The sequence below is a fragment of the Pinus tabuliformis genome, chromosome 2_2, assembly GCF_031772625.1.
Source record: "Pinus tabuliformis cultivar Carrire ecotype Pingquan chromosome 2_2, CPIR1, whole genome shotgun sequence".
Taxonomy (NCBI): domain Eukaryota; kingdom Viridiplantae; phylum Streptophyta; class Pinopsida; order Pinales; family Pinaceae; genus Pinus; species Pinus tabuliformis.
In genome coordinates, this window is record NC_142300.1 from 607787708 (window position 1) to 607931886 (window position 144179).

At 39.5% G+C, this 144179-nt stretch overlaps 1 protein-coding gene across 1 annotated transcript; it reads right to left on the reverse strand.

The window, feature by feature from the left end:
• Positions 1-88319: 88319 nt before the first annotated feature.
• On the reverse strand, positions 88320-91204 carry LOC149194122 (uncharacterized). The gene is made up of 4 exons (XM_089407552.1): positions 90497-91204; positions 89712-90376; positions 89504-89558; positions 88320-89327 (listed from the first exon to the last, which is right to left on the reverse strand). The coding sequence occupies exons 1-4, from the start codon at positions 91202-91204 to the stop codon at positions 88320-88322; spliced, it is 2436 nt and encodes an 811-aa protein (XP_089263678.1).
• Between the last annotated feature and the right edge of the window lie 52975 nt (positions 91205-144179).

Below are 144179 nucleotides of genomic sequence, written 5' to 3' on the forward strand. Positions count from 1 at the left end.
ACCGAACATCGGTAAGGAATGCCACTGGGTTCACACCGTTTCAACTGGTATATGGCCTGGAGGCAATCCTACCAATCCAGTGTGAAATTTCGTCCCTTAAACTCGCAATTGATCTCCTCCCCGGAACTTCGGAAGAAGAGGCTCGTTTCTTGGAGTTAATCCAGTTGGATGAAACCCGCCGTGATGCCGCTTTGGCTAACGAAGCCCATAAGAAACAAGTCAAGGCGCAGTTCGACAAAAATGTCAAACCTCGTGTCTTCTCAGAAGGTGATTTGGTCTTGCTTTATGACCAAGAATCCGATAAATTGGGAGCTGGGAAATTCAAGTCCTTATGGATGGGCCCTTATATTGTTAAAAGTGTGTTAGCAAAGGGTGCCTACGAGTTGGTAGATTATAACGGAATTCCACTGGCGCAACCCCGTAACAGGTTGTACCTTAAGCGTTACTATGCCTAATAGTAACCTGTGTGCTTTTGTTACATTTTTGTTTTCGCTAAAGCGTTTGTTCCGATTTAAGTAATCCGCTTTTTACACTTATTGCAGATGTCAAATCCATTAGAACCGTGGGTTGGATATGCTGACGGAGCGAGTCGTAGTTCGAGGAACCTATCCTCTGCAACATGGGCCATTTTTAACCCAAGCGAGGAGTTAGTGAGTTTCAGGGGGGTATGTATTGGTCAATCAACAAATAATATCGCTGAGTATAGCGCGTTGATAGAGCTCCTCTCTGATGCCATCACCCGTGGCATACGCCGGCTAGTTGTCAGGCTAGACTCATAGCTCGTGGTACTACAGCTCAATGGTACCTACTCTGTCCGAAATCCAGCTATTTATCGCAAGTTCCTAAGAGTTAAAATCTTGGAAAGACAGTTTGATTTTATCCAATATCAACACATTTCCAGAAACTTAAACACATTAACCGACTCATTAGCAAACTATGTGTTAGATAGACATTTGCAAAATTGATAAAAAGAGAAGCATCATCGATGTTTCATACATGGATCACATAAAAACTGGAATAAACCCCGAAAATCAAAAATATATATAACTGTTTACGGTTTACATATAATGTTCTGTAACCAAGACAAAATCGGTCATATGACCCCAAAACTCAAAAATGGCTGGGGGGCACCCTAGCCTAGTGATGCTCATGATAACATGCCGCGGCCTGTGCAATCATGCGCAGAAGACGAGACCATCGTCTGGGGACACCAACAGTATGTCGCTGCAATCGTAGAGGCAACTCGTCGACCCGTACATCTGGAATCCCAAGGGTAAGACCCTCGACATGTTCCTGCACAGCTGTAAGAGTCTCGGCCAAGTCAAGGTCACGGAGAATAGCTCTCCCAGGAGCCTCCCCTGCGGGGGCAGCGGCCGGAGCTCTCGGACGAACTGCTGGACGGACAGGGCCCACATCTGCATGCACACATGAGTTTGATTAGAGTCTTGATAGAGTAAAGCACAAGGACATTACAAATAAAAATGGTAAACAGTGATAAGGTCAAGATTTTACCAAGATCACCCCACTGCTCGCCATCCGGTAGTATCAAATCCGGATCACCTCGGAAATCCATGCCAACATATGGATACTCGGAAAAGGCCATATCCTGCCGCTCGAACCACCTAAAGAAAGCATCGGTGAAAGTAATCTTAGATTGACCTGCATGTCTAGCCATGTGGTCAACCCACCTCTGCATGCGCGGCTCAGTAGGAGATGGCAAGTCGAGGATAATGTACTGAGGTTGCATCAGGGGTATCTTCTCCAAAGTGAAGGTAGTCAAAACTGAACCAAAGCCAAAATTCTTCAGTCTCCTATCCTTTACTTTGGTCAACTGGTTTTTCATCTGAACCAGTACTGCATCACACCAGTTAAAAACTTTCGGCTGAAGACACTCTAGGGCATGCTGCACATATGACCTGTTGGCAACATGAGGGGATGCACTACCGGCCATCCTACAAATCGTGTACAGAATAGACCTGAGAGACCTGTCAGTAATATCACAGATAGAAATCTTGCCGTCTCTGCTCGGCTGGGATCCCTCTCTGCAATACTGACGGATATAATCTTTCACGGAATCACTCCCTCGGGCCGAACCAGACAAGGAAATGGGGGCACCCTGCCTTGACAACCCGGTCAAGAAGTAAATGTCCACTATGGTCAAGGGGATGGACTTGCCCCTAATCTGGAACACTTGGTTAACAGGATCCCAAGCATCAAGCAGGTACTGCAGTAAACGTATCTATGCCCTCATGCTAGATATGCGAAAGAATTTTAGCAAGCCACAGTTCCGCAACACACTCACAGTAACAGGATCATCTACCTGGTGGAAACGGCGCTGAAAATCGTCCACAGAATCTCCCGAAATCAGCTGGTGAAAAATCAAGAGGAAGAGGCACCTCCAAAGCTCCAACAAACCAAATGCACACGAAATGGTAAAATGAGAGGTAAAAACATCTTTTAATTGCTTTTTACGTAGTTTAAAGTGAAATATTAGTATTTTTACTTCATATTATCCGTTTCTAACAAAGTTTGTTGCAGCAATGGATGATACAGTACTATCTATGAAAAAGAAAAAGCTAGTCATGGTAAAATATGAATTTGATCTTATCAAACGAGCAGTTTTGGCAAAGTTCATGCTCATTAAAAAATAAACGCAAAATCCGAGCAGTTTTAATGCAGAAGTTCATGCTCGTTAAAAAATAAATGTTAAGCATGTGAGCAAGCTTCCCCCAGAGTTCAAGCTCACTGGAAAAAATGAACCGGTAAATAACCATTTGAGACCTTAAAATCATCAGCCATAAAAGCCTTGGTCGTGTTTGTGCACCGTCACCTCCACCTTTCATTTGGCCGATCATTCACCTCCACTTGATTGTTTACCTATTTTGAGGAACAGCTGCAAAGAGTGATTTCACCTAGCCATCCTTGTAATACTGCCGTGATTGGAAAATTCCAACCTGTACCTAGAATCTGCTGCTATCCCTGTTTATCACTCGTTCCTCAAAAGACGAGTCTTCTTTGAGCTCTTTTCACTGACTCGTAAAATATGAAAAGTTTGCCGAGTTTTGGCCTTCCAGCTCGTTAAAAGGACCGGAAGAGCTATCCCTCCTCTAGATTTTAATCTTTTTGGACCTGAGGGATTATTGCACAAAAAGATCGAGCGCTTGTCTAGTTCGGCTCGATAAAGATATCGAACATTCATCCCTTCTGTATCGTTTTATACTTTTTCGGACTTGAGGGATTAGATGACGAAAAAGGACCCCTGGAGTCCACTTTATGTACCCTTTTCAGACTCTCTAAAAATGAAAAGGACCGAGTTGTCGTTGTCGCTGGGCTCGTTAAAAATATTAGATAGCGACAAACTTGTCTTTAGACGAGAACGAGTTTCCCTATCGCTAAGCTCATTAAAAACATAGCGATGGGCTTGCCCGAAGGGCAGGTTATAGATCAAGCATATGTTATCCTCCTCAAGCTTGACAAAAATAAAGAGGTACTGGTCAGAAATGACTGGGGAAAAATTGGGAAGAACCTCAAAGCTTAATGGTAGCAGGTCGCTCTTGAACATGACACTTTTGCCTCCGTAAATATCGGGTTGGGTTATTATCATTCACCGGTCCCTTCACCATGGTCTCGCCATACCATCCATACATGGGGTAATGCTACTGATCCATCACATCAGTGTCGTTATATGTTCAAGAGATGTCCTTCAGAAAGTGTCAACCGGGTCCCATCCACTACCATACATCATCTTTCATCCTTCCATGACCGCCACCCTGAATCATGTTTCACAGATCGTTTTCACCATCATCACTAGCTCCGTTCCGTGTCACTGATGTGGGATTCATTAAGGCCCTCCTTTGATGGATCGCTTCTTGTCGACAGCAGCTCATTATCCAAGAAGTTGATCTAGGAACACCCCCTCAGTACTTTGAAGCTTGCATGCCTCAATGGCAAGTTTCTCACCTCCGGCGATAGGTATACATTAATGACCTTCGACCGGAAGACTTTGCGTGGTGTTCGACATTAGATCCTATATTCACACCACGTGAATTGTGCTGTAGTACCTTGAGGGTCATCATCATTATCGGTGATTCCTCTCGCGCTTGTTAACGGTTTACATTATTGACTGGTAATCAAGCGATGTCTTTCCATGTTCGACTTCAAGAAATTCTCACATGGATCGACTTGTACTTAGTGTGAAGATCGGAAGTTTGAAGACCCCGGATCTAGTTTCATCCATCCGGGCTGCGATATATATTCAGGAGATAAAGACATAGACATGTGCAGCAGATGGTCATCCTACTAAAAGGATGATAATTAAAAGCAGAGAATTATCAGTCTATTATCAGACGATCGTCTGTTTATGTACATCAAATGTATTTATAAAGTTGAGCATGGGAAATGCCCGCATCAGCTAGATCATGAAAAGAAAGTATGCAAAGATAATGTATCGTATTGTATTTTGTTACAGGTCACCTCCCGACGATTGAATGAACTTCGGATCCTCCTAATAAAGCATTTCACCCGATAAACGACCTCATACTTTAGGGGGCAACTGTTATAGACATTTTTGTGCCTAACAGCATAGAGCATGAAATGTCAATAATCTGAGGGATCCAAAGTCCCTAAACATGTTGTTCCTACCCCTAGAGGAACAAGGTCAGCAAACCACAGCACTACAGTTCAGTTCTCCACTGAAAAACACTCAAAAACAGGTCAGTTTTGGATCATTGCAGCTGCTCCACTAGGCATCTGCGCTGCATAGCAGGTACAACAAAGGCTACCTGCGTTGCAGAGCAAGTAGGACAAAGGCTACCTGTGCTGAGCGTACTTGGACATGTGGAGGAAGCTTTTCTCAATGTGCCAGTGCCCAGGAAGCTTCTAAATTGACACTTGGATCAGAAGATTCGCCTAATGATGAGTTAAGAGGTTCTAAAACTCCAAGTGGAAGGCAGAAACTCTGAGTGAAGGACTGAAGAACAACTGGAGTTGAAGAGGACAACAAGTCACACATCAAGCTGACTTATCTTCACTCCAAAACTCTATATAAGGATCTCATCCCATGGGATCTGGAGGCCGGGAATTTTGTGCAGAGAATTGCTGTTGGTTTACAGTTGAGAGTATTGGGTGATTGCTTGAGGGAGGTGAAGAAGAGATTTCTCTCCGTCGGGAAGGTGATGCTGGATTGGACCTCTCATGGTTGTATCACCGCCTGAACCTTACTTCCATATATTAATAAAGCATTTGAGGTTCTTCTATTCGCATGTGTTTCAATAGTGTATTGTCTTACTTGCGTCTTTGATTTATGCTAATCCTTGAATCGATTATGAATGCATGCTTCTTGTAGTTTCCTTTTCTTGTCTTATTTGCAGGATCTCGTGTAGCTGGGCCCGTGAAAAGACTTGGAGCTGGGAGCAAGCGGCAATCAAAGGAGATTGGATCGACCATTTGCGCAAGACATCGGTAAGTGGATCTCTTCCTTTTATCTCTTGCATGTCATAAAGAAGAAACTTTAGATAGCTTTGCTTTCAGCTATTGCTAAGGAACTGTCACCCTTAGAGTGGGATAGGGTCATTCCGAGTTGGATACTTTTCCCCACAACACTTCTGTAGCCTTTGCATCTTTGGGATCATGGCCCAATCCAATAATTATTTCTTCTAAGGTTTTTATTCTATTATCTTTGGCCTAAGAGGAGGCATTTTCCAAGTGTAGTTGAGCAGTAGTGTTGTCCAAAGAATTTTGTAACATGTGGGCCATCACTGCCTTGCCAGTCAAGGTTGAGTAAATCATTTCTCCCATTTGCTTATGCAACTCAATTTGATCCAAAGGATGAATATCCTTTGCCATGACTTCAAAATTTGTTCTGAGATAATCTGCTATTGATCTAGGCTGCTACACTTTGGGCTTGAAATAGCTCATTATCATCTTGCCTTCCTTGATGTCATAGGCTAACATCAATCTCTGTTGATTTGTAGGAGCCATTTTCAAATATCGTTTATAAACTTACATCCTCAATGTTTCATTCCTGGCTTTTATTTCTGTTAATTTTTTCTTGATGTCTGAGGCATCAGTCCCTGGTGGCTTGGAAGAAGATATCTCTAAGCTTTTCTGCCTTTCTAGCTCCGACCTTTGAGAGCTAGTGGATGTTCCTCCTATTGGGAAAGTTTGTCAGCTTTCCACTCTTTCTTCCCTTTGACTATCTGTATTTTCTTCTGCAAATTCTTCCTCTGAAAGGGGATTTAATCTATATCTCTTTTTTCTAGGCTGTCCTGATGGTTCACTCGCAGGGGTAGCTTTTTCCCTGTCTCTCTTTTTTTTTTCTTTCCTCATTTAGAGGAGTTTGAACAACTGGAGGCTCCCCTATATTGATCTGAGTGGGAGGACTCCATATTTTAGCTTGTTCTCTGAAAGTTTCAGGCTACTTGGACATTGTAGGTTGCTCAGTGTGTTGAAAGCTGGTCTCTAATTCCTTGCCCTTCGATGACCCTGTAGCTGGTATACTTGTTTCCTATGAAGGTTGCTGAAAGGTTCCAGCACTGGAAGCACCAACTCATGACCTTTGAGATGGTACCTACCCAAAAGAATCCAAGTCAAGTGTTTTCTCAAGATCTCTCATAACTTTCTCAAAATTGACCTGTTCACTATCATGCTCTACTAGAGTACCTTCCTTCCATTCATCCATATTTGCATATTTTTCAATTTCTAGAATTCTATGGTGAATATATAGGGACAACCTGTTCTTCATTCTCCTATCACATATAAAACTGTTAGGATCATATGGTTTCCACCCAAAACTCTTTTGTAACTTAAGTTGCTCTTCTAAAAAAAATTTCTGCTTTTTTCCATGCTTCCCTAGTTTTGTAGACAAAAGGGCCTAGTTGGTTCTTGATTCTAAGCTGAGCTTTCTTCTTGGCATTACAAAAATGGACTAGGTCTGCAATTATCATTTTCCTGAAATATTCCAATATAAAGAGTCTCATTGGAACATACTTCGGTAGCTTAAAATGGCAGAGTTCACACCCATAAATCCTGATTTCTGTGTGATTCTTATATAGGTACCAGTCCCCTATCCTGTACTGCTTGGAGAACTGGAGGATTTTCTTCATATCACCATTTATCCTAGGAGGGGAAACTCCTGTCAATAAAGTGGTTGCTGGATGGATAAATAGGTCAATGAACTCATTGTAGGTGTAAGGGGTCTCAATGGAATTATGGAAAATGGGACTCCAAAAAATGACAGACCTTGGATTGCCTCTGGTGTCAAGTTTCTTTACATGGAAAGGGAAGGTGTCTGACTGATAATACAACAATAGATGATAGATGAAAGTAGTGTATTTGAAGACTCCTTCATTGTCCAGCCTTAGGAATTGGTCATGAATTTTGTTGGAAATATAAGAGGCATAATCATATTTAACAGCAGGGGGCTGTCCTGGAGTAAAAATTGACAATAACACCAAGGTTATCTCATCAACATACACTTTGGAGTTGAATCCCATGATTGAGGCTATCATATCAATAATAATTTTCCTGTATCTATAAACAAAACCTGCAAGTAAGGAGGTGGGCCTTGAGGCTGACTTTTAGGGTCCATGAACATCTGACATATGCGAGTCAGTTCTGATTGAGACAATTGGGGAGCTCTTCCAAGTAAGTATCCCATATAAAGGGGAGTGAGAGAATGATTTGAGTGGAATTGCAACATTTCATTGATGTATTGGGTAGTTATGGGAAAAAGTATTGTTTGACTTGGAGACATGACTGCTCTTTGGTTAGGGTCATAATTAGCACAACAGTGATGAATGATATCTGGGAAAACATGGACTGAAGGGAGGAAGTACATGGGAAGGTTAGATTCCTATAGTCCTAAGATGTCAGAGACATTAAGATAGTTGTCTCTGGCTTGGCAAAAGATCTTAAGGTGGTTTTCATTACCGGATAAGTCTTTTATCTGAAAATCTTTATCGACCAGAGGCAGATAATCTAAATCTTTGTGAGGGGCACTCATAGGTACAACATTCATAGCTATAGGAGTTTCCATCTCTGGTTCTTATGGATTCAGGAATGGAACTTGGGTTTTCTGTGAAAAAATAGCAAAAACAGCAGGTTTGGGAACCTATATAGTAAACAATGACTGAATGTATAGTGAAATTGGTCCTTTCTGTCGAATATTCAGTGTAAAACCAAAATTTGCAGGGTTTTGGTGGAAATGGGTAAATACCTGTATTGGGGAAGTGAATATTGCAATGGTAGGATGGATAATAGGTTCCAGATGGCGTCGCTGCAATTTTTTTGACCAGGTGGCGGTTGAAAAGCTTCAGCGGTTGACTGCGATGTTGCTTTGCATGGGAACACAATTTTCCATATAAAACATTGAAAATGACATTTTATTGGTTTTTTTCGCAAAATCTTGGTTGGTGGGGGTGTTATCGGGAAATCTAGTGTCTATTTAGAGCTGCTAGTCCCACTAAGACGGGTAGCTATCTTAGAAACAAACAGATTAAAGTCACTTGTTTTTCCTTTACGAGAGAGAGATGAGAAAGAAGTAGAGAGTACCAACCTAAGTCTTCCACTTGGCTCCTTGCTTGTTTCCTTTCTCCTTTGACATAATCTCGCCACTACTTCCTTACTTGTCTTGCTTCAAAGAGCGCCTGTAGATTCACATCAGGATAATACCATCAAAGCATAGAGATCTATCACTATAAACAATATAGGATTAGATATATATTGACCATACAAATGCATATATCAACACAATATTCAGAGATACACAAGAATATGGAGGAAAACACAAATATATTTATTAGTAAAAGTAGTAGAAGAGAGGATTACAACCACTTGGTTTGACCTAGCGCCATCCTCCCAGCATGAAAGCCCTCTTCACCTCATACAAAACAAGATCATCCAACAATGTCTTCAAAGAGAAACCAACAACACTTCCTTGCAAATTACAAAATTCCAGCCCCTGGATCTCTTAGATGAGGGATCCATATATAGATGTTTACAGGGGAGTGAGTTAGCTTCTGGGATTTTGATTAGTGTCATTTCACTGATAGTTCTTGGTTCCACATGGAGATTTTAGATCCCTTACTCATCCCTGGGTGAACTTAGAGAGGCAAGTGTCAAATGAGCAGTTTCTAGAAGATTCTCTGGGTTTCCACCTAGCAAATTGCTTGTGCCATTTGTCTGCTCTCGCTCATTGTACCCTATAGAATGGCTTTCGAGTATGCATCGCACTTTTTGCATGTGGCAGGTGAGATGCGTCACACCTTTAGCACTGGGCAGTCTGTATGGTCTTGCTTTGATGAGTTCTGACTAGTTTTTCATGGAGAACTTCTGGGAGATGATGTAATCAACTAACCTTGCTCCTTTAGGGTATGAAACAACACTTTTAGGGACTTAGAAGCCCTTGGTTTATGGACATGTCTGATTGGCGTTGTAGTGCCCAAATATGTCTATAACAGTTGCCCCCTAAAGCATGAGGTCGTAAATCCTTTTGATGTCAGGTGAAATGCTTTATAATGAGGATCTGAAGTTTTTCAAACTGGAAGGTGACCTGTAATAAGATACAATACAATACATTATCTTCATAGTATTTTTCATGATCTAGCTGAGGCGGGCATTCCCATGCTCATCTTTGATAAATTCATTTTAATGTACATAGGACAGACAACCGTCTGTGTGCAGACTAATGATTCTAGTAGAGCCATCATCCCTTAGTTTGGATGACTATCTGTGTAGCAATGATGTAAATTTGATGTATTTATTCTCCTAAATATATCGTAGCTCGGGTGGATGAAACTAGATCTGGGGTTTTCAAAACTCATTCAATCTTCACCTGAAGTACAAGTCGATTCATGTGAATAGATGTTCTGATGTTGAACATGGAAATACATCGCCTGATTACCAGCCAATGATGTAAGCTATTAACAGGTGTGAGAGGAATCACCAATGATGATGATGACCCTCAAGGTACTGCAGTACAATTCATGTGGTGTGAATACATGAGTTGATGTCAAACACCATGCAAAGTCTTTCGATTGAAGGAAATTAATGTAAACCTGTTGTCAGAAGTGGGAAACTTGCCATTGACACATGCAAGCTTCAAAGTACTCAAAGGGTTGTTCCTAGGTCGGCTTCTTGGATAATGAGCTAATGTCGACAAGAAGTTACCCGTTGTAGGAGGGCATTGATGGATCCCACATCTATGACATGGAACGGAGCAAACGATTTCGTAGAGGTGAAAACGATCTGATGATACAAGGTTCAGGGTGGTGGTCATGAAAGAATGAAGCGTGAAGGTATTGCAGTGGATGAGACACAAGCTGGGTAGGTGAATTCTTTGAACGACTTCTCTTGAACATATCGGCGACACTGAAATGGATTGGTAGCGTTAACCCCAAAAGTTGATGGTATGGTGTACCAATGGTGGTATGACTGGTGAACGGAATAACCCAACCCGACTCAATCATGGTGATGGAGTGAAAGTGTCATGTTCAAGAGCGACCTGCTACTAATAAAGTTTCTTCAAGTTTTCTTCCCAATTTTCCCCAGTCATTTTTGACCAGTACCTCTTTATTTTTGTTAAGCTTGAGGAGGATAACATATGCTTGTTCTATAATTTTCCCTTCGGGAAAACCCATCACTATGTTTTAATGAGCCTAGCGACAGTGAAACTCGCTCTTTTCTGAATGGACAAATTTGTCGCTATTGTTTTAACGAGTTTAACGACAAGGATAACTTGGTTCTTTTCAATTTTAGAGAGTCTGAAAAGAGATAGAAAGAAGAATCCAATATTCCTTTTTCGTAATATAATCCCTTAAGTCCGAAAAAGTATAAAACAATGCGAAATGGATGACTTTTCGATAGTTTTAACGAGCCGAACAAGACAAACGCTCGATCTTTTTGTGTAATAATCCCTTAGGTCCAAAAATATTAAAATCTAGAGGAGGGATAGCACTTCCAATCACTTTAATGAGCTGGAGAGGCCAATTTCTTGGAAATATTTTCATATTTTATGAATCAGATGAAAAGAGCTTAAAGGAGACTCGTTTTTTGAGGAATGAGTGATGTTTTTAGATAGCAGCTGGTTCCAGGTAATGTTTGGAACTTTTCAATCACAGCAGTGTAAAGAAGGTGGCTAATAGGATCACTCGTCACAGTTGTTCCTCAAAAGGGGTAAAAAATCAAATGGAGGCAAATGATCGGCTAAAATAGAGTGGAGGTGATGGTAAGAACATGACCAAGGCTCAAAAGCTGATAATAATTCGATCTCAATGGTTATTTATCGGTGGTGGGTTCATTTTTTAATGAGCTTAAACTCTGGTGGAACATATGCTCATTTCTAGGTTTAATTTTTAATGAGCTTGAACTTCGTGTAAAACTGATCGTGCCAGTCGTATAATAAGGATGCCTCATCGATAAGTTCATTTTTTAGGGAGCTTGCACGCTTCGAAATTATGCTCCAACTCATTTTATTATGTAAGCTAGGAATGACCAATCTTATGAGTTTAAAGGGTTAAGAACCTACAAACTAAGAAAATAAATGGTCGTTTTTCACTTTCATGCAAAAAGGTTTGCATGCCCCCAGGTATAGCGAAGTAGAGTTTCCCAGGTTACCCCTCAATTTGTAGACAAAACATTTGTTCTATCAGGAAAGGCCTACCTTTCCCAAGTTACCCTTCAATTTGCAGATAAAACATTCATTCTATCGGGAAAGGCCTACCTTCTAATAGAGGTATCTTATTTCAGTCTAATCCCATTTTCCTAAACGGATGGGTATGTCGGACCAGTCATATATCCTCTGCAGAAACCTACCCTATACCTGAAGTTTTCCTACCAAAGCATTCCAGGGTGCATGCCCCCTAGGTTTCAGTCACGAACACCGAATCACTCGCCCTCATCAGGTGGACGGACTGGAGATTGATGAGACATTCCTTGCGCAAAAATACCTATCAGGGATGGCATTTGACTATTAGCTACGTCTGAACCGGGGAATGAAATCTGGTCTACGAGCTGGACCACTCTGCCTTCATGCGGAAAACACATTACCCGAAAGAGCGAGGAGACAATGGCTCCCATGCTATAAATGTAGTCACGTCCAAGGAGTAGATTGTAATCTGAAGGTCCTTGGACTACCATTACGTTTAGATAAACAGTTTTCATTCTCAAAGTTACAGGCAAATCTAGAAGGATCCCTAACGGTCGAGTCGTTCCTTTGTCGAAGCCTGTCAGATGTCGCATCTCAGGCAGAAGTGATGGCGAACCAAGCGCTTTCCAAGCAGTTGAGGAAATGATACTCACAAAATCCCCTTCATCTATGATGGTACCAACCATGACCATTCTGTAAGTTTGCACTATGATTTGGAATGGTACATTAGATGGTAAATGGGGTCTACCTAGTAGATTCCAATTGAAGGAGACAACTAGGTTGCTTGGAGGTGGGACCGAATAAACGGCCGGATACATCTCTGACAAACTTCCTTCCTGTGGTAAAGGAATGGGTAGATTTCCCCCATGTTCATTGGAGTCTGTATTTACGAAAAGAATTTGAACGGTGTCGTTCTCATTCTCTTTGGTGACTGTATCATCTAAAGGTAAATCCTCTGAAGACAAGATGGGGTCGACTGTCATCTCAACCTATTGACTTTGGTCCGATGTGGACTCAGAGGGTTCATCTTCAATGATAGGCACTTCGACTGAAAACAAAGGTGTGTCAGTCGGATTTTCAACTAGCAATGGACTCGACAAGAGTTTCTTGTATCTAGGAGGAAGTCGCTACGGTGATGCAGGATGGTTATCCAAGAATCTCTTTGCTTCGTCCAAGAAGGGACAACGGTGGAGGGCATGATTGCCTTCACACAGTTTGCAAGGAAATTTAGATTTTCCTTTCTGCTCGGTGACTTCATTTTCACTAGTTGACGGTGTACTATCAACATGATCGTCAGAGGTTGATGACACCGGATTGTGCAAGCGGGGAGACCAGTCCCTTAAGATCCGTGGGATGCAAGGACAATCTCAATGATAATGGTCCCCTTTACAGATGACACATGGAGATTTAGGTTTGGATGGTGCAGTGTGTGGATTTTCGCTAGATGATGCACGGTTGCCCCTTTTCGCCGTTGGCTCCTTCTTCTTCTTCTCCTTCCCTTTCTTCTTCTTCTCAGTTACTTGGTTTTTAGTTTTACTAGTTTCACCAAGCGAAGAGGAAGAAGGAGAGGGAGAAAAAAACAAAGTAGAAGGTTGGGGGGTGACTCTAGTATCATCTAGTTGTTGATTTGATTGCTCAGGAATCACGGTGTTTTGAATGATAGAGGTCGAGAAAAGCCATACCAGTAGGCCAATTGTCAATCTGGGGGGGACAATGTGGCCATATAAGGTGCACCAACATCTCCTCAAGAGGAGAAAGGACTAGGATTTCCCCCAAGGGAAATCCTTGGTTGGTGGACTCCATTTTCTCAACCCAAGATCAACAAGGGAACAATGACGTTATTCTATTTAAAATAAATTTTAGATGCTTTGACACAAATTGCTTTTACACTTTTTAAGAGTCTAGAAAAAGCTAAAGATGACTCTAGTCGCCTTCGATTTTTAATGAGCCTGAAGTGACAAGTGCTCAGATGGACCTTTTCCTTTAAGGAGTCTGAAAAGGAACAAAAGAGACTACTCTAGAAATCTAGACAGAGGGATTACCAAACCAATCACAAAACTGCAAAATGCTTTTTACGGTATGGCAGTCAATCTTCCCGAATGTTGTGTTCAGTGCATTGCGATTGATAGGGCAGTAGACACAACTTCCTAAGGATAAAGAATATAGCCTATTGTGGTCTCCCAATATATACTCGACAGTATGTGGGAGAACAAGTCTATACTAGCACTTGCCATCTCAAAGGGGAGGAATCACCCAACCTACGATGAAAGCGACAGTTACCAGGTTTTACGACGCCGGAATACATCTCTATCCTAGACTTCTAGATGTTGTGCGTTAGGTTCCAAAGCGTTTTTATGTTCATTGAATTTATTTTACAGTTGATCTTTCTTAAGAAATTTTCCTTTCAGGTTCGCCGCGTGATCTAGATATACAATTCCTAAAATGCAATCTAAGATGATAAACTGTCGTTTAATCTTCTTTTTGTAATGAAAATCCTAGCTACTAAGGAAAGAGAAATGAAATCCTTTCAACATAGAGTAGAGGGCACACACTAGATGCATTGTCCTAATTCAAAATCAACAAGCAGTCTAAATGCAAATGCACGTGCATGTATTTGTTTTCCACTTTCTTAATGTGTGAATGACAAAAAGAATGCTAAATACAAATCTGAATTATCTCTTCTTTCAAAGCGGCAATACTAACGATTTTCTTTTCAAAAAACAACACGATTTTGAATTGAAAACTGCTTTCGACATTTGAAATACTTATAAATTCAGATCAAATACAAGAGTAATAGTGTAATCGACTATCAAAAAGAGAAGTATTCTTTTCTTTGACTAAAAACGACACTTGCGACACTTTCAAATTAAAAGACGACAGTTCGATTAAGCTACTATTTTGTAAATGAGAACTGTGAATGGTGAAAAATACATAAAAACATTCACAAATCTTTGTACAATGGATGCTAAATGATGCAAAGGAAGGGGGTTTCTACAATGGTCTACTGATCATTGACAGCAAAACTCCTAAATGAAACTGAAGACAGTGAAGAAAAAACCAAAATCTGGAGACAGAAATAGTCTTACCTGATCATCGTACTTGTAACACAGGGAAACAGGGATGCATCTCACCTACTGCACACGGGAGGTGTGATGCATCCAGTTTGTCTAAAGGAGAGGGTGCGATGGTCCAGTAATGAGACTTTAACTTGGTTTTTGGTCACAGTTTTTAGTTTAGTTTAGGGATTTAGGTCGAGCAAATGATAGTCAATAACTACAAAGTATAGGGCTGATCTAATGAGGTTACTCAAGCTACCTCTAGGGCACTTAGGATGTTTCCAAGTCAATTGTTCAGTTCATAAACAAACCTAGAGATTGACTAAAGCAGCGTTGATCTACTTTGCACTTGCATAGCAAATGCAGTTCGAAGGATAGTTGGCTTGACTTCAGGCTCCGTCTGTGGTTTATGAATCAAACAAATAGAGACAAGCAATCAAACTAATCGGTCCCTAGTGGAGTCGCCATTTTGTTATTGGGAAATCTAATGTCTATTTAGAGCTGCTAGTTCCACTAAGACAGGTAGCTATCTTAGAAACAAACAGATTAAATTCACTTGTTTTTCTTTTACGAGAGAGAGATGAGAAAGAAGCAGAGAGTACCAACCTTAGTCTTCTGCTTGGCTCCTTGCTTGTTTCCTTTCTCCTTTGATAGAATCTCACCATTGCTTCCTTACTTGTCCTGCTTCAAAGAGTACCTGTAGATTCACAGCAGAATAATACCATCAAAGCATAGAGATCTATCACTGTAAACAATATAGGATTAGATATATATTGACCATACAAATGCATATATCAACACAATATTCAGAGATACACAAGAATATGGAGGAAAACTCAAATAGCTTTATTAGTAAAAGTAGTAGAAGAGAGGATTACAACCACTTGGTCAGACCCAGTGCCATCCTCCCAGCATGAAAGCCCTCTTCACCTCATACAAAGCAAGATCACCCAACAATGTCTTCAAAGAGAAACCAACAACACTTCCTTGCAAATTACAAAATTCTAGCCCCTAGATCTCTTGGATGAAGGATCCATATATAGATGTTTACAGGGGAGTGAGTTAGCTTCTAGGATTTGGCTAGTGTCATTTCACTGATATTTCTTGGTTCTACATGGAGATTTTAGATCCCTTACTCATCCCTGGGCGAACTCAGAGAGGCAAGTGTCAAATGAGCAGTTTCTAGAAGATTCTCTGGGTTTCCACCTAGCAAATTACTTGTGCCATTTGTCTGCTCTCACTAATCGCACCCTATAGAAGGGCTTTCCAGTATGCATCGCACTTTTTGCATGTGGCAAGTGAGATGCATCGCACCTTTAGCACTGGGCAGTCTGTATGGTCCTGCTTTGGCTAGTTCTAAGTAGTTTTTCATGGAGAATTTCTGGGAGATGATGTAATCAGCTGACCTTTCTCCTTTAGGGTATGAAACAACACTTTTAGGGACTTAGAAGCCCTTGGTTTATGGACATGTATGATTGGGGTTGCAGTGCCCAAATATGTCTATAACAAGGGGTTTTTTGGATTATCGGGCGGGTGACATATGCAAGGAAATGACGTTTTGTCGTTTTATGGGGGGTGGTAAGCAGTACTCAATTACACCGCTTTTGGAGTTAGGTGGTTTTTGACTAGAGGCTAGCGATTCCATGGATTTCCTGACGCGTGGCAGAGTATGGTTTTGAAAACTTCCTGGTGATCGCGCATTAAAGTGCAGTCACCAGGGGGGGCGATATCATTGTTGACCGTTAGATGATAAGGACGAGATCTAATGGTGGATGGGAGTGGGGTACGACGGGGCTTTATGTATGCGAGCCCAATATATTTAACAATTAATCAATAATATTGGGTCAATTGAGAATGGCTAAGGAGGTTATTAATTTAACCCAGAGGGTTAATTAATCCCATGCAATAAAGCGGAAAGTCAAGGTTCTTAATGGGTTACTGATTAACTCATTAATCCTTATTTTAATACAGATTATGGTTATATTTAACCGAGGGCGGGATATTTAACAATTTGGGTTTTTTCAATATATTTAATAATACGGGATAGGGTGAAATTTTTGGGAGTTATATAATATAAGTCAGAAATTAATATGAAGCAATGTGATAGAAAGCGCTAAGTAAAAACATTACACTATACATTTAAACTTAGGCTTAAAGTGGAAAAAGGGGTTTTTATGTGATATTGTGCATTTTTCCTAAGTAAAATAGGATTTTACTTAGGAAAAGACTTATGAGAGTGAATGAATGATTTATGGATGGTTTTGAGTACTTAGGCCATTTAAATTATTGGGCCGAGGGTCTGGTCCCTCCAGAAGTCAGAGAAATGCTTTGAGCCCCTTTAATTTTCAAAGACCTTAATACTTTAGGGGGAATTAGTGAAGTCTTTAAGGAAAAATATGAAGGGAAATTAATTATTTAACCTTGTTTTGCTTGAACTGCATCAAGTGAAATGTCTGCCTTGCATTTGTGATAAAAGTGAAAATTAACACATTTAGAGACATTATCCATCACAAGTAATTCTGCAACACCATCTACCTACCCTACCTACTTTAGCCTGACATTTTTTCTTCTTTATTAGGGTGCACTTGGACTGGCAAACCCTTATCACACTTTTTATTTTACATATAGAACTCTATCTAAGTCTAACCTTATTACATCCAAGGGCTCAAATTAAACTGTTGAGATCCTTTTATTCACTCTACCTATCTATTTATCTACGGAGATTAAACAGTTTGGTCAAATTTTATTCTCTATCTCTAAAACATGAAATTGAAAATATGAACTAGTCACAAGTTGCACACAATTTTTTTATTACATAAGAGTAAAAAGTAGTGGCATTTAGACTTGCACACTTTCCTTGGTCTTTCTTTTGGTGGGGTTCATTTTCTTTCACTTTTTTGACCATTTTATTTCTTTTCACCCTTTGATTTTTCTTTTAGAGTATACCCTCTTTACATATTTAAAATTTTTTTGATTCTTTAACAATATGGAAAACCTTTGAAACAAGTAAAGGCATGAACATATTACATAGCTCATCAAGTCAATCATGAAATATGACACCTATTGGTATAGGAGCATAACAACTTACTGAACTTGCATGCTCATTCCTGCACCACATAGCAGCAAGGCCTAAGATACTTCCCTATATAGACATGGTCAAGTGGGTATTAGACAACATTGATATAACAGACAGGAAATTCAATTCTTGGAGCCAAGATCTTAATGGGTCATTTACCCCACATGATTTAAGACTTTTGTATCATTTGCTAGAGCCGCAGGCTAGCTACAACAAGCAGTTCGTGGAGAAATTTTCCAAAGAAAACGAAGATCTTGTGGAATGCACCAAAAGTTTGTTAGCAAAGGAAAAGCCATTGAAAAAGGACAAATACAGTATATACAGTACTGGTTCCCTCTTCTCCCTATATTGTTTTGTTGCTACTATGCTATGTAGGCTATTTGGAAGGCTTGATATCAACAAGTTTTCATCCGAGTGGCTACCCCTATTAGATGTGGCCACCAACACCACTATTATGGATTGGTCTAATAATTTAGCCTCGACTATTTGGAATTACTGGTCTAAAAGAACTCCCTCTCAGAGGATTTATCCTACTTTCTATTTAGGTGCTTATGTTATGGATGCAATCTGCTCGGTTTCTAGATTTCTTCTCATGGGTTGGAAGTGGACTATACAGAATCCCCTTCCCATTCAGGTCTACCATAAGGAATTGTGGGATTCCAAGTTTACCCAATATTTTTATAGAATTTGTCATGGAGTTATGCAACCCCTTCATAGAATATTGTATAATAAAGATGCCCCAAGATTTTCCCCTGAAGCTGAAGTTGATATTCTCCCTGTCGAAACATGGTTCAGAGAAGCGTTTTTCACTTATATCAGAGTATTTGGAAGCATTGCCTCCCCTCATGTGCTTCCCTTGTATGCTCTTGATAAGCTAATGGCCCCGTGAAATCGCCTACCAAACTTACGGGATTGGAGGAATGAGCAAAGAATTGAAAGACAAGAAAAAGGCCATCTGGCTGCAATTCCCTTTGGTTTGTGGGGCCTTTTCCCTATTTGGTTTAGGTCATGATTTCAAAGAAGTAGACAACATGCCGAATCTACGACTATTTAAATTTCTACGGAGACAATTTGATCCCTTTGATGTAATAAATTTTTTTACTATGACTGTCAAAATAAAGGTATTCACTAAAGAAGATGATCTCTTTGATGACATCTTCCAGTAGAAGAGCACACTTAAAGACATTTTGCACATGGCCCAAATTCAATTTGGCTTAGTGAAATTCAAAGATTTCAAACTCTACAGAGAGCGGAGATTAGCAAACATCCCCTTGGACAAGTTGTGCTTAGAACCAATAAGGGAGCCCACTCCCAGCATTAGTATAAGTGGAAGCTCAGGGACAGACAAGTCCAAGTCTAAGTCTGGAAAAGAATCACCAGAACGGTCTAAACGGTCAGAGAGTGACCATAATAAAAGTGAAGGGTCAGTCAGGGATATTGCCCAATCTAAAGAGCACCTAGAGCAACAAGTTTTGTCGACACCATAGGTGAAGGTTCCCGCTCCCCTCATCCAGCCACCAAAGCCAGTGAGAAATGAGTTGGAGAAAGAGTGGGAAACATTTAATGAATTGATCAACACCGAGGAGAAAAACATGAAGACACCTGAGAACACAACACAGACAATGACAGAAATGGTCATTGAAACAGTCATTAATGCTCCAGAAATGGAGCAGATTCCCCTAGCTCCATAATTTCAAATCATGCTAAAGATAGAGGAGATTCCTCCTCTAGATGTATTTTACAATCCACAACACAAAGAAGTGGTAAGAAGACAAAGAAAGAAAATAAAATTAGACAGTGTGCTCTCACCTGAGGTAGAGCAGCTAGATGTCCTTTGGCGAGACCCTACCACTGATCCTACAGAGCCTATGCTTCTGCTACTATTGATAAAGCATCCGAAGCACAACTATTGCTTAAGGATAAAGAAGAAAAAGTTTTATTTTGCAATAACAGTTGCAGTAGGCCAACGCTAACTGGGAAGCAGAAGAAAAATTGGAAAAAATACAACAGGACTTTCAACAGATGCAGTTGGGGTATCAAAGAAGTTTGGTAAAAAAGGAACATCAATTACAGGACATGGTAGAAATGTATAAAGATGACCCCAAATTTACAGAATTTGTCTCAGAGGCCCTTGCCTTGAATGACCAAGTCTTGCAACAGCAAGAGGCACTCTGCCAAAGAATATCGTAATGGAGCTTCCATTGCTAGATGAGTGACAAAATCACAAGTCAAGTCATGGATTTGTGAGTTGATTATGATTTAGTTGATAAGAAAATTTCTGATTATTTGAATTGGAAGGAATCGGATGAAGGCAAGAGAGGAGGGTTACTCAAGATCAATGAATCCCACAAAGAACCATTATTCAATAAGTAGGATGCACAGATCAAAAAGGCAGAACAAGCAGCAGAAGGAGCAGCAACGACAACAAGTAATGTCATTGACTGTGTCAATGAAAATCTGCATAGAGAAAACCTGATATTAGAAACCACTCCAGGATTTCTCCCAAAGGCACAGCTACTGCAGACAAGCTGGAGACAGAAAGCTGAAGAAAAGGCAGAGTCAATCAAGAAGTTAACCAAGTTGAATTGGTACACTTACTGGCAATACTTGGTTAAATCACACAGTCAATGTATGACTCTAAAACGCCTTAAAAATTCTACTGAAAATATAGTGCCAGTGCTTGCTGATTTTGTTTTCGTAGGGCAACTAAAATCGGAAGTCGCCCAACCGATGCTCTTGAAGCCAATGCTGAATGCTTGCGATCTCAAAGAACAGATGCATAGTTAATTTTCAAATACAGTTTTAGTTCTATTTTTGATTTATTTTTTGGCTTTGATAAGGATGGTCATTTAAACCTCCTCCTATATTTTTGCAATAAACTATTTTTAGTCTTTAGTTAGTAGTATTTAAACCCCTCTCATGCATTTAGAGAGGGATCCATAAATTTTTCAAAAACATTTCTTCAGAACATGCATTTCTGCACCCTCTGAGGAGGTTTTGATGAATGAATGGAACAATATTTATTGATATTTGTGTTTAATGTCTACTACTAAAATGCATTTCTGTACTCTTAGTAGATATTGAATTATGAGAAGATAAATCTATGTTGTTGAAACTCATGAGTAGGACTTGTTATCAATGGTAATTTTATCTCTTAATGATTTATGCTTATGTGTTAAGTAATATGTTATGTTCAATTGTTTATATATGAAAGCTTGAATGTTTAAGTTATCATTTGGCACTTTTGTACGGTGGTGACTATTTTATTTATGCTTAAATGTATGAATAACTTATTATGCGATATGCTTCTCACAATTGTTTCGACCAATTTCTTATATGAAACAATTAATTTTTAATGAATTCATTTCTTGTATCAATTGAATGATATTTATTACCAATTACTGTTAGAAACTATTTTAGATCACATAAGTGAAAAGTTAATTCCTGGGATAATTTTAGAATTAGATGTTTTCATTCATTAGAATAAAATTGCATGTTTTAGATTAGATTTAGATTAAAAGCATTCTATTTGGAAATCTTTAGAAAGGAAAACATCAACTCTTATCATCACAAACAAATTAGGAAACTGGTCCCATTATCCCCAGTCGGACCCACCATCCCAAACGGAAAAGGAGTTGCTTTCAAGGTCCAGACCGGGTGGGTATCCCCCTTGTTGTAGACCCGATTTTTGGGGCTTCAACATATTTGGCGCTAGAAGGAGGGCTTGAACTATGAATGGATAGTAAATCTAAATCTAAATACCATTCTGAGAGTACATCGCCCTCAACATCTCCCCGACTTCTCCATCGCATTCTGAGTCTTTAAATCTTAAGCGAGAAGTTGAGAAAACAACAACCATTGCCATAAACTCAAAAATTTCAGATATATCTACTATCAAACCTCCTAAAGTTGAGTCTTTGATCCATAAACTTCAAGTATTTTCCATATCATTGCAAGAGCATGAATTATCTCAAGGTATTGTGACTTCGTAATACAATCCTTCTCATCCTCTTACCAGATTACAAAGTGAAATGTTTGGTATCGAACCAACTGAATTACCTCTACCTAAAAGGAAAAGAGTGAGGAAGTCACCTCAATGGTCTAATAGTGAGACTCTTTCATCATCAACATCCATTCTAACTTCTCCATTGCAAAGTCAACCATCCACTCCTCCACTTCATATTGTTGTCCATCAAAGTACGGGAACTTTAACATCCTCATCCCTACCACAAGGAACTTTGTCTACGCTTTCCTCTATTAGTAGTTCAACGATGGCTCAAAACCCATGGAATAATCCAGGGGCAATCTTAATGCTTGCATCCTTAAGTCAATTACCGGCTCATCTTGAAAAATGGCTTCCCAAGTTTAACCATGTAGTAGGCATGCTAGCAGAAGAACACATAAACAACTTTATGTTATCAATAAATTTAAATGGAGTTACAAATGAAGACGTGGTTGTTAGACTCTTTCCTTATACTTTACAAGTAGCAGCGGAATCTTGGTATTTCTCATTACCATCAGGATCCATTACTAGTTGGGACATTTTCCAAGAGCAATTCTTGACAAAGTTCAGCGATGATAGGTCTACAACAACATTGATCAGTGGTCTATCGAATCTTAAGACTGAATCAAGAGAACCTATCAAAGATTTTAACTCGCGTTTCAACAAACTTTTGAATAAAATTCTGACTGCTTCTAAGCCTAGCGAAGAAGTTCGAAGTGAATGGTACATATCTACTTTACCATCGAACATAGCGATCTTTTTTGATAGGGTTTCCAAGACAACATTGGCCGAAAACATGAAAGAAGCGATAGTGGTAGAAAAAAGTATCTTAGCTTTAGAAAAGAAAAATGTTGTTGATGAAAGAAAATCTAAGAAGGTTACTTTTAGAGATGATCCTAAGAAAAAGCAATTAAAAGACCCATTTGATTTAGAAGGATTGTAGAAAGTCTTGAAAGCCATGTCTAACAAAATGGTTGACATTAAAAGACAAGTAGCAGATACTTCTTCTAAGAAACCCTACAAGCCTTATAGAAACAATCCTTCAACTGATTCAAAGCCTCCCAATGCTATAACAAATGCAGAATCAGAAGAAGAAGAAGAGGAAGTTTCTAATGAAGAACCTATTGATGAAGATGAAGTTGTAGAGCTACAGGGAATGTGGGACTTCATTCTTCCAGACGAATAGGATCAAGAGGCATCACCAATCAGTACTAGAAGTAGAAATCAACTCGATCCTCCATAACCTAGTTCTGAACAGAAAAGCGCAAGCTCGATATCCAAGGATAAAATGTAGGTAAGAAATTATCACCAAAAGAAACTCAAACAAGCCCAATCCAATCCAATTCATCAACTCCAGCTAACACACTGATTTTTTCTGATGAGATGGAGTATAATATCATTGAAGAAATGAAGGAGACTAGGGCTAACATTACTTTTCATGAACTGAGCAAATTAAAACATCAACAGAAACTACTTTTGAAAGAGTTACATGCAATACCCGTCGCACTTCTTCCTGCCGCTATAATCTTACAAGCTTCTCATGAGATGGGAAGACCTCCAACTAATATGGAAAATAAATTTGACCCAAATGATATTTCTTTAATTGGAGGTAGGTCAAAATCCCATACTCCACCATTCCTTCTTACTTATGAAAATTTCAATAAAAATTTGCATACATGTTTGGTAGATTTAGGAGCTTAATCTAATATTTTTCCTAAAACAATATGTGAAAAGTTAAACATCCAACCTCAAAAATCTGTAGTACGCATAGTTCAGTTGGATCGATCGCAGGTTGAAGTAATTAGTGAACTAAATCAAGTTACCATAAGGCTGTCATCCAATCCAAAGGGATGTCAAGTCATTGATATTTTAATTGCATACATTCCTGAATTTTATGGTTTAATTCTTAGTAGGTATTGGTTTGAAAAGCTTCATAGATACTTTGCAATTGACTGGTCACACATGTGGCTCCCTTACAATGGTAAACCAAATCAGATAAAGGCTGAACGAGAAAGACACCAAAAATACATAATGATGGACTTGGAAGGAGAAAATGAACCTATAACATACAACAACAATATAATTGGCAACTATTTTGTTGACTCTTTCCTAGGAAATTTTAATGCTCATACTTCGCCTTGTTTAGAACATTCTATTTTGTCTCAGGTAGAAAACTTTTCTCAAAAAGATAGTTTTAAATGCGTTAATTTTGTAGATAGTCTTGTAAATAACTCTTTGTTTTGGAAATTATTTTTTTGACGTTTCTAAGTCAAATGATGGAGCAGGAGCAGGATGTGTATTAGTTAGTTCAGAATGGAATAAAACCATGCTAACCTTTAGACTCCAGTTCGATTGTACAAACAACACCGCAGAATACAAAGCTCTAGTACAAGGGTTGTACAAGGCAATTAGACTAGATATCAAGTATCTAGAAGTCTTTGGAGACTCTGAGATTGTTATTAAACAGGTACGAAATACTATACATTGTCTGTCAAGTCATTTAAAGCATTATCAATCTTTAGTGCAAGATCTGACTGAGCATTTTATAGCATTCAATATTTCATCCATTCCCAAACTCCAAAATGCTAGTCCTGACCTCCTGGCTAATGTAGCTTTCAAGGTCATTCCATCAGAAGACTATAGCCAAGACAGATTCTCAATCGAATTAATCTTTAGGCCCTCCATCCTTGATAATGTTACAAACTGTAGAATTTTTAATGATGACCCTGATATTGTGAGTTTCCTGACATCAGAAGGATCTTACACTAATCAAATAATTGATGAGGACCAACATGACAAGTAGTTACAACAAGAGAGAACCAATAATGCCATAACAAAATCTGTAGTCAAGTTGGAAGACCTATATGATTTGAAAGAGAGATTTAAAAGGTCTACCAATTCAAAACTTTAGAGTTCAACTCTGAACTATGAATTAGTAAATCTAGGAATGGATACCAAGCCACAAAATATCAACCTAGGTCTTGGCCTAGCCCCAGAAGAAAAATTATCCTTTGTTCAGTTCCTGAAACAGTATAAAAGTGTCTTTGCCTGGAATTACGATGACCTTAAGACTTACAACACTTCATTCATTCAGCATACTATCCCGATGATAGCTAATGAAAAACTTGTTTAGAAAAAGCTAAGGAATATTCATCCTGACCTAGAAAATCGGATTAAATCTGAGCTCAATAAATTATTGAAAGCCAAAATTATTTTTCCCGTTCGACATTCTAGATGGGTTTCTAACTTGGTTCTAGTCAGAAATAAAAATGGAGACATTTGGATTTGTATTGACTTTCGAAATCTTAACAAAGCCTACCAAAAAGATAATTTTCCCTTGCCTCCTATAGAACAAATATTGCAAGCGGTTGTAGGATCAGAATTAATGTCCTTTTTAGATGGCTTCTCCAGCTACAACCAAGTTTTGGTCCATCCTGATGATCAGCTAAAAACCACATTCAGAACCAAATGGGGTACTTATGCATATCAAAAGATGCCTTTTGGGCTGATTAACGCTGACACCACATTTCAAAGGGCCATGGATATTGCATTTAAGGGGTTAGTAAACAAATCAATGGTGATTTAGTTGGATGACATAACAGTATATTCTAAAAAACGTGGTAATCACCTCAAAGACTTAAAGAAGATCTTCCAACGTTGTCAAAGGTATGGGATTTCACTTAATCCAAAAAAGTCCTCTTTTGCATTAAGTGAAGGAAAACTTCTTGGATTTATAGTTTCAAAATATGGAATCCATATTGATCCAGATAGGATTAAGGAAATTTCCGAATTATCCTTACCACATAATAAGAAAGCAATGCAATCCTTCCTTGGCAAATTAATTTTGTTAAAATATTTGTTCCAGACTTCTCAAGGATTGTGTCACCATTACAAGAAATGATCAAGAAAAATTCACTATTTAAATGGGGCCAAGCAGAGTATGAAGCGTTCAATCTGATTAAGCAAGCGATTATTAATGCCCCATCCCTAGCAACTCCAAATTTTTCTGATTCTTTCATTTTGTATACATTTGCCTATGAGAAGTCATATGCTGCAATACTCACAAAAGCCAATCAAGACAAAGCTGAAGCCCCAATTGCCTTCTTTAGTTTTGTTAGTGTCGGTATCTTCATCCCTCCATCAGAGATAAAATTCTCTTGTTGCATTGCATATTAGGTGTCTCGCTTAGTCAGCTGCATTCCATTAGGAGCATGGATCATCTGACAGTAGTGGCTTGTTGTACATTTTCCCTCATGTCCTTTACTTGCTGGCCCATTCCATTCATCAAGATTATCTGCAGTCACCTTTTGTCTTTAAATTTGCAAGAGTCATTTCTAGGGTTTCAGTTTCATTAGGTCTAGGGTTTCATCAAAATGTTCTTCAAAATGTCTAATAATGGTTAGCAGGCGCATGAGGAGGTTGAATAAAGTTTCAGTACCAATAAATTTCATAATCAATTGCTCAGAAATGTATTTTTCCTCAAAACCCTGTTTTGAGGAAAAACAGAGTATTTTAGGTTTTTGTTGTATAAATTCATGTAATTTCAGTTCTCTTATATGTAAATCACTTCAGTGGCAACCCTGGTCACCTTGCCAAGCTTTAGTAGCTCCATCCCCTGCAAGGCAAACAAAAAATCAAGTCATTCAATTCATTAAAGGCATAAAGAAAATAAACTGCCCAAAAAGAGAGTTGAAAAAGTAAGTCACATTGCAAATATTATAAAAGTGGGTTTTATGAAGGAAAAATCGAAATCTCTTGTATATAAGTCTTCTTTACAATTCAAAAAGCTCATTGGCACTTAAGGAAGAAAGATTGAGCAAAGTGAAAGTCGTGTTGGAGAAAAGAAAGCAAAATCGCAACAAAGAGTTCCAGTTTTGGAGGCGCGGAGCATTGGGTGAGAGGCGCGATGCATACAAGTGGCGCAGTGCATTGGGCTGCCCTCCACATTGTTAAATTTATACTGGTGCGGTGCATACAGGAGCGCGGCGCGTTGGGTTTGTGGCACGGCGCATAGAGCTGCCAAGCCTGATTTCATCATAAACTCCCTCAAATTGCCAAAATTGCTCAAATCTTCTAGTGTGCAAGTAAGTCAATCCCTTTTCCTTGCTAGTGAAAGATTTTTTCTTAAAAATTTATGGTGGTTAAGTGTGAAAAAATGATTTCTCAAAAAACGATTGCAATTTCTCAAAAAACAATTGCCTAGGGTTTGCATTTGTCAATTTGCTGCTAAGTTCACTCCACCACTCCCTCACTTTTGATTCCTCCATTTGTCTCCCAATTTCATCCACTCATTCCCTAACTTCCATATTCCTAAAACAAAAAGTCATTCACCCCTATCCCCAATTCTCATTTTCCCAAATCCTAACTACAAAATCCCCAAACCCTAAATTGTTATCCCTAAGCTTACATATTATTCCCTAATCCCCTATTCCCAAAAAACCTGTCATAATATTCCCAAAACCCTTCATACCCACCCCCTCCACAGTCCCTCATACATTCTTACCCTTGGTGGCAGAAAACTAAAATCACCATAAATCTCTTCATACTCATCAAGAAAACTCACACATTAGCAAGCATGGAATCTGATCCTTCATATGACCGAGATGAAGAGACACACAGTGACTCTCCTACAGAAATGCATGCACCAAGGAGACCTCACAAGGGTGGCAAACAGATACGAGAGGAGCCTACTTCACTTGCCGAGTTGTAGGCCTGCCCTCTTACTATCACATGCTTCCAACACCAATCCTTTTATCAGTTCTGTGAGATGGTTGCTAGAGTCCAGTATCATTGTGAGTTAGCCCGGTTGTTTGTGCTTCATCTACATAATGGCCAAGCCACTCTAGCTGGTGTGGCATTCACCTTGACACCGGAGTCTATTTCTCTAGCAACCGGCATTCCTAATGTTAGAGAGTAGTGGAATAAAAGGTAGCAGATTGACAAGGAACAATATGAACCATACATCAAGCCTGGTTATTTGAGACAAATCAGCAGAGTTTTTCCCTTTTGGTACCTGAAAGACTCATGTGCTCCCTTGATGAAACTCATAATGAAGTATTTCAGCTATGAGGGCCAGTTTTCTCGCCTATATGCTTATCATATGAGATTGTTGATGCACTTTACCAGGGTCAGAATGATGAATCTCCCCTACTTCATGTGCCGAAATATTGAGAAGATGACTGCCCTAGTACAACAGAAGACTCCTCAGCAGTAGTTTAACAGTATATATCGTTTTGCACTCATCAAAATTGTGGTCATGCATCAGCTTGGTTTGTAGGGCATCACATGGGAGGATTTCATTTCTCATGAGTTCTTCACGACTCCTCAGGTACCTCCAAAAGCTTTTCATGAGACAGGTGGACCTTCTCATCAGCAGGAGGGTCATGAGACACAGACTACTAGTGTGCCAGTGTTTGTCACCTATCAAAAGGGCACTAGATGGTTGTTTACAGCAACAAAGCGAGTATTATCTCCACCTGGGGTGGAAAGGGTCTCACTTCCTTCTTCAGCACAGTAGGTTTCGGATAAGGGAAAGAGGACATTACATGATGAGGGGCCTTCAGGTGAGCAGGAGACCAATTTCATTCTCATTCAGGACGATGACACTGATTTGGGTCCACAAAGCTCAAAACTCAAGGAGGTCATCCAAGAGCAATAAGCGGACATCAATGCTTTGTCCCTCAACTTGGAAAGAGCCAAGTGGATAATAAAGTACCTAGAGCAAAGAAACAAGCAACTAGAGGATCATCAAACCATAATGGAGCTAAGAAACATACGAGAAAACCGGTAAGCTGCCAAAAGGAGGAAAGTCAAGTTCACAACACTTGAGCAAGAAATTAATGCTGATCGTGAGTCTTGGTTGGAAAGGACTAATATCCACTTGGAGAGGATGCTAGAGAAGGCCATCAATGAGAAAAATATGTTGAGAAACATGGCATATCACTATTTGTCAAGGAATATGGTGTGCCAAGCTAGAATCAGGAACTTGAAGGCCAAGTTGAAGAAGAGATCGAGGAGGCAAAAAGTGCAAGATAAACTTCAGATCTTGGCTTAAGGCTTCCTTGGCCCAACAAAACACTTGATGGAGAACACTCAGCCCAATTTTCAAAAAATTTGGGACACTTTTTGCATTTTTGAAATTTTTGGGCTAAAACATAGAATTTTTTACCCAATGCGCCGCGCCACTTGGCGCTCCCTTTTGATGGAGGCCTCCAAATGAAAAAAACTCAGCATATTTGGATTTTTCCTGGAAAAATATGCATGCCTACCAATGGCCAAGAAATTTTGACAGGTTTTGAGCCCCCCAAAAGGTCAAAAACACCCAAAAAATGACCTTACTGCCCCTATTTTGACACACAGGAAGCAGTGTTGGGAGAACTCAGTTTTGGAGGGGCAAGTAGAGGCAAAATTCAAGACTTCCACTTGTTCTGGAAAGTAGATAGATAGAACTTTCCAGCAAGCACACTTAGAGAAAATTTGGACACTGGTAAGGCCTCCAAAAGTGGCTGCAAACATAGAAAAATCAGCACGACGCATTGGGGAAATTTTGCTCAGTTTGACTAAGTATACTCTGTTTTTCACCTAGTTTCTTGAAAGTTTGACGTTTCTCCTTCTTAATGTAAAACTCATGATGTAATTTAATGTAAATTTATGGATCTTGATGTAATTATGTCAAATTTTCACTCATGGAGGTAGATTCATCTATCAAAAAGTTGTTTGCAATTGAATGAATCAGTTCCCTAGTTTCTAGAAGCAAGCTATTCCACTGCCTAATTTGTAGTTCTCAGTTTAGAATTAGTTGGAACAGCTCCTAAACTCATGAGCTCAACCCATAGAGGCTAGGATGAGTTTTTTTTTTGCCTATATCTTGTGATTTTTCAGTCATTATCATGGTTGGACTTTTGAGAATGCTTGGAGCTTCATTGTATACATTTTCTCAGCAATTTTGGCTAAGGAATAGACCAGGGTTTGCAGCACTCTATGAGATTCATGTGGCATCTTGCTTTGATATTGTGTTTCCTTCTGTAATTTTAAGTTTATATTTGTTTTATGTATGCCATTAATCTCTCTTGATTCTTCTTAACTAAAACAAACAAGGATAAAGGTAGAATCCATTGAAATTGCAGTGCTCTACCTAGGGTTTGCTTAGTTATTGATGTTTTCAGTTGTTTGAAGAGGATCCCTAAGGTTTTATTGCCCTCTTCAACTCCTCAATTGTCCAAATCTATCCATTTCATTCAATTTGAAGTATCAAATCACTTTCCCACCTTGCCCAATTGAGACCTCTGCAAAATTGAGCCTCATTCCCAAGACCCAAAATTTTCCTTTCCATTTGAGCCAACAAAACATCTTTAAATTCAATCAAACTCTTTTGCACACATACCTAGCCTAAGATCAGTATTCATATCAGTGATCTCAAGCCCTCATTGATCATATTCTGTTGAGATTGACAAGGAGAGAGCCCTCTCCCGACCTGGTAGGGCTGGCTACCAGGTTAAGCATGGTTTGATGTTATCCTAGATCCTACCTTTCTCAACCTGAGGAAGATTTAGGCCCTAACAAGTTCAAATTTGCAAGGGTTTGAATTAAATTATTCTGACATTGAGAAACAAGCTTATGCTCTTTTCAAAGCAATCAAACATTTTAGACCCTTTCTTCTTAAGACCCATATAAAGATAATAGTGCCATTTCCAGCGGTAAGAAATCTCTTAGTGTAGAAATATGTGGGTGAAGAGAAAGCAAATTGGTTCACTGCCCCACAAGAATATGATGCTGAGATAAAGCCAGAAAATATTGTAAAAGGTCAAGGATTTTGCAAGATGTTGGCTGGAGCATCGCTTATTTATGAAATACCATCTCCTAATCAAGAGGTACAAATGTATGAGGTAAGCCTAAACGATATTGAATTGAGATATGCTGATATCATGTTTTATCTAGAAAATGGATATGCTCCTTCAAATCTGAATTATACAAAGAAAAGAACCCTAAGATTGAAAGCCAAGCAGTATCAACTTGTAAACGGTGTACTTTTTAGGATGAATTATTATTATTTTATTCTTCGATGTCTTGAGAAATCTGAAGCTGAAAAAGTGTTGCAGGAAATCCATGATGGACCAGCTGGTGGACATTATGCAGGAGATGCAATGTTATGAAACCAGCTCAAGAAAAGATAGAAAAGATAGATCAACGCCTTAGAATTTAGCCTCTTCGAGGGGGAAACCTCCTTTACATTACATAAATGAAAAATTCTTGGATGATTCAAATGACAAAACCTCCTTTCTATATATAGGAGTCTAAGGAGTCACAATATAATCCAGTCGACCTAACAATAATAATATAAAGCCACAAAAATAACAATAGAGGGATTCTATGGGGCACAGAAATAACAACATGGTGGTAATAGGGGCACAACAATATAAATAAGGGGTATAACTACAATAGTAATGGGGTAATCACTAGTATTATAGGGACCCAACATGCCCCTCTCCTTCAAAAAAGTGTTGTCCTCAACACTTGAGTAGTTCTGGATACTTCTGCATAAAATTCTCATCCCCCCATGTGAAATCTTCAGCGGATAAGTTCTTCCACTTGATAAGATACTCTGAAATTGATCGATTTCATAGCTGTCGAGTTCTTGTTTCTGTGACTGCTTTCGTTTCCAATATAATTTTTCCTTCCTCGTCAAGTTCTGACAATATTTTTTGAACTGGGAGCTTGTCGCCTATAACCTTCTTTAAACATGAAACATGGAAAACTGGGTGCAATCAAGAAGCTGCAGGAAGCTCCAATTTGTATGCCATAGTACCAATCTTTTGCAACACCTTGTACGGACCATAATACTTTGGTGATAATTTATTATCCTCCTTAGCTTGCTTTAGGGACATTTGCTTATATGGTTGTAGCCGTAGGAATACCCAATCACCTACATCAAAACTTCTTTCACTGCGATGTTGATCTGCCTGTTGTTTCATTCTATTTTGTGCCAACATGAGGTTATCCTTTAAGAGTTGGAGGACTTGTTGTTGATGTTTGATGTGATGTTCCACTGCCTGAACCTTACAATTTTCTCTTAAATATGATGTGATGGATGGTGGTTGATACCCATAAAGTGCCATAAATGGGGTCATTTTTGTTGCTGTATGTAAGGAAGTGTTATACCACCATTCAGCCAGAGGCAACCATTTGACCCATTGTGTCTATTTATCAGAAACAAAGCAACGAAGATATCATTCCAAACATTTGTTTACTATCTCAGTTTGCCCATCAGATTGAGGATGATAAGATGAGCTATGAGCTAACTAAGTACCAAGACAAGAAAATAATTCTGTCCAAAAATTTCTAGTGAAAATGGGATCTCTGTCACTTACAATAATCTTTGGGTTTCCATGTAGCTTTTGAATTGTTTCCATAAATGCAGTAGAAACTGTACTGGCTTTAAATCTGTGTTCCCATAATTTTTAACAAATTTGCGATAATACCCTGTCAACCCAAGAAATCCTAGCAGATGCTTTATGGATGTGGGGATTTTCCATTCCTTAATGGCTTTAATTTTGCTAGGGTCTACCTTAACTCCTTCATGAGATACAATATGACCCAAATATTCTTCCTCCTGGACTCCAAAGAAACATTTAGACCTTTTTCCATATAATTGTTTCTCCTCCAATAGTTGTAGCACCTTGTCAACATGTTCAACATGATCCTTCCAAGACTTGCTGTATATTAGTATATCATCAAAAAATACTAACACAAATTTTCTAAGGAATGGTTTGAAAATTGAATTCATCAAACCTTGAAATGTTGAAGGTGCATTGGTAAGGCCAAAAGGCATGACCAAAAATTCATAATGACCCTCATGAGTTCTAAATGCCGTTTTCGGAATGTCTTCAATCTTCATTCTGATTTGATGATATCCCAAATGAAGATCCAACTTGGTGAAGTAAATTGATCCATGCAATTCATCCAGTAATTCATCAATGACAGGAATGGGGAACTTATCTTTAATAGTGAGCTTGTTGAGCTCCCTATAATCCGGACACATGCGCCATGATCCATCCTTCTTGTGCACCAATACTACTGGAGCAGAGAAAGAACTTTGACTTGGTTGAATTATACCAGCCTCTAACATTTCTGCAACCATACGTTCAATTTCACTTTTTTGGACATAGGGATATCTATACGGCCTGATGTTTGGAGGAACACTTCCTGGAATCAGATGAATAGCATGATCATGATCATGCATAGGTGGGAGACCTTTGGGAGTCTCAAATACATTGGAATGATTGTCCAGGACTTTTTTGAGATCTGGAGAAATAGATGATTCCAATGTGGAAACATCTAGTGAACATAATTGTGCAATTACACCTCTTTGCTCCTTTTTTAGAAGCTTTTTCAGACCATTAGAGCTGATTATCTTTCCTGGTTTCCCTGCAATACCCCTTAATTCAACTTCCTTTCCTTCTGTAGAAAATTTGATGAAAAGTTCTTGAAAATTAAAAGCTATTGTACCCAAGGATTGTAGCCATTGGACTCCTAGTACAACATCAACACCTCCCATTGGAATGGAAAGCATTGGGCTAGTCAATACATATTCTCCCATGGATAGCTTGATATTATGGCACCTTCCATAGAAATTTATTGTTCCTCCATTTGAAATCATCACTTGACACTCTGGTGCTGGATATAGGAAGCAATTCAATTCTTTTGCTACCCTACAATGAATAAAATTGTGGGTGCTTCCTGAATCAATCAACACTATTACCTTTTTCTTCTTGATTTGTCCTTCTATCTTGATGGTTTGAGGAGTGGTAATTCCCGCCAATGCATTACAAGATATGGTCGGATTTATTTGTTCTTCATATAGGCTTTGTTCCTGGAGTATATCTTCTTCTTTTGACCTTTCTTGCTCCTTTTCTTCTTCCTCTTCATAATCTATGTAGAATAATTTCTTCTCAGCACACTTATGACCTTTAGTGTATTTGCTATCAAAACTGTAACAAAGCCCTTTTGCTCTTTTTTCTTCCAATTGTTGTGGTGTCAACCTTATATGTTGTGGAAGACTAGGGGCAACAACACTTCCGTCTTTATAGTTGTGAGTAGTATGCTTCCTGGTTGCCATAATTTTGCTTTCCATTTTTCTTGCTAACCTGAATGTCTTCTCTAATGAATCAGGTTCCCAAAGGCGAACATCATGTTGGATATTATCCTTTAAAGACCCTATGAACACATCAATCCTATGCTCCTCTGGAATATCTTTTACCCTTATGTTCAATTTTTGGAACTGCTCAATGTGCTCCATTACTGAACCCTTTTGTTTGAGACTTATCAATTGGCTAAAATAAGTGTTACTTTTTGTATCTTCATAATGTGCTATCAATTCTTCCGTAAAAATTGCCCAAGTGATAAATTTTTTACGAGAGCAGAGCCATTGATACCATACAAACTGATTTGGTTCCAAATATATAGTTGCCATATGTACCTTTTCTGTGTTTTGCACATTATTGAGATCGAAGAACTGCTCCATCCGTAATATCCATGTGGCGGGATCCTTGCCATCAAACTTCCTCATATCGATTTTTGGAATATGGTGGGTCTTCGATCCAACATTAGAGTCTATGGAATCATGATTAACATTACTTTTGTTCGCATCATGAGTTTCCTTTACAGCCTTTTCACCATTAGTAAGTATTTCTTATAGAAAATGTTTCAAATCTGTCTTCAAATCTGCCATGTCTGTCTTCAAATCTGCCATGTCTCTCTTCAAATCTGTCTTTGAATCATCCATCTTAGCTTCCATGCCCTTTATCTTAGATTACACACCATTTATCTTAGATTCCACGCCAATTATCTTAGATTCCACGCCATTTATCTTAGCTTCTGTTAGCTTTTGTGAGCGTGACATTTGTTGCACTTGTTCTTGTAATTTTGATATATCATGTAGCATTTCTTCCTCTTCTTCATGAGTCATGCTAGAGCTTTCAAGTTCCTTAATAGGTGTTTGCATTTTCTTTCCTCAGGGCATCAGTTACCGATAATAATGCTTTACTATGCCCTTTGAATTCCGTTAAACCAAGCTTATGCAAAAATTTTAAAAAAACCTACACACCTTTTTTCACTTTATAGAAGCCTAATATTGAATCTGATGTATCTCTGTAATTTTGGATCATCCAGTTCTTAAATTGTGATATGTTGTAGCCTTTTGCGTCCTCTTTCCAATGCCACAAGTCTGACCCAAATTGGATTCTCCAAGGAAGAGTTATGTGAAATCTCCCACAGTGACTTGCTTCTAGACTAGTTCAGTAGAGCGAAGTTGTATGATGTGCCACTAGTCACTGTTTCAACCTTTGGATCTGAAACATACACACAAGAAACTACAGTCCATCCTCTTTCTATAACTTCTTACGAAATTTCAATCTGATCCCCAGAGAGAAAGTTATGACTATTTTCCCCAGGTCACCTGTTTTGAATGTAATTCAGGAGTCTGCAAAAAGACCAAATTCCTCAGATCATGTCTCCGCAAATATCGCGCGAAAAGCTCTGAAATTCGGACCCAAGGTTCAGCATGATTTCTTCTCAAATGGGTTTTTTTTCGACTTTTGAAATGTCACAGAAAAAAAAGTTATAGCGAAAATTCCACGATGACCTGTTTAGAGCAGCGGAACCCTAGAATCAAAAGCTCTGATACCAAATGTTATGAAACCAACTCAAGAAAATATAGAAAAGATAGATCAACGCCTTAGAATTCAGACTCTTCGAGGGGGAAACCTCCTTTACATTAAATAAATGAACAATTCTTGGATGATTCAAATGACAAAACCTCCTTTCTATATATAGGAGTCTAAGGAGTCACAATATAATCCAGTCGACCTAACAATAATAATATAAAGCCACAAAAATAACAATAGAGGGATTCTATGGGGCACAGAAATAACAAAATGGGGGTAATAGCGGCACAAAAATATAAATAAGGGGTATAACTACAATAGTAATGGGGTAATCACTAGTATTATAGGGACCCAACATGCAACAGCACATAAAATTTTGCACACAGGATACTATTGACCTACACTATTTAAAGATGCACATAGCTATGTAAGGAAATGTCAAGTTTGTCAAACTACTGCTAGAAGACAGAAGAAACCATCATTTCCATTGCAACCAGTCAATATCGATCAACCATTTGATCAATGGGGATTGGATATAATAGGTGAGATCATTCCTCACTCTTCTAAACAAATTAGGTACATCCTTACAACTATAGATTATTTTACTAAATGGGTAGAAGCAGTTCCTCTCAAGACAACTAATGCTGAACGTATCATCTATTTCATAGATTAGTTCATAATTACTAGGTTTAGTTTACCTTCTGCTTTAATGTTTGATAATGCATCATATTTTTCTGGCAATGATATGACTGAATTTGCACTTAAAAGAGGTTTTAAGCTTAAATATTCTGCCAATTATTACCAACAAGGGAACGGGTTGGCCGAATCAACAAATAAAAAGTTAATCAGAATTATTAAGCGAACCATTGATCAGAATCATAAAAATTGGCACAAATCTTTGATGTATGCTCTTTGGGTAGACCCAATAAATCAAAAGGCTTCCATCGGCACTTCCCCCTTTAATTTAGTTTATGGGAAAGAAGTAGTTCTCCCAACTCATCTAGCAATTCCTTCTTTAGCCTTAGTTTAATTTATTGAGGAAATACCATCTTCATCTTTACAACTAAGACAACTGTAGATCCCTAAGCTAGAAGAGCAACGAGAACAAGCTAAAATTACACATGCTCATCATCAGGCATTAGTAAAGTCTTCCTTCGATTCAACATGGTATCTAGGAAGGATTTTCAAACTTTAGATTTAGTATTGAAATGGGGTAAGGCTCACGAAGAAAAAGGCAAACATTCTAAATTCCAACAAATGTGGCTTGGACCATTCCAAATTGTTGAAATTATAGGTCCATCGACTTTCATGTTGCAAGATTTAGCAGGGGGAAGAGAATCTTTACCTGTTAATGGGCAGATCCTTAAAAAATACTTTCCATAGAAGATGACCTCTTCTATTTTTGTAAATTATTTTTTATAGCTTTATTTTGATAACAAAACAGGTTGTAAATGGTTACCTTTGGATTTCACGAAAAATATTAGTGTTTCTTTTAAATTTTGTTTTTCGCTTGTATAAATAGAACTGATTTGGAAAATTAATCATTATTTTTGAAAGATACAGTCAAATGCTACAAGCTTGAAAATTTTACTAGTTTCAGCCTTACAAGTTTTGATAAAAAACAACCTTTAGTGGGAATTTGTTTTATATCAGTCATAAAAAGCATCAATAACGAAATGAAGGTTCTCTGTAGAAAAGCTGCCTTCAAAAACTCTATAATTCTTGTCCAAAGCTATTCTTAAGGAACCAATGACGTCCTCCCCACCTAGGGAATTACGAGTTTCAAGGAGTAATCCAATGATACACTATAGACTTAAAGAATAAGAGGTCTCATCACGAGCCAACTTATCATGATCACAGACATTATAACTTTCTGACATTGCCAAAACTGCATACCAAAACAGGGCATTGACTCAAGATTGTTGCAATCAAAACACAAGGGGTCTCATCACGAGCTAGCTTTTTCAGCAAAGTTATAAATCAAGTGAATGGAACTGTCAAAATTTGGCCACCAAACCAAGACATTGTTCTTTAAGAATTAAAATAAAACAAAAGCAATAACTGTGGATATGGATTTATCTTTGAAAATTGTATACTTCTCGAAGTAGGATACATGATCATTACTGGGTAACAAGTAACCTTGTCGAGGCTATGAATGCCTGCTGGTGGCAGATGCTCTACCTACGACAAATGAGCATACTTAAAACTGATCTACAAAGATGTCTTTGTTTTTATTTTTATAAAACAAGTAGTGGCTGATGTAAATACATTGACTAGCTTTGGGAAGAAAATAATCAGAATTAGCATGGAAGAAACAAACTATCATTAATGGCTAAGAGCATGATGCACTTTATATTTCTATAATAAAGTTTGATTTTCCATAAAAATTTTCTGTTTTGGAAGTTTTAGAAAATTCAAAAGATAATCAAAGATAATTGGTTCTTCCTAGTGAATCGCTAATTGTTGTGGCCAGCAACAACCCTCCTTTTTATTTAGTATTAGTAATAAAACTAAATAAATGGGGACCCTTCTAAAAAAAGAAAAACTAGCACTTATAATTCCCTTTGAATAAAACACACTATCATAAACTTAGGAAAAACATCCAAAAAACCCAAAAAACTGAAGTATTATGATAAGTTGCAAATAAAATCATTCTCTTAACAATAAAACATTGCATTGTAAAAGGGCAAAGGAGGATATCATATAAACAAACTTTCGCAATTGTGAAAACGCAATGATGGGAGATTGCACGCCTTACAGACTCATCACACATCGCAGATTTCAGATGTCGCGAGAACCACCTAGGATAAAGCATCCTAATCCTGCGATATGCGATAAATCATCTCACAAATCACATCTTGCAGTTGCATAATGAAATAAATGATTATTAACCAAAAGGATTAGCGATATGGCAATCTGCGATATTGTGATCTACGATATTGCGAAGTAAATCGCACAATCACTTTATCGCAGATCAATAGGGCTCATTGTTCAAGGAAATATTTCTCGTAATCCAATACCGAATTATGGGCATTAATGTCAACTTAGTGGTTTATTGATGGTCATTTATGAGAAAAGATTTAGACCTAATTGAAAGGTTGTTTCACGTAGGGTGATATATTTGATATGATTTCAAAATTAAGAGCTTTCCCGTCACCTTATCACTTACCATTATTCATTCCTTACTTGTAAACTTACAGGAGTGGCAAGCAAAATAATATACAGAGTAGTGTGCATAACGTAATGGGGAAGAAGGGAAAAGCTTTGGTTGCTGAGAAAACAGAGATGATGCCCTTATTCACAGACACCACCTGTACCAGAGAAGTTGGAATATCCACTTGGGAAGGCATGTACAGTCTACTGGAAGAAGAAAACCCCAGAGTTATGGAAGTTATAGTTATAGCAGACGCACGCGGGTCATCTGAAGCATCACTTACTGAACTTGCATGCTCATTCCTGCACCGCATAGCAGCAAGGCCTAGGATACTTCCATATATAGACATGGTCAAGTGGGTATTAGACAATGCTGATATAACAAACAGGCAATTCAAGTCTCGGAGCCAAGAGCTTATTGGGTCATTTACCCCACAGGATTTAAGACTTATGTATCATTTACCAGAGCCGCAGGCTAGCTACAACAAGCAGTTCATGGAGAAATTCGACAAAGAAAATGAAGATCTGGCGGAATGCACCAAAATTTGGTCAGCAAAGGAAGATCCATTGAAAAAGGATAAATACGGTATATACAATATTGGTTCCCTCTCCTCCCTGTATTGTTTTGCTGCTGCTATGCTCTGTAGGTTATTTGGAAGGCCTGATATCAACAGGTTTTCATCCGAGTGGCTACCCCTATTAGATGCGGCCACCAACGCCACTATTATGGATTGGTCTGATAATTTAGCCTCGGCTATTTGGAATTACCGGTCTAAAATAACTCCCTCTCAGAGGATTTATCCTCCTTTCTATTTAGCTGCTTATGTTGTGGATGCAATCTGCTCGGTTTCTAGATTTCCTCTCATGGGTTGGAAGTGGACTATACAGAATCCCTTGCCCATTCAGGTCTACCATAAGGAATTGTTGGATTCCAAGTTTACACCATATTTTTATAGAATTTTTCATGGAGTTATGTTACCCCTTCACAAAATATTGTATAATAAAGATGTCCCAAGATTTTCCCTCGAAGCTGAAGTTGATATTCTCCTTGTCGGAAGATGATTCGGAGAAGAGTTTTTCACTTATATCAGAGTATTTGGAAGCATTGCTTCCCTCATCTGCTTCCCTTGTATGTTCCTAATAAGCTAATTCCCCGTGAAATAGCCTACCAAACCTGCGGGGTTGGAGGAATGAGCAAAGAATTGAAAGACAAGAAAAAGGCCATCTAGCTGCAATTCCCTTTGGCTTGTGGGGCCTTTTCACTATTTTATTTAGGTAATGATTTCAAAGTAGTAGACAACATGCTGAGTCTACGACTGTTTAAATTTCCAGGGAGACAATTTGATCCTTTTGATGTGATAAAAAATTTTACTACGACTGTAAAAATAAAGGTATTCACTAAAGAAGATGATCTCTTTGATGACATCTTCCAGCAGAAGAGCACACTTAAATACATTTTTCACATGGGCCAAATTCAATTTGGCCCAACAGAATTCCAAAAGTTTAAACTCTACAGAGAGCGGAGATTAGCAAACATCCCCTTAGACAAGTTGCGCTTAGAACCAATAAGGGAGCCCAGTCCCAGCATCAATATAAGTGGAAGCTCGGGGACAGAGAAGTCCAAGTCCAAGTCTAAGTCTGGAAAAGAATCACCAGAACAATCTAAACGGTCAGAGAGTGACCATAATAAAAGTGAAGAGTCAGTTAGGAATATACTCAATCTAAAGAGCACCCAGAGCAACAAGTTTTTTCGACACCATAGGTGAAGGTTCCCGCTCCCCTCATCCAGCCACCAAAGCTAGTGAGAACTGAGCTAGAGAAAGAGTGGGAGACATTTAATGAATTGATCAATACTGAGGAGAAAAACATGAAGACACCTGAGAATACAACACAGACAATGACAGAAATGGTCATTGAAATAGTCATCAATGCTCCAGATACGGAACATATTCCCACAGATCCATCATTTGAAATCATGTTGAAGATAGAGGAGATTCCTCCTCTAGATGTTTTTTACAGTCCGCAGCATAAAGTAGTGTTAAGAAGACAAAGAAAGAAAACAAAACTAGAGAGCGTGCTCTCACCTGAGGCAGATCAGCTAGATGTCCTTTGGTGAGACCCTACCACTGATCTTATAGAAAATTTGACTATGTTATCCCAGATCACAGGAGCCTATGCCTTTGCTACTATTGATAAAGCGTCTGAAGTACAGCTATTGCTTAAATATAAAGAAGAAAAAAATTCTATTTTTGCAACAAGAATTGCAGCAGGCCATCACTAACGGGGAAGCGGAAGAAAAATTGGAAAAATTACAATAGGACTTTCAACAAATGCAGCTGGGGTATCAAAGTAGTTTGGTTGAAAAGGAACATCAATTATAGGCCATGTTACAAATGCATAAAGATGATCCCAAAGTTACAGAATTTGTCTCAGAAGCCTTTGCCTTGAATGACCAACTCTTGCAATAGCAAGAGGCACTCTGCCAAAGAATATCACAATGAAGCTCCCATTGTGAGATGAGCGACAAAATCACAAGTCAAGTCATGGATTTGCGATTTGATTATGATTTAATTGATAAGAAAATTTCTGATTATTTGAATTGGCAGGAATCAGAGGAAGGCAAGAGAGCATGGTTACTCAAGATCAATGAATCCCACAAAGAAATGTTATTCAATAAGTGGCATGCACAGATCAAAAAGGCAGAACCGGCAGCGGAAGAAGCAGCAACGACAGCAAGTAATGTCATTGACTGTGTCAATGAAAATCTGCATAGAGAAAACCTGATATTAGAAACCACTCCAGGATTTCTCCGAAAGGCACAACAATTGCAGACAAGCTGGAGACAGAAAGATGAAGAAAAGGCAGAGTCAATCAAGAAGTTAACCAAGTTGAATTGGGATACTTACTGGCAATACTTGGTTAAACCGCACAGTCAATGTATGACTTTGAAATGCCTTACAAATTCTACGAAAAAGATAGCGCTAGTGCTTGCTGATTCTATTTTCACAGGACAACTAAAATCGGAGGTCGGCCAAATGACGCTCCTCAAGCTAATTTTGAATGCTTGCGATCTTAGAGAACAGATGCATAGTTAATTTTCAGATACAATTTTAGTTTTATTTTTGATTTATTTTTTCCTTAGATAAGGATGATCATTTAAACCTCCTCCTATATTTTTGTAATAAACTATTTTTAGTCTTTAGTTAGTAGTATTTAAACCCCTCTCATGCATTTAGAGAGGGGTCCAGAAGTTTGTCAAAAACATTTCTTCAGAACATGCACTTCTACACCCTCTAAGGAGGTTTTGATGAATGAATGGAATTAGATTTGTTGATATCTATGTTTAATGTCTGCTACTGAAATGCATTTCTGTACTCTTAGTAGATATTGAATTATGAGAGAATAAATCTATATTGCTGAAGCTCATGAGTAGGACTTGTTATCAATGGTACTTTTATCTCTTACTGATTTCTGCTTATGTGTCAAGTAATATGTTATGTTTAGTTGTTTATATACGAAAGTTTGAATGTTTAAGATATCATTTGGCACTTTTGTACGGTGGTGACTATTCTATTTATGCTTAAATGTATGAATAAATTATTATGTGATATGCTTCTCACAATTGTTTTGGCTAATTTCTTATATGAAACAATTCATTTTTAATGAATTCTTTTCTTGTAGCAATTGAATGATCTTTATTACCAATTGTTGTTAGAAACTATTTTAGATCGCATAAGTGAAAAGTTAATTCCCATGATAGTTTTAGAATTAGATGTTTTCATTCATTAGAATAAAATTGCATGTTTTAGATTAGATTTAGATTAAAAGCATTCTATTTAGAAATCTTTAGAAAGGAAAACATCAACTCTTAACATCACAAATAAATTGGGAAACTGGTCCCATTATCCCCAGTTGGACCCACCATCCTAAACGGAAAAGGAGCTTCTTTTAAGGTCCGGACTGGGTGGGTATCCCCCTTGTTGTAGACTCGATTTTCGGGGCTTCAACAGGCCCCTAAATCTACCACCAAAGCATCAATAATATTTTCTAATGAAAGAATCAAAGCATCTTGTAACACATCACCTGTTACATTTGCTTCATGATTAGTTTCTTGTTGTCGGTCTCCTTCTTTTCCCTTCTGAGACATGCAATCTTTCTTCAAGTGCCCTTTCTTCCCACATTTCTAGCACACTATCCCTGATCTGGACTTGGATCTGCCTTTTCTTGACTTACTACAGTATTCTAGGCTCTTTAATCTTTCCATTTTTCTTCCCCTAGTCTTTGCAGTCAAAGCATTACCTGATGTCTCACTAGAGCTTTTCCATCTCATTTCCTTGCTAAGGATTTCACTGACAACATCATCAAACTTTAGAGTACTAGATCCAGAGACAGAGTTACTAATGGCCATAGCTAAACAATTCCAATTTTCTGGCAATGAGCACAAAAATAACAGATCCCTAACTTCATCATCAAAAGTTACTCCTACAGAACTTAACTGACTTGTAATTGTTTTAAAATCATTTAAATGGTCTGCAACAGATCCACCTTCTGACATCTTCATATTAAATAAACGCTTCATAAGAAATACTTTATTTGAGGTCGAAGGTTTTTCATATAGTTTGGCCAATGTCGACATTAAACCCTTTGTTTTCATTTCCTTTGAAATATTAAATGCTACCGATGCTACTAGGCATAGAAATATTGTTCCAAGTGAATTTCTGTCGAGAATATTCCATTCTGTGTCTGTCATACGCGTTGAATTCTTTGTCTTTCTGCTCAATGATAGGTACAGATCTCTCTGATACATAAAATCTTCCATCTACATCTTCCACAGCTAGTAGTTTTGGCCATTGAATTTTTCAACCCTAAACCTACCATCTTTTGCCATTACTCCCACTTGAACTAGGAACCCTTCTCTCCTGCGAGTTTATCAGCCAAATAGACCTTTGGCTCTGATACCAGTTGTTAGAAAATTATATATTGCAGAGCAATGGAACACATAAAATATTGCAGAAATATAACTACAGAAAAGACATAAAAGAAGAGAGACACAGATATATGTGGTTCACCCAGTTTGGGCTACGTCCACGGAGAAATAGCTATTCCTTATTTTATTATATTATCCAGCAAACAGAAGAGATACAACCTACAACAGATCCACTGTAACACCCTCTTCGCTCTCAATCTCCTCTGTCTTCCTCACTCAGAATACAGATATACATAAACGCAATACAATTCCCTCATATATAGTGAGGGGTTGCCTTCTAGGGAAAAAAACCCTAAATTAAACATAACTTCTACCGTCAGATCTCCACCTAATGAACGATCCAGATTGAATAGAAATTACTATACTTTTACAAGGAAATTTTACATCTATTCTTAGCTTCGGGGGTGCTGGCCCCGAAACCCCCCACCAAGGGGGGGGGGGGGGGGGGCTCCCAAAAGGTTGCAACCACCCCCCCCAGACCCCTCTTGCAGCGAATATTTTACGGGCGGTGTTGCCATCCAATTTCGAATTGGGGTCCAGTGCGGCGATACCTTTGAATACAGAAGATAATCAGGCTCCAAAACCAACAAAGGCTGTTGAGAAGTTGATAAAGAAAATCAATGAGGACATTGCTACTGTCAAAAAACAACTAAAAGTTCCTCATTCAGAGCATCCATAGAAAAAGAGGTCCTTAAGAGCCAAACACATCAGGAGGACATGAAAGACCTCGTTTTATAATTGAATGATCAGTTGAAAGAGATGGAAAAGGAGTTGGACAACTTGATACAGATAAAACAAGCCAGCCTTTAGACTATCCCTACCACTGTCATTCCAATAGTTACCATAGAAGTACCATCCACCTTGGCAGCTTCATTGGCTCCTACATTTCCATTGGTTATAGCCCTCCCAACTTCCACAACATCTATATCAACAACAGGTTCGACATCAACAATATCTTAGCCAAGTGATGAGGCTAGTAAATTAGTCAAGGAAATGGAATATATGTCCATTCAGACCACACAAATAAACAAGCTTAAGGAAAGGATAACTAGTCTAGAGAATGATAACAAGTTTGCACAGATTATGCACAAAGAAGAAGTACATAAATCAACCAGGATGAATGAGAGGATAAATAGTTTAGAGAAAGAGCTAACATTAAAGGATCCACTTGGCCAAGTGAAGGAACAATTATGGGCTAATAGCATTGACTCTGTCAATGATATTTTTCCATCCATTCAAGTAATTTTTGAACAAAGTGACTTAGTGAAAGAAGCTATAGAAGCCATTCAGAGGGTTAAGGCTGAACTAGGAGACATGCTAGAAGAAGCTACTAGAATCATCCATTTCCTGAACTCCAAAAACAATTATGAATTGTAGGAATTGGACATAGCTGACAGGACAGTTACAATATTGGAGGTTAAGAAGGTGCTCACCAAGAGAAATTTGATGTTAAACCTTGAGGATAAAGTCAAAACCATGCAACTAGCTATAGACAGGTTCATGGTAAAGTTTGATGTTTTGAGGCAGAAGGGTCTACCCAATCCCTTGGTGATAAATGATAAATTAATGCAATAGGAGGATTATAACAAGAGAATAAGAGAGTTAGAAAGGGATCAGGTAAATACTTCCTCTATGAAGGGGATGCCTACTAGAAAGGTCCTATATCAGACCTTTGAGAACTTGTTTTACCTCCAGCATGAGGTAAAAGAAATTCTTCTAAATAAAAGTACTATTACCAAGTACATAGAGGCAGATGAAATTTACAGGAAAATGGTAAGTATCCAATTACTAGATGTAGAAACATGGGAGAAATTGAATGACTTACTGTAAAAATACACAGTCAAAATGTAAAAATATACAGTAAGGGTGAAAACAACACAGTAAAAGGAAAATGATAGATTAGCCAGGTAAAAGACTATCAGTTGAAAGTGCATTAGTTGAAAGGTCAAATTACAAAGAAGAGCCAGCGTGAAGACAAATAACAAGGTAGAGAATAAAAAGCAAAATATCGGAGCATAAAGACAACACAACCTAATAAACAGGGACAACATACAACAGTTGAACATCTGTGTCTTTCTTCTTGCATGAAAATATTTCTTTCTCCTAGATTAATTCCCAAGACAGGTTGGGATATTTTGTAAATTGGAGTTGTATAAATACTTCATAATTTGAAGTACTGAGTGTGGATTGCTATACATTTGTAGAGTTGTATTGATCATAAGCCTAAGGGTTATTGTACCAATTTTTCAAGTCAATAGACTAGACTGAGTAATAAAGAGATTTCATTACAGGATTCATGTGTTGAGCTATTTCAGTGAAATATTTTCTTTGTCAAATTTGTTATTTTCTTATGTATCTGACAAACTTAAATGCTATCTAAAGTGAAGGAATTAACTGGAAATTTATTTCAGAATTTTTTTAAGTGCACCCTGTCTTGAACAATTAGTCATTTTTATGTTTTCTTCTGATGTCTGAATTTGAGAATCCTTAATTGCTCTCTCATCTTGGTTGACCTCTTTCACTTTATTTAAAATTCGGTCTAAGGAACCCTTAATTTCTGATTGGATCTTATTGAAAACCATTTCATTATCCAGTCTTGAGATCTGAAGTAACTCAGCTACCTTTCCCTATAGACACTATTTTTAGAGCTTGATCTAGTCCTGTTTGCTTGACTTTTGACCCCATAGCCCAATGGTAAAAGACACCCCTCTATCCATCTAAGTAAGTGATCCCACCACAAAATCCAAATCAAAACCCAAGTAAAATCATAACTAGCCTAAAATCAATTAACTATACAAAGTTAAATCATAAAGAGAGAGCTCTCTCTGAGTGTTAGGAAGGCTAGATCCTAATCTCCAAAGTAGGTTTGTGGTTACCTCTATCATTTCTTTCTCTAACAACTCAAAAGACATTTTGCAGTGATATCACACATCAACAGATGGTTTGATGGTTTGAATATTCATGCTTAGGATATTAGGATTGCATACATGTTAACTTAGCATTATTTTGAAGCAAAGCCTCTTAGCAGTTAGTTAGAACATGGTGTGTTTTAGTATTTGATTTCAATCTCTTTCCTTGTGATTCTTTCTTGCAATATGTTAAGGTTCCATTTCAAACATTTCATTCTTTGCAATTAGTTTATGATTTGTCTTCAACACATGTACTCTGTTACATCATGACATCAAAGGAAGGACACATTGTATGCTACACATATAGTGTCGATACCTCTTAAGTTTGTACGAACCCCAGGTTGATAATTAAAGTTGGTAGCCTTGGGAGTTGTAGCATTCTTGTTGCAACACCAAGGCTCATCAAGGAACCTACTGCATTGGAAAAGAATTACTAAGGTTATTATGAGGTTGATGAACCATCAGGAGTATCCTTGGGGGATAAAGTACCAGTGTTTATCTCATTAATGAACCACTAGGAGAGGTGATTTCTTCCACCTATTAGTAGTTCATTCACTAATGAAAATTCCTTTTTTGCAGGCTCTCTTCTCCTGATAGTGAGTTGAGAATTGTCTATTATATGGTATCCTCACATGAATTTTCTTCTTGTCTGTAATTCTAGAAGACTAAGTGGAACCTATGTGTTATCCTCCCCAATGTCCTAGGTTGAGAGGAGATTGACGGAGGTAACCACAGATCAAGCTTTCAGTTTGGTAGCTAGCCCTACCAAACCAGAGAGGGCTCTCTCTATGATCAAAACCAAGAGATGACTGGAATGTAAAGGATTTTAGGCTAGATGGCTTGGCTCAGGTAGGTTTTGGAAAATTTAGAGTTTTGTTTTCGAAAAAGGGAGAAAAGCTAGGTAGCTAGGTCAACATGATCAAAGGGTTACAACAACAAAGATATAAAGGATAAAGGTAGCATACATTTGTGATGGATCTTAGGGTTTTTCAGTGTAGTGTAGTGTTCATAAAAAGCTAAAGGTTTTAATGAGCATGAAACATGAATTCATTAAGCAAGAAAGAAAGTAACACATCATGATTTTTCCATCAAAACAGAGCTTTATGTAAAAAATTCTATTTATAAACTGTAAGGAAAACCATTGAAGAATTTATAAATGGAAAGAGAAGATGAATACCTTTCATATAAAGTGATAACAAAGAAAAAACAACATCACAAACTTACTTAACATGAATTCCTAGATAATAGTTGCAAACTGTATCCTTTGATTTCCATAAAATATCCAAATACAAGCTACAATAGTTCTCTCCTCTGAAATCCAACCTCTTCTATCACTGAGAAAATAATACATAAAGAACACAAAAACATCTCTCCACTCTCAGGGGCTGAATCCATGACTCTGGGAACTATTCCACGAGGTTTTCTAACCAAACCCTAATGTCTAGGGAAGTCAAAAACAACTTCTACAATTAACTTTGACTCCAACCTCTCTCATAAATGAGGCCAAATTTACATCAAAAAAATTTATAAAGACTAACCACCCACTATTACATCATATTTACAGTAATATTAGTCAATTATAGCATTTACTTAAGTGAAAAAATAAAACTAGGTCAAACTGCTAAAGAAACTAGCCTCCTGGAAAAAGCGCAGTGAATTCTGTGAAAATCGTAATGTGAGCTGCAAAACGTGCAGTGTGGGTGAGGAAAAGTGCAAAGTGAGATTACAAGCCACCTTTGGAGGCCTACGTGAACTCCAAATTGGTGTCATGATATCTCATTGGAAACATCTTTTTGTATATTACACAATGGACTCCTTAATAAATTAACATGATCAAGTATAGCTCCTCAAAAATTAATTCTTCCAAGACCAGTCAAAAAACGTAGCGTGGCCTCTAAAAAAAGGGCAAAAAGGTGTTTTTTATGTGGTTTTTGGCCATTTTCACTGTGCAACAGCTGATGGTTTGGGCTTCCAAATGTCCAAATATGATGTATAAGTCAAGATATATCCACCCATGTAGATTTTTTTTTCTTTAGAGCCCTCCAAAAAAAGCGCAGTGTGGCCCATGCTACGCTTTTGGTAGGGTGACTATGCCAAAAATTTCCAAATTTATGCAACAATAGGGCTAAAAGGTGGAGCAATATCTCTTTAACCATAAAATTTTTCGAAAATAAGAGAGATAATTTTTTTCCTTTGGCATGTTGTGAACAATAAGCTCCTCTTGTTTGCCAAGATTCATCACTTATTGGCCACAATTTTCTTTACAAAAAGGTGACTAAAACATAACATTGCACAATTAGACAAATAGGCTGAAATGATGAAAGTTTATATCCCCATCTATGATACTTGTGTGAAAAGTGAGAGAGGTTTTTGTATCTTGGCATATTAGGAACAAAAAACGCATCCAGTTTTCAAAAATAATTCCCCATTTGTTCATAATCCAAGTTTGTAGTTGGTCACTAAAATACTCTGCAACTCTCCCGTAGAAACTATATTTTGGGAATTTCTCCCAATCATAACATAAGTGTATAAATTGGAGGTTTTTGTTCCTTTGTCTGTGGTTAATAAAAACATATTTATATTTGTAAAATTAATCTTCATTTGGTCAAACACATATTTTGAAGAAAAATTGTCCTAATGTGCAACAAATGATTCGTCAATGTCCCTTTGACCTAGTGGAGGAGATGGTTCACTATCTTCCTCTTTCTGCCCCTTGAGATATCTTGTTCTTTTTTTTCCCTTTTAATAAGCTTCTCCAAGTGGTCATTGACATTTTCAAGCCAATATTCTCTATCTCCACTAATTTTTTTGTCAATGAGCTTTGATGCAGGGTTGGTAGAATTGGGCATCCAACTCTTGAGTTTTGAACCATTTCTAAACAATATTCAGTATCCCTGTTGATGGTCCTCTAAATTAGACATAAATTAAGGCCCATGCCTCTAAATTAAACATAAATTAAGGCCTATGACCATCCTTCAGCACATTAAACCCCTATTTTTGCATTAGATAATATATGTTTAACTTTAATATATTCATTAGGAAGGTTTATGAATAATTGCATATTTGTGCCTAATATTATTTATTTTTATGGAATATTATGAGAATATTGGGCAGATTATGAAGATTTGGAGGAGGACATAATTTAGGGACTTTCTCCCTACTACAAGAGGATCAATATTAAATAACAAACCAACAAGATATTATTGAATTATGGCATAGATTGTGGAACTCCAATGATTGAGAAAATCTAGGAATGTGTTTTGTGCCATTTAATGCAGATTCCTGGTATTGGGAACTAGATCCACTAATCAAGGGCTTTTGGTAGGGAAAAATTCCTCCTTTCATGGGGAGTGATTCCTAATCATTTTTTATAACTGCCAAGTCAAATTTTCCTCTAGATAATATTTTCATTAGTGTGGAGAGAACTCATATTTATGTAGCTCCATTGTATTTTCTTGCATGGATATAATTGTATTGATGAAAATAATGAATATTGATGTCAAGTTCAACTTCTAAATCTTGTTCTCATCCATAGGTCTCTGGTTTTCCTCGGTCTTGGCCATCCCAAGAGTTTCAAATACCTTTTGTATCATTTTCTTTCCTTCTTTTCACATCTTATTCGCATGCATCTCTTGTTTTTATTTCTTTCTATCTATGCATTTAGTATTAATGATTTCTTGTTGTAGGATTGGGTTAAATGATTGATGTAAGTTTTTTTGTAGGATTACACGTATCATTTCATCATTGTAAAAGCTTTGGAAGGTCAAAGTAATCATTGAGCTACTTGGATTAGCTTTCTTATTCCCAAATCTAGATTTTTAGAACTCTTTTGTCGCAAAGAACAATAAATTTCTACTATTTTTAAGAGCATGATAACGAGCTTCAATAAAGTTGGTTCCACTTGCATTAGATCACAAAAAAATTCTAGTTCATAACAAAAATCACCCCATTGAATTCTCACTTTATTAGGTTAGGCATTTTATAGATTTACTAGCTCGCTAGTTCTCAAGTTTCTAGATTTTTGACTAGTAATTTTTTGCTATTTTTTAGCATGGGTTAACAAAGGTATTTTTGGGTGATTCCACTTGGAATGGGGACCAAAGACATCCTAGTAAATAAAAAAAAAATTCACATCCAATTTGGACTTGATTTTCTTGGTCATTCGATGAATTATAATTTCATATAGTAAATCTATAGCATCCTATAGTAAAACAGGGGATCTTGTAGGACAATTAGTACATCTTGTAGGAAATCCTGTAGCGGTCTGTTTTGAGCCTGAATTGAGAAAAATCATCATTGAAGCTGGGATTAGGCCCCTACTTGACCTCCAAGCCATCAAAATCATTGTACCCCTCTTCCTCCACACCTGTCTCCCCTACCAAAGATCAAAGAAAGATTAGCATTTGCATTTATAAAGCAAAAAGATTATAAATGAGTTCTTTTATATTTACACATGCACACAAAAGTTAATACTCTCTAGATTATATTTCATGCCTAGATGAGTTAAAACATCACATGTGACAAATAGGATTAAAATAGGGTTCTTGTGCAAGAAAAGTGTGTTAATAAGTAGATAGAAGATTTCATGTTACTTCACAAGCATTTTTAAATTCAGTGTTTCATTTGTGTAAATAGGTAACATTTCTTTTCTCTCATGATAGCAAAGGAAGGACACATTGTATTTTGCACATATAGTGTCAATACTTCTTAAGTTTGTACGAAACCTGGGTTGATAATTAAAGTCGGTAGTCTTGGGAGTTGCAACATTCTTGTTGCAATACTGAGGCACATCACTTTTTGGCACCATTGCTGGGGAGGTTTCAAAGTATGCATTGTTTTCTGCTCTATTTGATTCATTTATTATTACTTTTTGAAAAAAAATAATAATTTCATTAGGCATATTTCATTTCAAAAATAAAAAAGTGCATTACATTAGTGTTTTCAGTCAAACATAAAAAAAAATAAAAAATAAAAAATAAAAAAAATAAAAAAAAAATCTCCAACACCAACCCACCCCCCATTTGATCACGTGGTGCAGTAAGAGCCACATCACCATTCTCTTTTGTAGGTAGAAGAAGAAGATGGAAAATAATGTAGAAGAAATGGATGGAGATGATGATAATGAGGAAGATCCTCTTGGATTTCCAATTCAATATACTAATGGTAGTGTGCACATGAAGAACACCCCTCCATCTTTTCTTCCAAAATTTCATGGTATAAGGTTAGAGGATCCGAAAACCCTTCTCTTTGAATTTGAAATTATTTGTAGATCTTATGGTTACTTATTAAAAACTCAAAAATGGATATTGTTTCTGAAAACATTGAAGGATAGAGCTCTTAAATGGTTCATAGTTTAGGGACTAATTCAATAAGATCATGGAATGATATGCAAAAGATATTTCTAGAAAAATATAAAGATCATGATCTTAAGGAAGAAATCTTTAGAATGAATCAAAGAGAAGATGAGACCCTTAAGGATCTAATAGAGAGGTTCATGTATAATGTTAATAAGGAAATACTACATCATTTAGGATCCGACACACTAAAACCCTCTTACTTAGAACAGCTAAGGATGAATGGATTGATCTCCTTGATCTCATGAGTAGAGGTGATGTATACCAATCATCATTTGAAGAAATTTGTAAAACATGCAAAAACATATCAATAGGAAGGGCAAGAGTAGGTAAATCAACATCAAGATTGGTAAGTCAATCTAAACTTGGAAATTGTTTTGATTATTTTAAAACAGAAAGTCTTAGAAATCTAACCAAACAAGTAGAAATGTTAAGAATGCAAGATGAAGAAAATGAAGATGTTGATATTTGTGTTGTCCATGCAGAATCACATGATGTTAAACATTGTCCATCATTACCAAGGTTGAAGGAAGTTTACCAAGAGGACAATGGAGCATGTCAATTGCCAATGCAACTATGTTATGTAGCTCCAAGAGGACCATGGCAGCCTATTCAACCTAGTATGATGCAAGAACCTAATTCACAGTTTCAAGGTTATGCATATCCACCTCAAAGTAATTGGAACACACCCTTTCGTTGGCAACAATGGCCATCTCAACCCCAAAACCAATCTAGGCAACAAGGTTATCAAGGAACTTATGGGAGCCGTCCACAATATCCTTAGTTTTTCCTCAATATCCTCCATACCCAACTCCATGTTATCCCTACCATTCATCTCCACCCTAACCACAACCCCAACAACATCCATACCAAATATCCACTTTCACTCAACTACCCGTACCACCATTTCCAAACCCACACATTGAAGTAGCTCATCCCACTTACAATTCTGAGGTACAACACTTCCAAACATCTCCTCTTGAGATCAATGGTATTCACCATAGCTCAGGAAGAGTATTGCAAAAAAGAGACTATCTTGATATCATTGAATGACCACATCCAAAAGAAGAAGATTCAAATGAGAATACCACAGAATCATGGGCTGCAATTGATGAAGAGAAAAAATCAAAATCATAGATCAAGAGAGCTCCCTCTTGGTTACCATCAAATCCTCCAAGTATTCAAAAGAACAATCAACAAAAAGAGAAAGATTTGAAGGTCATGGTAGAAGAAGACATGAAGAATGATCCAGATAAGCAAGAAAACCAAGGACATAAAAGTTATATTGAGGTTTGATTCTAGAAAATCAACAAGATCGAGCATCACTCTCTTCTTCAACTATGCTTGATCCTTTCAAAGTCAAATCATTTGGTCTTTGAAATCCAGATACATGTCAAAGCATAAATTTCAAGCCTACACATCATTTTGTCTGTCATCTTGATGTGCACATGGCTCCATTGGAAGTATTCTTATACTTGAAAGTGATTTTGTTTTTCAAGTAGGGTAGGGTTAAAAAAGAAGAAAACAAATGAAAAATGAGAGCAAAAAAAAAATCTTAGGTGAAAACCTCCTTTGAGGTGCCTCAGATTGGCTCATAGATTGAAAACCTCCATAAGGTAGTCAATGGGTTGGGAAAGAAGAAAAAAAAGAGAAAAATAAAATATTCCAGGTGAAAACTTCCTTTGAGGTGCCTAAGCAGACCTACTAATTGAAAACCTCATTGAGGCAGCTAGTAGGCCTAAAAAAAAGGAAAGGAAAAAAATAAAAAAATCCTTGTTCCATGTATCTATTTGATGAATTTAGGTGCTCTCCAACATCTACAAGGAACAAAAACAAGTTGCATCAAAGAAAGAAAAAACAGGTCAAACCTAATCAAAAGAAGTCAAATTTTGACTTTATCCTCCTTTTCTCAAATGCTCCAACAAGGCCAAGGCCATGTCAATCCATCACCCTCATCTATTTCCACCCATCATTCTCAATATTTTCCCATTCAGTTTGCTTGTTGTCCTAAAAAACTATACGAAGGCTTTGTTTTACTACAGGAAACAAAATTGCATAGAGCAGACATTTGTTTTTTCCATAAATTGAAAACCATGCATCCATTTAAAAATTTGTTTCATGCGGAGATGCATATGGATGATGGTAACATACCCAAACAATGTTAGCAAATTCCAGTGCATGGTTTCCAACAAATCGACCTCCATCACCTTAATCCGTTTTTAGTGTTTCTCGAGATCCATGCATCCGTTGACCAATTTTTTTTTATGGGGAGGTGCATAATGATGATGGAAACTATTGTATCTCTGAGATGATAATGGTAAGATATCATGCTAGAGAATCTAAGATAATCATTTTGGGGGTTTTGTTTTAATTTGGAGGACCAATGAATGAAACATATGTAACATTATTGGCTTGTTGGGGCCTGACCCAAATTTAGATTTAATTAGCAAAGCAAATCCCTATACTACTGGCCCTTTTGGCAACAGTCCATGGAGCGCAAACTGAGGTCTCACCTGAAGTAGTATGGCGGGGTGCTGGAACTAGGTTTCCGCACCCTTGAGATGTCCGAGGGGTTGATTTGGTCCAACTGCTGGTTCCTACGCGCAGGTTGCTTCGCACACTTCCCTGGCCTTCACACCTTGACAAATTCACATTCGCACAACCCTAACTAGGGGCTATGGGGCTTCCGTGCTACTGGAGCAACATTTTGCACTATTTCCCTAAATCACACTTGAGATCTTACTTGCCTTTTTACACTAGTTAGTTATATTCGTGTAAGTAGAAGCCTTGTGTTATATTTATTTATATAGTATATGCATATAAGTTCATGCAGAAAATAAACAATAAACTTGCAAATTATACCCAATAATACATAAAGTAGGAAAAAATACACAAAAATATGGTAAACTTATCTTTATTAATTCTTCCCATGGTTACAGACTAGACCTGCCCTGCGCACTCAACTGAAGGGGTTCGCGCACTCAGCTGTGGACTACTATGCTGGCATTATGATACAAGTGTTGTCCTTGATGGCAACTCACACAGATGGCAGATCATAGTGCAACAGGTCTGTAGCAAATAATTGATGATCAGACTACAAAGAATGAAGAAAGAAAAGTATATACGCAGGTTCACTATATACAAATGAACGTATACACGTGGGGTTGCTGATCAAAAGTCGCGTATGCGTATGCACGCACTTTCAGGCACGGAAAATCACGTACATGTGGGAAATCTTATTTTTGGGTCTATGGTATTTAAACCTATGGTTTTGGACCTTAGTATTGCGTCCGAAGTGTTAAACCTAGGTATTGGGTCCCTAGTATTGGTTCTAAATGGTTTTGGACCATGGTATTGATTAAAGCCTAAGACTATAAAAGGGGAAGGAGATCATTAGGCAAAGGTATTCAAGAAGTCTTGAATATCTGATGAGGTATGAGATCTAGTATGCAGGTTACAGGTTCATGATGCTTTGCTTGATCTAAGCTAATGAGGAATCTCACCAGTTGATGGAGAACAAGATCTAAGGATAGATCGGGATCAAATGATTTGGAATGAATCATCTCTATATGGTTTGATTATGCTTATTCTAGATCTATATACTGACACATGTAATGTTCTGATCTGGGTATAACTTAAGTTTGAAATAGATGCAACTCATGAATGAATATTTATAGATGTATACGTTGGTTGACTTTGATAAAAGCGCGTACATACACAGGTTATATACATCTAAGTAGCTTATACCATATACACTATCATATTTGAAGTTATAGGTGGTTCTGGTAGTTGATGCAAATTCTGAGATCTGGGGACTGTTTATTGGTGTTAGTATTCTGCACATTTAGATTGGTTGATTATGTTTAGCTTCAGCGTTGGATGAGATCTATAATGGATCAGGATCATAATGACTTATCTTTATGTGATCTAATGGACTAGATCTGGTTGCTAACATGCGTATTATCCTTGTATATGTAATGATCTGGTTATGTCTGAAGTCAGGAAGTGCAGCAAAGACATAAGTAAGTAATTAATGACATATACGCTGGTTCTCTTAGGTGAAGTTTCATATACACGCTGGTTTGGCTCTTTCAAGTAGTGTATGCACTCTGATGCATGATTTTTGATGATACAGTTAGATCTGAACATTGTTACAGAGCTCTGTGTTCTTCTTTGTGCTCTGGTGATTGTAGTTTGTTGACAGAATTTCAGTGATTCAGTATTGGGTGATTCAGAGATTGATGATGCTAATGTTGATTGATTGTGTGCTTCAATGATATTGATGGGTCCAGTATGAAAATTGGATGAAACGTGGCCATCAGATTATGGTGTTGTGCTTCAAGATTATCCAGTCTGAAAATTTATGAAACGTGGTACCTGGAGGAAGAAAGAGAAGGTTGTAGCCTTCTGTAGGTTGGCAGCTACGTACTAGTACATCAGCTAGTACAAGAGCTAAGGGGGTGGTAACTCCCTTCCAGCATCAGCTGGAAAACAAGTGAAGGTTGGAGCATTAAGTAGGACAGCTCCTACGTACTAGTAAAAGGATCGGCTAGTACAAGAGCCAAGGGGGTTGCAACTCCCTTCCAGGAGAAGCTGGAGAATGAGGGAAGGTTGTAGCCTTCTGCAGGTATAAGCCTATGTACTGGTGTAAGACTGCAACAGTACAGAAATATTGTAAAAAGAAGTTTCTTATTAAAAGAAGATAGAGATGACTTGCAACAGGTGGTTTTCACCCACATTGGGTTTCCACCTTATATCATGGTGTTCATGTGTGCTTCTTGTGTGTGATGATATGTTCTGTTTTACTGCTCCTATCTACTGTTCATATGGTTAATAATGTTCTGATGCACTCATTAAGGATCAACTAACTGAATCATAAGTTTACTGGATATACGCTTTTTTCATTAAACACAGTTGTGTATACATGCATTTTGCCTTAACTGAAGTAGTGTATATGAATCTGAATATGGAAATGAAAAATTTATATTGACTTGATAATGCTGGTTCACCCGCCCCCGCCTCTCAGTATTATTTCCAACAATTGGTATCAGAGCAAGTCCTTTGGTAGAATCTTGATCGCTTGAAGGAGATCCATAGAACAATGGGAAAGAAGCTTAAGAAGAAAGCACCTAAGAAGAACAAGACATATCAGAAGAGCTATGACAGTGGGAGAATCGATTGGGGAATATGTGGAAGAAGCACTTCAGATTCAGAATCACTTCAGAATGAAGATGAACAAGCAAAAGAACTATCAAGTATGAATTTGTTATCCTTTGGTGATACATTTATCCATCCATTTGAAGATGATGAAAGTGATAGTGAAACAACTAAATTTTCTCTTATGGGTGAGAAAGAAAGATACCAAATAGAAGCAGAATTTAAAAGGCTTATAGACAAAATTAGAGATCAACAAGATCTATTGCAAAAAAGGGAATGTATCTCCAAAGTAGTTACCAAACTAAAAAATCAACTAGAGGAAGGAAACAAGGTAAGGAAGCTATTCAAGGAAAAGGAAGATCAATGTCAAAAGTTGCAGGATGAAGTGACATCATTAAGAAATGAAGTAAATGAAAGGAGCACAACAATCAAGAAACTCAGAGAAAGATCCAGTTACTATGAAAGTCTTGAAGCTACAATCCTCTCGCTAAAAGAAGATCTTGAAGAATCAAATAAGCAGAATAAAGAACTACTCCAAGCTCTTGAAAAACAAGAAAATGAAGTTCATGAATTAAAACATCAGTTGGAAGAAGGAAGGAAAGCTGAAGAAAACATGAAGAAGCAGTATCATGAAAAGGAAGAGCAACTTTAGGTTGAGGTAAATATTCTAAAAGATAACTTAGAAGAAAAGGACAAGCTCTTACGATTTTAAGATATTACTAAGATCTTGGATGATATCCTTAGTAGTCAAAGGTCTCCTGCTATAAAAAATGGTCTTGGTTTTCATGAATCTGTTGAAGGTGAATCTAGTTCATGAAATAAGACAAGGAACTCTAATGCACAACCTGAAACACTCAACAAGGAGATGAGAGGTCAATCCCATCAACAACCAAGGAAAGAAATTCTTCAAAGAAAATATTTTACTCCTCCAATGAATAATGTTGAATGTTATGTATGTCATAATCTTGGACATGTTGTACCCAAATGCAGAAGTAGAATGGTTCAAGACCATCAAACAAAAAGATCATCACGTCCCAGGTAATTTAAGGGATATTGCTTTTCTTGAAATAAGTTTGGTCACAAAGCTGTTGATTGCTACAGAAGGAATATGAAACATGTAAGATGTTATGCATGTAACAAGCTAGGACGTATAGCAAAGGAATGCAGGAAAAAAGTACGGGCACCAAACCAAAAGGAGAAACCATCATCACACTCAAAGATATGGAAGAAGAAGGAAGTACAGTCAGAAAGATGTGGCATAGCACAATGTACAGACTCAGAGGAAGCTGAAAGTGTAAAACTTCAGTGTTCTCAATCTCATATGCAAGTTTCATAAAGAGAAGTCGCATATATAAACAAGTTAGTTACTGCACAGTCACGTATATTTTAGTTTGAGGAAAAGCAGTGGGACAGGCTCGGGAAAAAGGGTATGATATGATTCAATCCATTATTTTCTCTGTTTGATAATGGTTACATTCTGCTGATGATGTATGGAAATGTCTTGATACTTTTAAGATGTTTAAAGATGTTTTGATCCTAACTTAATGATGATGATGCCTTGATACTTCTTGCTGATATATGCATAACCAGATCTGACAGTAAATAAGATGGCATAGGTTCAGGGGGAGCATATGCTTTTAATAATGCATTGATGGCATTATGGTTAGTAGTCCTTGGTGATAATGCTTATATGGTTAAATGATACATCTTGCTATGATATGGTTATGAGTTGTCCATGACAAAATCTCATATGATTCTTGGGGTTACATAGTTGGTGTTTAGATCAGATTTGTTGTTGATGAGTCACTCATATGTTGCTATCTTCATATGCAGACATACCTTGTTACAGGTTATGACTTAAACACTAATGGACATATACAGGTTGCCGGTCTGAATGATGATTGACAAATGATGCTAGTTTCTGATGACTATCATAGTCTTGTCTTAGATATTTAGTCTCTATGTCATGTATTTATCTTATTATCAAGGTCATGTAACGACCTATGTTGGTTTCCCCACTATGCATGGGAAGGATGATGTAATATTTTAGTCATGTAAAAACATTTGGTATCTGGCGTATCCCCACTTGGTTTGGTGGATGAGTCAATATTGGTATATCCCCACTGGGTCGGGCGATGGATGTATGTATGAGTCTTTGGTGATAGGAAGGTCATTTGTGATAGAGTCATGTTCTTCTTGTAGAAAATCTTTTTGCAGACCTTGCTTACAGTCAGGGGGAGCATGAAAAACACACTTCAGCAGAGTAGAGATTTCAGCATGAACGTAGAGGGAGCATGGACAAATTGGTACACCTTGGCATATACAAAGGGGGAGCTCATTCAGAGATTTCGGCAGGTACTCAGGGAGAGTATGGAAAGCGGAATGTTTATCAAGGAAAGAGAATATCTTGGTCCACCCTTTGCCCTTGATGTGAAAGGGGGAGAGTGATTTGGTGTTGTTGCCATCAAGTCCAAAGGGGGAGATTGTTGGCATTATGATGCATGTGTTGTACTTGATGGCAGCCCACTCGTAGAAGAACAACTCACTTATATATAGCTAGATGAATCTACAGAAGAGATATCAGATGTGATAGAATGCATGGGATGTAGGACAGCTCAAAGGAATCAGTTCAGATGTAATGAACAATGACAACTCATTAAGATGACAGTTCTCAGTATGACAAGTTAGCTTTGCCATCAAATCCAAAGGGGGAGATTGTTGGCATTATGATACAAGTGTTGTCCATGATGGCAACTCACATTGATGACAGATCATAGTGCAGTAGGTCAGTAGCAAAGAATTGATGATCAAACTACAAAGAATGAAGAAAGAAAAGTATATATGTAGGTTCACTATATACCAAGTCATGTACACACGCAGGTTCACTATATACCAAGTCGCGTATATACACAGGTTCACTATATACCAAGTAGTGTATACACGCAGGTTATACATGTAGGTTCACTATATACAAAGGCGCGTATACACGTGAGATTGCTGATCAAAAGTCGCGTATGCGTATGCACGCACTTTCATGCACGGAAAAGTGCATACATGTGGGAAAGCTTATTTTTTGGTCCGTGGTATTTAGACCTATGGTTTTGGACCTTGGTATTGTGTCCGAAGTGTTGAACCCAGGTATTGGGTCCCTAGTATTAGTTCTAAATGGTTTTGGACCATGGTATTGAGTAAGGCCTAAGACTATAAAAGGGGAAGGAGATCATTAGGCAAAGGTATTCAGAAAGTCTTGAATATCTGATGAAGTATGAGATATAGTATGCAGGTTATTGGTTCATGATGCTTTGCTTGATCTGAGCTAAGGAGGAATCTAAATGGTTGATGGAGAACAAGATCTAAGGATAGATCAGTATCAAATGGTTTGGAATGAATCATCTCTGTATGGTTTGATTATGCTTATTCTAGATCTGTATACTGATGCATGTAATGTTCTGATTTGGGTATAATGTAAGTTTGAAATAGCTGCAACTCATGAATGAATATTTACAGATGTATATGCTAGTTGAATTTGATAAAAGCGCGTACATACGCAGGTTATATACATCTAAGTAGCATATACCATATACACTATCATATTTGAAGTTATAGGTGGTTCTGGTAGTTGATGCAATGTCGAAGTTCTGGTGACCGTTTACTGGTGTCAGTATTCTGCACATTCAGATTGGTTGATTATGTTTAGCTTCGGTGTTGTTGGATGAGATCTATAATGGATCAGGATCATAATGACTTATCTTTATGTGATCTGATGGACTAGATTTGGTTGCTAACATGCGTATTATCCTTGTATATGTAATGATCTGGTTATGTCTGAAGTTAGGAAGTGTAGCAAAGACATAAGTAAGTAATTAATGACATATACGCTAGTTCGCTTCGGTGAAGTTGTGTATACACGCTGGCTTGGCTCTTCCAAGTAGCGTATGCACTCTGATGCATGATTTTTGATGATACAGTTAGATCTGAACATTATTGTAGAGCTCTGTGTTCTGCTCTGTGCTCTGGTGATTGCAGTTTGTTTACAGGGTTTCAGTGATTCAGTATTGGGTGATTAAGAGATTGATGATGCTAATGTTGATTGATTGTGTGCTTCAATGATATTGATGGTTCCAGTATGAAAATTTGATGAAATGTGGCCTTCAGATTATGGTGTTGTGCTTCAGGAGTATCCAGTCTGAAAATTTATGGAACGTGGTACCCGAAGGAAGAAAGAGAAGGTTGTAGCCTTCTATAGGTCGGAACCTATGTACTAGTACATCAGCTAGTACAAGAGCTAAGGGGTGGTAGCTCCCTTCTAGCAGCAGCTGGAAAACAAGTGAAGGTTGGACCATTCAGTAGGCCAGCACCTACATACTAGTAAAGGGATCGGCTAGTACAAGAGCTAAGGGGGTTGCAGCTCCCTTCCAGAAGAAGATGGAGAACAAGAGAAGGTTGTAGCCTTCTGCAGGTAGAATCCTGTGTACTGGTATAAGACTGCACCAGTGTAGAAATATTGTAAAAATAAGTTTCTTATTAAAAGAAGATAGAGACAACTTGTAGCAGGTGGTTTTCGACCACATTAGGTTTCCACCTTATATCATGGTGTTCATGTGTGGTTCTTCTGTGTGATGATTTGTTCTGTTTTACTACTCTTGTTTACTGTTCATACGGTTAATAATGTTCTGATGCACTCATTAAGGATCAACTAACTGAATCATAAGTTTACTAGATATATGCTTGTTGCATTAAACAAAGTTGCGTATACAGGTGGTTTTCCTTAACTGAAGTAGCGTATATGAATCTGGATATGGAAATGAAAAAGTTATATTGATTTGATAATACTGATTCACCCCCCCTCTCAGTATTATTTCCAACATACTAGACCTCTATGCACATAGCTACAGAGCCTTCTCCTACTCTACGACCCAAGACATACTTTACACTTCCACTCAAGCTCTTAGACTCATCATGCTTCTTTTCTATTCTCTTATTCTTTTTCCACTATCTTCTACACTTAGAGCCTCACTCTATTTATACAATCCCATTGTCCATGGACCATGGGTGGATCCTTAAATTCGACATTACATTACAAAACAAGGGTGGAAAACCCTGTGACTCTATTATGATTTCATGCACCGTGCCCACAAGTCACAGAGTCTTTTCAAAGGACTTGGTCAAAACTTGGGCTTTAATCCCCAAAACATGCCTTGGGGGGAATTCCATGCCCAATAGCCCCCGAACACAAGCATTGTGACTCGCCCTCGAGTCACTCTATCGGTGCAGAGATCTTCATTTGGAGACTCTCCAACTTTGCTCAAACCACTGTAAGGTCAGCAGTGCACTGAGAGGTTGTCTGCCGAATTTCTTGTCCTTACTGTTCCGAGACTGTAGTGTCGGAACTACTTCCCTACATTTATTCCTACGTCCTCTACCTCCGTTATAGTCCCGTGCCTTAATCCGACTACTTGGAGTGTGAAGAATGTGCTTCCGGCAGCTAGTTAGATAGCCATGCCACCCATGTAGGGATTTAATTGGATGCCATTTACTTTTCTTGGGAAACTTTTTCCATTTAGGTTTACCAACTATACCATGCTTTCGTCTGTGACCTCCTTAACAATGTATGGTCCCAACCAATGCATTATGAACTTTCCCAGGAAGCTATCAAACTTACTATCACACAGTGACACTAAATCATTTATCTTGAAGGTGCACAACTTAATATGGTGATTGTGCCAGGCCTTCTCGTGTTGCTTTTGTACTTGCTGATGGAAGCGAGATAGGAACCGTTCCTCTTCGAGTTCTTCCAACTACGCGAGCCTCTCTTCCAGGGCTTCATGGTTTGTCATACTTGTGGGCACTGCTATGCACAGATTGGGCACAATATACTCCATTGGCATGACAACTTCCATGCCATAAACCAAACAGAAAGGTGTTTGTCTCGTCAATTTTTTTCACGTTGTCCTATAAGCCCATAGTACTGTAGGTATGCGTAGGTCCCAATCACTTCATTTCGCGTTGCATACTTTGGTCAACGTTGTCTCTAGTATTTTGTTTAATGCTTCTACCATCCCATTGGATTATGGATGATATGGTGTGCTTTTCTGATGATACGCCTGAAACTCTTTTGTTAGTGCGTTGATTGTTTCATTTAGGAAATGTGTACCACAATCACTCATTAAGATTTTCAAACACTCAAATCGAGTCAATACGTGTTCGAAAAAAAACTTTGTAGCCGTGGTGGCCGTGCAGTCTTTGATCGGTTGCGCTTCTGCCCAATGAGTCGGGTACTCTGTCGCAGTGATAATGTATCTCGTGCTTGTCTTTCCTTGAGGTTTGATAGGTCCTACAAAGTCGATTACCCATTTTTCGAAGGGCTACAACATTATTTATGGATTCAAAGGCATCTCGTCCCTCCACGATGGTTTACCTCTTCTTTGACATATATCACAGGCCTTACAATGTGCTTTTGAATCTTGATGAAGGGTTGGCCACCACAACCCTACACAGAGAATCCTTTGCGGGGTTAGTCATTCTGCATAGTGTCCTTCTATAGTGTCCCCATGTGCTTCCATGAGGATCTAACTTCATTTGAATTTAGGTACATACCTTCACAGTATCCGTCATTGCCCATCTTATATAGGTGCCCCGCGATGACAAAAAAATCGGCCACGCGCACCACCAGTTCCTTCTTCTATTGGACGAAGTAGTCTTTCGGCACAGTCCCATTGTGAGAAAGTGGATTATATCTTCAAAGTGTCCATTTGATACATGCACAACAAAGATCTATGTGTCAAGTGAACCTTCCTTCAAACTAGTAGGTTCCTCTCCTATCTCAATTTGCGACAAGTGATCTAGTCCCGCATTCAAGCATCTAGGGTTCGAACAACCTCAAAATCATATTCTGGAATAATAAGGGCCACCTACATATGCGCCCCCCCAACATAGGCTTATTGACTAGGTATTTTAGCGTGGAATGGTCTGTATACATCCTGAAGTGTCCCCATAGCAAATAGTGCTAGTATTTTTGGAGCACGTACACCATAAGCAACCTCTCATGTTCAGTTGTGGAATAATTCTTTTCTACTTTAGACAACTTGCGATTTGCGAACACGATAGGGTGATCCAAGCCCTCTCCACCCTCCTATGTTAGTACCGTTTTGAGTGTTATACACAACGCGTCGACATGGATGTGAAACTCCACATCCCACTTTGGGAAGACCAAGATTGGCGCGGAGGCCAATTTCTCTTTTAGTACATCTAAGCTCTTCATGCAATCATCATTCTAGCAGAAAATGACATCCTTTTTCAATAGTTTCTCCATTGGTTTAGTGATCGGAGCATAGCTTTTGATGAATTTTTTGTAGTACCCTGTATGTCCCAGGGTAGCACACCGTTGTTTGACACTTCGCAGTGCTCCAAAATTTAGAATTACTGTAATCTTCACGGGGTCTAACATCAGTTCCAATTTGTAGACCACATGTCCCAACAGGTTCCCAAAAGGAATGAGAAACTTACACTTGTTGAGGTTCATCACGATGTGGTGTCTTCAGAAAGTATCTAGCATCAAGCATAAGCTTGCTACATGGTGCTTAACCAGTCCAAATACAATCCAATCATCCAGATAGACCTCCAGGAATTTGTGAATATATTCTTTGAATGTTGCAACAAATATGCACGAAAATATGGTCAGCGCGTTCTTCAATCCAAATGACATAACGTTGTATTGGCATCATCCCCACTCAGTCATGGTGGTGGTCTTGCTCCTATATTCCAGTGCGATTTTGATATGGTGGTACCCTCAGAACCCATTAGTAAAAGAGTATGCTTCTTGTCCACCGACATTTTCCAATAGTTCATCTATGAACGGAGTTGGGAATGGGTCGTGCACACAAGAATCATTCAACTTCTCGAGGTCCACGAATATTCTTATCTCACCCTTCTGTTTCTTTTCCTGTACTACCATAGGGCTTACCCAGTCGGATTCATTCACTAGCTTAATGATTCTAGCTGTGAGCATTTTGTCTAGTTCTCGCAGACCTTTTCCTTATACTTTAGATTCAAGCGGTAAGGCCTCTGCTTAATTGGTTTCACATCGAGTTTTAAAGTGATCTTCATCATCCCTAAATCAGCAACAACTTCCTTTAAGTCAGTGATCTTGGTCGAGAATAAGTCCTGGTACTCACGGAGTAACTCAATGACCTTATCCACTATTGCATCATCCTAGTAGTCTCTGAGCATTGCATACTTAGGTTCAGCGTCGGGACCAATGTTTACTTGCTTTGTCTTTACTGGCGCAGTTATGTCAAGGTCTTCAATCAACGGCCATTTAACCTCGCGATAACCCTCAATTTCTGGAATGTTAACTTTCCACGGATCTTCATCATCTTCTTCAGTATTCACATTGTAACACTCTAGCGCACAGCTCAGCTGGGTCGCCCATTCAGGCTGAATCACTCTTATTAGCTCATGGGGAATTTTAAAGATAACTAATTTTACTGCTTGTAACACATCATCAATAGTATCCCACCAATGATTCTCAAATGTGAAGGTTAATAGGAATCCTTCGTGCAAGATATCACATTCATTCCTTCCATGGCAGAGCTCTGTTTCTATATACCAGTTCATGGGTATAATCTCTAGGGTATGACAGAACATGTGCACCCACTCATGTTGTGGCTCTTTCCCATAGACCTTTGTCCATTTGGCGAGGAGTGCGCGCATATCATCCCATCTGTTATACTTGTCTTTCAATCACATCTGAGGTTTCCCAAAATGCATGCGCATCATCCTCCGACATTCATGCCAGTCCTCAAAGCTTCTTTGGTACATACCTAACCACCTCACTGGCATAGCATGCAGTACCCATTTCAGAGCTTTGAGACGTTGCTATTCCAGCACCTCTCTTTCAAATATGTTCAGGAAGTTATTTACCTCACTTAACCCATCATACCTAGGCCAATCCCTTACCTTTATTGATACGTAGCGCAACGATCTCGTCATCATGTTACAGTTTAGCATGGTTACCTCATGTAACTAGTTATACCATCGTTCTATCTCATCGTCGGAATCCAAGGTGCAGGACCTTTCGCACTCACATGATATTTGTCCATCTGCAATTGGGTTCACCCAGTCTTGTTCTTGTGCAATTATCTTGTAGATGCAGTCCAAGTCATTGTCACTTTCGTAGTCGCACATTGGCTCTATGTAGCGCAATCCTTCTACAGGGTCCAAAGGTACAACTATGTGCAGAGAATTCTTCTCAAAAATCATCTTGCGCTTCTTCAGATTTATCACCCCATTCATGTCAGTGGCCCAATATATTCCTAATAGCGCGAGGTAGGGATTGTCATCATCAACAATCTATAGCACTTTGAAATATGTTAGCACGCTTGCTCCTTCAATATCTATTGCGATTCCATAAAATCTCCCCATAGGTAGGATCTTTTGCTGGTTCTCCATTCGCAGTTGGATAGGAGACCATTGTAGTGTAGGCCTTCCCATGCGCTCCCAGGTTTTCTTTGGCAAGACATTTGCATCTGATCCTAGATCCAAAATCACTTAGTCCATCTCATATTCTCCAATCTGCGTGGTCAATATCATTTCCCTTCTCGTTCATGTCGTGTGCTTTCTGAGTGTCCGAACTACACGAATTTCTCCTGGCATGGTCGTAGTGCATCTATTTATGAGTTCCTACAGCCCCTTTACAGCCTTTCTGTCGCGCAACAACTTCATGCATGTTTCAAAGAATGTTGTGAGCATTGATGGGTCCATTTCAAGCTCCGACCTGTCTTTACTTACTGAAGTGGAGGCATCAATGAAGTTCTTCTTGGCTTCCGTGAAGGTTTCCTTAGCACATTCCAAATCAAACTCCGATTCCTTCATTGGAGCCTTGCGAACCCAAGTACTTTCTTCAGGTTGCTTGTCTTTGTCATCCCCTATCGTAATTCCGCTTCGGAGCACAATATTAACATTATGGTCTTCCTCACGCGGCTCATACCTCATCATTTGTAGGTTCTGAGTCGGGGGAGGTTAAAGCGCTCCTTTATTGCACAATTGCGCCATTAGAGTGGGATAATCCTCTGTCTCATGATCAAACAATATATAATACAAGCATGATGGCCACGTTAGATTTGTACAATTGCAGGCATAATGTCCTGGCCCTCTGTAATTGTAACATATCAGTTGTCTGTGACCTCTTCTAGGTTCTCCTCCACCTCGGTCCTGTTTACGCCCTTGAAATCCCATTCGCACCATCCCCACTTTCTGGTCAAGAGGCTATGTTTTGTCCTGAACTCTGTAGGTATGAGTATGATCCATCATTAGTTCATAACTTCTGCAGGTGCACTCATCATGTCCCACTGATCTACGGAAATTACAAAACAACTGTTGTGAATTCTATGTGTACTTCTGCAATAAATGATAGTTATCTATAGCATGCTTTCCCCCTATCTGAAAAATTGTGCACCATAATGCAGGCGCCGTGCTCGGTCTTGCTTTTGCCTCTAGTCTCAAAGGCATTGGTCCTCCTCTCGCGAGGTAATTCGCGAACACTGGGTAGTGGTCCTTTTCGTGTCCCTAACCCTTGCACTTTATGCACCATACCTCATCATGCACTTCTAGGCGAGCTGTCCTATCTTGTTTCAGGCTTTGCATCTCAAGGCACAAGATTTTTAGCTACATGTGGATCTGGTGAACTCCCAAGTTGGGATCTTGTATCAGGGTCTCGTGAAATCTCATTGCAACCTCCAAGGGCTTGGCCTAATTTGTTAGCTTCTGTTGTGACAGCGCGTTCCTTAGATGCGGCATTAATGATGCTACTAAGCATTCGCGGTGTTGTCCATCCGTCAACGTCATGTTAGCTTCATGAATTGTTCACTTCAGTTGCTGATCCAACTCCTAAGGGGTCTCGCCTGATAGCATTGTGATTTCCTTGAACCCAATGATCAATTGTGCCTCTGACTTTGGCTTGCTAAATTCTTTATTTAGCGCAACTTGTATATCTCCAATCACCACATTCGGATTTTCATTAGAATTCTTAATGTACCAAGTTAGTGCGTGATCCTACAGAGTGCTGACCAACATTGCTTTCTTTATATTGTCATCTGTAACTCCCTGTGCTTCCCATACAACTATTATCACGAACCAAAACGGGTATGGATCTTCATTCCCTACTCCCTTGAATGCTGGCAACTTTATCGTGCTTGCCATATTGACTCATGGTTGTGGCGGAGGTGGTATGGGTGAAGATGGGGGTGAAGATGGTGAAACTGGCAGCAGTGTGGATGGGGGTGGTATGCATGGAATCCTCTGCCTTATCAAATTGATCGCACTTCTTGGTGAGACCTTCACGAGCTCTTCCCCATCTCCTCGCAGAGGTGAAATCAAGGGGCTAGTTTCTAGTTTTGTTCTACCTTCATTTCTGTAGATTCTCCCACTTCGTGTAGCCCCAAACATCAATTTATCTACATGACCCGTTTTTCACACAGTAGCATTTTAATCCAAGTGTTCAAAGACTTAATGTACTTACCTCGTGGTCCTTTGAGGAAGTGTCACTCTGCTATGCTATAGCTAACTGAAGTATCTACCATGAAATCTATGATGAATCCTCTTATAATTCGATCAAGCCAATGATCAACAATTTGCATGATCTTGTGCTCTGATGCTTCCAATCTACACACCAATTCTGGAGTCCACACAATAGTTCTATCGAGCTTACACCTTCCTTGGTTATCTGCTAGCTTCACGATCCACTCGTATAGCTCAATAGGGAAAGATGCGAAGAACATTTCATGGATCTCCATGTATAAGTAGCAGTCTAACCACTCTTCTTTTGATATTCATGGATTCCTGTTCTCCTACGTCGCAAACTCGTGAATTTTCCTATCCATCCAATATTCAATTCCTTTCTTTGTTGGATTCCAGTGATATGACATTAGACATCTCTATGTAGATCTCGGTCCCGGCAATGGAACCATTTGTTGTCTTGTTGTGGCCTGAACTAGGTTCAGAGTTAATTAGTGAAGAAAATCCCTGTACTATTGGCCCTTTCGGCAACAGTCCACGAAGCGTGGATTGAGTTCTCACCAGAAGTAGTATGAGGGGGTGCTGGAACCAGGTTTCCACATTGTTGAGATGTCTGAGGGGTTGATTTGGTCCAATTTCTAGTTTCTACACACAGGTTGCTTCATGTACTTCCTTGGCCTTTGCGGCCCGATAGCTTTGCCTTCGTGCAACCCCAACTAGGGGCTGTGGTGCTTCCGTGCTACTAGAGAAGCATTCTACACTATTTCCCTAAATCACACCCGAGATCTTACTTGCCTTTTTACACCAATTAGTTATATTCGTGCAAGTAGAAGCCTTGTGTTATATTTATTTATATAGGATATGCATATAAGTTGGCATAGTAAGTAAATAGTATACTTGCAAATTATACCCAATAATACATAAAGCAGGAAAAGATACACAGAAATATGGTAAACTTCTCTTTATTAATTCTTCCCATGGTTACAGACTCAAACTGCCCTGCGCACTCAGCTACAGGGGTTCGCACACTCAGCTGCAGACTACTAGGCCTATATGCACATAGTTGTAGAGCCCTCTCCTACTCTACGACCCAAGACACACTTTACACTTCCACTCAAGCTCTTAGATTCATCATGCTTCTTTTCTATTCTCCTATTATTTTTTCACTATCTTCTACACTTAGAGCCTCACTCTATTTATACAATCCCATGGTCCATAGACCATGGGTGGATCTTTCAAGCTGACATTACATTACAAAACAAGGGCGAACAACCCTGTGACTCTATTATGATTTCGCAGTCCGCACCCACAAGTTGTAGAGTTACAAAGGAATTGGTCAAAACTTGGGCTTTAAGCCCAAAAACATGCCTTGGGGGGATTCCATTCCCAACAAACACTGTAACGCCTAACATTTTGAATAATATTAATATCAAAGTAGAGGGCAACTATAAAATTTCACACAATGATATAGTTGGAATGATGGTGAGCAAAAATAAACAAATAATGTGATTATCACAGTTTTTGAACTGAAAATTAAATAATCATAAGTATGAAAACCTTTAAACTATGTTCAAAAGGTTTAAGAGGATATGCTTAAGCTTACAAAATATTCTGATCATTTATTGATTAAGAGGGAATTAAGTAAACAAACAGTCCATTAATTCATTCTCTTTATAGATTATCACTTTAGAAGCTTATAGGAATATATTGAAACCCAATTATTCCTAACTAGTTATATCTATAAGACAAAATAATATGAAGAAAAACATAATGAGTAATAATGGAAAAACTTACAGGAAACAAAAACTGTGTAAAACAGAATTCAAAGTCCTTTTCTTTGTATTAAGGATCCAGAAAAGTCAAGTACATCAAATGTTTAGAAATGCTTCATCAAAGGTGAAACCCTTTAATAACTCATGAAGAGAGTTATTTATACAACAATAGAACTAAGAAAATATCCTAAACTATTTTTACAAAAGTAGATTATTATAAAATCAAAATAAAGACTGCTAGTTGATCTGACACTATTTTGATGTTGCGTTGTTGGTGACTATTACTGAAAAAAACTGAAAATTGTTGGAGTTGGCTGACTGTTTCTCCAAAAGATGCATGCTCTTAGATTTTCATGCTAGATGTCATATTTACTTATGACCTTTCATCTGATACACTTTGACTTGTATTTATTTATTTGTCTCCTTTGTTTCGTCTTTTACCATGAATGCTTCATCACCTCATTTTACTTTTACCAGTCACAATAAAACATATATTGATAAAAAACAGGTTGACAAGGAGGTGATAAATGGCTTTATTTGAGCTAATAGGTCTGTGGATGGAGTCTTAACAGTGTTTGGAAGGTAAACATTTGTTAAATTTGGTTGAAGATGCCCAGGGTGGTGCAAGAAAGCTTAGGTAGGTTTTACTGTGCAAACGTGAAAAAGAGCGAAAATGAAGGTCTTCGATGTATTAACAGGTAACGGTTAACTTTGGCATGAAAATTCATAATGTGAACAGTGAGTGGTTTCATCGTACTTAGGGAGGGGGTTTTATTCCACATCGCACCACTTTTGATAGTTAGGTGGTATTTCCCTGTTGGGCACATGAGTTAAGGTGAGACTCCCACGTAGCCAAAAGGGGCCCGAGAAAAACCATGAATGTCGTGTGCTCTCGGGCCGGTAAAGGTCAGAGATCATGAGCATGCGATATGGATGTGGGTCGTTGGACTTTGAAGTGGATGATTGGAGGTTTGTCGCGTGGTGGAGGTGCATGGAGGTGAATCAGCGGAGATTAGCGAAGCCCGGGGGATAATTACAAATGATTTGTAATTAATTTAATGAATAAAGTGGTGATTAAACATATTGCGATGGGTTTAATAAAGTGGGACCAGGGAATAAATACACTAGGGATATAAGTTAAACAGGTATCAATAAGGGTTTATTAACCAAACCTAGGGTTAAATGCGGGGTTTATTAACCACACCAAGGGGGTGGGTTAAACGGGTTTTGTCAGGAAAAACATGAATGGCATAGTTTAATTAAATAAAGCGAGGGAAGGAATAAAAGTTAGGATAAGGGGTATTTATGGGATTTTTAGGAGAAATTGGGAGATTAATAAGGGGAAAGTTATTTTTTCAAGGTGAAAGGGTTTCACACTAGGAAAAAGGGGTTTTTGGGTAGGGGAATGATTTTGGAGGGTGATTTGGTAGGGAAATGTGTGAAACCAAGGGGTAAGGGTGAAAATGAAGGGAAAAGGGTATTTTAACAAGAAATGATGGGATAATGGGGAAATTGGTAAGTATATAGTGGGGGTGAAATGAAATGAGGGGAAGTTAATCAAATCATCTAGTGAACATCCTTTCACTTTCATAACTGCTCGTGCACACTGAAACACATGATCAAGTATGATAAATGTGCTTATGCTTCAATCAACTTTGTACTTCTACAGCCTTTCTTCTACCTTCCCTTTACTTACCCTAACATTTTTTCTTCACTTTATTGGGTGCATTTAACCTAGCAGACCTTTTATTTCTTTTCATGAATAATCTACCTCTATACCTTATTCTCTCTATTGGCTTAGATTAAACTATTGAGACAATTTTATTTTCTACCTATGACAATCAATTTAAGACAAATCCAATTATGATTAAACTGTATAAGTGGATTAAGTAAACTAGTGTGGCATCTAAACAAACTGCACACAACTATAATTTTCAAAACTGAATTAGAGTAAAAGTAGTGGAATTTAGATTTGCAACACTTTAAGAGTTTATTGCTTTTTTCTTTTCTCTCTAACCTAACAATTTATTTTTGCCTTCATTTTTTACGACATCTATTCTAAAATTTTCTTTGATATGGACATATTTATCAAAATATTCCCTAACATTTTTATTCAGTATTCTTTTTGTCCATGTCCTAGCCTAAATTTTTTTGAAAAATGTTTTCATTTTTTGGATTAATTTATTTTAACTTACCAAAACCAAAAAATGCTAGAACATTGGCTCCATCTGGGGACTTCTTTCTCCTATCGAATGCAGAGAACCTGCAGATCCATGTGCCTTCTCCTTGGGATATGGAGTCTTTTGTTGTAAAAAAAATCAGACTGGGAGCTTGAAAACTAAAATAAATCAGAGTTTTTACAATGGAAGTAATGAAATCTCCTTCAACTTCTCAGTATTGAATGTAATGTTTGAGAAACCTTCCATTTATAGGATAAGTGGAATATAGCCCCTCAAGATTTTGTAGCACAAAAGTGTTGTTTCCCTTCACTTCAGCAATTGCTAAAGGTCCAAACCACAGGTTGTCAAACTTGCCATGTTTTCCCTTTTCTTCTCTCCTGGAATCCCATCTTAGAACTAGATCACCTTCCTTGAAGTCCCTTTCCCTAGCTCTTCTATCAAACAAGCTCTTCATATTATTTTGATACTTTTTCAATTTGTATTGAACTTCATCTCTATTTTCATTTAGTTCAATAATCTAATTTATTCTCCTTGAAAAATCATCAGGTTCATTTGTTGAATCCTGCAGGAATTTTAAAATAGGGAAGGCCAAATTGGTAGGGAAGATTGCATCTTTCCCATAAACTAACTATAAAGGAGATTTTCCAGTAGATCTCTTTGGAGTAATTCTGTTTTCCCATACTACATAAATTAAATGAGAGTCCCAACTCTTTTTATGATCTTCTAGAGTCTTTTTTATTACCTTTACCATAATTTTATTTGAGGATTCCGCGAGGCCATTACCTTGTGGGTAATATGGAGTTGAATGATGTAACAAAATCTGATATTTCTAGCAAAAATCAATCATTTTAACACTAGAAAAAGCTGCTACATTATCAATGACAATTTGAGTTGGGCAACCAAATCTAGATAAGATGTTCTCTTCAATAAATTTGATTACTATTGAATCAGTAGCATTTCTCACTGGAATTGCTTCCACCCATTTAGTGAAGTAGTCTGTTGCAATGAGGATCCATCTATGTTGATTACTTGAAGTCAGATGAATCTCTCCAATAAAATCTAATCCCTATTGGAGAAAAGGTTCTAAGACTATTAATAGAACCAGTGGAGGAGCTTCTAATTTTTGCTTACTGGAAAACATTTGACAAGGAACACAACCTCTAAATTTTGATCCTACTTGTAAGAACAATGTTGGCCAATAAAATCATCCCCTTAATATCTTATATGCTATTTCTCTCTAAGAATAATGATCATCCCCTTAATATCTTATATTCTATTTCTCTCTAAGCATAATGTCCTCCACAAAATCCTGTATGAAACTGGTCAATGATTCCTTCAGTTTCTTATTCTGTTAAACATAATAACAAAATATTTGGTGGGTCTTTCCAGTACAAATTTTCATTTATGATACAATATTTGACTGATTTTAGTTTTAGAGTTTTACACTGGCATTTGGAGAACGATGTTGGACATTCAAAATGGATCAAGAAATTTACAATGTCTTGGTACCAATAAGACAAAAAAAAATTGTCATAAAGTATAAAGGGCCGATTTGATCTAAAGGTAAAGGTTCTTGTGGATTCTTTTCTTCAGGATGAAGGGAAGGTTCTTGTGGATTCTCCCCTTCTGAAGGACAAAAGGTTCTCGTGTATTCTTCTTATACAAAGTTTGAGAAGGTTCTTGTGGATTCTTCCCTTTTATCTCTAAAACATAATTGATTCCGAGCACTTTACAGTTGGATTCAGCTAGAAGCTTAGCTAATCCTTGGCATTCTATTAACTTTGTAGTTTTGATAGTTAGATCGAACTCCAGTATTTGAGTGATCCATCTACCTCTCTTCCCATCAGTGTCTAGTTAGGTTAAAATAGCTTTTACAACACTGTTACGAACATGAGCAGTAATAGGAGAATGTAGGACATACATCCTGAATGCTTTCAGGGCTTGAATAAGGGCATAGGATTTCTCCTCAATTATTTCATACTTAATCTCGACATATCTCATAACCTTACTGAAAAAGGCTATGGGTTGGTCATGGGAATCTTCATTCTTTTGTAGTAGAATAGCAACAAGGTGTTAGAATTATGATGCATGTGTTGTACTTGATGGCAACCCACTCATAGAAGAACAACTCACTTATATATATCTAGATGAATCTACAGAAGAGATATCAAATGTGATAGAATACATGGGATGTGGGACAACTCAAAGGAATCAGATGACAGTTCTCAATATGACAAGTTAGCTTTGCCATCAAGTCCAAAGGGGGAGATTGTTGGCATTATGATACAAGTGTTGTCCTTGATGGCAAGATGACAGATTATAGTGCAGTAGGTTAGTAGCAAATAATTGATGATCAGACTACAAATATGAAGAAAGAAGAGTATATACGCAGGTTCACTATATACCAAGTCGCGTACATATGCATGTTATACGCAGGTTCACTATGTACCAAGTAGGGTACACACACAGGTTATACACATAGGTTCACTATATACAAAGGCGCGTATACACGCGGGATTGCTGATCAAAAGTCGCGTATGCGTATGCACGCACTTTCATGCACGGAAAAATGCGTACATGTGGGAAAGCTTATTTTTGGGTCCGTGGTATTTAGACCTATGGTTTTGGTCCTTGGTATTGTGTCCGAAGTGTTGAACCCAGGGACTATGTCCCTAGTATTGGTTCTAAATGGTTTTGGACCATGGTATTGAGTAAGGCCTAAGATTATAAAAGGAGAATAAGATCATTAGGCAAAGGAAATTTTTGGAGAAGTGATGAATTTCTGATGAAGTGTGAGATCTAGTATGTTGGTTATGGGTTTGTGATGCTGAACCAAGGATGCACCCATGTGAATGATGATGGACGATGGATCGAGATATTAAGGCCTAGAATGTTTTATCATTATATGATTTGATTATGGATAGACTAGATCTGAATTATGACGCATGTTTTATTGTATGAATGTTATGATCTGGGTATGACTGATGTCTAGAACAGTTGCAAAGTTATGAGTAAATATTTGCAGATCTATACGCGGGTTGGCTTTGGTGAAAGCATATATGTATGCTTGTTTGATTCATCATAGTAGCGTATACATTATGAGACATGATATTTGAAGTTGCAGTTGGATCTGGTTATTGTTGTAGAGTTCTGTTGTCTATTCTATGTTCTGGTGATTGTGTTGTTGACAGGGTTTCAGTGTTTCAGTATTGGGTGATTCAGAGATTGATGATGCAGGTGTAGTTGATGAGTTTTTTGTAGTGGTGATTGATTTTGTGCTTCAATGTTATTGATGGGTCCAGTATGAAAATTGGATGAAACGTGGCCTTCAGATTATGGTGTTGTGCTTCAGGAGTATCCAGTCTGAAAATTTATGAAACGTGGTACCTGGAGGAAGAAAGAGAAGGTTGTAGCGTTCTATAGGTCAGCACCTACGTACTATTACATCAGCTAGTACAAGAGCTAAGGGGGTGGCAGGTCCCTTCCAGTAGCAGCTGGAAAACGAGTGAAGGTTGGAGCATTCAATAGGCCGGCAGCTACGTACTAGTAAATGGATCGGCTAGTACAAGAGCTAAGGGGGTTGTAGCTCCCTTCTAGGAGAGTCTGGAGAACGAGAGAAGGTTGTAGCCTTCTGTAGGTAGAAGCCTATGTACTGGTGTAAGACTGCACCAGTACAGAACTATTGTATAAATAAGTTTCTTATTAAAAAGAAGATTGAGATGACTTGTAGCAGGTGGTTTTCACCCACATCGTGTTTCCACCTTACATCATGGTGTTCATGTGTGCTTCTTGCGTGTGATGATCTATTCTATTTTACTGCTCATGTTTAATGTTCATATGGTTAATAATGTTCTGATGCACTCATTAAGGATCAACTAACTGAATCATAAGTCTACTGGATATACGCTTGTTGCATTACACATAATTGTGTATACACGCGGTTTGCCTTAACTGAAGTAGCATATATGAATCTTAATATGGAAATGAAAAAGTTATATTGATTTGATAATACTGATTCAACCCCCCCTCTCAGTATTATTTCCAACACAAGGGTTGTTTCTGAGGCAAAGGAAAAGATGTTGAATGGTTTAGTGTAGTCAGGGCTGGCCAAGGTGGGAGCTTTAGAGATAGATTTATTGATCTGATCAAATGCATGCCTGGAAGAGACAGTCCATTTAACTTCATGATATTTTCGTAGCATGTCAGTTATATATTTTACAATCTTAGTATAATTAGGTAAGGTCAATGTTTTAATGGAAGACACATGCTTGGGATCAATCACCACCCCTTTTTCCGAAATTATACGGCCCAATAGTTTTCCTTCTTTGATAGTAAACAAACTTCTTAGGATTCAATGATATTCCAAATTATCTACACCTATTGAAAACCTTCATCAAGTTATTTAGATGTTTATGATCAAATTTAGAAAAACAATTATGTCATCAAGATAAATGACCACAAATATAGTTACCTGACCCACAAAAGCTACGTCCATAGTTCTTTGAAATGTTTCTATAGAATTGGATAAGACAAATGGAATTCTAGCATACATGAATGTACCCCAGGGTGTAGTAAAGGTTGTCTTCTCTCTGTCTACTGAATCAACATTTACCTAATTATAGCCTGAAAAACCATCAAGCATATAAATTCTTTGTTCTCCTGAAACCATTTGAAGTAACTAATCCATTTTGGGCAAAGGATAATTATCCTTTAATGATGCTTTGTTCAAATTTCTAAAGTCCACATAGAGTCTGATTTTTCCATTCTTCTTTCTAATAGGAACTAAATTTGTAACCCAATTAGAATATCTAAGAGGGAGAATGGTATGGGCATCTAGCATTTTCTTCATTTCCTTTTCTACAGTTGGTAGAAGAGCTGGATTGATCCTCCTAATTTTCTGTTGATAAGGAACTACTTCTAGCTTTAAAGGAATCTTATGTTGTATTAATGAAGTATCATAGGTTTTTATATCAACATAGGTCCATGCAAAAATATCCTTATAATTTTGAACTAACTTAGGATATTGAGCTTTGATCTTAGGATCTAGAGATGCACAGATTTTGATGTTTTAAGTATCATCATTTGTTCCAATATTAGTTTCTTTTATGTCATCTTGTGAAGAAAAGGACTAAGGGTTTCAGAGGACATCATTTTGATCAAACAATTTTTCTAAAGAAATGAGGCCTTTGGGAATAAGATTGTTATACAATTGAATAATGTGATGATAAACAATTTTTGAATTGAAATTTTAAGTATCATTTCCATTTGTATTTTCATTTATTTTTGTTCTATCTTCATCAATTTGTAGAACTGAAAATTCATCTATAACCTACAGAAAATATTTCAAATTTTCGTCATATTCAAATATCTGCCAATGTTTTAGCTTATCTGGGATGGATGGTCTATACTTGAGTTGTATTTGATAAAGTACATTGGTCTGATCAAGAATTTTAAATGAACTAGCAGAAACAGCTAAGGCATCTGCATGAATATTCTGATCTCTTGGGATATAAGTCAAATTAAAAGCATTAAAGAAGTTTTCGACTAAATCCCAAACTTCATTTCGATAAGACCTAAGTCTAGGATGCTTAGTTTTATTTGGTATAGCACTTTCAACTACATCTTCTATTTTAACTTGATTTTCATGTATTTCATTTGAAGAGAGTTGAAATCAACCAAAATCCCGATCAATTGCATAAATAGGATGGTTCCTTGGCTGGTTTATTTTCCAAATAGTGTGCACAAATTTTACCTCTCTATATAACAATAGTTATTCTCCCCTATAAAATGGAATAGTTGCATAACACATATCCATTTGAAGAGTTCCCCCTAATTTTTAACAACAAGACCTAGAAAGGATCATTCCAAATTTGGGAGGAATATCTGTGACAACTATAACAAGCACTACACTTTTCACTAGAATTTTGGCAAGGGTGACTACTAAATCCTTAATCAATCCTAAGCAGGGCACCCTTTTAGAACCAAAGGTGTAAAATTCATGATAGGATCTAGTTATGTCAAGCTTCAAATGGTCCATGATAGTTTTTGGCATGAGATTATGTGATGATCCAGAATAAAGCACACAATTATATAACATGGAATCATTTGTCTTAAGAGTTACATAGAAAGGAGGCACTATTTCATCTATCATATCTAAACTAGGACCAAAGACAACTATTTGTTTTTCATCTTGCAGACTAATGATATCACTTTCAACATCAACCAAGGTGTTTTGTATCCATTTGGAGACTTGATTTTTATACCCAACATTTTTGGAAAGTTCTGAAAGTGGAATTATGATTTTAACTCTTTCTAACTCTTTTTCAACATTAAATGTCGTCAAAGCATTTTTATCATTTTGAGGAGTATCAATTGACTGATTTAATGGTCAAATAACAATTTTTTGAGTTTCAGCAGCTTTGGTATGAGGTTCAATTATTGGACTCTCCTTAGGAAGTCTTCTAGGGCTAGGTCTAAGCCTAAGATCATATCTCTTGTTCAACTCTGCAATTAAAAATTCAGAGAAGGAATGGTATTTAGAAACCTCTGAGGATCCTTGATCTTCTTGAACTTGATTTGTTGTGAGAGAGGAATAATAACTATTTGATTAGAATAAGTATCCATGTTATTGATATCTTCAGTAATAGTCATAGTATTTTCATCAGGTTTTTGGTCATCTATCAGTAAAGGAGTGGGAACTTGCTAATCATTACTATGTATCTGAAGAATTTTGGGGTCTAGTAACTGTTTGTTGAACTGTCCTAGGTTGAGTCTCAATCTTGGAAATTCTATTAGATAAATTTCTAAGAAGAGAAGTTATTTCATCTACTTTAGAATCTTCTATTTTAGTCTTAGAAGAACTAGAGGAACTAGAGGCTTCTTAAATAGATTTGAGTTTTCTTTGGGCCTTTTCCTCTTTAGCTTTCAAGGAAGTCGAAGCAGACCTATTTGCTTCCACCTATATAGCATTTGTTTGCATATCTTCAAGAGTTCTTGAAGTTCTCTCTCTTAGCATTACAACAAAATCATTGTCAAAGGCTTTAGAAAACCTAGACTTAGCTGCTGGTACAGGGGGTTACAATCAGCAAGCATTTTATGATAAATTTTATTGAACCCTTTGATAAGATCTGATACATGTTCACCAAAGTTTCTTTTAAGTTCTTCAAACTCAGTCAGAAAGTAAAGAGGATATTTCTTTACACCCCATTGATTTTTAAATATGTTTGTAAGCTCTTCCAAATTTCTAATGGAATTTACAAGTAACTTCCTAAACTAGATTCTTACATTTCCTTCAAGTGACTGTACAAACAATCTCATGTAAACATTTTCTTGTTCAATATTATTGTTGTTTGCAAATTCTAAAAAAGCTTGAAGATGGTACTCAACTGAGGGGCCAGTTTCTCAATTATACCTGGGAAGGTATTTCAAGTACCCAGTTGGGAATGCATCGAGGTTAGCAAGTAAGACTAAAGCTGCATATCTAGCTTGTAGAATAGGTCATAATGCCATAGTAGAAGGTGGTGTATGAGGTGTTTGTGTGGATGAAGAAGAAGAAGATGAAGGAGAGGTAGAAGAAGGTGATTGAGGGGGTGTGTGACTATGTGGAAGTCAAGAAGGAGGGGATCTCCTAAATAACTTTAAAGGAGTCTTAAGAACTAACTTTGGGATTTGTGAGTGAATATGCTCTTTTGTTTCAAAGAGTGGATTTGAATATATAGAGATGGTCTCTTCAAGTTGTTCACAAGTAGAAGCTTCAGGTCATTCAGAAGTGGAAGGAAATGAATAAGTGGTAGGGGATATGAAATTTGTGGGTTTGTATTAAGGTAAATGAACACCCAAGTTAGACTCAGTTTTTGGTGATCCTGGTGGTAGAGGGGGTTCTTGGTGTGTTTCAAAAGAATGAATGAGGAAATTTGAATCTAAATTAAGTCCCCTGTCTAATAGTTCAGAAACCCTCGGAGGTATTTGTGTCCAATCAAGATCAGATGGAATATTACTAAAAGGATCAAATGATACTAAATCTCCAGGCTGTAAGGCTGAAGAGGAAGAAGAAGATGGTTTATGTCTCCTTTTAGAATTGGCTTTTCTCAAATTTTTTCAGGATCTAACAAACGATTAACTAAGTGAGATTCTAGATGAGATCTGGTGTGCTTAAAAAGTGCCAGTTTGGGCTAGTGGAGTTGCCAGGTTAAGGATTTTAAACTTTCTAGACCATTAATCACCTTAAAGGAACATAATGAATATTGTTGCCCTAGGAAAACTTAATGAAATTCGAATCCCTATCAACAGCGCCAGATTGATGTTACATCTTTGAGATGATAATTGTCAGTTATCATGCCAGAGCATCTAAGATAATTGTTTTGGGGGTTTTGTTTTAATTTGGAGGACCAATGAATGAAATAGATGTAACACTATAATGCCTAACCTTTTGAATAATATTAATATCAAGGCAGACAATTATTATAAAATTTCACACAGTGATATAGCTGGAATGGTGGTGAGCAGAAATAGAGAAATAATATGATTATCACAGTTTTCAAACTGAAAATAATATAATCATAAGTATGAAAACTTTTAAACTATGTTAAGAAGGTTTAAGAGAATATGCTTAAGCTTACAAAAGATGTTGATGATTTATTAATTCAGAGGGAATTAATTAAACAAACAATCCTTTAATTCATTCTCTTTATAGATTATCACTTCCGAAGCTTATAGGAATAGATTGAAACCCAATTATTCCTACCTAGTTTTTTTTGTAAGACATGAGAATATGAAGAAAAACATAATGAGTAATACTGGAAAAACTTATAGGAAACACAAAATGTGTAAAACAGAATTCAGAATCCTTTACTTTGTATTAAGGATCTAGAAAGGTGAAGTACATAAAATGTTTAGAAATGCTTCATCAAGGGTGAAACCCTTTAATAACTCATGAAGAGAGTTATTTATACAACAGTAGAACTAAGAAAATATCCTAAACTTTTTTTACAAAAGTAGATTATTATAAAATCAAAATAAAGTCTGCTAGTTGATCTGACACTATTTTGATGCCACGCTGTTGGTGATTATCGCTGAAAAAAATTGAAAATTATTGGAGCTGGCTGACTGTTCCTCCAAAAGATGCATGCTCTTCGAGTTTCATGTTGGATGTCATATTTACTTATGACCTTTCATCTAATACACTTTGACTTGTATTTATTTATTTGTCTCCTCTGTTTAGTCTTTTACCATGAATGTTCTGTCACCTGCTTTTACTTTTACCGGTCATAGTAAAACATATATTAATAAAAAATATGTTGACAGGGAGGTGGTAAATGGCTTTATTTGAGTTGAAATGTCTGTGGATGGAATCTTAGTAGTGTTTGGAAGGTAGACATTGGTTAAATTGGGTTGCAGATGCCCAGGGTGGCACAAGAAAGCTTAGGCAGGTTTTACTATGCAAACAGGCAAAAAAGAGAGAAAACGAGGGTCTTCAACGTTTTAATCGGTAACAGTTAACTTTGGCATGAAAATTCATAATGAGAATAGTGAGTGGTTTCTTCATATGCATGGAGGCGGTTTTATCGCACATCACACCACTTTTGATAGTCGGGCGGTATTTCCCCGAGGGCACGTGAGTTAAGGTGAGACTCCCATGTAGCCAAAAGGGGCCTGAGAAAAACCACAAATCATGCGTGTTCTCGGGCCGGTAAAGGTCAGAGATCGGTAGCACGTGATATGGATGTGGGCCATTGGATTTTGAAGTGGATGATCGGAGGGTTGTCGCATGGTGGAGTTGCACAGAGGTGAATCAGTGGAGATTAGTGGGGCCCAGGGGATAATTAAAAATGATTTGTAATTAATTTAATGAATAAAGCGATGATTAAACATATTGCGATGGGTTTAATAAAGTGGGACCAGGGAATAAATACACTAGGGATATAAGTTAGATAGGTATCGGGGAGGGTTTATTAACCACACCATGGTTAAATGTGGGTTTTGTTAACCACACCAAGGGGGTGGGTTAAACAGGTTTTGTTGGGAAAAACATGAGCGGTGGAGTTTAATTAAATAAAGCCGGGGGAGAAATAAAAGTTAGGATAAGGGGTATTTATGGGGTTTTTTAGGAAAAATAGGGAAATTAATAAGGGGAAAGTGATTTTTTCAAGGGGAAAGGGTTTCACACTAGGAAAAAGGGGTTTTTGGGCGAGGCAATGAGTTTGGAGCGTAATTTGGTAGGGAAATGGGTGAAACCAAGGTGCAAGGGTGAAAATGAAGGGAAAAGGGTATTTTAACAAGAAATGATGGGATAATGGGGAAATTAGTAAGTATGTAGTGGGGAATGAAATGAAATGAGGGGAAGTTAATCAAATAAGGTAGTGAATATCTTTTCACTTTCATAACTGCTCCTGCACACTGAAACACATGATCAAGCATCATAAATGTGCTTATGCTTAAATCAACTTTTTACTTCTGCAGCCTTTCTTCTACCTACCCTTTACTTACCCTAACATTTTTTCTTCACTTTATTGGTTGCATTTAAGCTAGTATACCCTTTATTTCTTTTCATGAATAATCTACTTGTATACCTTATTCTCTCCATTGGCTCAGATTAAACTGTTGAGCCGATTTTATTTTCTACCTATGACAACCAATCTAATTATGATTAAACAGTATAATTGGATTAAATAAACTAGTGTGGCATCTAAACAAACTACAGACAACTATCATTTTCAAAAGTGAATTAGAGTAAAAGTAGTGGCATTTAGATTTGCAACACTTTCAGAGTTTATTGCCTTTTTCTTTTCTCTCTAACCTAACATTTTATTTTTGCCTTCATTTTTTAGGGCATCTATTCTAACATTTTCTTTGATATGGACATATTTATCAAAATATTCCCTAACATTTTTATTCAGTATTCTTTTTGGCCATATCCTAACTTAACATTTTTTGAAAAATATTTTCATTTTTTGGACTAATTTATTTTAACTTACCAAAACCAAAAAATGCTACAATAGAAACATGCTCAGAAATTTTCAGGTCAATTGATTCTACCATTTGGGAGATATGGACAAAAAAAGTTTGCTACAAGAGGTTGTCTTGAATTACTACAGGAAGTTCTAAAAATATACAGGAAAGGGAGTTCGATGGAAAAATAATGATGCATGTCTATTTTGGGATAGGAAAAAAGGACATTGACTTCACCACATCTCAACCAACACCCATCATGACCATGTCACTCTATGGCCACAACTTCCACTCATTCCAGTACCTATTCATCCTCCAATAGAGAAATGACACAAACATTAAAACAAAAAGGGCAGCTACAACAACCTATTTGGAAGTAAGAACGAGCTTCAGACCTAACCTTTAGCACCATGATTGAAAGAGAAGAAGCATAACTAAAAGCACAATGAACATCCTCCAGAGCTCAGCAACAACAGAGGAAGCCATCACCTGCACATCAACAAGAAGACAAGCCATCAAGAAAATAAGATAAAAAAGAAGAATAAAAAGATAGTCAAGAAGATGTACCTGAGTCATGAGAAGCACAATAACATCAACTTAGTAGCAGCATCCATGTCTCTCCAACAACCATTTTTTTTTCTCGGTAAATACTATTCTATTAAAAAAGTGAAAAAGATATGTACAAAGTTCAGAGCCTCAAAGGAGGCCGAGGCCAATCCTCTAGCAAAGACTCAGGGATTTTACAGTGGGTCCTGTTCACTGGATTTACAATGCAGACCTTGAGAAATTGATTACTATCCCTGACATTCTGACAAAAAATATCCAGACTATGATACGCCCACCCTTCAGTAGTTTCAAAAATACATTGATGTCTATCAAGACTGACTTTATAACAGAAAAAGGAGTCTGAATTGTCTAAGACTACTATAACCATCTGAAGCCTAAGACTAAAACAGACACGAGACTTAAACTGTAAAACCATAGACACAGAGTCAAAAAACATATCGAGCACCTGGAGGAGAATCAGTCTGCTTGACTTGGAGAGGCTACCCAAGTGACATAACCTTCTTCGTCCAGCAGCGGTTCTCCAGCTGAATCCGTTACTAGGTGTAAATTTCCAGAAGGGAAATGAGCTGGTTCTCTGTCTTTGTCTTCTTCCATGGCCTGAGCGGGTTGCTGAGGAACATTCGAAGCAGGGGCTCCCTCGTTGATGCAGTCCGGGTGATAAACCAGCCCCATCATATCTCCGAGCAGAACGCCTTCATCCTGAGAACTGGGGGAAGCCGGAGGGGTCGAGCTGGGATGGTGGGTTTCCTCCTCAGAGATAAACACAGAAAAGTTCACTGTAACCGTCGGTCTATTGAGCCGACTCTGGAAAACAAAACTGGAAGACTGGTATGAGCTGTTTGGGTTGGCTCTCTCCTGGTCAGACTGCGGAGAAGAGGGCTGAGCCAAAGCAATTAGGGTTAAATGCTGGGGCTCTGAAGGTGAGGGACTTACTCTGATTCCAGAACGACCCCCCCTTCGTGGAATACCTCGACTACGAGGCATTGAAGGAGCGCCAGGGAAACTGAGAAAACGGTTGAGGCAGAGTAGACCCGGCGGGACAAGGATGCTATGGAAGCCCGAGGTATTGCAGAGACAAGCAACTAAGGCCATAGGAGGGATAGGATGAACTAACTGAGACCACATAATAATATAAAGAGCGAAGGAAAAACCCGCAGCGGGAAAATGAAGGCGCGTCATGCTGAAGAGCTCGAACCAGGACGAAAGGGCCATGCGCGCATTGAATTGCAGTGCAGTCCAAGACTGAGCTAACATTAACTCACTTATCATGAACCTTAAAATGGCGTCGATCATGTGTGCCGGATGATCGCTCTCCTGCCTGCTGTCAAGCCAGATGGCTGGACAGAAGGCCATATCATTAATTACCCAGGTTAACACCCGCATCCGGGTGCTTATTCTCCCCCTGAGAATTGTCCTGAGTGACAATTTCCTGTATCTTGGCAATTTGTTCCCTGGAGTCTAAGTTGTCTATAGTACCCTCATAGTTCCCGTCCATAACATCCACTCCGATATTGGCAAGTAGATCAAAAAGCTTATTTCCTTCCCTTCTGGTATGTTTGAATACAATTGCTTGGTGCTGGGAGAGCCAGTGATTTATTAGCTCAAGCCTTTGGGCCATCCTCCAGCTGTTGCTTACCTTGTGAATGGATGAACCATGCTGAAGCTTTGTGATCATTATGATTGGTATTTGCGAATCGCCTTCTATGATGAGAGGAAAATATTCCTTTTCATGAGCCAGTTTGAGACCTTGCCATAAACCTTCCAGTTCTGCAGAGTTGTTGGTGTCCCATCCTATCGATCCCATGAAGATACATTGAGGGTTACCCATATGATCCCTGAAGGCTCCCCCGTATCCAGCTTTCCCAGGATTTCCTTTGGAATCTCCGTCAAAGTTGAGCTTGTGCATCTCTAAGGGCGGCGGTGACCAAGAGGTTGCTTCCTGACTGTGCAAATTGGGGTTCTTCTTATTGATTGAGTTTTGCTTTATTTGGAGTTCCCAGTTGCCCCAGATTGTTTTTTCCAAAGGTGTAGTGGGAAGGTCTTCTGAGTGCCATTCTCTAATTGAAAGAATCTCCATGATGTTTTGATGTAACTTGTTCTAGATTTGGTCTAGAGGCATCGTTTGATCTTTGAATATTCTGCTGTTATGCTCTTTCCATATATTCCACATAAGAAGACCGGGTATAAGTTGCCACAAGTTATTGAGAAGGTTGCTTTGAAAAGGCTTTTGACTCCATTCTCGTAAGGTGGCTTTGAGTTCTCCTTGCACTCTTCCCTCTCTTTGACAGCGGAAGGCAACCTTATCCCAAAGTTTCCTCCCTGTTTGACAGTTTTGCATAAGATGGAGTGATGTTTCCTCATCTTGCATGCACATGTAACATATAGAGGGACCCGAGAAGCTTCTCTTCCTGAGATTGTCCCACGTTAAAATTTTGTTGTGTCCTAGGAGCCATAGAAATGTAGAGACTTTCGGCCAGTTGGATGTGTGTCAGATTCTTTCCCATAGGTTGTCTCTATTTATCTGCTCTTGTATTATGATGCTGTAAGCTTCCTTTGTGGTGAAGATTCCTTTTTCTCCATAACCCCATCTTAAGATGTCCACTCCTTCTGAGACTGCTATTTGCCTTTTCTGTAATTCTACGTTGAGAAGATGTTGAATTTGTGCTGAGCTGTTGGGTAGAATTTGACTTGCGTTTTGCCAATGCCTATATCCTTGAGTTGTATCTATGGTCCAGAATTGATTGACTTTGGAAAGTTCATTTATCTCCCTCTCAGGGATAGGAGTGTCCTGGAGAATGTCTTTTATTTTTGGAAGTTGCTGCCAGGAGTCCTTCCAGAAACGAGCTGTAGAACCATTTTTGATTTCCCAGAAGCAATGAGCTTGGATGAGATTTCTGTGTTGTATGGCTGAGTTCCAGATGACTGATCCTGTGCTCATCTCAGTCATGCGTATTCTTTCTTCCATGGGGCAGTTGTTGGCATACTTGGCTGTCCAAAGGGAGGCCCATGGAGTATTAGGGTGGGCAAGCCATCTCCACCAGATTTTTGCGCCCATTGCTTTGTTGTTGTTCTCAGGATCTCTCAGACCAATACCTCCTGCTTTTTTAGGAAGACAGACTTTGTCCCATTTGATCAAAGCCCATTTGCGGTTTTGGCCAGAGCCTCCCCACAGAAAGTTGCGTTGGAGATTTTTGATTTCTTTTAGAACCCATTTGGGAGCAGCCAGAATGGAGAAAAGATAGAGGGGCATGGAGTGAAGGACTGCCTTGATAAGAACAATTCTACTTGCCATATTCAGAGCTCGATTAGTCCATAGAAATAATCTAGACTCTAGCTTTTCCAGCAGTTGTTTCCAGGATGAATGCTTGAGGGCGGAGGCCATAAGCGGGGCTCCAAGATACTTGGAGGGAAGGGAGGCACAGGTAAAACCCAAAATTCGACTTATAGCTCTCTGAGTAGGGACAGGGGTGTTGAAGAAAAAGATTTGGGATTTGACTCGATTGATTAGGGCTCCAGAAGCATCAGAGAAAGTAGACAGAATGGATTTGAGGAGACTGGCTTCCTGCACCGAAGGATGGCCAAAGAGCATGTTGTCGTCTACAAATTGCTGGTGGGAGTGTGCAGGGGAATTGTTAAAAGAGAGACCTCTTAACCGATTTTCGAGCGTAGCTGCGGTTATACTTCTCCCCAAGCCTTCAGCCATGATTACAAAGAGAAAAGGAGACAAAGGGTCTCCTTGTCTGATCCCTCTGGAGGGACGGAAGGTAGCTGAGGGAATGCCATTAATTAACACAGAGAAGAAACCTGAAGATAAAAGGTTAAAAATCCATCTGACCCATGAGTTAGCAAATCCAAAGGCAAGAAGAATTTTTTGAATGTAGACCCAACTGAGACTGTCAAAAGCTTTGGAAAGATCTAGCTTAAGCAACATACCTGGCTTCTTGGTTTGCTTTAGGGAGTGGATTATCTCATGAGTTAAGATTATCTCGTCCGTTATTTGTCGACCTTCAACGTATCCAGATTGCTCAGGCGAGATGATGAGAGGGAGGAGCAGCTTTAATCTCGTTGCTATTACTTTTGAGATAATTTTGTAAATGAGATTGCATAGAGCGATAGGTCTATATTTGTCAGGGGTATTGGAATCTTCCCCCTTAGGAATTAAGGCTATGAAGGTATTATTTAAGCCTAGATACATCCATCTGAGAGTTCTGGATTCCTCCACGACCTGCCATACCTCATATTTTATCAGATCCCAGAATTTATGGAAAAAAATCGATGTAAAGCCATCCGGACCTGGCGCTTTCCCCTCCTTCATTTGTTGAATAGCTTCTTCAACTTCCTATGGGCTAATGGGCTTGATGAGAAGACTGTTATGTTCCTCTGTTATTATTTTGGGTATACTCTTTAGAAGTTTGTTGATAGCCGGTATTCTGTTGATGTTGGGTTCCTGAAGGGCTTTCTTGTAGTTGAGAAATTCCCCTTCAATCCCGTCATGAGTTTCAATTTTCTCCCCCTGGACATTCTTAATGTGAGTGATGCAATTTGTCATGTGGCGCTGCACAGTTGTTTTGTGAAAAAAATTTGTGTTTTTTTCACCATTCTTTAACCATCTGATTCTTGATTTTTGCCTCCATAATATTTCCTCCTGTTTGTCCCTTTCTAGGATTTTTGATTCTGTGACCTGTTCTTGTTTGGTTAGTTCCTCCGTTCGCCCAGCAGTGATGATGGTTTGCTGAATTTTCTTCATCTCTTCGTTGAGCATGGCTTGGGCTTTGAAGATGTTTCCAAACGTTTTGTGATTCCATTTTTTGATAACCCCTTTTAGATGTTTGAGTTTTTGTTGGAATCGAGACATGCAGGTCCCTTCGGGCGGAATGAAGTTAGTCCAGGATGATTTGACTAGCTCTTCAAAATCCGGGTGAGAGAACCAAAATTCCTCAAACCGAAAGGGTCGTTTGAGATTATTGCCTGGCCTGTTCCATTGAAGCTCTATAGGCCAATGATCGGATCCAGAGAAGGGGAGAATGGAGGCTGTGAATTCCCCTCCTAAGTGAGTTGCATTATCTGAGATGAGGAATCTGTCGAGACGTGAGGCTATCTGCTGCGAACCTTCCCTTCTGTTGGTCCATGTGAAGAGGCCGTTGCTGGTAGGAATATCTATCAACCAGTTATTATTAATGAAATTTTTTAGAATGTTGCCATCACTGTTCGCTTTGCTTCTACCTCCTTGTTTTTCTTCCATGCTGGCTATCATATTGTAATCACCTCCTGAGATCCATAGAGGGAATGGCCTATCTTTATTAAGATCCGACAATGAGGTCAGGATTTGAGCTTTTTGAGCAGTGTCCTGAGGAAAATATACATTAGTTAGCATTCCATGAGTATTAGTACCTGAGAGGTGGAAGGTAGCCTGGATGAAACTTTTATTAGCTTGCATATTGTTGAGATGGATAGCTCGGGCATCCCAAAGGATTGCTAGACCTCCCGAAGCTCCTTGAGCGTCGACAGCTGCAACTAGTCCACCTGGCCAAACTTTCGCTGCAATTTTTTCCAAAATTGTTGAGCTACATTTCGTCTCCTGCAAAAATAGGATACTTGGTTTTTCTTGCATCAGCATATTTTTTAGTAGTCTGCCTTTTCTGGGGCCATTGAGGCCTCTGATATTCCATGATATCAATTTCATTGAGAGGGGTGGGGGTTTGCATTGAAATATTTGGTCAGTTTGGCATACCTCCCTGACTCCACTAGTATCTCTCCAATCTTGATAGTTCTTTCCAGTGTAGTTTTTCTTCCTCTCTTTTTGTTGTCCTTGGTGATGAATTTGCCATCCCATGGACTTCCTGTTTGGACTCCTAGAGAGTATTTTTTCCGTGCCTTGTTTAGAACTTCTACTAGGTTGTCCACTTGCGTCTCTGGTATTTTTTCAAAATTCCCTGTCTTGCATGCAAGTTCCAAGCTTAGAATGTCCAGCTCCCCAATGTCTAATGGTTCTGTGTCCTCTTCCATGTTTTGTGGTGCTTGAGAGTTTTCCTCTCTCTCCTGTGAGTCTTTTTTGTTTCGCTGCGAGTATTCAACCTCCATTCCTTGAGATTGCCCTGGTGGGGTTTTGGCTGGATTAATCAGGCTTGCTGGCTCGTGGGATTTCTTCCCTGCTTGCCTTGATGTCTCGGCTGAATGTTCCTGATGTTCCTCTTTTTCTTTTGCTTTTTCTTTCTCCGGATTCTGCTCATCATCTGTGTCCAGAGCTTCGAATCTATTACTGATTGTGGGCATTTCCTTGGTGACTGGATTTGTCCGGGTGTTGCCTGTAGCTTTCTTGTTACCCCTCCTTCGATTTTTTACTTTGGTGAATCCATCTGAATTTTGATTATCAGTGCTTCCTTGGGGAGGGGGTTGCTTGTTTTGAGGACAGTCTCTGTAAAGATGCCCTATTTCATGGAATTTTCTACATCTAAAAGGCACATGTTCATAATCTATAACTTGAGTCCATTCAGAGTCTTAATGGAAGAAACTTACCGTGTCTGGTAGCGGTTGCTTGAGATCCATGTAGACACAGATCCTGGCGTAGGATGTGTAACCGCATAGTTTTGTATCTTCAACAATCTTGACAAACTCGCCAATGGCATTCCCAATCTCTTGCAGAGACTTTTCTTCCCAGTATTCCCACGGCAGTGAATAAAGCCTTATCCACACTGGCGCATAGCTCAGATCCTCCTTGTCTGGGTTGAATCTTTCTACCCAGCCTTTGAGATATAGTCCCGCGGAGTTGAAAAAATAAGGGCCTTGATCCAGTATCCTATTGCGGTCTTCCAGGCAGTTAAAAACTACAGTGAAGAAGCCCTTGGCTCCTAGATGCAGCGAGAGGTGCCCCTTTGGGTGCCATTTGGTGTTTATCCAGCTTCTCAGCGCCCTTTCCGTCGGCCATATTCCTATGAATTTACCGATCAGCGCGTGATCTCTCATGTATTGTATTCTAGCGTTGATGCGTTCACTCGGGAAGTCCACTTTTGGTTTATTCGCTGCTACAGGCTTACAAGTTGAAGAACTTGCCTTGTTTCTTTCATCTGCATCAATGTCCTTTCCCTTCTGCTGTCTGTTGTCCAAGTCGTCGCTGCTCATCTCATTTTCAGTCTCTTTGTCGACCGTATGCTTAAATCCGTTTTCCGGATTGGGGGGAGGCCCGTGGCCCTCCCCCTGAGGGGGTTTCATGTTGGCCTGTTCCATATGGGCACTTTCCCCTGATTACTGGTGCGCCAGAGTCTGCTTTGCAGTGCCGTGAATGATAGTTCTGCAGTTTGCAGGGTTCTCAGAAACCCTAGGGTTTGCAGCAGTCCCGCTCCCGCTCCGTTCCTCTGGCTTATAATAAATATTAACATAACAAAGTAGTTCAATTAATTGATATTATGAATACTAAAACACATTATGTTCAGAGGTCTACTCGTCTCTCCAACAACCATTAGGTAGGTACAAGTCTGTAATATTCTTGACCTCTTCTCTTGAGCATATTATAGTTAGAAATTTGTTGTCAATGCATGAGAGATGAGGTTTTATAAGCTAGGGATTGGTCATTAGTCTCAGTCGCCCTAAACTAGTTAATTGTAGCTCACTCTTTCACTCATGCAATGCTGAAAAGTCAAAATTGTGAAGGGTGATGATTTCAAGGAATGAGTACAACAATTAAAAGAAGAAATATTTGTAAAGTCCAAGTCACCACAACACTCCAAGCCCTCCATCCACTTCATATTCACTATCTATCCATCATTCATCCATACCATTTCATAATTTCAAGAACAAACCCTATCTCACCCTAAATATTTCTTGAAAACGAAAACGGAGCATCCTCTCCATTTTCAAAAACCTACATCATTTCTCATCACTCCCATATAGTAATAAGACTCTGAAGGAAGAAGGAATGACTACTACAGGAAGGCAAAATGTGGTCACAAGAAGGAAGAAAGAAAAAATTGTGTTAAAGCCCAAAATGAAAGTTCCTAAGAGAGAACTAATTAAAACAGAGAACTCCAAGGCCATTAGGCAACCATCTAGGCCACAAGAGAGAAGAAGGAGGGAAAAAAAGGAAATGATGCATCCACCATCAAAAAAGAACTCAAATTGTAGTGATGAAAAGATACTTTCTAAGAGGTCTCCAATCTCTTTCTAGCTTTTTCCAAGGCCTAAAATATGTTATAGAAATGAGAGAAAGGCAAGGGAGTCAAGTTGAGGGCCTGTACTAAGCTCAGACTATCATTTATGCTCAAAAAAGGTTTCCTATAGTTTTTATAGGGTTTCCTGTAGTTTTGATAGGAATTACTATAGGATGTCCTAGTTCTCATCTAAAGACTTTTTGAAGGTTTTAGAGGTTCCAAATGGTGGAAAAAGGTAGCAAAAGGTTGATAAGGATGTGGACAACCTTTCCAAACTGAAAAATATTCAAGAACCCATCTTCAATAAGGGAAAGTAAGCAAACTAATGGTCTCAAGAAACAAGGATTTTTCTTTGCACAAATATGTTTTTGGGCTTGTCCTTGCAGAAATTACAACCAAGATTATTAATGCACAAGAGAGAGGCCACCAGGGCCATGAATGAGTCACAATGAGATCACTTAGTTTCTCAGAGGATGAGCAACACTTTCAGTAGGGGGTATGATGGGCCTCTAAATTAAACATAAATTAAGGCCCATGCCTCTAAATTAAACATAAATTAAGGCATGTGACCATCCTTCAACACGTTAAACCCTTATTTTATCATTAGATAATGTATTTTTAACTTTAATATATTCACTAGGAAGGTTTATGAATAATTGCATATTTGTGCCTAATATTATTTATTTTTGTGGAATATTATGAGAATACTGGGCAGATTATGAAGATTTGGAGGAGGAGATAATTTAGGGACTTGCTCCTACTAAAGGAGGATCAATATTAAATAATATATCAACAAGATATTATGGAATTATGGCACAAATTGTGGAACTCTAATGATTGAGAAAATCTAGCAATGTGTTCCTTGTCATTTAATGCAAATTCCTAGTATTGAGAACCAGATCCACTAATCAAGGGCTATTGGTGGGGAAAACTTCCTCCTTTCATGGGGAATGATTCCTGATCATTTGTATAAGTAACAAGTTGAATTTTCCTCTAGAGGAGATTTTCATTAGTGTTCTTGTGGAAAGGACTCATATTTTTGCAGCTCCATTGTATTTTCTTACAAGGATGTAATTGTAATGATGAAAATAATGAATATTGGTGTCATGTTAAACTTCTAAATATTGTTGTCCTCCATAGATCTCTAATTTTCCTTGGTCTTTTCCATCCCAAGAGCCTCAGATCCCTTTTGTATCATTTTCTTTCCTTCTTTTCACTTCTTATTTACATGCATCTCTTGTTTTTATTTGTTTCTATTTATGCATGTAATATTAATGATTTCTTGTTGTAGGATTGGGTTAAATGGCTGGGTATCAAAAGCATCATTTCATCATTTGAAAATCTTTGGAAGGTCATAGTAATCATTGAGCTACTTGGATTAGCTTTCTTATTCCCAAATCTAGATTTCTGGAACTCCCTTGTGGCAAAGAATAATAAATTTATGCTATTTTTTAGAGCATGCTAACGAGATTCAATCAAGTTGGGTCCACCTGCATTATATCACAAAATAATTCTAGTTCATAAAAAAAACTATCCCATTTCATTTTCACTTGATTATGTTAGGCATTTTATAGATTTGTTATCTCACTAATTCTCGAATTTCTAGATTTTCAACTAATAAATTTCTACTATTTTTTATGATAGGTTAACAGAGGTATTTATGAGTGATTCCACTTGGAATGGGGACATAAGACATACTAGTAAATAAAAAAATTTGTCCCATCCAATTTTGACTTGATTTTCTTGGTCATTCGATGAATTATAATTTCGTATAATAAATCAATAACATCTTGTAGTAGAACAGGGGATCCTGTAAGAGAACTAGGGGATCCTATAGGAGAACTAGTACATCCTGTAGGAAATCATGTAACGGTCTTTTTTCAACCCAAATTGAGAAAAATCATCATTGAAGCTGGTATTAGGCCCTTACTTGACCTCCAAGCCATCAAAATCATTGCACCCCTCTTCCTCCACACGTGTCTCTAGTGCCAAAGATCAAGGAAAGATTAACATTTGCATTTATAAAGCAAAAAGATTAAGAAGTGATTTCTTCTATATCTACACATTCACATAGAACTTAGTACTCTCATGCTTAAATGAGTTAAAACATCACATGTGACAAATAGGGTTAAAATAGGGTTATTTTGCAAGCAAAGTTTGTTAATAAGTAGACAGAGGATTTCATGTTACTTCACAAGCATTTTTAAATTCAGTCTTTCATTCCTGCAAATAGGCAACATTTATTTCCTCTCATGACATCAAAGGAAGGACAAATTGTATTTTGTACATATAGTGTCGATACCTCTTAAGTTTGTAAAAACCCCGTGTTGATAATCAAATTTAGTAGCCTTAGGAGTTGCAACCTTCTTGTTTCAATACCAAGGCCCATTACCTATGGTAGCTGCTATGATGTCAACTGAGATGACAAAATTTACCCCTGCAATTATGACTTTATCCTTTTTGAGGTTTGTGACAAATAGTTTGGTCAATTTTGCATGATATTGGGCTTTTGCACCAACTTACAAAACCCAAGACATCCCACATGCTGAAAACACTGCTTTGCAAGTGGTGAAGACATCAGCTTGTTATACAACAAATTGACCTCCTCATCAACTCATAGGGGGAAGACATTATGACTGAAGCAAAGACCACAATTACAGGCCTTGATTCCACACTAACACTGGTTGTACACTGAAAATCTACTTTATAAAGCTTGTTAGCAAACCTAAGAGTGCGTTAGTGACCCTGCTAACTCAAGTTGTTAAGCAGGGAACAACGTTAGTGAAACTAGATGCAGTTCCAAGGGTCAAAGGAATGAATTGACTCACAAATATCTAGATATTTATTCCTAAAAATACTCAAGAAAATCAAGGAAACATCCAAAATCGACCTATTTGGAGAAATTCTAATTTGAGTGAAGGAGGTAAATGGGAAAGAGCTGAAAACCAGGGCAAGTTCATTGCTTTTTCCCTAGTGAACTCTATGAGGAACTTGGCAACCCTAACTCGATTGCTACATAAGCAAAGTGAGAGTCATTGTGAAAGGGGTCAGAGCATTTGAAAGGATAGCCTACCTGATTGTTGAGCATTGTCTCATATGATCAGAAGTGAGCAAGAAGGGAGAGAGAGAGAGAAGCAAAAGGCATAGAGGAAGGCTGATGCAACAAATGGTTGAAATCACTCTTCCATTATAAATATAGAACTGTAGTTGTACTGTCTACTCGTGATGTTGATACTATCATTCATTTAGTTGTTTGTTCAATGCCTATTAGCATGAATAGCTTATTTATATGCAAATAGATGTTTTTTTATATATTCATGTATTAGTTATCAGAGTTGTATCCTGTGATTACACTTGTCTCTTCTATGTGCAGGACTTGATTTGGAGCTGGCTTCGAGGGAGTTCCGCTTGGCTACATTGTGATCTCTAAACAAATCTACATAGAGACTTGAGGTAATCTACTTCTAATGCTTTTATAGTTAGTTATTGTCTATGAACATGCATGTAACTTTGTGCAGTTACAGATAATCTTACAGTCTGTCGAAGGTCCCAGGAAGGCCTTTGAGGGTATATACATTCTCCATACACTGTGCATTTACCCCATAGCAGAATTTTCGACTCTACTGGTGATCTGATAATCACCCTATGAGTGACCTCAGTTGAATATTTATTAAACAAAAATGTATTATAGACCCATGTGTTGTGATAAGCCCCAAATTGGGTAACTTATTGGGATCATTTTGCCTAATTGTCCTTGTTCATTCCTCCATTTTTCATAGATTATGCATGTTTTTCTAGTATGTTTATGTTGTTTTAACGAATAAGGGTGGTCACTCTACCAAGGAGGCTAATATGTTGTCATTTCAGGTTTTTGGACAAATTTTGGAGAAAAACCAAGCAATTATGGCCCAGGTGACAGCCAAGCTTGAGGTGAGGATTTGTAGGGAGGTTGTCTTTGGCATTAAATGGCCCTTCCTCGAAATCTCCACCCTCAACTCTGAGCTCAACAGGCCACCAAAACGAGTTCTAAAGGCAACTGAGCAGCTTTGGGAAGAGTGACTGTTTACTAGCAGTTGGAATAGTCGAGTCCCTTGAGTTTAGGAGGGCTACTAGGCCCCTCATTGTGTACAAATAGGAAGGCCTCAGCCTTCATAGTTTACTTTTGGAACTGTTGGTATTTGCACTATAATGCTGTCCTTTTCTCAACTCGTTTTCTTAGCTACTGTTGTACAACTTTCTTGTGATGATTATTTTTGAGTAATGAGAAGCAGCTTTACTTGGCATCAGATCTGAGTTCTTTATAGGAGCCTGCAGCTCTTGGGGTTGGGCCCAACCCGAGTGTTAAGGTCTCCTTTATGTATTGTTAATTGTTTTTTATGTATTTGCAAAATCATTTCTATTAAGTAGATTAAATCTTGTTGATTAACTAGGTCACTGTTGATGATTAGAAATAATTTTGATGTTCAGATTGAGTTGATAGGTTTTTAATAGGGAAAAGCTTCAAAAAAGGGCCATCCAACACCCCTAGTTTCACCTCTCCCTCAGTGGGATCAGGAGCTAGGATTAGGGTGACCTTGCTGCCCACAAAAACACTAACTTTGCTTTCCCATGCAATCACTAGTGTTTGATTTTCATTTGTAGAAGTTGGTTACATGTTCAGATTCTTGCTTGCTTAGTTTCATAAGTTAGTATACATGGTTTCATTGTAGTTCAAACTTCTGTTCATTCTCTTTACTGTCAGCTAGATCAGATTAGGTCAACATAACTAGGTCGTTGATTTTACAAGTCTTTGTTGGTTCAGTTGGAAAAACAACTTGCAGAGCACCTGTACCACTTCTCTATCTACCCATACTCCATCAAACCCATCTGCTCCACCCCTCAACTCAGATTCTTTCCTTACATTTTCCATTTGCTCACATAACCCTAGTTTTTGTGCAACATTGCTTCAGTCCTCCTTGAACAAATCCAACCATCTACATCTTTCCTCAACTCCATCCACCAAGACTTGGACCACCTCCAACCCTTATCCTACCTCCATACCCACTCCTTCATCTTTCTTCCTCCATCCATCCTCCAAAATCCCATTTCTGAACATCCTGTAGAAAAATTACAGACATCCTATAGAAAATCACAGACATCCTGTAGAACCCCTGCAGACTTCCTGTAGAGACTCACGAATGAGGTTTGTTGATAGCCAAACTCTGTGAAACTCTCTAGAAGGGTGTTAGAGACCCCTTAGGCCCTCTTTGAACCTTACCGACCTCCTCCAAGCAGTTCCTCTCGCCAATCCACCTCTGCACAGTCAAAACAGTCAAATTGCATGCATGATAATTCTGGCAACTTATTCAAAAATACAAAAAGATTTTTTATTTTTTATTTTTATTTTTATTTATTTATTTATTAATTTAATTTAATTTTTTTTTTTTCAGTGGTTACTGTAGAAGTAGCTTAGATACATGTATTTACCTTCCTAGAAGTCAATGGCATTTCTTTCAGTATCTTTCATCCTCTTTCTTGCATCGGTAGGGATAGCTGGTAAAATTAGGGTTTGCTAGGGTTTACGTTTCCTTTCAGATTTCTAGTTTCTTTCTGCAAGTAGATCAGCCTTCTTTGAGTTAGCTTTCATCCATCAGTTAAAAAGCTTCTTCTCAGAGCTCATAGAAGTTGGCTTAAGCTCCTAGCGGACTTGTGCCAGCTGACCAAGTGACAGTTGTGGCAAGAGCTAGTACTTATGCATACAGCACCATCGCTTCCAATTTTTTACGAACTACCGGGTTGATAAAAGTAAAGAAGGGAGTCCTAGGAGTTGCAGCATTATTGCTACAATAATGGAGCTCACCATTCTTTTTGGCGCCGTTGCCGGGAAAGCGTCAGAGTATTTGTGATTGCTGCTTTTCTTCTATTTTCCTACTCTAACCTTCTGCTAAGTAGTTTATTTCAATTCCATTCTGCAATTTCATTTCTGCAAAAGTAAATTAGACATTTCCTGCTTTCATAGATTAGCCTTTCAATTCCGCAATTTCTATTTTGCAAGCGTAGAATAGAATTTCAATTCTGCAAGCGTAGTCTAGCATTTCATTCTCGCAATTTGATTTCAGAAAAATAGATTAGTCCTTTTCTGCTTTCATTTCAATTCCGCATTTTCATTTCTGCAAGATAGATTTTTAGTTAGTTGCTATACCATCTGTTTCAGTTTTGCAGGTACAAGTAGAAAAAAGCAAAAGCAACAAAAAATCTTTTCATGCCTCGTAGGAACAGAGATAATACCGAAAAATTCCTACCCAACACCCCCACCACTTCACTGAGTCACCCTTCTCTCTTCTTTGGTGGCAGTGAACCAGAAGAACCTATAGGTGAACCTCCTGAGATATACGAAGATCCTATAACAGAAGAAGAGCAAGAAAACATTCCTTTTGAGACCATGGCTAACAACAGAAATGGTAGAGATGATGATGAGAGAATAGAAGGTACCTTCCCCATCCGAGAGACCAACAAGGACATGAAAATGAAGAACATAAGTCCCTCAGCCTTACTTCATTTCCATGGATTGACCATTGAAGACCCTGATACCTTCCTGTTTGAGTTTGTTGTCCTTTGTCGAACTTATGACTATACAGAAGATGAGCAAAAGTTTAAACTCTTTCCCTCTACCCTCAAGGATGCAGCATTACGCTGGTTCATGGGGTTACCTGGAAACAGTATCACTACTTGGGCTTAGATGCAGCAAGCCTTTAACAACAAATATCGGGATTACTGTAGGTCAAAGGAAACCAAGGGAGAAATCTTTCGGATGACCATGGGGAATGATGAGTCTTTAGAAGACTACGAGGAAAGGGTCCAACTTAGCTATAAATAGGCCAGGTGCACACTTGACCCTGAATCTCTAAAGCTGGTTCTGCTTCGAGGAGTCCCTGAAGACCTTCTAGATACCCTTCACATTCTAGCTGGAGGAGACATCTACCAACTACCTTATGAGGACATAAAGACTGTGTTTAGAAACCACTCTAGTGCAGCCCAGAAAAGAGGTAGGGGGAATCCACTTTCAGCTAGTACTACCTTCTCCAAGCACGAGTTTGCTAATCAGATGGAAGACCTCAAAAGTGAGATGAGACAGACCATTGCCATGCAACTTGATACTTTCCGAATCCAACAAAAGAAAGAGGAAGCTGAGAGGGCTTTGGCCATTTTTTGTCCCAGATGTACGAGGAAGCACCCTAAGAACGAGTGTCCATTGCACTCAGTAGAGGTATGTTTCGTTTGTGAGGAAAACCACCCCAAAAACCAATGCCCAACCTTACCCGGATTCAAAGCCATGTACCAAGGGACTGAGGCACCCACTGAACCTCTCTACTTCCTCAACCAAAGGAGGCTGCATGGACCCAGACCTTACCAGCAGGGGATACAAGGGACATCCCAAGCTTATTATGGCCCCAACCAATCTGCTCACATGCCTTCTTGGGGTCCCCCTGCTCATCCTTCCTGGTTTGCACCTCAATACCATACTCAACCCGCTGCTCATTCGCTTCACTCACATGTCCAGCCACAACCTCAGTGGAATGCACCTCAACCGGGGTGGAGGCCCCAATACAACTCTCCTCCCACCATTCTACCTCCACCACCAGCTTACCCACAACCATTACCTCCTGCTCCTCCAAGACAACCCCAGATGCCTGCTCAACTGAACCCGAACCCCAACAACCGATAGGCCCAGTAGGTATACACTGGGGAGACAACATGTCCTACCTATGCTGTGGAGATCCAGGAGATCAACCTATGATCCAGGAAGACCCTTCCAGATCGCCAACCTCCTCCCCCAGAGGATGAGGAAGAGAAATAGGAAAGTGAACCCAAAGCCATTCCACCCTTTCCTGAGCAACTAACAGTAACCACGCAACCAAACCCAAAGGAGACTGAACTTCTGGGAGAATTGAAATAGTTGTGTGTGAAAATACCACTTCTCCAGGCCATCAAAGATGTACCGATATACAACAAATTGATTAAGGAGAAGTGTTTCAGGCACCCAGGCAGGCGAAAGAGAGATGCCTCGACTATCAATGTCATCAAACAACTGTCTGATCTAATGTTGGGGCAAGTAATCTGTCCAAAGTATTTGGACCCTGGGATTCCTCTAGTTGATTTCCACATCAATGGCACCATAATCCCCCATACCTTGACTGATCTAGGTGCTGCCATTAATGTGATGACCAGGGGCACCATGCTTAAACTCAACCTTCAGAGTTCCTTAAGGAAGACCTCGACAGTCCTGCAGTTGGTAGATCGCTCCGCCGTGACTCCCGAAGGGATTGTGGAAGATGTCTTGGTCTTTGTTGACTCTTGGGAGTACCCTGCAGACTTCTTGGTCCTTCAGCCAAAGGCAAAGCTCACGGGATACCCCCTCATTTTGGGAAGGCCTTGGTTAGCCACTACGGATGCTTACATCAGTTGCCGAGTTGGAAGCATGACCATTAAGAATGGGCCTATGTCCAAGCAGTTAGTCCTATATCCTCCTGCCCAATCTCTGCTAGAACATGACTTACCACTCTGGTTGGAAGAAGGAGATGAGGATGAGATCTACTCTGCACCATTGTGCACAGTAGAAACCACTAGGGGAGATCCTCAAACCGAGGATGATTTGATTGAGACTTTGATTCAAAATCCACCTCCCAGTGCACTGTCCTTAGTGGAATTAGTGGAAGATACCCAAGCCAGCACCTTAGTGGACCTCTGTGTGACCGATCCGACCCCTACCAGAGTTAAGAATGTGGAGTTTAGTCCCGAAAGAACTTTAAAGATCAGCTCCTCCCTATCTCCTTCCCAGGAGAAGGAGCTGTGTAGCTTACTGAACAATCATTTAGATGCTTTCGCTTGGAGCTATAAGGAGATGAAAGGAGTCCATCCTTCAGTCTATACCCATCACATCTACATTAAAGAAGATTGTAAACCAGTCAGGCAGCCTCAGAGTAGAATGAATTCAGCCCTTAAAGACATTGTCAAAGAAGAATTGCAAAAATTATTGGATGCAGGATTCATCTACCCTATCTCCGATACTGAGTGGGTCTCGCCTCTAGTGCTTGTGCCCAAGAAGAACGGGAAGTGGAGAATCTATGTAGATTACCAAGAACTTAACAAAGCCACCAAGAAAGACCATTTCCCTTTGCCTTTCACAGATCAAGTGTTAGATGGACTGGCAGGGAAGAAGTTCTTCTCTTTCCTAGATGGGTTCAGCGGGTATAACTAGATCCAAATAAGCCCGGAAGACCAAGATAAAACCACCTTCACATGTCCTTGGGGTACCTTTTCCTACCGAGTCCTTCCCTTTGGGCTATACAATGCTCCTGCCACTTTCCAGAGAGCAGTATTGAGCATCTTTTCTGAGTTGGTCCATGATTCGGTAGAAATCTATATGGATGACTTTACTCCTTATGGGTCCAACTTCCAAGAAGCATTGACTAATCTGGGAAAAGTTCTAACCAAGTGCATTGAGATGAACATGTCCCTCAATCCCAAAAAATGTGAATTCTTGATGACTGAAGGGACCGTGCTAGGTCATACCATTTCTTGCCAAGGATTACAGGTGGATCCCAATAAAATTGCTATCATCCAAAAGGTCCCTCCTCCTCAAAAGGTAAGAGATGTTCAGAGTTTCCTAGGATTAGCAGGATATTATCGAAGATTCATTAAAGACTTCAGTAAGCTAGCCTCGCCATTGTTTGGCCTCTTAGGGAAGGATGTTGAGTTTAAATGGACTGACAACTGTCAAGGGGCACTGGATGAGTTGAAAGATAAGCTGGTGTCTGCCTCGATCTTGAGAGGTCCAAACTGGGCCCTACCTTTCAACATCCACACTGATGCCTCAAACAAAGCCATAGGGGCAGCCTTAGGACAAGTTGAGGAGAAACTCTCATATGCCATATACTTTGTCAGCAAAAACCTGTCCAAGGCATAAATGAACTATACCGTAACCGAGAAAGAGTTCCTGGCTGTAGTCCACTCCCTAAACAAGTTCAGACACTACATCACTGGTTATCAAACATTTGTACACACTGATCATGCTACGATTAGATATTTAATGAATAAGCCTGATGTCAATGCTCGTATCATTAGATGGTTACTTTTGTTGCAAAAATTTGATTTGACTATTGTCGACAAGCTAGGTAAGGAAAATGTTGTTGCTAACTTCTTGTCTATATTGGACTTACCTGCAGGTGAAGAAGGAACAATGGATGACCAGATGCCAGACGAACATCTGTTTGCTATCTCAGTACTCTCTCCATGGTTTGCTGATATAGCAAATTACCTGGTCTCAGCACGGTTCCCTCTGCATCTATCCTCAAAGGAGAAGAGCAGAATTGTAAGGAAGAGTGCCCCGTTCACTTGGATCGGGGGCAGCCTATTCAAACTTGGCCCAGATCAGATCTTAAGGCGTTGTGTTAGGGAGGAGGAAATATTTGACATCCTCCTAACCTGTCATGACGGACCTTGTGGGGGCCACTTTGTAGCAAAAAGGTCTGCCTTCAAAATTCTACAGGCAGGCTACTATTGGCCTACTCTTCATCAAGATGTCAGAAGATACATCAGCCAGTGTGACCGATGCCAGAGGATGGGGAAACCGACTCCAAGGGATGAAATGCCTCTCCAACCTCAAGTGACCTTCGAGCCATTTGAGAAGTGGGGCATGGATTTTGTGGGTCCTATCAACCCTACTTTAAAGCAACAGTCTTATATCATTGTGTGCACCGACTATTTGACCAAGTGGGCAGAAACGAAGGCAATCAAAGCAGCAACAGAAGAAAAGGTGGCTGAGTTTCTGAGGGAAAATATCTTCTACAAGTTTGGCTACCCAAGAGAGTTAGTCATAGATCAAGGAAGCCAGTTCACCTCAAACCTGATTGAAGACTTGCTCGCGCATCACAAGATCAAGCACAAGACTTCCACCCCCTAACATCCTCAAGCAAATGGGCAGGTGGAAGTCACTAATAGAGCATTGGAAGGGATTTTGACTAAGGTTGTGAGTAGCAGCAGAAAGGATTGGGTAGATCGCCTGGTTGAGGCCACCTGGGCCTACAACACCACTTGGAAGACTACAACAAGTTTCACACCTTATGAGATGGTCTACATGAAGAAAGCTTTGCTGTCCATAGAGTTCGAGTACAATACATTGAGGGTGGCAGCTCAGCTGGACCTAGATCTCAGCCATGCTCAACGTGAAAGATTATTGCAGCTGAATGGATTAAATGAACACAGAATGCAGGCCCTCCTCCACTCAGAAGTAGTTCAACTCCAGATGAAGATATGGCATGACCGGCACCTTAATGAAAAGAAATTACAGCTGGGAGATTGGGCGCTGCTGTATGACTCAAGATACAAGGATTTCAAAGGAAAGTTGAGGACAAGATGGTTAGGACCATATACAGTGGAGAAATGCAATGACAATGGTTCAGTTCTTATTAGGACCATTGATGAAGAAGCCATCCCCATGCTTGTCAATGGGCATCGATCGAAAATCTACAAGAAACCCCTTTCGAGGCAGAAGTTTCATTGAAACTGTAGAAAAATTAGTGCTGGTAGTAGAGCAGGGTTCTGCCTCTATTCTAGCCACACCTTGATCATCAAAAAAAAAAAAAGGAATAAAAATACCCCTGGGTCAAAACCTCTCTGAGGTGCCCAGGGCAGACAGTGAGGGTGAAAACCTCATGGAGGCGCCCCAGCTATCTCTCAGAAAATAAAGAAATGGAATAAAAAAGATCCTTGGGCGAAAACTCTCTGAGGCGCCTAGGGTGGATAGTGGGGGTGAAAACCTCATGGAGGCGCCTTTGCTGTCTCTCAAAAAGAAAAAAAAGAAAAAAGAGGAGAAGAAAAAGAAACAGGTCTAATATCTGGAATTATTGCAGGTTGCAAGGAATATAGTGCAGATAAAGAAGGTCGTGCAAAACGAGGACAGGGGTCCGTACCAAGCTACCAAACATCCTCATAGACACCCCCTCCATGGCCACTCACTTTTTCCAGGATTTGAACACATTCGGGTCGAGATTCAACCTCCTACAGGAAGTTCTGAGCTTTCTACAGGAAGTTTTGGGGCTTTCTACAGGAAGTTCTGCATTTCTACAGGAAACATCCTGTAGAGCCTTCGGGCAGGCCAAAATCAATTCTGGAAAGGGATTTAAAGCTTGAAGTCTGTTGATGAGGCCTGCAGCCACCCCTCTCTTCCATCCATCACCAGTTTCATCTCTTTCCACCGCCATTACAACAATCTGGTCCTGTATTCCTGCACAGTCATGCAAAAGAGCCCTGTTTTCCTCAGATTGCAATTCTTTTTTTCACAAGAGACAAATCAAGTACACGAAGGCTCACACACTCTACCTGTCAAAGCTCCATCAGGACCCTTCATCCGTGAATGAAACTCTACTCAGTTCAACATGCATCCCAAGAGGAGAAGCAACTACAGGATGTACTACAGGAATCCTGTAGCAGCTGATCTGCCTGGAGCACACACTATGGAGTCAATAGCAGTTGAAATCAATGCAGGAGGCATGTAACCAGCTCCTCTTGGACGTAAACACCTCCTCGATAGCTGAGAAAAGACAGAGACGTGCATGTTGCGTTCATAGCTAGAGGATCGGGTCCTGAAGCCTTGCATGCAGCATCAACCAATGAACGAAGGAATTCCAGCTCCTGTGCATGAAGCAGCAGTGAGCAAAGCCATCATTCCACATCCCGAAACCTGTAAAACACATCCATGGCCACACAGGTAAGTGTCTAACCTTATTTCATCAAATTGCATAGACTATACTATGAAAACTGCATGTCTATGAATGGTGCGGATTGAACGAATTCGGTGGCCAGTAAACTGGCCACCCACAGTCAGTCGAATGGCCTCATGGGATCCAAACGAGCTCAGTTACACTTGAATCTGCCAAAGGGATGTGGAGTCGACACGTGGGAAGTGTCCAGTTAGGGAAAAACAGCGGATTGGTAGTGAAATCGGTGGATTGGCAGTGATGACGGCGGGTAATGGCAGAGATAGAAAATGGCAGTCAGAGACACGCCAAAGAATGATGGCCATGATGTTGGCCAACGGATCGGCCTAGACACCTCACCCCCGCGCCATGAATTGTGCCGTAATTCAAAATCGTTCGGCCACAGAACTCACATTAACCACTGTCATTTACACTTGCAACCGGCTTTCAGCAATGTACGTGTCCTCCTCCTCTGCAGTTCGTTAGCCCAAGCTTCTCGGCCCGTTTCAAAATCCTTCCGCATCTCAGGCTTGCTCAGAAGTGCCATGACGTCCTCCAAAAGCTGGCAAAGCTCTCTACAGGAAGGAGCTTTATAGTAAGCACAACATAGCCTCCCGGAGTAGAGAAACCTGGATCTTCTGCGTCGGAATTGGAGTTTCGAAGAGAGGTAGGCTCGAAAACGCCATTCCCATGCATGATATTTCGAAAGGTGGTGAATTAAACTATTTGGAATAGGAGAATTAAAACAAGTCTACCTGTGGGTCAAGAATGGTGGTTTGCCTGTGTGATACACGAAATTTTTTTCAGTTGGTTCTGCGTCACATTCTCCTCCACGGTTCCTGTTAACAAATTCCTCCTGTAGAAATGATAAACCACTATAAGGGCTAACCTGTGCATGAAGAATGTACTTGTATGTGATTGGTGTGAAAATTAAGCTTTGCACTCTATTTGTGAGAGCCTAATTCCCTTTTGACAGTCAAGTTTTGGGCAGCAGCAGCATTATAACCAGGGAATTGGTGCAAAGTAAGATACAAACATCTGAGAAACCCTATCTTGAGAATCAAAGGATGAAACCATATAAATAATTCCCCTCTTGATCAGAACACAAGCCAAAACAGAGCATTCTCACCATGCCAGGAGGGTTTATCAGAAAGGAACCCTCAGATTCTAGGAAATTGTGAGAAACTCCCGAGGTGGTAGGCCTATTTACCCGTGCCAATTGGATGACCTTCTGTGATAGAATTCAAGGTCATGATGATGAGGTAACAAAATAATTCTTAATGTCTCTGCAGCCTAAATCCAAGATACTGGCCACTGTAAATTTCAGAGGGTTGACCTTAAAACTTACCCCACAACTCATCAGTCACGTCACTGATCTGCCATTGGGGATACCCTGGAGTAAAGAGGAGAGGGCATTGGGCCAAAAGGCCAAAAAGGAATTCTTCCTACCAGAAGAACAGTTTTCAGAGGATAAAAATGGGGTTCGGAGAGCCAGCCTACATCCATTTTGGAGCGAGGTCAGCCTTCAGATCATGAAATACATTACCTGTGAGGGGCGGTTCAGTATTGTATATGGTTATCACTTCCGGTTGCTAACTGAACTCAGGCATAAGATGGATTTACCCACAGAACAAAAGTTAAGCATCCCATATTTCCTCCTACAATCATTAATGGAGTGTGGCACAAAAATGAAGGAAGGGACACCGGACCAGCTGGCTCATCATGGGCTTATCAAGCTTCTAGTAGAAGATGCCCTCCATACCTATATTGTCCCTCTCTCTTGATATGTCCAAGGATGATGATATCCAGATTCTGGACAAGGAACTCACTTCATCCAGTAGTGAGGAAAGGGAGCACATTGAGGCAGAAGAGAAAGCCAAGGGTAAGGAACCCCAGGACAGACCACCACAGAAAGAGCAAGAAGAGAAACAAGAGAAAGGCCAAGCTGCTGAGCCCAAAATTGTGGGTGGAATAAAGGCACAAATGCCAAGGGAGAAACGGTTGCAAATCAAGGCAGAAAGGACTGAAAAATTCCAAGCAAGTGAGGGCACATCCAAGGCAACCATAGCAAAATTAAAAGAGAAGGCACCCCCAGCCAAGCAGGCCAAAACAGTGAAAACCGTTTCTACAGGAAGCCCGAAAACCATTTCTACAGGAAGACAGAAAACAGTCAACATAGGACTTTCTACAGGAAGTCTGGAGACAGGGCAACAGAAGGAAAATTTGCCGGAGATTTTAGCTAGGGAGGCAACAGCTGTGCTAGCCACCCTAAGCACATCTCCCAAGCAGAAGGGGAAGCAAAAGAGGGAGCTTTCCCTGTATTTTAAGGCAAGAAGGAGTGTGAGGATTAAGACTAGCAGACCCCAGCCACCGTCAAAAGAACCAATCACAATTGTGGACACCCCTACCACACCAAAGGAGAGGTCCCCCTCCAAGCTATCCATCACTTATGAACGGGGAAGCCCGAAGACATCCACTTGGAGAGAAAGAATGAAAATGTTGGACACAAAGGCCTCTCTACAGGATGCTAAGACTATTCTACAAGAAACACTAGCTAGGCTAAAGGAGACCGAAGCAATGGAAGGTGAGGCAGCTAAATCACCACGGGAGGAAGAAAAGGTGGATAACATTGTGGAACCTAGCCCCTAGCCTAGCTTGGGCTCCTACTATAACTTCTTAGAGGCTGGAAAGATCATTCCCCAAAAATTCACAGTGCCACTTTTCCTTGCACTAGAAGAAGAGAGAGTGAGGACCCACACTTGGATGAAAATCGCTAAGTCCAAGGGTGTGGCAGATATAGGTCCTCTAGAGGAACAACTCAAAGAGGCAAGAAGGGAATTGGCTATGGTACGACATGTGGAGAGCAGCCAGCGGGTCAAGCTACAGGAAGAAAATGAGCTGCTTAGACAGCAGCTACAGTTACAGGGACAGAGGAAGGAAGACAAGCCTCATATCTTGGGAGAACAACAACAACAGGAGGAGCCCACAATAGCCAAAGATACCCCTGATGAACAGTAGAGAAAGGAAGGGATGCAGATTGAAATTGAGACACTGAATCGACAGCTACAGGAAAAAGAATTGCAAGCAGGCTTGGAGATACAGTCTCTGAAACAGCAGGTACAAGAAAAGGAGGCCCAACTGGCCTGCATGGCCAGCTGGGCAATGGAAGCTCTGCAATGTAGGCAGCCTGCCAAATCCTATGCCCTATACCTCAAGGATCAGTGGTTACAGTTTCAGATCAATACCTTGGCCCAAAGGGGCATCACCCCATTCCAAAATTATCATCAGTTTGTAGCTCTATGTGGCAGTAGTTCATCAGAGGATAGGGCCAAATTATCAGAGTTCTACTTGCACAACTTCGCCCTTCCGAACATGAACGCATGGGATCCCAACACAGTGATAGGAGATGTCCAGCTTATGGTCATGGCCTCTTGGATGAGTCATGAGGAGCAGAGAGTAGTAGAGGTCCGTAGTATCATAGACAGAGAGCTTAGTGAGCCACTCATGATCAGAGCAGAGTCGGATGACCCCTCAGCAGTGATAAGCGCCCACTAGCACTTGGCCAATAGTCCTCAGGATCTACCGGAATACATTGAGCAACAGGCCCAAGCCATTGACCACTTTGAGGACATGGAGAGACTGTTGGGAGAAGACTGCCTGCATGCCTGCACAAGACGATGGAACACACTGCCTCACAGCCTGAAGATAAAATAATACCACTCTCCCACCAGGATGAGGGAAGCCTTGGCAAGGGTACGTCTCTACAAACAGTTGATGCAGAATTTGCAGGCCAATTGGATTGGCCTGAAATTCAGTCCTCCTTTACTTTTGGGATTGCTAGAAGGAGTGAAGGAAGAGGAGGAAGGTAGACAATGGGAGGAAGTGGAAAGGAAGGCAGGATTCCACAACCGGGAAGAGGATATCACCGCAGAGGCCTGGGACATGAGGGAGGCAATCAAAGCCATAAAGGATGATGAGCTGGACTAGTTGCTCAGAGGATGAGCAACCCATTTAGCAGGGGGGTGATGATGAGCCCCGAATTGGGTAACTTATTGGGCTCATTTTGCCTAATTGTCCTTGTTCAATCCTCCATTTTTCATAGATTATGCATGTTTTTCTAGTATGTTTATGTTATTTGAACGAATAAGGGTGGTCACTCTACCAAGGAGGCTAATACGTGGTCATTTCAGGTTTTTGGACAAATTTTGGAGCAAAACCAAGCAATTATGGCCCAGGTGACAGCCAAGCTTGAGGTGAGGATTCGTAGGGAGGTTGTCTTTGGCATTAAATGGCCCTTCCTCAAAATCTCCACCCTCAACTCCGAGCTCAACAGGCCACCAAAACGAGTTCTAAAGGCAGCCGAGCAGCTTTGGGAAGAGTGACTGTTTACTAGCAGTTGGAACAGCCAAGTCCCTTGAATTTAGGAGGGCTACTAGGCCCCTTGTAGTGTAAAAATAGGAAGGCCTTAGCCTTCGTAGTTTACTTTTGGAACTATTGGTATTTGCACTATAGTGTTGTCCTTTTCTCAGCTCATTTTCTTAGCTACTGTTGTACAACTTTCTTGTGATGATTATTTTTGAGTAATGAGAAGCAGCTTTACTTGGCATCAGATCTGAGTTCTTTATAGGAGCCTGCAGCTCTTGGGGTTGGGCCCAACCTAAGTGTTAAGGCCTCCTTTATGTATTGTTATTTTTTCTTTATGTATTTGCAAAATCATTTTTGTTAAGTAGATTAAATCTTGCTGATTAACTAGGTCACTATTGATGATTAGAAAGAATTTTGATGTTCAGATTGAGTTGATAGGTTGTTAACGGGGAAAATCTTCAAAAAAGGGTCATCAAACACTTCTGATTTCACCTCTACCTCAGTGGGATCAGGAGTTGGGATCAGGGTGACCTTGCTGCCCACAAAAACACTGACTTTGCTTTACCATGCAATCACTAGTGTTTGATTTTCATTTGTAGAAGTTGGTTACATGTTCAGATTCTTGCTTTCTTAGTTGCATAAGTTAGTATACATGGTTTCATTGCAGTTCAAACTTCTGTTCATTCTCTTTACTGTCAGCTAGATCAGATTAGGTCAACGTAACTAGGTCTTTGATTTTACAAGTCTTTGTTGGTTCAGTTGGAAAAACAACTTGCAGAGCACCTCTACCACTTCTCTATCTACCCATACTCCATCAAACCCATTTTCTCCACCCCTCAACTCATATTCTTGCCTTACATTTTCCATTTGCTCAGATAACCCTAGTTTTTGTGCAACATTGCTTCAGTCCTCCTTGAACAAATCCAGCCATCTACATCTTTCCTCAACTCCATCCACCAAGACCTGGACCACCTCCAACCCTTATCCTACCTCCATACCCTCTCCTTCATATTTCTTCCTCCATCCATCCTCCAAAATCCCATTTCTGAACATCATGTAGAAAAATTACAGACATCCTGTAGAAAATCACAGACATCCTGTAGAACCCCTGCAGACTTCCTGTAGAGGCTCACGAATGAGGTTTCTTGATATCCAAACTCTGTGAAACTCTCTGGAAGGGTGTTAGGGACCCCTTAGGCCCTCTCTAAACCTTCCCGACCTCCTCCAAGAATTTCCTCTCGCCAATCCACCTCTGCACAGTCAAAACAGTCAAATCGCATGCATGATAATTTTGGCAACTTATTCAAAAATACAAAAAGATGTTTTTTTCTTTAGATGTTACTGTATAAGTAGCTTAGATACATGTATTTACCTTCCTAGAAGTCAATGGCATTTCTTTCAGTAGCTTGCATCCTCTTTCTTGCATCGGTAGGGATAGCTGGTAAAATTAGGGTTTGCTAGGGTTTACGTTTCCTTTCAGCTTTCCAGTTTCTTTCTGCACGTAGATCAGCCTTCTTTGAGTTAGCTTTCATCCATCAATTAACAAGCTTCTTCTCAGAGCTCATAGAAGTTGGCTTAAGCTCCTAGCGGACTTGTGCCAGCTGACCAAGTGACAGTTGCGACAAGAGCTAGTACTTGTGCATACAACACCGTCGCTTCCAAGTTTGTTACAAACTACTGGGTTGATAAAAGTAAAGAAGGGAGTCCCAGGAGTTGCAGCATTATTGTTGCAATACTGGAGCTCACCATGCTAGTGTGTGTGTTCTGTGTTATTGAAACAACGGATAGATCAGATTGCCAATACACAGAAAATAAGTGGAAAGACAGTAGAGAAATACAGTAAGCAACACAAAGACACAAACAATTTTTAATAAGGAGTTCACCCTATTCTCCAGGGCTACGTCTCTGGTCTAGCTTCAGTGGTGGCCTTGTTTTATTGTGTCTTAAAGAAGAGAAATTACAATATAGGGACTCAATATGAGTTCTCCCAAAGTAGATTTTACTTGGCAGGGTGGTTCTTGGATTCCCCAAGCCACTCAAAGTTCACAGATTCTTTTTCTTCCTACCAGCTCTGTGACCCTTGGTCTACAGTGGAAAGAGCCAAATGTGATGCTCAGTCCGGATAGATTTCTCTATGGGAAGGCTTGAATCTTCAAGCTCTCTGGTGCTCGATGCTGCCTATGATCAGCTCGGCCCTCTGTCTCCTCTGCTTGGATTTACTGCTCTCTGTGTTCACTATCTCTCTTAGTTGCTTGGACTCCTCTCAATTCGGATTTCCAATTAACTCTTCTCTTCTCTCTATCTCTCTCTTTTTTGACTGTCTCTGTTCATGGCTTTAGTCATTCGATCCCTATGCCTGTTTGGTTCCTACCCCACTTGCGTCAATTCAACTTTTGTAGTTGCGCTTGGAATTCCCTATTCGGTGTCAGCATGATCACTCAGGAAGTGGCCACGTGTCTCCATCTAACTGGTGCCAGCATGCTTCGTCGGTTCGTTTCTTTTGTTACATTGTGTATGCGTTCTTTCTCCACCATGGTAGTCAAACGGACTCCAAATCTCTTTAGAACTTGGCTTGATCCCCTGTCAATTCCGCTTCCTCCATCGGGCGCAATCTCAACCGTCCGATCTGGGCTCCTCTAGATCCAACGTCATACGCACGTTGAGCGTGGTTGACTTGCTCGACCGATAGCGCGCGATCAACGGCGGTTTTTCTCTCACCTCCACTGCGACACGTCGATCGCTGAGTGGGATCGCTCCACTCTCCTCCAAAACCTCGTACTGTTCAAGGGTGCCCCGATCAATACCGTCAGTTTTCCAAAGCATGGTTCCCGCTTTTGTCCTTTAGCGCTTTTTGTTTCTCCACTCGCAGTTCTCTGGCTCCCAACACAACCAAATGCTTAAGGCTCTTCCATTTTGTCCCTATTTGCCCAACGAAATTGCCTCCTTTTCCCGATCCGGGGCTCCTAGGGGCTACTTTGACCTCCTGCGCAGTCTCCATGGACCTCAGTTAGCACGCTTTGACCGAGGTCCTCGTCGTTCTACATTGGCGACCATTGCCACTAGTTCAAGGCCTTTTTGATCATTTTTTTGGAATTTTCAAGGATTTGTTCAAATCGATACAGTCAAGGTTCTTGACAGTCTTTTGTGGATCCGATTTGGATCACGGCCTCCCTAATGAAAAATCTTTTGGACCACCAAAAGTTGGCTTTCTTCAAGCATCGGTTAAGTGAGGAAATTGCTGTCTCACCTACCCAATCTCAATCCACTTTTCACTACTCGACTTTGAACCTTTAAGCCCAATCCTAAGGTATTCCACCTATCCACTGCGTGTCATCCTTACCTTCTTGTCCAGCACTGTGTCCTCTTGTAACTCATTAAGATATTCAGGTAGCAAGTCATCAACAGAAGGTAATTGACTCTGCTCTTCAGGGTCCTCAATCATTGAAGGTTCAAACAACCTCAAGCAATCTGTGTTCACAACTTCACCTTGCATCCTATCCTTGTTGATATACAGCCGGACTTGGTCTCCAACTTGAAAACTATGCTCCATCCGATGCTTATCATGCCTAGCCTTATACTTGGCCTGGCTCTTTTCCAGTTGTTCCTGTACTGCCTGATGGATCTCTTGGATCTGTTCAATGAACCTCGTTGCCCTGTCCACATCACCGCGTCTATCAACCATGGTATCTTTACTAAAGATAAAATCCAAGGGAGACCTTGGTATGAAACCAAAGCAGGTCTCAAAAGGAGATCTCTGGGTAGAAGAGTGTTTGGCTCTATTGTAAGCACGCTGCACATAACACAAGTATTCATCCCAAAGCTTAGGGTGTTTGCTGCAATATCCTCTAGTAACTGGAACACCGTCCTGTTAACTACTTCCGTTTGGCCATCTGTTTGTGGATGAAAAGCTGTGCTTTTCTTTAACTTGGTGTCCATTAGTTCCCATAGACTTGACCAAAACTTCCCCACAAATCGGGTGTCTCGATCAGATATAATAGAAGTGGGTAATCCAAAATGAACCCATACATGTTCAAAGAATAATTTTTCAGTTTGTTCAGCTGTAATCTATTTACTACAAGGTATCAAAATACACATTTTGCTAAACCTATCCACAACAACATACAGATAATCATGACCTTTCCCAGATTTGGGCAGTCCTCCAAAAAAATCCATGGAAATGCTTTCCCAAGGGTGAGAAGGAACTGGCAATGGAGTGTACAAGCCTAGTTTTCTATTGCTGGGCTTGCTTTTAGCACACATAGCACATCCCTTCACATATCTAGAAACTGTTTCATTCATTTTCGGCCAATAGCAGAACCTTTGCAGTTGTGTAACTGTTTTACTTACCCCAAAGTGACCTAATATCATAGAAGTGTGTGCTTCCCTAATTATCTTTACTCTCTCAGTTTGTGGAATGCAGAGTTTCCCACAATGATATAAGAGTCGGTCCTTCACATGATAGTCCAATTCTTCTACTCTTTTGCCTTGACTCAAAGTTGCATATACATCTTGAAAGTCCATGTCCTGAGCATATTGTTCTATGTAGCTTTCATGCAGCACAGACTTATGCTTAAGTATGGTAGATGCATTTATAATGGGTCTAGATAACATATTTGCAACCTTGTTATGTATTCCTTTTTTATATCTGATGACTAAATGAAAATGTTGTAGAAAACCCATCCATCTGTAATGTCTTGATTGTTGCAACTTACTTTGGGAGTGTAGATATTGAAGTGGCTGATGATCAGTATGTATTACTGTTTCTTTTCCCATTAAGTAATGTTTCCACTTTAAATTCACACTCTGAACTAATGCATACAATTCTTTATCATATGTAGGATAGTTAACTACTGCAAGATTAAAAGTCTCAAAATGATAACATATGGGTTTACCATGTTGTTTCAACACTGCTCCCATGGCATAGTCATTGGGATCAATTTGGATCTCAAATGGTCTTTGTAGATCTGGCAGTTCTAGTTCAGGTGTTGTACTAATCTTTTCTTTCAAGGTGTCGAAGGCTTTCTGCTGTTTGCCTCCCTACTGAAACACCTTGTTCAATCCTGTCAAAGCATGTAAGGGAGCTGCAATTGAGGAAAAATTGGAAATGAACTTCCTCCAATATTGTGCTGCTCCTAAGAAGCTTCATGCTTCTGTAGAAGACTTGGGTTTAGGCCAGTTTACAATGACTGCCACTTTAGAGGGATCTATTTTCAATTTACCTCCCCCTACTATGTGACCCAAATAATTTAGAGAGGTTTTGCCAAATTCACATTTGGAGAGTTTAACATAAATTTTTTCTCTTCTCAAAACATCTAATGTCTGCTTAACATGCTTTAAATGTTCTTCCCACGTTTTACTAAAAATCAGAATGTCATCCAGATACACAATAACAAAATCATCAAGAAAAGGTCTGACTACATCATTCATTAATCTCATGAAAGTAGCAAGAGCATTAGTTAGGCCAAAAGGCATAACCAGCCATTCATACAATCCATACTTTGTTTTGAAAGCAGTCTTCCATGCATCTTGATCTGCAACTTTGACCTGATGATATCCACTGTGAAAATCCAGCTTGGTGAAATAAACAGCCTCCTTCAATTAATCTAAAAGATCATCTATGCGAGGAAGAGGATAACAATTTTTTATTGTTATCTTCTTTAGTGCTTGGTAGTCAATGCACATTCTCCACGAGCCATCTTTCTTTCTCACCAAGACGATGGGTGACCCACATGGTGATGTGTTAGGCCTGATGAACCCTTTCTCGAGCAACTCCTGCACCTGCTTCTTGATTTCATAATTCTCTAAAGCAGACAACCTGTACATCCCAATGTTAGGCAAAGGAACATCTTGCTGCAAAATAATATCATGTACTATTCCCTTTTTGGGTGGCAAACCTTTAGGTTCTTGAAATAAGACATCATACTCTAAAACAATATTTTCTATATCAGCTTGCTAATCAACATTACAGCCCTCAAATACATTGGTTTTTTTAGGTGTCTTTTCCTTTACAACCATAAGTAAGAACTGTTTGCATGAATTTATCATTATTTTCATCTGCCCTGAGTTTATGAGAGTATAATTATTCTTGAGCTTATGAGCTCTTACAAAGTATTCGATTCCATCTTTAACAAGTAGATACATGTTCTCAGCTCTATAGAAAATAGCCTTTCTATCATACAATTAAGGACTTCCTAAAACAATTCCACATATATCCAAAGGAATTACATCTAACTCAACCTCATCTACAAATGCTGACCCAAAAGAAAACTTGAGTTTGCACTGTCTAGTCACTTGTAGTTGTGCTTTATCATTCAACCATCCTAATGGGTATGGCTTCTTATGAGGTGTAGTTTCTAATCCCAATTTCTTTACAATTTCTTCAGAAATCATATTTACTTGTGAGCCACTATCAAACAAAGTATCATTCTTTTGATTTTTGGAAATAACTCGAATATGGAAAAGCTCATGTCTTTTTCTCTCATATTCTTCATCAATAATAGATTGAACAGAATTACTAGTAGATGCTTCAGAATTATTACCTCTTATACCTGTGGTTGCAATGATTGTTTCATCTCTTGAATTTGACCCCAAATCCTTCTGAATAGCTGCAACAGTCTTCTTCTTCTTGTCCTCAGACTCCTTAGTTCTTAGCTTTGGATGCAGAATCCAACAATGCTCATCATCATGCCCCTCCTTTTTGCAGTAAGTGCATGAAGCTTTGCCTTTTTGTGCAGTGTTAGCCTTCCTTGCTTTCCACTTCTGCTTCCTTTTCTCCTTGCTCTTGCTTACAGTGGGTTGGGATGGTCCCCCAACTTTTGGATTTCCATTCTTTCCTCTGGCTTCTAGATGAGTAGCTTGTACAGATACCTCATCTATACTAGTGGGATTAAACATGAGGATGGTATGCCTCATGTAGCTATGTAGACCACCAATGTACTTCAAAAGAGTCTCTGGTGAGTCTAATGAGATACCCAACATCAATGCTCTCTTTATGAACTCTTGAGTATACCCTTGTACACTTTGCCCTTTTAACTGTCGAAGAGTCTGCCAACTCATCATGGCTTGTTGCATGTAGGCCAATGGATAGAACTACTTTTTGATTGCAGCAACAAATTCACTCCAGACAGAGATGGTCTTACCATGCTTCTTCACATCAGCTTGGGTTTTGCCTTCCCACCAAACTAAGGCAGTGCCTCCTAGGCATAGGCTTGCCAGCTGAATCGTACTCTTGTCCGAGTCTATATTTTGTACTCTGCAATACACATCAATTTGTCTAATCCAATTGTCCAACTTTTTAGCATTTAGCTCTCCATCATATATAGGCAAATCAAATTTAACATCTAGCTTAATCAAAGATGCTTTCTTATTATGCACAGGGCTATTAGGAGGTGTGAGAAAGCTTTCCTCTTTCCCCTTTCCTTTGGAGTGGTTATGGGAATGAGATTCATCTTTTTCTTTATCTTGCTTAGAGCCTGATGAATCTTCATCCCTATGCTTTCTAAAGTCCCTATGCATTTCTTCTACCATAGACTTTATAGCTAGGAAACTTTCTATGAATTGAGGGTTTGGCCCTATAGAACCTTCTTCTAACATTGTCTTCCGAGAATAGACTCTCCCAATTTCAGGTTTAGTTTCCACCAACTCTCCTTCTCCTAATTTGAGCTTTGATCTAGTGAGCATTCTGTTAGCTACATATACCAATAGGTTTCATTTTTCATGATTGGCAGGGGAAGTGCCAATATGATCTACTTTGGTGATGCAAAGATCTCATATTCTTGTGGAAAACACGTATCTACAGTTGGTTGATGCTGTCCTACTTCTGAATGGGTGATCCAATAGTCTAAGCTGGGTCATGCCATATTTCAATTTTTTGTTGTAGACTAGAGAAAGAAATTTGTCCAAACTATTCAATCTTGGCAGATAAGTAGTTAGGTAGAGAATGAAGGTTCCCAACTGTTTAATCTGGGGCTGTTGTGGGGAAAAATGCCTATGCAGGACGATCCTATCCACCTAAGGTGTGACAGCGCCTTAGCAACAAACGAATACAGCTATTATGATTTCTTCCTTTATGAAATGTGAAAGAAGGGAGATTGGTAGACTTACCATTGTCTTCCGGTTGTCCCTCGATCTAGATCCTCTTCTCTTTGTGTGTCCACAGCTACTTGTCTCCTCGCTTTCTCAAGAGAACAACTACTTGAATCCAACGAGATCACAAGAGAACAGCTACCTGTGACAAGAGAACAGCTACTTGCGACAAGAGAAGAACACAACACAAAGGCAAATATACATATTCATAAATGATTCAGGATTAGAAGTAAATCAAATACACTAATGCAATCATACAAAATACACCAGCATATAGGAAAGAATCAAGATAGCTTTATTGATTGATAACAGGGTTCAGGAAGAGATACAACCCATAGGACTCCAATCCAGCATCCCCTTCCCAGCAGAATGGAATTCCTTCTTCAGCCCCCTTCAAAGCATTAAGCACCCAATGTCTCCAGTTACAAACCAACAGCAATTCTTTGCAATAACAAAATTCCAGCCTCTAGATCTCATGGAGGAGAGATCTATATATAGATGTTTTGGAGAGAGGATGAGTCAGCTTGAGATCTGACTAGTGTCCTCTCCCTCTCTCAGTTCTTGAGTCCACTTGGAGGTTCTTGCTTCCACTTGGAGATTTCGAACCTCTTACTCATCACCAGTCGAATTCCTTGATGCAAGTGTCATTTTGGAAGCTTCCTGGGCATTGACACATTGAGGAATGAGCCTGCCACTTGTCCAATTATGCTCAGCGCAGGTAGCCTTTGTTGGAGTTGACATTCAACGCAGGTAGACAGTGGAGCAGTTGACATTCAGCGCAGATGCTCAGTGGAGCAGTTGACATGATCCAGAATTGGCTTGTTTTTGAGTGTTTTCAGGTGGAGAACTTCTGTGAATTGCTGTGGTTTGTTGGCCTTGTTCCTCTAGGGGTAGGAACAACATGTTTAGGGACTTTGGATCCCTTAGATTATGGACATTTCATGCTCGAGGCTGTAAGGCACAAAAATGTCTATAACAGTTGCCCCCTAAAGTATGAGGCCGTTTATCGGGTGAAATGCTTTATCCAGGAGGGTCCGAAGTTCATCCATCTGTTGGCAGGAGACCTGTAATAAAATACAATACAATACATTATGATTCATACTGCTTTCATGATCTAGCTGAGGCAGGCATTCCCATGCTCAGCTTTATAAATTCATTTTTGTACATACAACAGACGATCGTTTGATGGTAGACTGATAATTTTGGCGAAATTATCATCCTTTGAGTAGGATGATCATCTGCTGCAATGATGTACATGTCAAATGTCTTTATTTTTCCTGAATATATATCGCAGCCCGGATGGATGAAACTAGATCCGGGGTCTTAAAACTCGTTCGATCTTCACTCTAAGTACAAGTCGATCCATGTGAGAATTGCGCTGAAGTCGAACATGGAAAGACATCGCTTGATTACCGGTCAATGATGTAAACCATTAACAAGCGCGAGAGGAATCACCGATAATGATAATGACCCTCAAGGTACTGCAGTACAATTCACGTGGTGTGAATAAAGGACTTGGTGTCGAACACCACACAAAATCTTCTAGTCGAAGGTCATTGATGTATACCTGTCGCCGGAAGTGAGAAACTTGCCATTGAGGCATGCAAGCTTCAAAGTACTGGAGGGGTTGTTCCTAGATCAACTTCCTGGATAATGAGCTGATGTCGACAAGAAGCGATCCGTCACAGGAGGGCCTTAATGAATCCCACATCAGTGACACGGAACGGAGCTAATGATTTTAATGGAGGTGAAAACGATCTGTGACATATGATTCAGGGTGGCGGTCATGAATGGATGAAGGATAATGTATGGCAGTGGATGGGACCCGTTTGACTCTTTCTGAACGACTTCTCTTGAACATATGGCGACACTGATGCGATGGATTGGTAGCATTACCCCAAATATGGATGGTATGGCGAGACCATGGTGATGTGACTGGTGAATGAAACAACCCAACCCGATTGTGGTACGGAGGAAAAGTGTCATGTTCAAGAGCGACCTGCTACCATCAAAGTTTTCTTGATTTTTCCCAATTTTTCCCCAGTCATTGCTAACCAGTACCTCTTTATTTTTGTCAAGCTTGAGGAGGATAACATATGCTTGTTCTATAACCTGCCCTTCAGGCAAGCCCATCGCTATGTTTTAACGAGCCTAGCGATAGTGAAACTCGTTCTCGTCTAAAGACAAGTTTGTCGCTATTTAATAATTTTAACGAGTCTAACGACAAGGATAACTCGGTCCTTTTCATTTTTAGAGAGTCTGAAAAGGTACATAAAGTTAACTCCAAAATCCCTTTTTCGTCATCTAATCCCTTAAGTCCGATAAAGTATAAAACAATACAGAAGGGATGAGTTTTCGATAATTTTAACGAGCTGAATAAAAAAAGCGCTCGACCTTTTTGTGCAATAATCCCTCAGGTCCAAAAAGATTAAAATCTAGAGGAGGGATAGCTCTTCCTGTCCTTTAACGAGCTGGAAGACCAAAACTCGGCAATCTTTTCATGTTTTACGAGTCAATTGAAAAGAGCTTAAAGAAGACTCGTCTTTTGAGGAACGAGTGATAAACAGGGATAGCAACTGATTCCAGGTACAGGTTGGAATTTTCCAATCACGGCAGTGTCACAAGGATAGCTAGGTGAAATCACTCTTCGCAGCTGTTCCTCAAAATGGGTAAACAATCATATGGAGGTGAACGATCGGCCAAATGAAAAGTGGAGGTGGCAGGTGCAAACACGACCAAGGCTTTAATGGCTGATAAAATTACATTCACAGTGGTTATTTACCGGGATAGGTTCATTTTTTAGTTAAAAATGAGCTTAAACACTGGAGGAAACTCTGCTCACTACTTATATTTATTTTTTAACGAGCATGAAGACTGCGTTAAAACTGCTCGGATCATGCGTTTATTTTTTAACGAGCATGAAATTTATGCTAAAACTGCTCGATTACCCAGTCATTTGATAAGAGTGTCTCATCAAGATTCTATTTTTTATGGAGCTTCATCTCACTAAGCTTTGCTCCCCATCCTTTCTTTATGCAAGTTCGGAAACGGCTAATCCTACGAGTTTAAAGGGTTAGACCTACAGGTTTAAAGGGAGGACCTAAAAATTTAAAAAATAAATAGTCGCCCCTTGCTTGCACTCCAAAAGGTTTGCATGCCCCCAGGTATAAAGTATGATTTCAAGGTTACCTCTACTTTTCTGCCATCGAAACTTTCGTTTCACCGGGAGAGGCCTACCTCTTTCAGGTTACCCAAAGATTGTCTCGTTAATCTTTCAAACAAAACACTTCCTCGGCAATGTCTACCGAAATAGACAGAGGTGAGTGACGACCCCTGCCTCCTCACATAACTTTGACAAAAGAATCCTATTCCAGAACAACCCCTCTTCCAAATAACGGACGGGGTACGGACTAGTCATATTCTCCCGCGGAAACCTACCCTATACCCAAAGTTTTCCTGCCGAAGCAGACCAGGACGCATGCCCCATGGGTTCCATTCATATCTTCCCAGATTACTCGCGCTCATCAGGAGGACGGACCGTGGGTTGAGACACTTCTTGCATGAATAGACCATTTAGGGATGGTACATGACTATTTGCGATGTGTGATCCGGGAAACGAAAGTTGGTCCACGAGCTTGACCATTCTTCCTTCATGCGGAAAACACATTACTCTAAAGAGTGAGGAGACTACAGCTCCCATGCAATATATATAGTCTCGTCCAAGGAGTAGGTTATAATCCAAGGGTCCTTGAACGACCATCACGTTCATTTGAACGGTCTTCCCTTTCAATGTTATAGGCACATTGGGGAGGATCCCTTGTAGGAATTTACAGGGTAAGTTCCACAGAAGAATACCAAAAGGACACCGCTCACAACCAGATCTCAAATCAATACACCAGTATTTTTGACGTGGTTAAAACCCTCAGAGTGCAAGGAGGGAAACAGTCCACGGCCTGTCCCAACGTGGGTACAGACAATTTATTAATCAAAGAATGAAAATTTACATAAGCTTCTCTCATGCACAGATTGCCCGAACAATGACCCTCCATGCGCTTTAAATAGAACTCATGGACCAATCGGGTGTCAAGCCACGGATCAAGTGTCGGTAATACCGAGGTGAGAGTGAACCGTCGGATCACTACATATCGTGACCGTCGGATTGTAAGTTACAAAATGTACAACGGTAAAGAAACACACTTTACCTAACTCTAACCTAACTCTATACTAGACCAAGTTGAACTTAACTATATCCTATGTGTCGGAATATCCTAACATCCCCCCTTAAGAACAACTTGGGATAGGATTGAAGGATTTACAAATATGACACAATAGGAGAAGGAAGGAGGCACTAGAGCCTATCCCCCCTTAGTGACAACTTCCTGAACTCCAAGCATATATCGAAGTTTAGTGAACTTCGCCTCTGTGAGAGCCTTTGTGAAGATGTCTGCAACCTGATCATCCGTTGGACAATATTGCACTTCAAGAACATGGTCAAGAATGAGCTTTCTGATGAAGTGCATGTGTAGTTCAATGTGTTTGCTGCGCTGATGCTGGACTGGATCTTTGCATAGCTGAATGGCACTTTGATTATCACACCAAAGTGTGGTTGGATGCTGCTGCTCAAAGCCAAACTCTGATAGGATCTGACGAAGCCACAAGGCTTCCTTACTAGCTTCCACGGCACCACGATACTCTGCTTCTGCTGACGAAAGAGAAATGGCAGCCTGTTTCTTACAAGCCCATGTAATAGGTCCTGAACCAAGAGTGAAGACATAACCGGCAGTAGACTTCCGATCATCAAGGTCACCAGCCCAATCAGAATCAGTGAAACCAACTAACAGAGGAGCTGCTTTGGCACTGTAATGAATCCCAAACTGTATTGTACCTCGAACATAACGAAGTATTCTTTTAGCTGCTTTCCAATGACTTTCACGGGGGTTTTGCATAAAACGAGCAACAAGGCCAACAACAAAGGAAAGATCAGGACGAGTATGGGTTAAATACAAGAGTTTTCCGACAAGTTGACGGTATAAGGTAGCATCAACTTCAGGAGAAGTACAAGAGACTGAAAGTTTGACTCCAGACTGAAAGGGAGAAGGGGCTGGCTTACAGTCTTCCATGTGAAAATGACGAAGAATATCACAAGCATACTTGGACTGGGAAAGGAAAATACCCTCTTGGGATTGCAAGACTTGAAGACCGAGAAAATAGTGTAAGTGTCCTAAGTCTGTCATTTCAAATTTCTTTTTAAGGCTGGACTTCACATGGTTTATAAGGTTGGGATCACTACCAGTAAGAATAAGATCATCAACATAAAGAACAAGGATGATGAGAGAGTTGCCCACTTTCTTGGTGTAGACAGTATTGTCAGAATGACACCTAGAAAAGCCAGATTCTAAAAGAAAGCTATCCATTTTGGCATACCAAGCTCGAGGAGCTTGCTTGAGGCCATAAAGGGATTTCTTAAGGCGACAAACGAGGCTGGAGTCTGTTTGTATGAAGCCAATGGGTTGTTCCATATAGATTTCTTCCTGCAAGTCCCCATGCAAGAAGGCAGATTTAACATCCATTTGATGTACTTCCCATTTTAAAGAGGCAGCAAGGGAAAGAACAAGGCGGATAGAGTTCATTTTGGCAACTGGAGAGAAGGTTTCAGTGTAGTCAATGCCTTCAACCTGTGAAAAGCCCTTAGCAACTAGACGAGCTTTATGTTTGTTAACTTTCCCATCTGGTCCATACTTGGTTCTGTAAACCCATTTGCATCTAACAAGTTTGCGTCCCTTTGGTAGAGGAACAAGATCCCATGTATCATTTGTCATCAATGAATGATATTCTTCATTCATAGCTGTTTCCCAATGTGGATGGCCTGAAGCTTCTGCAAAAGTGTCAGGATCATGATTCACTGGAGCTTGAGCCAGTAAAGAAGAGGCTCTTTCAAACTGAGAACGTGTACGTCGCTGATCTGTAGGATCACCGGCAAGATCACCTGCTGCATCCCGAGTAGCACGGACCCATCTTGGAAGTTGAGGATCCTGAGAAGGTGGGGAAGGATTATCATCCTCGCTTTCATCATCAGAAGAAGAAATGTTCTCAAAGATAGAAGAGATGGGAAGAGGTGGCACATCCGCCGGACTAGGCTCGCAGGCCGATTTATTTTCATCAAATTTTACATCTCTTCTAATGATAACATTTTTGGACTTAAATGGAATAAGTCTATAGCCTTTTACATCTTCAGAATATCCAACAAAAGTACATTTCTCACTCTTAGGTTCTAAGGCTTTATGCTTTTCATCTGGAATATGGGCCCATGCTTCACTTCCAAACACACGAAAGTGACTTACATCTGGTTTAATGGAACTCCAAGCTTCTTCTGGAGTGATATTCTCTAGAACCTTAGTAGGAGTGCGATTGATTATATAATTTGCACAATTAATTGCTTCGGCCCAAAAACTAAGACTGAGTCCTTTAGATTGCAGCATACAATTAGCCATTTCCTTTAAAGTGCGATTTTTCCTTTCAGCTACACCATTTTGTTGTGGAGTGTATGGAACAGTATGTTGCATTTGAATGCCATTTTCGGTGCAAAAGGTGATGAATGCATTTTTAACATATTCTCCACCATTATCAGTTCTTAGCTTAAGAATTTGATGTCCAGATTGTTTTTCAACGAATGCTTTGAAGGCCAAAAAGGTGGTAAATACTTCGCTCTTGAGTTTTAAGAAGTATACCCAAGTGCGTCTAGAGAAATCATCAATGAAAGTTAAGAAGTACTTGCAGCCAGAGAATGAAGCAACAGGAAGAGGACCACATAAATCACTGTGCACAAGCTGTAAAGGGGCTGAGGCGTGCCAAGAGGCACGTTTGTCAAAACTGTCCCGATGATGTTTTCCGAGTACACATCCGGAACAAACACCATCTTTGCAAGATACCATAGGAAGACCTGTCACCATGTTTTCTTTACAGAGATGCTGAAGGGAGCGATAGTTTAAGTGACCATACCGCTCATGCCAAAGTTTGCTCACTTCATCATTATGAGCAACAAATACTGAGGGAAGATGGGATGACCCAAAGTTGTGAAACTTATACAACCTTTTGGAATCATCAGCAAGACCAGTAGCTAGAATCTGTTTAGGATCTTTTAGATCCTTGATTACAACATCATGAGGTGAAAATTCAACGATTTTACCTTCACCTGAATGAGTTATCTGATAGACAGATAGAAGGTTGCAGGATAAGTTTGGAACACATAATACATCATTGAACTGACCATTGTCTAGATGAACAGTTCCAGTCCCTACAACATTAAGAGATCTATCATCACCAACATATATATTTTTGGTGTTACAATCATTTAAAGAAGAAAACATGGCTTGGTTTTTGGCCATGTGACAAGAGGCTCCAGAATCAATGAGCCACTCATGAGAATGAGAAGAAGAAGAAGATACATTTAATGCATAACTAGACTGAGATGATTGACGATGACATGCAGAAAATGCCGTTCCGGAAGTTGAAGTTGAAGTAGGCTCCAGATGGATGTTATGTTTCTTCATTGCGGCTTCCAAGGCTTCCATCTTCTTAAAGCATTTAGATTCTAAGTGGCCATCTCGATTACAAAAGTTACAATGTCTTTCAGTCTTCTTCCATTTGTTTTTATTGGGCTTATCATATTGCTGAAATGATCTTTCATCTTGAGGCTGAGTTGGTTTAGGACCATTCCTTTGAGGATAAGACTTCTTAGGATTCTTTGAATTTGGATACTGCTGGGCGGCTAACGCTTTTGTGGAAGAGTTTCCAAGATTAAGAAGACCAAGGTGTAAGAGTTTTTCTTGTTCTCTTATTAAGGAATCACAAAAGGAGTCAAAGGAAGGGGGCTTGTAGTCTTTGCCTTGACAAATGAAAGCTTCCCTGGTAGAATGGAAAGTGGAAACAAATACAGAGTAGGCTGGCCCTAACTTAGTAAGGATGGAATAAATAAGGTTACCATCATCTTTCTTAACTTTAACACCTTCCAAGAGATATCTAAGGTTCTTGAATTTTGACAAGAAATCTTCAATGCAAGAAAAATTATTAGGATCCAAAGTAAGCAGCTCATTTTCAAGTTGATGGGATCTAATTTCATTTTTAATCCCAAAAACTTTAGCAAGTTTTTCTAATGCTTCATGAGGAGTTTCAATTTCTGCAATGTGGAATCTAAGATCAGGAGAAACAGACATTCCTATCAAGCCACGTGCTTGATCTTGTCGATTTTCCCATTTTTCGGCCTTGTCTTCATCTTTGGGTTTCTTCTCTTGGTCTGTGGCTATTCTGAAGAGACCTTTACTTCTAAGTAAATCTCCCATGTAGGCGACCCATTGGAAGTAGTTAGTGCTGTCAAGAATGACTTGGCATGGACTTTCCATTTTTGAAAAACAACTGAAGCTGAAGATGCTAAAAGTGAGTGGTCCAATGGATAGATCTCGAAAAAATAGGCGGTTTTAAAAAAAACGGCTCTGAAAAAGGCTTCCGGATGAAGAAGTTATGGCTTTTTGAAAAAAAATTGTTGACGTTGCCGGCAAAGTGCGCGAATGTGCGGGAATGAAAAAATCCGCCCCCACAAAATGGAGACTTGAACCCAAGACCTCTACTCTCTTAAAAGGTCTTTGAACCAATTGATCTATACAAAAGATTTGAGAGAGAGAGAGAGAGAGAGAGAGAGAGAGAGGGGGGGGGGGGGGCCTCGATTTGCGTGCTTGCCTTGGGAAGACTCTTTTCCCCTACAAAACACAAAACACAAAACCCAACACGAATATCCAAAGAAAAACGAACCTTACGGCTCGAAGTTAGCTTTAGCCAAAAAACTAGAAATTTTAAAAAAATCTCAAAGTTAGCTTTTAGCCGAAAAACTAAATATTTTCCTCAATGTTTCTGATTTTCCGAGATCACACTAAGGTGCAGGGAAAAGAGCATACGCATGAGAAAAATCCTTTCTTTCTGTTTCTGATTTGCCCAGATCGCACAGAGTCGCAGGGCAAAGAGCATACGCAGAAATGAAAGGTATAGATCCGGGAAAAAAAAAAGGCTAAATAAACCGAAACCGAAATAAGCAGAGAGAAAATGACAGTAAACTGCAAAAAAACACTGTATACCTCCCGATCTGAAAAATGACGCAGCTAGGGCTACCGGAAACCTTTTCGCGTGAAACGAAAGGGGTTCCTCACTGAAACAGATGCTCCGAATGCAACAGAGCAGTCCTCTCGGCCCGAAAGCAGTCAGAAACAGCAGATCTAGGAAACGACAGCCGCATGCAGTTCTACCGGCTTCAGATTTGGATCACCAACGGACGCGGCCCTCAAATAGCTCTGATACCATGTAGGAATTTACAGGGTAAGTTCCACAGAAGAATACCAAAAGGACACCGCTCACAACCAGATCTCAAATCAATACACCAGTATTTTTGACGTGGTTAAAACCCTCAGAGTGCAAGGAGGGAAACAGTCCACGGCCTGTCCCAACGTGGGTACAGACAATTTATTAATCAAAGAATGAAAATTTACATAAGCTTCTCTCATGCACAGATTGCCCGAACAATGACCCTCCATGCGCTTTAAATAGAACTCATGGACCAATCGGGTGTCAAGCCACGGATCAAGTGTCGGTAATACCGAGGTGAGAGTGAACCGTCGGATCACTACATATCGTGACCGTCGGATTGTAAGTTACAAAATGTACAACGGTAAAGAAACACACTTTACCTAACTCTAACCTAACTCTATACTAGACCAAGTTGAACTTAACTATATCCTATGTGTCGGAATATCCTAACATCCCTAAAGGTCGACTGGTTCCTTTATCAAAACCTGATAGATTTCTCATCTCAGGTAAAAGCGCTGGCGAACCAAGCGCTTTCCAAGAAATAGAGGAAAGGATACTTACAGATGCCTCCTCATCAATGATAGTGCCAGCCATTACCATTCTGTATATTTGACAAATAATTCTGAATGGTATACTGGCTAGCAACCGGGGTCTGCCTAGTTGGTTCCAATCAAAGGACACAACCAGGTTGCTTGGTGGTGGGACCGAATATACGGCCGGATATCGCTCCGATGAACTTCCTTCCTGCGATAAAGGAATGGTGGCATTGCCCCCTTGATCATCAGAGTCAGTGTTGATGAAGAGAATCTGGACGGTGTCGTCTTTATTCTCCTCTGTGATGGTGTCATTCGAAGATGGAGCCTCTGAAGGCAAAACCGGGTCAACTGCCGTATCAACCTTTTGACTTTCATCAGGCATGGATCCAGACGGTTCTTCTTCAATGACAGGTGCTTCGGCTGACCACCTAAGTGGCTCAGCCGGATTCTCAACTAGTGAGGGACTTGGCAGGAGTCTTTGATATCCAGGAGGGAGATGCGCTCGTAAAATCGGGCGATCTTCCAGAACTCTTTTTGCCTCGTCTAAGAAGGGACAACGGTGGATGGCGTGATCGCCTTCACACAGTCTACAGGGAAATTTAGCTTTCCCGCTCTGTCCTGGGGCTTCACTCCCACTAGTTGACGGTGAGCAATCAACATGGCTATCAGAGGTTGATGCTACCGAATTGTGCAAATGGGGGGACCAGTCTCTTAGTATCCGCGGGATACAGGGACAATCTCTATGGAAGTGGTCTCCCTTGCATATGATGCATGGCGATTTAGGCCTTACGAGTGCGGTGTGTGGATTTTTGTTAGATGACATTTGTTTGCCCCTAGTCGCCTTAGGCTCCTTCTTCTTCTTCTCTTTCTTCTTCTTCTCCTTCTTCTCCTTAGGAACCTGGTTTTTAATTCGACCAGTCCCTTCAAGCGAAGAGGAAGGAGGGGAGGAAGATGAAGTTGAAGGCTGGGAGGCAACTCTTGTCTGATCTAACTGTTGACTTGACTGTTCAAGAATGGTGGTGTTCTGAACGACACTGGTTGAAGAGAGCCAAACTGGTAGGCCAATTGTCAGTCCTGGAAGCGAAAATGTGGCCATGTGGGGTGCACCAACATCTCCCCAAGAGGAGAAGGGACTAGGATTTCCACTAGGAGGAATTCCTTGGTTGGTGTGCTCCATCTTTTCAACCTAAATATCAACGCAGGAATGAAAGGGTGATTGTTCCGTTTAAAATAAATTGTTAACGACGCTTTAGACACAACTTGCTTTTTCAGTTTTAAAGAGTCGAGAAAAAGCTAAAGATGACTCTAGTCTCCTTCGATGTTTTAACGAGCCCGAAGTGACAAATGCTCGGATGGACTTTTTCTGTTATAGGGTCTAAAAAAGGCCAAAAGAAACTGCTCTGGAGTTCTAGGCAGAGGGTGTGCCAAACTTTTCGCAAAACCGCAGAATACTTTTTAGGGTACGGGCGGTCGATCTTCGTGAATGTTGTGTTCACTGTATTACGATTAGTAGGGCGGCCGACACGGCTTCCTAAGGATAAAAGATATATGCCTATAGGGGTCTCCCAATATATACGCGACGGTACGTGGGAGCACAATCCGTACTAGCGCTATCGTCCCTCAGGAGGAATCACCCAACTTCCACGAGATCGACAGTCACTAGGCTTAACGACGCCGGAACACGTCTCTAGCCTAGACCTCTATGTTGTGCGTTATGTTACAAAGCATTGTTAGGTTCATTCAGTTTATTTTAGGTTGATCTTTTTAAAGTTTTCCTTTCAAGGTTCACCACGAGATGTATGATACAACTTCCTAAATGCAGTCTAAGATGATAAGCAAGCTTTATTATCTTTCAACTTTGAAAATCCTAGCTACTAAGGGAAAAGAAAGATACTATCTTTTCTCAAAGAGCAATCAGCACACTCTAATGCACTTTCCCTAAATCCAACATGCAAACTATCAAATGCAAAATGCACAATGCAGGTGTTTGTTTTCCACTTTCTTAGTATAAATGCCTACAAAGAAAGCTTTTTGCACAACTTTGAATTTGCTTTTAAATTGATCAATACAAACAAGTTCACTTTCTTCGAAATCAACAAGGGTAGAAGAGATTACAATCACTTTGCGATTTTCGAAATAAAGACTTGTTTTGACACTTCAAAAGAGACAAATTCAAACCAATAAGCAAAAGTAAATCTATAATCAATCTGAAAATAGCCAATGAACTCTCTTCTAAGATCACTCTCAATCAGATCTGAATCAAAGGCTACAGGATGACTACTTTACTCATGCAAAGGAAAACTGTAAATGATGCCACAAACACATAAAAACATTCACAGTCTTTTTGTACAAAAAAGAGGCGGAATCTAAGCAAAGAAAAGGAGTTACCAGACTGGTACCTATGCTGGTTAAAGGCTAAAAAAAAAACAGAGATCAAAACAGGGCAATAGACAACAAAGAACCCCAGCTACACAAAGCCACACTGGATCAGCGCAAGTCTAACACTGTGGAGTTGACATTTAGCGCAGGTAGCCTTCACGGGACCTACGTTGAAATGCAGACTGCCTTCACAGTGCCTGCGCTGAAGGAGAAACTCTCATTTCCCCTAGGTTCTGGGTCACAAAATGCTCAAAAATCAACTGTTTCAGGCCAAATCAGAAACACAAGCAAGGTATAAACAGAGGGATGCTTTGAGAGGGTACTAAAGACTATCACAAGGATCATCAAATCATTTGTGGATCTAGTTTAGATCATAGACAAGTCTAGTAACTGGATCAAAGCAGCAACTTTCTACTTTGCATCCGGGAAAGATGCAGTTCGATAGTTGCTGTCAAGTCTACGAAGTAAACAAATGACCGAAACACAAATGAAATGAATAAACAAATTCTCCCTAGTGGAGTCGCCAATTTTTTTTGGGGAAAAATTCCTATGCAGGACGATCCTATCCACCTAAGGTGTGATAGCGCCTTAGCAACAAACGAATACAGCTATTATGATTTCTTCCTTTATGAAATGTGAAAGAGGGGAGATTGGTAGACTTATCGTTGTCTTCCGGTTGTCCCTCGATCTAGATCCTCTTCTCTTTGTGTGTCCACAACTACTTGTCTCCTCGCCTGCTCAAGAGAACAGCTACTTGAATCCAACGAGATCACAAGAGAACAGCTACCTGTGACAAGAGAACAGCTACTTGCGACAAGAGAAGAACACAACACAAAGGCAAATATACATATTCATAAATGATTCAGGATTAGAAGTAAATCAAATACACTAATGCAATCATACAAAATACACCAGCATATAGGAAAGAATCAAGATAGCTTTATTGATTGATCCCCCATCAAACTCTTTGCTAACATCCCAATACCACCTTTGTTCATGAGAGAAAACAAACTCATTGATTGATCCTTGTTGCATAAAGAGCCACATTTCCTGTGTAAAAATCTTTTCATTTTGATCTACTCTCCTAACTAAATCTGTTCCCTGAAAACTTAGTCTTTGCTTCCTCTTTTCTATATCTCCCATCCAATACTAACTACTAACTCTATCTATACTTAACTCCCTATGTTCCCCTTTCCCTATTACTATATCACTATTGTGTATAAAATACCCAAAATATGTATATATCCCTCCCCTTTGGCATTATAGCCATATGTTCAAATATTGGAAAACCATGCACAAACAAAGTTTTGTTGTATATGGTTTGTTTAAAGTTAGGGATTAAACTAACCCCTGGTTGGTTTAATAACCTAAACTCTACCCTTGTCCCCTTACAACCCCTTCGCAATGCTTTACCCGCACTATTTGCAAAAACCTTGCTAAAACCCACTTTTGCCGCCTATCCAAAGTTTTTGTTACAATGCGCATTTCACAAAAAACAAAAGAAATCATTAAAATAATGCCGTCGGGTCCCGCCGTATTTTCCTATCAGCTTTGCGCCCCGTCAACCGTCGGATCTGGGCCCCCCCATCCGACGGCCCATATCAATATCGGGCCGCCCCCGATGTCTGGCGATAGCACCCAAAAAATGTCAGAGGGTGACATCAGGGCTCGGCCACGCATCGCTCCCAGGTTGTATCGGGAGGCCGCCTGCCAAAACCGCTCCCGTACTATAAGCGGTCCGATGGAACCACTCACCACTTTGGTTTACCACCTGCCCACGTCATGCCAAGTAGACCCCACATCAGCGCCCGACCCGCCATCGCCCTGAGCTGTCCGCCACATCCCCCATCCACACGGACCACTCACAGGGCGCCACGTCACCTTTCCGTACCCGACCCCACCCGATGACGACATGCTGACGTCATCCAAAAAATGCGCCAAAGGCCAAAATTCCTATATTTTCGCCAAAAATCATATTTTTCTCGTTTTGTTACCAAAAGACTATTGCATCTCCTGCATGCAATTTCACGTCGTCCTCGCCGCCAACCTGCAAGAAATTGACTTAAAGACCGTGGGCGCCCTCAATTCACCTGTTATTCCACCATTGGCCGTCTGCACCAGGTATTTATCAAAATCTCCCCCCCGCGCCTGGTTTTTTGCATAATTCACCAAAACAAGCGAGAAAAGAGAGAAAAACACTGTAATTACCAGCAAATCCTCGGTGACCACCATTTATCTCCAACTATAAGGCCAAATTTACCTACAGACTGTCCGCATTGAGCCGAATTTCCACAAATTTACAGTCTATTTGCGCATTCGCAAACTAAAACCTCTGCTGCACAAGTTCACTTGGAAAACGACCCTTAAATCCCAGTATTTTCTCATTAAACCTTTTTCAGGAAAATTTCAACTTGTTTTCACCCTCATTCACCCTGTTCCTCTCTGCAAATTGCCCTGTTCCTGCAAAATTCATTGCTCTGTGTTGCTGAGCCCAGAGAAACAAGTTCAAATACATATTAAAGCACCAATTGACCATGGAGACACTAGTTGCATTGAATGTTACACCTCTAAATTCCCCACAAAGAGAGCTAGAGTGGCTGCCCTTGGCTGACAGAGACTACCAAATGGCAGAGGGAATCCCAGAATACAGCAAGTACCACATTCATGTACTCAATGATCTTAAAGCCAAACATCTCAGTGGTAATGATATCCTAGGGATTTGGGACTCCAATTTGCCCATTTTCAATCTTCCTCAAGTCAATATCCTCCCAGACTTGATACACAGATGCAGTGCCAACTATGACCCCTGTCAGAGAGCTGTCCTCAATTCCTCAGGCTCAGTTTTGTTCCATGTCACCCCTGAGGCCATAAATGAAATGCTACACTTTCATACTTCAAGGCCATTGACTCCCCTCTCCATCATGGATTTGATAAAGAAAGGAGGCAAGCTGTCCAATGCCCAAATTGTAAAGATCAATCAATTATTCATTCAATCAGGCTCTGAAACTGTGAGGACTCCCCCTATTGGAAATGTGTATCTAAATGAGCTGGGAAAAATGCTTGTGGATATGATCAGTTATGTCCTGGGATATAGAACATCTGAGGATGTTGATGAAACCATTCTGGCCATGCTGTCCATCTTCTCCCCTGGAAAGCCTCCTGCTGTTCACTATGATTATGCTGCCTACATTGCCAATAAGATTCATGAGCAATTGATGAATCTAGAGAGGGAAAGGATATTTAGATATACTTCTTACATCTATCACTTATTCCTATTCTATCAGCCTGATAGCTTCCCTATTACTCTCAAGAAGTTTGATTCCCAAGGGAACCAAAGGTCTGTAGTATTTTGGTCTTCAGTTTTCCATCACATATCTTTTTCACCATATAACTATTGTGAATTCATAGACCTGTTTATCCATCCAGACATGTCCTTGCTATTGAGTGCCCCTCCTCCAAGATTAACAGATGAGATGCAAAGAATCCTCCAGCTCTCAAAGGCCTACAGCATTGGGGATTGGTACTTTTACCAACACCATACAGTGATTAGAATATATGGCTGTGAGTTAGCCCCATATAGGCTACCAAGATATGTCCCTATGAGACTCTTTGCCTTAGAGTATTTCAGACAATTTGGAAATGCAGACATGGTCCATTTCCACAGAAAAAATAAGAAGGTGCAACTAAAAGTCAGATATCAGCTAGGCCCATTCATTTATAATAAAAGAGAAGAGGCATGGCAAGAAGCAAATAAGATCCTACAACGCCTCAGATTGCAAACCAGTTTCCTCTGGATACCCTATGATCCCAATCATTTCATTAGCCTTAGAAGGGGCAAGTATAAGTTGGCTAGCTATGATCATGTCAGGCTGCCTCATATTGAAAAATATGCAAATCTGTTAAGATGGAAAGAGGGCACATTAGAAGAGGCAAGTACTAAAGAGGAAATTCTACAAAAAGAAGCAAAGAATCTTGAGAAGGAAGTTGACTTGGAAAATTGTGGGCAGGTTTCCTCTTCTTATCAAGTTCAACTTGGAGCAGCTGCCTCATCTTCTATAGCCCCCCAATAGGCAGTTCAAACTACTCCTCAGGCAGCCAGCACAGGTAAAGGAAAAGAGATGGAACAGGAGCAGCCACCCCCTATAGCAGAACGACAGAAAGAGCAGCCCAAACAGCAAGAGGAAATGGCTGAGGCCCCAATATCTACAGAGCAACAGGCTCAAGAAAGTGTGCCTCCAAGGCAAGAAACAGTAGTGGATGCCTCGGTGCTCCAAACTCCATTAAATGAAGAGAGAACCACGAAGAGGGATAGAGAGCAGGAAACTCCCCTCACTACATCAACAAGTCAACAAGGGGAGAAAAGGCAAAGATTAAATCCTCTTTCTGAAGAAGAGATGCCTATTGGGCCATCCATGGGTATGGGCCCCCCTAGCATGGAAGCATCTGCCAGTTCCTTCCAACAGGAACAAGAAAGAACACTTGGAGGAGAGGTCAGCTCCTCAAGCCAGCAAAGGAGGGTAGAGTCCAGTATAAAGCAGCAATTCATTGACATTAAGAAGAGGAATGAGCCAGTTAGACTCCAGCTATACAATCATCTACTCAAAATGGCTCCCACAAACTAGCAGAGGCTTATGTCAGCATATGACATAACAGAGGGGAAGATGACTATGAGTCATTTCATGCCTACTATGTTGCAGCCACAGTCAGCTACAGATTACATAAGGACCAACATTGAGGTATTTGAAAAAGATATCCACCCAATGGACCAGATAGAGCTTCATAAGAAAACGGGTGAGATGGTCTATTCCACTCTTGCAGACAAAACCTTTCTTGCACACAAATTGCAAAATAGTCTCCATAACACCACTGCTCAATTAGAATTGAAGAAAGCATCCTCTCAAGCCAAAGACAATAGGATTAGGTCTTTGGAAGACATCATTATAGAGCTTGGGCATGACCCAAGTGATCCCAAAGCTGTACAGGCATTGCTAAAGGAAAAAGAGGCAGATATAGCAGCTTTGAGGAAGATGGTAAAAATTCCAGCAACCCTTCACCCTCAAACAGAAGATGTTGCTCAGCAGAGGAAGGACCAAGATGTAGCAGCCATGCTGCTAACACTACACAAACAGTTAATAGAAACAGAAGGGAGATTGGTGGAAACAGAGGGTGCATTACAGGCGGCCCTGAAGCAGAAAGAAGGAGGCCAGACATCTCAGCCCCCTCAGCCAGTGATTAACCTTGAGGATCCCCCTCAAATTATCACTCCTCCCACAGGACAGACAGCTGGAACAGGCCCATCAACATCAACACCAGCAACAACATCAGAATAGGCACCAAGCCTTGATATGCAGAAAATGATGAAGGAGATTCAAGTTCTAGAGGCCCAGATGGCAGAGCTAAATGAGGCCAAGGAAAAATTGGCTACACTTAATGAAAAATATGACAAATCAAAGCAAATTGTAGCTGAGAAAACCAGAGAGGTGAAGGCTCTTGAGAAAAGGATAAAAGAACTGGAGAAAGAGCTCTCTCTTGACAAAGTGGTGGCTGAAATCAAGAAAGTCCTATGGGCCAATATTGGTCAATCCATAACAGATCAATGACAATATATAGAAACCATTCATGAGCACATGGATCTCATAGGCAGGGCCCACAAGGAAAGTCAGAGAGCAAGGGCATCTCTAGGAAATATGCCTGAGATAGCCAATAGGATGATCAATGTCCTGAACAACCGCACAGGCCCTCAGTTGGCAGCAATAGGAATCCCCAACAGAATTGACACCATCTTACTGGTGAAAAGGGTGCTCACTTTAAGAAATCTTGTGCAAACATTGGATAGAAGATGCCAGGAAATGCAGACAGAGGTGAACAAGTTCATAGAGAAATTCACAGCATTGCATAACAGAGGCCTTCCCAGCCTACTAAATAGTGCAGGTAGGTTGCTATCCCATGAAAATTATGCCAAAAGGGTAAATACGTTTGCTACAAGTCAGATCACTGCAAGATCAAGTACCCCAGAGGAAACAGGGCCTGCATCTGGGCAGAGTCTCTATGACAGAATAGAAAATTTATTTTTTATCATGAATGAGATCAGACATCTGTTTGAAGTGCCTCCTAATTACTACAAATATACTGAGGCAGATGAAACATTAGGCACAATTTTGAGACATCAGTTGCCTACTCAGGAATGGTGGACAAGCATGATACAGACATTGCTGTGAATAAACAGATTTTCATCAAATTTTGGTACATCAAATATAAATCATCAGGTTCAGATAGTTGATACATTCACTATGACTGCAAAAGAGTGGACTGAGCCAACTCAGCAAACCAATTCGGCCACTAAAGCAACACCGACAGATGCAGATGACAGGGCTGAGAAAGCTACAACACGACAGAGCATTAAAGGTGTATTATTCAGAATCAATGCAAAGCATCCTGCAGAGCCAGTTGCCCTCGAAGTCAAGAACCTCTGACAAACAGCAAACAGCTATTATGTATTCATTAAAGTAGCTTTTAATTTTGTAAAAATATCTTTGAAAGTTGGTAGGAGCAGTTATTGTGCAATAACTCAGAACTAAGATATTTTTGTGATATTTTTGTATATATCCACCCCCGCGCTGTTTATTGGGGGTTGTTGTTACTTATTTTGTTCAAGAGAACTCAGCTGTATTTCTTTCTGAAAGATATAATACAAAGGAGCTATTGGTTTCCAGAAGAGATGTATGGCTCGGATGTGCTGTGATGAAATTACTGACCGCTGCAAGATTCTCATGTTATGGCGTGATACAATAAGTGTTTTCTAACTGTATTCATGTTTTATTTCTTCTATAATCTGTCTGTGAATGTATGGTGTTTAATCTGGGTAGAAAGGTAAAAGACTAGTTCAGGATTTGTCTATTAAAGACACCCTAAACTCAATCCTTACTACTAAATATGTTTTCTTCAAGGTTAGCTGCAACTGTGGAATTCTTAAATGCTCCCAATTGCTCTAATCACATGATAAGTCTTTATTCAGTAATTCTTGTTGCTGCTGAGTAGGATTTGTTCTTCATCTCGTATTGCACTGTGAAAGAATTCTTAATTGCCTTTCCTGGTGTAATTTATACTGTTTTCTTGCTAAAATTCAAAGTTTGTATCATGAATACCCATCTAGCCTTGCAGTGAACCTTTCTTTATCACAGACATCAAAACAATACTTATTTCTGGACTCCACATGCCCAATGGATTGAACTCTCTTTCATATTTGCATGCCCTTCTTTGAACAACAGTCTGCAACCAAAACTCAAACAAACTCCCACCTCATAACTAGCCTAAGATCTTCAAAAACAAAGTTAAAACTGAAAGAGAGAGCCCTCTCTGATTGCAGGTAGGCTAGAACCTGTAATCCAAAGCTTGGTTAGTGGTTACCCCGGCCGTATTCCCTCAGGAGTCAAAGGGAACAACCTGGGTGTTAACATAAATGGCGACTCCACTAGGGACCTGAATGAAATTCATAAACCTCCTGTCTGATTCTTAATACTGTAGATACCTGAGTGACAGCCAGACAGCCTTGGAAACTGCCTCTGCTTTGCATTTGCAAGAGTATATAAAAACTGCCTCAGTCAATCTTTATTCAGTCTTAAGTTCCATACAGTTGTGCTATACCTGATCAGTCCTTGTCAAATATCACTATCTCTCAGAAAATTCTCCTATAGAAAATCACAGAAACTGGCTCCTAAGAAGAAAACTCGCTATACAAGATCAAACCCAGATCCTGATCCATCACCTGAGTTCCAAAATCCAAACTTGATTTCAAGAATCCTTAAGAGACACAAATCAGAAGGGACTTTATCAGATTCAAGTTCTGAAGCAGGATGTCAAACTAATATTCCAACCCCTGCTAAAGTTTCTCTACATCCTCATACCACCGTTCCACAATCTCCTAGTTCTTCATCCACTTCACAAGGTATCCTTTCAACCACTCCATCAACTACAAATACCCTTCTCATTCCCTTTCCTCCCCTTGTCCCATTCGTTCTTGTTATCCCTATTGTCCCACCAAACATGGCTAATAGATATGATCCACTGCAGTTACCTTCCAATACAGGGCCTATGCCTCAAGATTACCAAAGCAAGATTTCATATTTTGATAGTACTGGCTCTTATCCAGCCCTTCAACATACTAAGAAAATGCAGGACTACTTTGAAAATTATGAGATAGATGATGATGGGGTTAGAATGAAAATTTTTGTGCAAAGCCTAACAGGAGATGTAAGATCATGGTTTAGGTCACTCCCAACAAACTCTATAGCTGACCCTGAAGCCCTGTATCAAACCTTTATCAACAGATGGGAGAAGAAAAAGGATCCACTTCATATTTTATCTGAATACAATACTATCAAAAGAGGTCCTCAAGAAACTGTCTTGGACTATTGTGCTAGGTTCAACAATGTCTATAATTCTATTCCCCAAAATCTCAGACCCCCACCTGATTTAGCTCTATACACCTTTCCTAATGGGTTTGATTCAGATATGGCATACCAATTAAGAGAAAGAGCTCCCCGAACTTTAGCTGAAATGCAAGACATAACAGTGAGTGTAGAAGCCAACCTGATAGCTAGGAGAAATAGGACCAGAACTGAAAGAAAGACTACCTTCAAAGAAGAGCCTTCAGGCTGGGATCAGAAATTAGATGCAATAATCACTGGTATGCATAGGTTAGGTGACAGAGTAGAATCAGTTGAGAGGAAATCATCATGGGAAGCACCACAGAATAATCCTATCAGGAATCCCAACTTTAGAAGAAATCAAAACCCTAATGTTGGCAAGGCCAGCCCTGAACCAGAAATTAGACCTCCATTCCAAGAAAATTATGCTGAAGCATCCACTTCTAACGAGCAGATAGATGATACCCACATCAATTTGATGGGCCTCAACAATGATTAGCAAGTTTTTTTGAGTCAAGAAGATCATGAAGATGAAGACATCAAGTAGTTCCAAACCAAGTCAGGTGAATCATTTGATTTCAAACAAGGCTATGACATAGTTGTTTTTGAAGTTCATAAGCAATACAAATTAAGAAGCAGAACTATAAATGTGACACAGCCTGAGAAAGCAAAGGATAGCCTGCAGCCTAAGAAAGCTATTGTCACAGAGCCTATTAACAAAACTGATTCAATTACGAATGAAGTAACAGTTGAAGAGGTAACCGAACCATTTCCCTCAAATCAAGAACCAAGGGTTACACCTCCTTTACAGCACAATCCAAGCAGCACTTTCCAAAAGATGAGTAAAAAGGACAAACCTCAAGACCAAATTGAGAGTCAAGAAGAAACCTCTAAGAACCCAATTGAGAAAGAAAAGGTTGTCAACCAGAACACCAAGATCCAATCTGAAAAACCTTTTGACTTAGAAGCTGAAATTGGTAAATTGAAGATAGCCATTCCTCTTTCAGAGCTAGCCAAGCATAACATTTACAAACAACAAATCAAGAAGTCCCTTCAACTCACTCATAATAAAGATGATGTCAATGTGTTGGATGACACCCCAGAACTACTTTTCGGTCCAGAGGTTGATGGAAAGACAACAGTTACTGGAATCCTACCTTTTTATGTCAGCTTGCATGTTCATGATAAGATATTACACAATGCAATGTTTGATTCAGGCGCCTCTCATAACCTGATGCCTAAGTCAGTAATGGAAAGATTGAATCTAGACATCACAAGACCATATAAGGACCTATTTTCATTTGACTCCAGCCAAGTTAAGTGTTTAGGCTTGATAAAAGATCTATGTGTGTCCCTTGTCCAGTACCCAAATAAAACAATCTTAATGGATGTGGTAGTTGCTGATATCCCACCCAAATATGGAATGCTGTTATCAAGATCATGGGGAGCCAAACTCCAAGGTTCCCTACAATTGGATATGTCATATGCTACTATCTCTGTCTTTGGGCAGCCAAAGAGGCTATACAGAGAATCACTCAAGAAATACATGGTGAGCAGTGAAGATAAACCTCAAAATTTCCCTATTTATGCAGTCCATTCTGATATGGATTCCTTCATTCTGTTCAATGATGACATAAGTCCAATGAGTGATAACAAATCTGTCATACTTGAACAAGATATGAATGTGAGTGAGCAATCAAGTTCCCAAGAAATCAAGGTTGTGCAATCAAGTGATGAGACCGTTCTAGAAGACAAACCAGGTGAAAGACAAGAACTCCAACTTATAATCCCAAGTCATAGAGAAGATGTTGAAAATCCCCTAAATCAAGAGATCCTATGGTTTCTTGAGTTTGATGGATCAGTCAACAAATTAGGGGCAAGAGCTGGAGTGTGGATTCATAACAAACAAAGCAATCATGCAGAAGGTCAAGCCTATAGGCTTAATTTCAGATGTACTAATAATATGGCAGAGTATGAGGCTCTTCTGCTAGGCCTCAAACTGGTAAAATCCTTACAGGCCACAAAAGTTTCAATCATGGGAGACTCAGACCTTATTATTCAACAAGTAAAAGGCAATTTTGTCACCAATGACAAAAGACTAAGATCATACAGGTCTGCTACTATTGAAATACTCAAAGCTTTCACTGAATTCCAAATGACCAAAATACCTAGGACCCACAACCTTCATGCACATAGTTTAGCTACATTTGCCAGTACATGCAAATTGCCTTTTGAACCCAACCATTGTTTTACAGCTGAGATAAAACACAGACCTTCTGTCCCAAACAATGTCAAAGATTGGCAAGTGTTTGAGGATGACACACAGATAAACAGTTTCTTGACCTTGCAGCATGAATTTTCAGGTTTGAACATTGATGTTGATTCTGTGAAGGACACACAGCCACTGAGTGAACAGGACCAAACAGCTATATCACTCAAAACAGCAAATCAAATACTCTGTCCAACAACCTTTGACAAGGAAAATATACAAGAACTTAAACAATTGCATTTTGATGAAATAACTGGTGCAGAGGCTGAGGTCATTCAGCTAAAAGACAATTTTTTACCAACATGCCTAACTCCATTGGAGGACATTTTTGACTCGAATGATGTTCCTATAAAACCAAAAATGAAACCCCTTAATGCTGCCATTGAAGAATGCAACATTGGAACTACTGAAAAACCCAAGATAATAAAATTGTCTGCCTCTTTACCTCCTGACCAGAAGCCTAAATACATTGACCTCTTTAAAGAGTTCCAAGACATGTTTGCATGGAGTTATGAGGATTTAAAATCCTATGACACCTCTGTTATTCAACACACTATCCTTCTCAAGCCTAATCAAAAGCCATTCAAACAAAAATTGAGAAGAATGAATCCTATGCTTCTCCCTTCAATTGAGAAAGAGGTGCAAAAAATTTTTAAAGCTGGTATCATAGCACCAATCAGGTTTTCGGACTGGATTTCAAACTTGGTCCCCACAAGAAAGAAAACTGGGGAGATTAGGCTTTGTGTTGATCTAAGGAATTTGAATCAAGTATCCCTTAAAGACAATTATCCCTTACCAAAAATGGATCATATTCTCCAAAGAGTGGTGGGGGCTTCAAGAATCTCATTACTTGATGGATTTTCAGGTTTCAATTAGATCCTAGTCCACCCTGATGATCAAGATAAAACAGCTTTCACAACCCCATGGGGAACTTTCAAATATGTTAAAATTCCTTTTGGGTTGAAAAATGCAGGAGCTACATTTCAGAGAGCAATGGATATTGCTTTTGCTAAAGAGATTCGTGACTTCCTTGTTATTTACCTAGATGATCTCACACCTTTCTCAAAATCTAACCAAGAACATCTAAAACACTTGAGACAAATATTCATAACATGTAGGAAATATGGAATTTCCTTAAATCCCAAGAAGTCTCTTTTTGGTTTGGAGAAAGGCAAGCTATTGGGTCATATTATTTCAAAGGATGGCATCAGAATTGACCCAGACAGAATACAGGCCATCTTGCAAATGCCCCATCCAAGAAATATCAAAGAATTACAAGCCTTCTTGGGAAAGATCAATTTTTTAAGGAGATTCATCCCAAACTTAGCAGAATTGATCAAATTACTAAACAACATGCTAAAAAAGGATTCAAAAGTGAAGTGGACAGTAGAAGCAAATCAAGCTTTTGAAGGTATTAAATTGGCCCTCACCCAAACCCCAGTCTTAACAAATCCTCAATTTGATAGGGAATTTATCATTTTCTCTTTTGCCTCCCAGCATACCATTGCTGCTGTCTTATTGCAGAAATATGATCAAGGGAATGAAAAACCCATTGCTTTCTTTAGTAGAGCCCTTAGAGATGCACCTCTGAAATATCAGATCATGGAAAAGCAAGCTTATGCTTTGGTCAAAGCCATCAAAGACTTTAGGATTTACATCCTATACTCTCATGTTATTGCTTATGTACCAAATCCCATTGTGAAAGACATACTAACTCAAGAAAACTTAGAGGGAAGAAGAGGAAAATGGATTGCTAACATTTTAGAATTTTACATTGAAATAAGACCTACAAAACTGATAAAGGGGCAAGGTTTGGCTAAATTGATGTCTGAAGCAAACTTCCAAGCCTTGGACATTAACCAACTGGACAATGAACCGGAGCTGGTGACTCCAAAGATCAATGTAGCCTTTGAACAATCCCTGTGTTATTCTGATACCTGTTATATATTGCAAAACCTGTGTGCTCCCCCAGGGTTGTCCAGAACCAAATCTAGATTTTTAAAAATGAAAGCTTCAAAATTTTGTGTTATAGATGGCCAGTTACTATGGAAAAATCATGAAGGTATGTTGCTCAATTGTTTGACTATGGATGAAACAAGAAATGTTGTGAAAGAATTTCATGCAGGTGATTGTGGTGGACATTTGTACTGGAAGTCCATTGTGGATAAGATATTAAGGGCAGGTTACTATTGGCCCACTCTCTTCTCTGATGTAAAAAAATTTACCACTTCATGTCACAAGTGTCAAGTGTTTGAGGGAAAAAGAAAGTTGCTACCACTCCCCTTAAAGCCTATTGCAACAGAAAGGCCCTTTCAGCAATGGGGCTTGGACTTCATTGGGGAAATTCATCCTTCATCCTCAGGCCAACATAGATGGATTCTAACAGCCACAGATTACTTTACTAAATGGATTGAGGATGTTCCATGCAGACAAGCAAATGATTCTACTATCATTCAGTTCCTTGAAACTAATATTCTTTCCAGATTTGGTTGTCCTGACAAGATTATAATAGACAACGCTGCTGCTTTTAGATCCACGAAGATGGTGAACTTTTGCCACAAATTCCACATTACTTTGGGCCATTCTACTGCATATTACCCTCAAGGCAATGGTTTAGCTGAATCATCCAACAAAATTCTTATCAACATCATTAAGAAGATACTAGAAGAGAATAAGAAAAATTGGCACAAGAAGCCTGTAAATGCCTTGTGGGCAGACAGGCTAACAACCAAAAGATCTATTGGGGTCAGCCCATATAAGTTGGTTTATGGAATGGAAGCAAAATTCCCTTCATCATTAGGAGTCCCTGTCATGAAGCTACTTCAAGAAAGTCAAGCTGAACCAAATGATATGCAAAGAAGAATCAATCAGATTATCTGTTTACAGCGAACCAGAGATCAAGTGTATAGCAGAGTTCAGGTCCTACAAGAGAAACTGAAGAAAGCCTTTGATAGAAGAACCAAGGTTGAAGATTTCTTTATTGGTGATAAAGTGCTTAAATGGGATTCAACAAGAGAAGACAAGGGAAAGCATGGAAAATTTGACTCCCTTTGGAGGGGGCCTTTTCTTATTCAAGCAGTACAAGGAAATAACACTTATTTCTTAAAGAATTTGGATGGCACTGAAGCTGAAGAGGGCCCTGTAAATGGCCGGATGCTAAAGCACTATTTTGATTACTTTCCATGTATATAGCATGGCTTTCCCCCTGTACATAATCAGTTGTATATAGTTTTTTCTTCCAGCATATAGATAGTTCAGTTTAAGAAGTTTTGTAAATAAGCAAGAAAAGGCCTTTATTTCAGAAGTTCCACAATGGTGACAGATTCCAGTTTGAAGTCCAAAGAGAAAGCTTTCAAGTTTCGAGAAGAAGTCAAGGGATAAGGCATTCTGACCTGCTGTTCTTGGTCTTTCAAGTAGAAAAACCATCCCCAAGTGGAGCCACTGTTAGCTACCTATACCAATAGGTTTCATTTTTCATGATTGGCAGGGGAAGTGCCAATATGATCTACTTTGGTGATGCAAAGATCTCATATTCTTGTGGAAAACACATATCTACAGTTGGTTGATGCTGTCCTACTTCTGAATGGGTGATCCAACAGTCTAAGCTGGGTCATGCCATATTTCAATTTTTTGTTGTAGACTAGAGAAAGAAATCTGTCCAAACTGTTCAATCTTGGCAGATAAGTAGTTAGGTAGAGAATGAAGGTTCCCAACTGTTTAATCTGGGGCCTTGGAAGTAATAAGGCTAGCTTTAGATAGAAAATCAAAAGGAAATGCCAAAGGAAAAGAAAAGGCACATGAGGGTTTGCAAGTCTAAGTGCACCCTCCTTGAAGTAACAAAAAATGCTAGGCAATAGAATGGGTAGGTAGATGGGGTTGCAGAAGCATGATTTCTTTCATATCACTG

What these genes read in the sequence shown, in the direction of transcription:
- LOC149194122 (XM_089407552.1), bottom strand. Translation starts at nt 91,204, where the DNA reads ATGGAACAGGCCAACATGAAACCCCCTCAGGGGGAGGGCCACGGGCCT. An exon ending in AGCAACCGCTACCAGACACG is followed by an intron (nt 90,377 to 90,496) that starts GTAAGTTTCTTC and finishes CCTCAAAACAAG; the next exon opens with CAACCCCCTCCCCAAGGAAG. An exon ending in ATACTAGTGGAGTCAGGGAG is followed by an intron (nt 89,559 to 89,711) that starts GTATGCCAAACT and finishes CTATTTTTGCAG; the next exon opens with GAGACGAAATGTAGCTCAAC.